The sequence below is a fragment of the Eulemur rufifrons genome, chromosome 17 (genome assembly GCF_041146395.1).
Source record: "Eulemur rufifrons isolate Redbay chromosome 17, OSU_ERuf_1, whole genome shotgun sequence".
In the NCBI taxonomy this organism is placed as follows: domain Eukaryota; kingdom Metazoa; phylum Chordata; class Mammalia; order Primates; family Lemuridae; genus Eulemur; species Eulemur rufifrons.
Genome location: NC_090999.1, coordinates 88,567,100 through 88,711,278, shown reverse-complemented (window position 1 = coordinate 88,711,278; position 144,179 = coordinate 88,567,100). Strand labels below are relative to the sequence as shown.

Sequence of the window (144,179 nt, the reverse complement as noted above, 5' to 3'; positions counted from 1 at the left end):
TAGCTCATCACACAAAAATTAGAAGGCCAGCTGGACTTTGCACTCATATATTTTAGGACTGCCCCATCCCAGGAAAGAGTTAAGAAGTTTTGTTTTTAAATCCTTAGGAAAGTGACAAACAATGATCATAATGAAAACATGGAGTACCTACGTGTGCCAAGCTTTCTCACACATGCTATCTCAAGTAGTCCAAGTGCAAGAATTCAAGGAAGGGCTTGAAGAGAACATAAGGTTTTGTTTTACGGGGTGAGGTTGGGGGTGGGCTAAGAAACAACGGGAATCTTTAAGCGAGGGAGAATGGTTCTGGATCTTGTATAGAAAAGACCAGTATCTCCCTCCAACACAGTGTCCTTGGGGTTGGCTGTGGTAAAAATGAACCCTGGGAGCTATGGCCTTGGATACCACAGAATAATTTCCTCTAGCTTAGTTGTTCATTGAAGACATGGATGCTCTAAACCAGTAGGCCAACCCACTTTTATTGAATAAACATTCTAAGGAGGCTGAAGCAATGAGCAATGTCTAATCAACTATGCTCACAGAAGAGAGCCCTTACCCCAGATTTCTGGCCTAATTAAGCTTTCAAGGATTTGTTCCACTCTAGGGTAGGAGGGCTTTCCTAGTCATGACTGATATCGGATATCTTGCTAACCTATGTGAACAGGGGCTTAGATTTAACTTGATTTCAAAAGATAAAGCAATATGACTGTCTTACACTCGAGTGTTACAAAACAAATACATCTCTGTCTCATTTGTTTCACTTTCACCAACCGTAGTCAACACAAGCTTTTCCTCAGCAAAAATGTGTTGTACTCAAATACCATCGCCACATTAAATTCAACTGTTACCCAGGGTTTTTAGTCTACCATTGCTCTGTTCATCCTTTGCCACAACATGGCTGTTGTGAAAATTTAAATGAAGTTGAGAAATATTGTTATCTAATAGCAGTTAGATAATAACTGCTTGTTGTGATTAAATCTATGTGAAGATGGGACAATATTTCTAAATTCGAGGCCAATCATTGAGACCTGCCATTGGCTTGCTAAGCTTGAACGTCAGCGTGGTGGACGTCAGTAGCTCAAGGACTCTGGCAGGCGCCTGTCTTTCTGAGCCAGTTCTGTCTATGCTCACCAGCCCAAACATGTGTTGGGACAGCTAAAAATTGTCAGAGCAAAACACTGTAGCACTGCAAGCAAAGATGTTCTCTTCTGACATTTATATCTTGTGGTTGGCTAAGTAATGGCCCCAAAGATGTTCACATCCTAATTCCCAGAACCTATAAATGTTATTTTATATTACAAAAGGGATTTTGCAGATACGAGTAAGTTAAGGATCTTGAGATGGAATTATCCTGGATTATCCAGATGGATCTATGTAATCACAGTGTCCTTATAAAAGAAAATTAGGAGATCAGAGGGAGGAGAGGTTAATGTGACCATGAACGCAGAGATTGGAGCCATGTAACCATGAGCCAAGGAATACAGGAAGCCTCTGGAAGCTAGAAAAAGTCAGAAATCCCTAAAACTTTCAGAAGAAACCAGCCCTGCCAACACTGTGACTTTAGCCCAGGAAACTAATACATATCTTTTCTTTTCCGTATTAATTCAGACTGCTTGATAATTTATGTTATACTTTTATACATAGCTGACCTAAGACTTAAACTGGTCTAATATTAGTTTAATTTTCTTACTCAGACCTTGGAATTCACGCTTTTCAGACTAGAAAGAACAGAAATCTATCCACAGAGGTCATAATGAAAACACAGAGCACCTACATGTTCCAGGCTTTCTCACACATGCTATCTAATATAATTCTCACTATAGCACTGAAAGTTAGGTGGTAGTTTCCCAATATTTTACGGAAGAAGAAACAGGCCCGAAGATTAAGTAATTTTCTTCCTCAACCTGCACCTCCTCCAAGAATCTTTCCCTAATGCCTCTCCTCCCTGCGATTAGGTTGGGTGAATCTCACCTGCGCAGCAGTCCCTGAACTCCTGGAGTTGAAACTGAGGGACCCACCTGCTCGCCACACCACCCTCCCTAATCAGCCTTGCAGGCAGGAACTTCATTCATCTCTACATCTCTGCAAGAGTGGCTGCTACGTAGTTGGGGTTCAACATATGTTTGATAAATGTATGAATGAAGTATGTACAAAATTAATACAAAAGGTATGAATTAAGTAAGCACAAAGGAGGAAGGCTAGGTTTGATGGCCCACGTGCCTGTCCAGATATGATGTTAGGGATCCTCTGATGGCCCTACGAATTCTGTGACCTCAGTGAGTCTTCTCAGCTAGCAAAAAGTGTTGATGACGTACTTCAAATTCAAGGAATCAAGAAGGAGATTAAAAAAAAAAAAGAATTAAACATCTCTGACTCTTACCTCCAGTTGTCTCTAGGTAACACTGCAGCTAAATTCAAATTTACATAAATTTTTCCTCCTAAACTATCCCATAAAATCCTCCATGTTTATCTAAGGAAAAATATACCATTTCAGATTAAGTACCTACACAATTTTTTTGACAACCTACCTTGTTGGCAATGTTTTTAGTCATTAATTTCAGATTCAGGAAGAGGGAATTCAGCTATTTTTCACAGTACTGCAGAAGTCATATATACACATTTCTGCTGAATCAAGCACAAGATAATGCTATACGATGCAATCACCTGAAACACATCACCTCAGCCACCATACGTTACCAACGATTAAAACAAAATGAGAATCAGTTTTTCAACCCAGTAGTTTACCTAAAAGTCTCTCTTAGGCAGGTTTGACCTTTATATCATGAATTTCATTTTGCTGTAAGCTCTTACATTTATATTACTGCTTAACATGCACTCTTCATAGAAATCTGCCCTAACAATTTCTAACTGTATTTATTCATGTTGAGCATTCTGCTTAACTACTAGCCTAAAATGCAGTATAGTTACCAGAAAAATAATATTTCCTGTTATTTCAGAGCTGTGAAGGTCAGACCAGTTTCATACAAAGGGAAATGAAATGTTTTGTGTCTTTAGGCTGTGTAGTATAATTTAAATGCTTTCCTTACTGCTTATGGTAGAGCCTTCCACTATTCCTCACGTTACTGTTTTCAACATTGTGTCCCCTGCCCTCTCTCCCACACCTTTTTAACTGAGCAAAGTTATTTCTAATGCTCTGCTACCCATAGAAATTATGGAACACATACAGTCATTAAAAATTTAAGTTAAAAGCTTTTCTAACCAGAAAGCAAGAAGAAGTATATTAATGAAACAGTTCTGCAAACTTCTTTAATCAAGTAATTAATCCCTTGGATAAAGTAATTTATTTAATTCTCTATACTATTTTGAGGAGTCAGATGATTCCATCAAGACTGCCTATTGCTGAGGTCCTATTAAACTTGCACACAATGGCAACATAAGCCCAACCCTGGTGTAAGTGGCTGATTTTCAATGGAGCCTTTTTAAAATTTATACATAATATGTGTATATTTTTATGGGATATGTGTGAGCATTTGTCACATGCATAGAATGTGCAATGGTCAAGTCAGGGTATTTGGGTATCCATAACTTGAGTATTTATCATTTCTATGTGTCGGGAACATTTCAAGTCCGCTCTTCTAGATGCTTTGAAATATGCAATACATTGTTGCTACCTGTAGTCATCCTACACTGCTGTGGAACATTAGAACTTATTCCCTCTATCTAACTGTGTGTTTTCACCCATTAACCAACCTCTCTTCATCCTCCCCTCCCACCCACACACCCTCCCTTGCCTCTGGTACCTATCATTTTATTCTCTATCTCCATGAGATCAATTTTTTTTAGCTCCCACATGTGAGTGAGAATAATCGATAATTGTTTGTTTGTGCCTTGCTTATTTCTGTTAACATAATGACCTCCAGTTCCATCCATGTTGCTGAAAATGACATGATTTTATTCATTTTTATGGTCAAATACTATTTCATTGTGTAGCTAAATATGTGGGCTCTGGAGTCAGAAAGAGCTAGGTTTAAAACCTAGTTCTACCAGTCATTTGCTATGTGAACCTAGGCAGTTGGTCCCATCTCCTTTGTTCTGCATTCAATAAATTGAGCACCCACTGTTCTATCACTATTACTCCTTGCTTATGGAATTCCAGCAAAATAAGCCTAGGTACAGTTGCAAAATTTGCAAATATTTTCTTCATTGAAAATCCAGTGAGTACAAAAACCTGGCCAGGACCACCACAATATGGTAAGAGGAGAAGTTCTGCAGGACCAAGCACTGTGTCACAGTTTGGGCCTTCATACAGCCAACCAAAGCACATCACAAAAAGAACAAAGCAAACTTAAATGGGATTGGGATAAGTATTAATGTCGGGGGACTCCAACCTTTTGGGTGAGACACACCAACAGGTAAAATCCCAGCTATATTCAAAGACGCTTAAGTGGCTATACAATTGTCCCTTGGTTTTCAACCACCACTGCACAAATCACTGTTATTTTAGAGATCAATAGTCAAGAAAGAGGTAAAGTTATAGCTAACTCCCTGAGAATTTTGTGTCAATCTCAGTTTACGACTTCCCTGTACATTGTCTTATTACAGGTGAACATGTATGTGTGTCACCCATGACAATGTCACCCAATGTGTGTTTTGCAGGTACAGTGGGTTGAATGGTAGCCCCCAAAATATATATCCACCCAGAATCTGTAAATGTGATCTTATTTGAAAAAATGATCTTTGCAGATATAAGGAAGTTAAGGATCTTAAGATGAGATCATCATGATTAACCAGGTGAACCTTAAATCCAATGACAGTGTCCTTGTTATAGACAGAAAAAGAGAAGACAGAGAATTAGAGGAGAAGGCGATGTGAAGACAGGCACAGTAACAGGACCCCAGATGCGTAGGCAGGTTGGAAGCCTGACTCTAGTTCTAGAAGATAGTTAAAGCATTAATTCATTCAGCAGATGTTTTCTGGAGGACTTACAATTTGCTGGGCATGGTCCAATGAAATGATACAAGCTGAGGTAGTATGAGGGTGTTTCTATGACTTGGATACCACGCAGACACCTTAGACTTACCCTTGACCTGTGGGCAGCACTGCTAACTCCAGGTCTTACCAAGGAATGCACCTGGGACTGTTGATATCTTACTCTTACCTTGGTCAGGATTGTCTCAGGAACCAAAGAAGTGCAGAGTCATGAAGAGAAGGACACCAGTGGCTGTCACTGTCCGAGTCACGGCCTGGAACCACAAGACATTACTTCTTCCCTCTGCAGCTTCTTCACCCTACAGGCAGCTGCCACTCATGCTTCCCTGGCACTTTTCTATGACCTTAGAAATGTGATAAAAATAAACTCAGATTCCAGTGTTTCTGACATAAAGTGTCTTCGTATCTTTAACACAGTATCTCCATTCCAGGAGGAGACTGGCCAGGAGGGTGCAATGCGTCATCCAAAGGAGCGGCTCTCTTTATGATCTCTGTGAAGACTTCTAGTTAATGTGGCTGAGCTTAGGCTCTTCTCTTTGAAACAAACACAAAACTACAATGTGAAAGAAATCAGAAATATGAAATATCAATGGAAATATGAAATATCAATGTATATGTGTATGCAGCTGCAATGATGGAACATACTTCAAGAAGTTTGCCAAGGATAGCGAGTGTTAGAGCTCATTTAGAGAGGAAGCTGAGGGCAGTACAAATCAGATCTCTGGCATTACAGAGAGGTCACTTTAATTTATAAAACCTACAGAGACAATTATTTAACCCAGCTCATTCTTGCAGCTGGGCTATACTTTATCTTCCAAAAAATAGCTGGCCAACTAAAAAATAGCTTTCTGAGCCTATTCTATTCATCATTGACTGTGTTTTCATGCTGTCTGTTCTATTCTTTGTAGCATCTACTATCTTGATTTCTGTTGAAGTTTTATTTGTCTCTCTCATTTTTATTTACGTTTTTAATTATTATGGGTACATACTAGTATATATTTATGGAGTACATGTGATGTTTTGATACAGGTACACAATGTGTAACGTGCAAGCCAGGGTAATTGGGGTATCCACCGCCTCAAGAATTTATCATTTCTTTGTGTTAGAAACATTCCAATTCCGCCCTTTTAATTATTTTAAAATATACAATAAATTATTGACTATAGTCACCCTATTGTGTGACTGAATACTATATCTCATTCATTCTATCTAATTGTATTTTTGTACCCATTAACCATCCCCACTTCACCCCCCACCACCCTTTCCAGACTCTCCTAACCATCATTCCTAGGCACATACAACCTACCAAGATTGAACCACAAAGAAATACAAAGTTTGAATAGACCAAAAACAAATAAGGGGATAGAAGCAACAATAAATATTCTCCCAACAAAGAAAAGACCAGGACCTGATGGCTTCACTGATGAATTCTGCCTAATATTTGCTACATTCTAAGAACTAATACCAATCCCACTCAAACTATTCCAAAAAAATCAAGAAGTTGGCTTCTTCTACAAGGCCAATATTACCCTCATACCAAAACCAGGCAAACAAAAAACAACAACAAAGACAACAACAATAACAAAAAAACTATGGGCTAATATATCTGATGAACATAGATACAAAAATTGTCAACAAAACACCATCAAACCAACTTCAACAACATTAAAAAGATCATTCAAGATCCATCATGATTAAGTGGGATTCATCACAGGGATTCAACCATCATATACAAATCAATAAATGTGATACATAACATCAACAGAATGGTGGTTATCATTTCTTTTTTGAGCTCTACCAGTTCACTATTTATCTCTTTCTGCTGTTTTTTCACTTTTTTCTTTGTGCTTTTTCTTCCCTTCTCAACACTCTTCCATCAAAGGACCATAGTTTCTTATAATTTTGCTAAATGACCCAGCTTCTCCCCTCCTTTTTTTTTAAAAGCCCCTAATAACTAAGATGAAAATAATGAGAAATGAACCAGCATGGAATGTATAAAGAGATACTATTAAAAATATATGTATATCACATATAAAGAAACATACTGATATATATAAAGAGAGAGAGAGAGAGAGAAATACTTCAAGAAAAAAAACCAAAGGACAGCCAAATGCTATGCCAGGAAAACTACACCAGAAAGCATATTTAAAAAGCTTAATGGAAAAAATTTCTTAATTTATTTCATTAATTTATAAAATTAATGAAATAAAATAAACAGAAAAAAATTGTGACTAGAATGAAACATTAGAAATATTTTTAAAAGCATAAACACTACTGAAAACAAAGTCATAAGTATGGATAATCACACTGAGGAAACTGAGCAAAATAAAATGAGAAAGAGAAAATACTGTACAAAAAGTAGAGAGAAAAATGAAAGAATATGACAGACAAAAAAGTTCCAAAATAGGCATCATAGGTATTGCTGAGGAAGGAAATAAAACAAATGAGACACAAATTTGCTAAAAGATATAATACAAAATACTTTTATAAAGCAAACGATTGAAAAGGCATATTGTTTGCCCCTCCAAAATCGATATAAAACAATCAACTCATAAAAAAATAAATTTAAAAACAGCAAAAAGGGGGGGTCAGTGATGGCGGAGTAGAGGTGACCTCCTGGATTCGTGCTCCTGGAGAGGAAGACACGGATCTCGGCCAGCCACAATGCTAGAGGATCGCTCCCCCGCAAGAACAGCGGTGTAGACCCACAGAGAATCAGCGTGGGACACAGAAAGCAAGAAAAGACTGAGGTGAGCGGGAAATAAGATCGCAAAAATCTGGAGAGTGCAGGACGCGCAATAGAGAGTGGAGCGTGGGAGGGCTGTACCCGCCTCACCAGCAAGTGAGGTGGGTTCAACCCCACAGGAAAGTGGCTTGTTCTCCCCATTGACCTCCACACCCACTCAATTAGGGATCTGCCTGAAGTGGGTGCAGAATCACTGCGGGAGATGTGGGGCGCTGTGGAGAGGAGACATTAGCAGGAAGCAGCTCGGACTCCCGGAGCTCTGTGCCCAGAGGGCGCTTGGCAGGGGAGGGTCTGATCTGGGCTACAGCAAAAGGCAGTGAGGAGAGGCCGAATTGCCACTTTCACTCAGCGGCTCTCTAGCCTGGAGGCTACTGTGGGCTCCTGGGCTCTCTGGGTCTCCGGCTCCGGCACCTGCCAGACCCTGAATATTCACCCCCAGCTCCGGCAATCTGCAGGCAGGCAGTCGCCATTTTCAGGGTCCACAGCCTAGCCGCTGCGGAGCCATAGGGTACCGTGCGGCTCCCTGGGCGGCTCCCTCCACTAGTCTGTGGACCCCCACTAGGAGCTCTGCCTTTGTGTGAACACTGAGTGCTTCCCCAGTCACAAGAGAGTGGAGCATGGACCTTGTGGACATTGGGGAGGGGCGGACCATCGCCCCCGGGAGCTGCAGCACCTGGGGCGCTGGGAGAACAAGGGCACTGCCCCCTCCCACTAGCCAGTGACTTTTGCGTGGAGAGAGGCAGAAACCACCTCTGGAGAGGAAGAGCCAAAAAAAAAAAAAATCATCTTTTGCCTTCAACCAGTGTGAATCCTGTCTGCTTATTGAAAGTTGACAGCACAGTGACTTAACTCGTCAAACCAGTCTTAGGTCAAATCAATCCTCCAGGGCTGGACCCACCAGGAGCAGCACCCCAACTGAAGTAGAAAAACTCTAAACAATACATAACAGGTTCCCCCTAGTGACAAAGGAAGCAACACACCTAGACTGCTACACAGCCTAAGAACAGAGTGCACGGCGTGCCGCTATCCAGACTAAAGCTGAAGGAAGAGATCTAACGATTGATCCAGATGGGGACTGCTCAGCGAAAGAAATCGAGGAGTATAAAGAATAAAACGGAAATCTCGACCCCCAAAGAGGAATTCCAGCTCTCTACCAACTGACACAAACCAGATTCAAAATAGCAACGTGTCATAGGAAGAATTTCAAATATGGATTATAAACAAGCTGAATAATATGCAAGAAAAAATGGATAACCAACACAAAGAAACCACAAAAAAATCCAGGATTTGGAAGAAAAATTCACTAAAGAAATCAAAACATTGAAGAAAAATCAAACTGAACTCCTGGAAATGAAGAATTTATTCAGGGAGCTACAAAACACAGTGGAAAGTCTCAAGAGCAGGGTAGATCAAATAGAAGAAAGAATCTCAGAGATCGAAGATAACACTTTCCAATTAAATAAGTCAGAGACAGAGCAAAGAAATAAGAAAAAAGACCAGAGTCTACAAGAAATGTGGGATTATGTGAAGAAGCCTAACGTGAGAGTGATCGGCATTCCTGAGGGTGAAGAAGATAATAAGCAAGGGTTGGATAAGCTATTTGAAGACATAATTGAGAAAAATTTCCCAGGCCTTGCTAAAACTCTAGATATACAGGCTCAAGAAGCTCAAAGAATCCCTAGGAGATTCATAGCAAATTGGAAGACACCACATCACGCAGTCATCAGACTGACCAAAATATCCACTAACGAGACCCTTCTTTGAGCTGTAAGGGAAAGAAACAAGTAACATACGAAGGAAAGCCCATCAGAATTACACCAGATTTCTCAACTGAAACTTTACAAGCAAGAAGACGCTGGGGCCCCATTCTTACTCTCCTGAAACAGAATAATGCCCAGCCTAGAATCCTGTACCCAGCTAAGCTCAGTTTTGTATACGAAGGAGAAATTAAGACATTCTCAGATAAACAAAGACTGACGGAATTCCTCAAACAAGACCAGCCCTCCAGGAAGTACTCAAAAGAGAGTTACACAAGGACCAGCACAAGAAAGACCCATGAATGTAAAACTACTCAAGAGCTAAAGACCAAATCCCAATTACCACAATGGCTCAAGAGAGGAAACGTAGCAATGAGGTTCTACCCAACAAGATGAACAGAATTCTGTCCCACTTACCAGTTCTCTCAATAAATGTGAATGGTTTGAATTCCCCACTCAAGAGACATACACTGGCCCAATGGATAAAAAAATACAAACCAAGTATCTGCTGTCTTCAGAAAACTCATTTAACCTGCAAAGATGCATTTACACTGAAAATAAAAGGGTGGAAATTGATATTTCAAGCAAACAGAAGCCAAAACAAAGCTGGCGTGGCAGTTTGAATCTCCAATAACTTAGCTTTTAAACCAACAAAAGTAATGAAAGACAAAGATGGTTACTATGTACTGGTGAAGGGCACAATTCAACAAGAAGACATAACTATACTTAATATATATGCACCCAACTTAGGTGCACCCAGATTCATAAAGCAAACCCTACTTGCTCTGAACCAAATGATAGATAACAATACTATAATAGCCAGAGACTTTAACACCCAGCTGACAGTACAGGAAAGATCCTCCAAACATAAAATAAACAAAGAAATAATGGCCTTAAATAGAATGCTAGAACAAATGGGCCTGACTGACATCTACAGGCCATTCTACCCAAAATCCACTGAATATACGTTCTTCTCATCAGCTCATGAGACATTCTCTAAGATTGACCATATCTAGGATATAAAGCATGTCTTAAAAAAATTTTAAAAATAGAAACTATACCATGCATCTTCTCAGATCACAGCAGAATAAAAGTAGAAAATAACCCTAACGGAAATTCTCATTCCTACTCAAAGTCATAGAAGTTAACAACCTTCTCCTGAATGATTATTTTATAAATGAAGAAATCAAGTTGGTTCTTTGAAAAGATAAATAAAATAGACACGTCTCTGGCTAGACTAACCAAGAGCAGAAAAGAAAAATCTCTAATAACCTCCATCAGGAACATGAAAGGAGAGATCACAACCAATGCCACAGAGATACATGACATCATCTATGAATTCTACAAAAATTTTTATGCACACAAACTGGAAAATGTGGAAGAAATGGACAAATTTTTAGAAACACACAGCCTTCCCAGGCTCAACCAGGAAGAAACAGAATTCCTGAATAGACCAATATCAAAAACTGAAATCAAAACAGCAATTAAAAAAACCTTCCCAAAAAGAAAATCCCTGGACCAGATGGATTCACACCTGAATTTTACCACACCTACAAAGAAGAACTGGTGCCCATCCTACATAAACTATTCTCCAACATCGAGAAAGATGGAATTCTCCCCAACACATTTTACCAAGCCAATATAACATTAATACCAAAACCAGAAAAGGATGTAACAAAAAAAGAAAACTATAGACCAATATCTCTTAAGAATATAGATGCAAAGATTCTCAATAAAATCCTAGCAAATCGAATCCAAGTGCTTATCAAAAAAATAATCCATCACAACCAAGTGGGCTTCATCCCAGAGATGCAGGGATGGTTTAACATAAGCAAATCTATAAATGTAATTCACCACATAAATAGAAGCAAAGATAAAGACCATATGATTCTCTCAATAGATGCAGAAAAAGCATTTGACAAAATTCACCACCACTTTATGATAATAACACTTAACATAATAGGCATAGATGGGACCTACCTAAAAATGATACAAGCCATATATGACAAACCCACAACCAACATCATACTGAATGGGGGAAAATTGAAAGCATTGCCACTTCGAACTGGAACCAGACAAGGCTGCCCACTGTCCCCATTACTTTTCAACATAGTATTGGAAATCTTTGCGAGAGCTATCAGACAAGAAAGCAGAATTAAGGGAGTCCAAATAGGGAAAGAAGAGATCAAACTTTCACTCTTTGCAGATGATATGATGTTATATCTAGAAAACCCCAAGGATTCAACCAAGAGACTCCTGGAATTGATCAATGAATTCAGTAAAGTCTCAGGCTACAAAATCAATACACACAAATCAGAGGCATTCATCTATGCCAATAACAGTCAAACGGAGAACCAAATTAAGGACTCAGTACCCTTCAAAATAGCAACAAAGAAAATAAAATACCTAGGAATATATTTATCTAAGGAGGTAAAGGACCTCTATAGGGAGAACTATGAAACACTGAGGAAGGAAATCACAGAGCATGTGAATATGTGGAAAACCATACCATGCTCGTGGATCAGAAGAATCAACATTGTTAAAATGTCTATACTACCCAAAGTGATCTACAGATTCAATGCAATCCCTATTAAATTACCAACATCATTTTTCACAGATATAGAAAAAATAATTTTATGCTTTGTATGGAACCAGAGAAGACCCCGTTTAGCAAAAGCAATTTTAAGCAACAAAAACAAAATGGGAGGTATTAATTTGCCAGACTTCAAACTATACTACAAGGCTGTGGTTATTAAAACCGCTTGGTATTGGCACAAGTGCAGGGACACAGACCAGAGGAACAGAACAGAAAATCCATCCTCATACAGCCATCTAATCTTTGAGAAAGCAGATAAAAACATACTCTGGGGAAAAGAATCCTTATTCAATAAATTGTGCTGGGAAAACTGGATAACCACTTGTAGAAGACTGAAACAGGACCCACAGCTTTCACCTCTCACAAAAATCAAATCACGGTAGATAACAGACTTAAACCTTAGGTGTGAAACTATTAGAATTCTAGAAGAAAATGTAGGAAAGACTCTTACAGACATTGGCCTAGGCAAAGAATTTATTGAAGACCCCTAAGGCAATCACAGCAACAACATAAATAAATAAATGGGATCTGATTAAATTAAAAAGCTTCTGCACAGCCAAAGAAACAGTCACAAGAGTAAACAGACAACCTACAGAATGGGAAAAAAATTTTCGCATACTACACATCAGATAAAGGACTGATAACAAGAATCTATTTAGAACTCAGGAAAATCAGTAAGAAAAAATCGAACAACCCTATCAAAAAGTGGGCAAAGGACATGAATAGAAATTTTTCAAAAGAAGATATAAAAATGGCTAAGAAACATGAAAAAATGCTCAACATCTCTAATCATCAGGGAAATGCAAATCAAAACCACAATGAGATATCACTTAACTCCAGTGAGAATGGCCTTTATCAAAAAGTCCCAAAACAATACATGCTGGCGTGGATGCGGAGAGACAGGAACACTCATATACTGCTGATGGGACTGCAAACTAGTGCAACTTCTGTGGAAAGCAATATGGAGATACCTTAATAGATTCAAGTAGACCTACCATTTGATCCAGCAATCTCATTACTGGGCATCTACCCAAAAGAACAAAAGACATTCTATGACAAAGATACCTGCACCCGAATGTTTATAACAGCACAATGCACAATTGCAAAGATGTGGAAACAACCCAAATGCCCATCAATTCATGAGTGGATTAGTAAAATGTGGTATATGTATACCATGGAGTATTACTCAGCTATAAGAAATAACGGTGATATAGAATCTCTTTTGTTCTCCTGGAGAGAGTTGGAACCCATTCTATTAGGTGAAGTATCTCAAGAATGGAAAAACAAGTACCACATGTACTCACCACCAAATTGGTTTCCCTGATCATCACCTAAGTGCACATTTGGGAATAACACCAATTGGGTATCAGACAGACATGGGGGGTGGGGGGAAATGGATGGGGGTATACCTACATGATGAGTGCGATGCACACTGTCTGGGGGGTGGACACGCTTGAATCTCTGACTCAGCGGTATGGGAGGGGCATGGGCAATATATATAGCCTGAACTTTTGTATCCCCATGATAAGCTGAAATAAAAAAATAAATAAAAATAATAATAAAAACAGCAAAAAAATTCTAAAAAATAAAAAAATACAATTAAAAATAATACATGTAAAAAATACAGTATAATGACTTTTCAAAAAGAAATAACATGGGAAATGGCTTGCTATATTTAACTTTTTCAATATATATAGTTTGTTAATTACACAAACTCCTATCATTTCCAAAAATAAATATGCATTTGAAAGTTAAAAAAAAATCAACTCAATCAACTCCAAGGTTCCAAAGACGGACTTAAAAGATACCACTAGCACTCGGGCAAATAAATAAATAAACTCACCATGGGGGTGGTATGAGAAGGAACTGAGTTTACTCCCCATGAAAACTTTTGTTGCCAGAAGACAATGAAGCAGGTCTAGGGGTTCCAGGACACAAAAGAGTGAGTAGACATTTTTTTTTTCCCAGCCAAGCTGTGTAAACCTGAGGAGACTCAAGAATAATTGAAAAAATAATAATTAAAAAAATTAATAATTTACTGGTGGGGTAAATTGATTCCACCCAAACATAAAATCTGTGGAAATTATTGTGAAAATATAAAAATATAAATATTATAAATCATGAATATGTTTTAAAACAATCTACTTGATAGATATTGAGAGAGACAATGAAGGAAAGAGTATGGTATTAGCATAAGGAATGTAAGTACATTGATTTTTCTAATTTGCAAGGCAGGTTATCACTGAAATGTTTAAAGTTGATAAATCAAAGAATGGAGGTAATGTTATTTTAGAACATAAAGAGAAACAAAGACATACAAATAATAATATAATCAGGCAAATTAAAAATAACATGCATGCCCTGTTATTATATAAGACTTTATGTTGTAATGATTTTAAATCTTCATAAATCATTCCATAAATTGTGAGCTCAGAAAAAGAAAACTATTCCAGAATTATTTTTTTAAACTAAAAAAAATATAAATGTTAAGGATTAGGTCAAAAAATAAACATGCAAACATAAGTGACTAGCCTAATCAGATATTAAAATATATTACAAAGCTACAATAATTTTGAAAGCTACATAAATAAGTTAATTGAACAGAATGCAGTCTAATAATATGTATACAGTAGGAACTCAGTATATGATAAAAGCTGTATTTTGGAGCGTTGTGGAGAGATCTGTTGGTCAACAGAAGTTTTGGAGAAAACTAGCAGCTGACTGGAAATGGATCAACATAGATCCCCACCTCACTCCTATCAAAATCAATTCAAAATAGATCAAAAGTTTTAAAAAGTTGTGTATACACATATCCTTTGATTTAGCAATTCCAATTCTAGGAATTTTTCCAATTTTTATATTTGCTAATATCTAATATATGTATTACTGCAGAACAATTTCTAGGACCTATTTTTAAATTAAAAAGCAAGCTACAAAACAGTACACCCAGGATGTTTGTACTTACATAGAATATATAGCAAACATATAATGTATATTTGTGTACATGTGCCTGTGTGTATAAAGTTTACACAAGCATAGAAACATTTCTAGACAGGATATGCAAGAAACTGAACAGCGGAGGCCCGGTGCAGTGGCTCACACCTGTAATTCTAGCACTCTGGAAGGCCAAGGTGGGAGGATCACTTGAGGTCAGGAGTTTAAGAGCAGCCTGACCAAGAGCAAGAGCAAGACCCCACCTCTATAAAAAAATAGACAAATTAGCTAGAAGTGGTGTTACGTGCCTCTAGTCCCAGCTACTTGCAAGGCTGAGACAGGAGGATCGCATGAGCCAAGTAGTGAGAGTTGCTGTGAGCTATGATGACACCACTGCACTCTAGCCAGGGCAACAGAGCAAGACTCTGTCTCCAAACAAAACAAACAAAGGAAACTGAACGATGGTTGTCTCTGGGGTAGAGGGATTAGTTAACTGCGTATCTGGCAACAGGAGATTTCATTTCATTGTGTAACCACCTGTATTATACGGATTCCTATCATTGGAATATATTGCTCTTTGGATTCGTAAAAAGATCTCTAAAAGCCCCAAGTAGCAGAGGCAGCCAAAGAAGCTGAGCACTGACCCAGACTTCCTGGGGTGACAGTGGAATTACTCCACCAGTTACATGCAACGTTAATGCAAGTTACAAATTGCTTGGTTAATGGGAAACACAAACATGAAAGATACATGGACTCAGAGCGACGTTACACTGCTGTAATATATCACCTATTCAAAAAGTTAATTCTTAGCCACTGCTAACATGATCTTAATACTATATTGGGAAGATAAAAGGATTCTATTCATGACTTGTATTCTAGAAACCTATACTACGGCTTAGAAAATTATGGAACTTTAATTCAGTATCCAATTTGGTCTCCTTTTCTTGAGAGCAGATATTTTGATTTCAAGGCATACTTCAACTGTGAAAAATATGTGGTGATGTCTGAGGTCCCCAAATACAAGGGTCATAGTCAAAAATAATTCTTTTGTAGCCAATAAAAATTTTATTTTCCTAATCAATTTACAGATACCTCATGGAACTAGACCCCAATTATAAGGCAGAACTTTTTATCATGTTCTTTTTGGTAACTCAAGTTTCAGCACTTCAAAAATGACCTTGGAGCCATAATTTCACATAAATTTTATGTAAGCCAAAGAGAAATCGAGGCCTACAGTGTGGCTCACGTGAGAAGGACACACCCAGGCACTAATGTATTTTTGTAGTCAAAGAAAAAGCTCCATATTATGTAGTCTGAAAGCGTTTTGCAGTTGAAGAAAAGAGTATGTTTTTCGGGCAGATGATGATGGTGCTTTCAACTTAGGGAAAGGTAAACAAAGAGGAGTTCAGGGTACTGTTGCCGTTTAGATGTAGTTTATTCATCAAGAAAGCTCTTGAAAACCTCTCACAAGTTATCTATCTGTCATTTCCTAACTGGACTATAGGCTTCATTTATTGTTTTTATAAAACAGGAAGAAGAGTCAGAAACACATTTAGTGTAGAGATTCTAAGGCTTAGATGCTATAAAAGCAACAGAAATTAAAAAGCATTTCACTAAATAGTGCTAAGTCCACCATATATATGTTACTTATATGTTTATAACACATATTTTTAATTATAAAATAGAGAATGGAAGTACATTATAATTGTAAGATAACAGATTAGTATTAATATAGTAGAGTCTAATAACTATCCCATTTTTTATTAGCCCTTCTCAATCTTATTGGTGATAGAAAATCATATTTCCAGTTTAATAGACTTCTATCAATCAATACTTTTCTTCCTCCCTTTTTCTGACAAAGCCTCATGTTATCTGCTCCCTACGTGGATTGAAAAACATTCTTTTTCATTAGACTCCAATAATAAAACTAATCAGCAAACAATAATTTATTGTATACTATCTGTAAAGCCCTAGGTATACTAGGCTCTGTGAGACACCAGTGCATTTTTTAACAGCTTCAAGCCTCCAGATGGAAGGATACTAGAGAAAATCCATCTCAGTCTTGTTCAGGGGTTCCTTGTCATCTGAGTGTTTAAGCCTCCCAGCAGATTTTAGTTGGCGTAGGTAAGCAAGAGTCATCACAAAAGGAACATAATCATTTAAATTTCCTTAAAAAAATTTTGATCCCACACAAACATTTCTCTCCACTTACCACTAACACCTGTCTCATATTAACATATTTGCACATCATTCTTTTACCAGATATTTACAACATCCCACAATACAGGGTAAATAAAGTAACTATTGATTGCAAACTGAAATTTCAAATTATGCAAATGGAGGATATCATGCTATCCATGAAGGTGATATTGAAACGGATCAGTTCACACAGAAGCTGCTAACAAATAAGAATTTTCTTATTTGTTAACAGTTAACAGAAAAAAAAAGAGAAATAAACAATGATACATGTTTAATCTTGGTTGGGTTTGCTGAGATTCTTGACTATAAGAAGTCATAACTTTAACCAAATTAGGGAAATTTTTAGTCATTATTTTTTAGAGGGATTTTTTTAAGCCCCATTCTATCTTTTTACCTTCTTGAATTTCCATTGCACACATATTAAACCTTTTGTTTTTGTCCCATAGGTGCCTGAAGCTCTATTTATTATTTTTAAATATTTCTCCCTCTGTTCTTCAAGATGGATAATTTCTGTTGCTCTATCTTCAATTTCAATGAGTTTCATCTGTCATCTTTCTGCTATTATGCTCATCCAATGAATTTTTTATTTCAAACATAGTATTCTTCAGATCTGGAATTTCCATTTGCTTCCTTACTATAGTTTATATTTCTTTCATGAGATTTTCTATCTTTTCATTCATTGCAAATATATTTGTCTTTGTATCCTTGAGTATAGTTGTAATAGCCACTCTAAAATCCTTGCCTGCTAATTTTAAATGTGGGCCATTTTAAGTTTGATTTCTAATGATTGACTCTTCTTTTAAGAATGAGTTTCATTTTCCTGTTTCTTAATATGTAGAATAATGTTGGATTATATCTTAATCACTGTGAACTGTTAAATTGTGAAGAGTCTATGTTATATTCCTCTGAAGATAAAGATTATATTTGTTAGCTTGTGTTAATAGGCAAATAGGTTACATTCAAACTTCAAATTCTGTCTGTCTTTTGTGTGATAACAACTCTTATTTATTTTATGGTTAGCTACAACCTGTTCACATGTGAGGTTCAGGGGTCACCTACAGATTTTGTCAGAGATTATCCATAGAATTGCGGCTCTCTTTCTGGAATTTCCTCCTCACTTTACATTCTCTGTGGATTCTCTGAAATGTATCATCTGATAATGCAGTGCAGAAATAGTGCAGGTTTTAAATTTGAATTTTAGCTATCTCACATACAGCTTCTGCCCTCCTTCAGGCTTAAAGTCATGAAAATGAGTAACTTAACCTATGCTGCCCTTTCTGCCAGGTGCTCACTACCCTATGATGTCTTCCTGTTTTTAGTCACACTTCAGTGCTAGAGTTTATTGTGGTTATCTATGGACAGGGCAGGTCTAGTAAGAGCTCATTCAGCTATATTGGAAACAGAATATAAGGATTCATGCTACAAATAAAAACATTTAAATTAAATGTCAAAGAGCTAAAACAATAACTCCCTCTAATAATTTTACAAAACTGACTTATTTTATGAGCATCCTGCAAAACCAAAATGAAATGTCCTATCTCGCCATAATACAATTTTGTTAGAAACATTGCTCGAAAAAATATACATCCTTCTTTGATTTATGCATACTTTCAATTCTAACCTAAATTTGCTAAAAATAAAATTTTTTTTCAGTTTTTAAAAGATCCATCAAATTTATTAAATTTCTAAAAAATCACTGCTTACTATAAAATATGGTTTGCATTTTATTAAAATTCATTTTAAGTGGCATTCTTTCCAGCTTTAATTATCATCAGATAAGGAGGAGTTTCTGTACTTTCAGGTCCATCCAATACACCTAAGTATTGTCATTCACAATGACAATTGGGGATACTCAGAACTGAGAACAGTAGTATTTAGTCTTCAGACATATTCCCAACACACTCTTTGATCCAGCCCCTGAATCTTGGCTACTACATCTTTTGATTAGGATCCTTCTCCTACTCCAGAACCTTATGTTTGGCCTCTCCTATCTCTCATAAACTTTGACTTCGTTATTTCTACTCTGGTCTTCCCTGCTGTCCAACGTCTACTGCCCTGGTATGGTAGGCAACTTCTGATATGACACCCAGAGCTCCATGCCTCCTGGTATTCATGCTCTTGCATAATTCCCTCCTCTGAGTGCAGGCTGTAATTAGTGACTTGAGTCTAATGAATATAATACTGCAAAATTGGGGGATGTTAATTCTATGATCAGGTCACAAAATATTTTTACTTTTGCTAGTGGAGTCTATTTCCTTCTCAGCTTGCACAGTTTGATGAAGCAAGCTGCCATACTGGGGAGGCCCATGTGGCAAAGAACTGAGGGTGGCCTTCAGCCAACATTTGTTAGGGAGCTAAGGCTTTCAGTCTAATAGCTCAAGGAACTGACAAAGAACCATGTGCACTTGAAAGTGGATCATTCCCTAATCAGGCCTTAAGATGACCATAGCCTAAGCAACACCTTAATTTCAGCTGGTAAATTTCACCCTAAAGTAGAAGATCCAGCTAAACTTTGTCCATATTCCATCAAAGGACTTTAAGCAACTAAAATATAGTATTAATATTTTTTAATAGTGGTTCTCAAACTTTAGCAAGCATCAGAATGACCTGAAGCATTTGTTAAAACATAGATTGCTAAGTTCTTCCCTACCCCCTGTGCCCAGATGATGATGATATTGCTGGTCTGGGTGCCAAACTGTGAAAACCACTGTTTTAGAACATTATGCTGGTCATGTTATGGAGAATAGATGGGGTAGATGGGGCAAGAGAGGGATCTGTTGGAGGCTGTTGCAAGAATCCAGGAGCCCTAACCTAAAGAAGTGACACTGAGAATAGAAGTAAGTGGGCAGGTGCAATAGATACTTAAGAGGTATAATGATCAAGAATTGGTGACATATTGGCTAAGGAGGGAAAGGAAATTGGATTCTGGCTTAACCAATTGGGTGCATGATCATGTCATTTAAGGTAGAAGTGGTCAAAAGTCAAGTAAAAGAATAATTACAAAATGTAGTAAGAGGGCAGTCACTGGCAATGTTAGTGGGAGCTGTTTTTGTAGAATGAGGGGTAAGAGTGGGCTATAGCCAAATTGCAGTGGAGGCGGTAAGTGGAGACAGAGTACACAACTTTTAAAGAAATTTTGTGAATGGGGCAGAAATAAATAAGGCTGCATCTAGGGAAAGACACTGGACTAAATGAGTAATTAAGGCCCAGGGGTAGAATTAAGACCAATCCTATTTGTCTAATTCATCTTTCTGTGAATTAATTGAGCAGACAGTTTTTTGAATGCTGGTTTGGATAGTGAAAAGAGGACAGAGAGTATGAGTTCAGGATATGGCAGGTTGTACTAGGGTTCAGGTATTTATAAAATAGTTGCACTGGTTACGTGGTAAGGGTGGGATAATGGCATCAGTTCATAAGGCAAAATGGGTATGTAAGGGCACTGAATATTCTTGATGGGTGTGAAATTAATTTAACACTTTTGCATCTTGGTTTATGCATCAGGAGACTTTAAAGTGTACTTTCCTTTTTCTCAGTAATTCTGCTTCTAAGATATATTCTGAGAAAGTAGTTCTAGATATGAGCAAATGATTATGGACAAAGATGTTCATCATATATCAATTATAGCAAAAAAATTAAATAACTTACACATCAAACAATAAAAAATTGGTTAAGGAGATTATAATATACCTAATTAGTAGAATCATACTATATTGTAAATGGTCGTTTACAAAATATAATAGCATGGAAGAATAATTAGTATATATTATGTTTTTTAAAAATCCCTAAGAAATGAAGAGGTTGGAGATCATTAGAAGGAACTATGTCCAATCGTATATAGTTGCTGCATTCAGATATTACACAATTTAAGGCTTAGCTTTATTTCTTCTAAAAATTCTCCTATTTTGATTATATTTAAAACTTCATTGTAAAATGTTCTATCAAGAACAGAAAAACTATAATGAAAATATAAGTACTGTGTCCTTGCAAGGCCACCGTATATGTCAGGAGGATAAGGTTAAAAATTGTATCTGATACTTTTGCTAACCTTATCCTTCCTACATTTTCACACTTCAGGGAGGAGGACAATAAAGAGAGGTACTTTTTTTTTTTTTTTTACATACAACTTTTATTTTTATTTGTTTTTTTTATTTCAGCATATTATGGGGGTACAAAAGTTTAGGTTACATATATTGCCCTTGCCCCATCTCTCCCCACCCCGAGTCAGAGCTTCAAGCGTGTCCATCCCCCACACAGTGCACATTGCACTGTGTATGTATGTATACACCCATCCCCTCCCCCCCCCCACATCTGCCTGACGCCTGGTTAATGTTATTCCTAAATGTGCTCTTAGGTGATGATCAGTGAAACTAATCTGATGGTGAGTACATGTGGTGCTTATTTTTCCATTCTTGGGATACTTCACTTAGTAGAATGGGTTCCAGCTCTATCCAGGAAAATACAAGAGGTGCTATAGCGCCATTATTTCTTACAGCTGAGTAGTACTCCATGGTATACATATACCACATTTTATTAATCCACTAATGTATTGATGGGCACTTGGATTGTTTCCACATCTTTGCAATTGTGAATTGGGCTGCTATAAACATTAGGGTGCAGATGTCTTTTTTATAGAATGTCTTTTGTTCTTTTGGGTAGGTGCCCAATAATGGGATTGCTGGATCAAATGGTAGGTCTACTTGTATCTGTTTAAGGTATCTCCATATTGCTTTCCACAGAGTTTGTACTAGTTTGCAGTCCCACCAGCAGTGTATGAGTGTTCCTATCTCTCCGCATCCACCCCAACATTTATTATTTTGGGGCTTTGATAAAGGCCATTCTCACTGGAGATAAGTGATCTCTCATTGTGGTTTTGATTGCGAAAAAATTTTCGCATGCTACACATCCGACAAAGGGTTGATAACTAGAATCTATTTAAAACTCAGAAAAATCAGCAAGAAAAAAAATCAAACAACCCTATCAAAAAGTGGGCAAAGGACATGAATAGAAATTTTTCAAAAGAAGACAGAAGAATGGCCAACAAAGGTATGAAAAAATGCTCAACATCTCTAATCATCAGGGAGAGGTACCTTTTTTAAAAGCTGTTTTCTATTCTGCTTTCCAGCAAGTAAACCAGATGAGAGATCCCAGTACTTGATTATAGCACAATAATATGAAAAGATGCATTGAAGAGGGTAGAAAGGCCAATTTTACACTGCTCATGTCATACCTCCCCCTACCCCAGGCAGCAGCATGGAGAGGCACACCATACCATTGGGGGAAATAAAGGGAGTCTGGATCTCTAGCTAGCTTAATAAAGGCAACTAAAGTATGATTCATTTTTCCCTCTGAGATCAAAACTGAGATCTTTGAGTTTAATGCAAAGAGGCAGAAAACAGGAAACCTGAAATAGCAGGTAAATAAATGCATTAACTATAACTCTCGGTTAACCTTTCAGGTACGGGCTATCCTCAGTACTTGTTATGGCTCATAAAGTGACCAACCATTCCCGGAGACCCTTAACCTTTCCCAGTGGCTCATAAAACTTTTCCTTCGTGGTTTGAGGACCTTCTATAAAATCAGAATCTCTCTTCCTTGAGACTTCAAATCTTACCATAAAATTGATGCTCAAGGAGAGTTTAGACATTCTTCATTGACGGCAATACTTTCCTATATCTCTTCTCCTAGGCAGGGTTTTGAGGTGGGAAAGAATATGAGCGATCAATATATTTATCTGGGAGAAAATGGAATCATCAAGAGACTGGGTAGTGGTTCTCAAAAATGTCAAAGAGCAAGTATAATTATTTCAAACTTAATTCTGTCATAAAATTTGCTACTCGTGGCCTTCAGTTTTCCTTTAGGCAATATATAAAGCTCCTGACACAAAAATGATTGAATTATAAACCTGTGTCAAAAAAAAGAAATCTTTCCCCTTCTGCTATAAGAATCCACTTCTAAAAATCTCCTTTTATATAAAAAAATGTTTCATAAGCAAATCGCTCTTTTAAAGAGCCCTTGGTAATATAAGATACATTATGCATCTACCTGACATTTCATGAATGTTCCATATTGATTATCCTGCATGGTTTTTGGTACAGATGTGGAAATCTAGTTAGCTAAAATCTAAAAATTCAGTGTTAATACAACTCATCATCTTACTTTCAGATATGTATAGACCATAAATTACAATTTTTATATATTTACATTATGATGATTATACACAATAGATAAAGCTTTCCCAAATCAGATGTTAATCAAAATGAAAACAAAGGAAATATATAAAATTCCATTGCTTCTAACTTATTTCATTAATGGAAAAAAATAAGGAAAAGTAATTAAGTAGAATACGAAAATGGTTTGATTTCTTTGTTGTACACTTATCTGTTAAAAATATAAAATTAAATTTTCATTTTATTTCAGAACATAAATTTTATGTTTTAGTCAGCTAAGGTCTGAGTCAATTTGCTGGTTTAGACACAAATAAGTAAGTTTCTATTGCACACATGTCTATATATCTGTACACACAGAAAATGGCCTAGGATGTGATCAGTCTTAGAGAATGTTCCATGAGTTGATGGATGAGCATTATCTCCTTTCTTCCTTTGTGCTTTCACAACATACTTACAGTGAGCAGAATGTGTGTGATGCTAAATAGAGATAATACTTTAAAGAACAAGACAAAGCATCAACTAACGTACAAAGGAAAACCCATCAGGCTAACTGCAAACTTCTCAACTGAGACCTTACAAGTCAGAAGGGATTAGGGTACCATCTTCAGTCTCCTTAAACAGAACAACTTCCAGCCTAGAATTTTGTATCCTGCAAAACTGAGTTTCTCATGTGAGGGAGAAATAAAGACTTTTTCAGACAAGCAAACACTGAGGGGATTTGTCAAGACCAGACCTGCCCTGCAGGAAATACTCAGATCTGCATTGTACGTCGATCAGTACAATAGAAACCCAACAGTGTAAAATTACCCAAAAGCTCAAGCTCAGAGCCCATATAAAATAATGGCTTAAAAGATAAAACAAAGCAACTAGTTTCTACTCATAGAGCTGGAATGTGCCTGAAGTCCACGGCTGCTGAGGCCTGCCTGCTACAGAAGGTTGTCCAGAGCCCAGGGCCACCGTAGTCACCTGGCCGTGATACACACTGGAGATTGAGCTCACGTCGCAGCGACTGTGGATTGCTCACAGGACAGGTCTGGATGCTTGGTCTGCATATCCTCACCTGGACTTAGGGGCCATGCGGTTCCGCCTGGTGCTGTAGCAGGCCTGGGGTTAGGTTCCATGGCAAAGTCCTGTGCTCACTTCCCTTTATTTCCCCCAATGGTATGGTGTGCCTCTCCATGCTGCTGCCTGGGGCTGGGGGAGGTATGACATGAGCATTGTAAAATTGGCCTTTCTACCCTCTTCAATGCATCTTTTCATATTATTGTGTTATAATCAAGTACTGTGATCTCTCATCTGGTTTACTTAGCTCTTTTGAAGGTGGTGTTGTGCGTGGTTAGTTATTCAAATTGATGTTTCTGAGGTAGGAGGGAGACGACAACTGAAGAGTCCTATTCTGCCATCTTACTCTGCCTTCTCTGTTTCTCTTTTACAGTGTAAATAAAGGAAGCATAATCTACTCTGCCAAACTAGCCATCTTGAGGAATAAAGACTCACTTGACCATGAAAGCTTGCTAATCCAGGTGCCATAACTTGTTCAATATATTTGAGTGGAAATCTCTCTCTATATTATTTGGTACACAGCATATAGAGTGCATAGATCTCTATTTTCTTAAGCAACACAGAAGGAATAAATTTAATATTTCACATTATTTAGGACAGCACTTTTCAATCATTTTTGAAAGAAGAATCTATTTATCAAACAAAGTTTTTCCTAGAACGTCAATGTAATAGGACAATTTAGAAAGGTGTAGCAGAGTTTACAGAAATCAAAAAGGCTCATTATATACCTCAGCGTGGCACTTCACTGCGGAAAGGCTACTGTTGACCAGAGGACTTTCTGGAGCCTGCTCTCCGAAGCAAGGCACTTGCTGATCACCATGAGGCTGGCATTGATTTGTTCTCTTTCAGAAGAATGGAATGAGGCTCTTTCTGGCTAACTCATTTTCAGAAGCATGGCCACTGGAAGAATGTCTTTGTTGATTTTCATAGTGTGTGTATTGATCTAAAGTTACCTTGAATTAACAGTGGTTACTTATTCACAACTTGGGACTTTGGCTAAATAATAGCCTTTTCCTTTCTTGCATATGAACAATAAGGACTTTCAATTCTTATTCTCTTCCCTTTTGGTCTTCCCTCAGACAAACCTGTAGGAGAGATAAGGGATTGTCCAGACGTTTATTTATGGAGGTATAATTTGCAGCTGGTGTTGCCACTTAAGTAATTGAAGCACTCCACATTACTGTGGAATAAAAGTAGCTCTGACTGCTGAATGTTTGCAATTTATTGAAAAAATACCTAATACAGGATATTTAGGGCACCCTGACAAAGTTAATACAGGAAGCAGGACAAAATATAGTACAGGAAAGAAGTGATTGACTTTTTACCCATATGATGTTCAGAAATGAGATTCTAATTTTCAAGGTACAATTTAAGATGGTTAGAATGTAATCTCATGAGACCTTGATAAAAAGCATAACTGACATGTTAAAGTGATTTTTCCAATGAATGAGAATGAGGGTGAAAATATCACATAAAAACCACAAAAATGGTGGTCATATACACCATCAGGTTAGAGATGACCAAGTGATTCACTCAAGAAGAGTTTGAAAAACAATACCAAGAAGTCTTCACACTGATGCATATACAAGACTACCAAGAAGAGTTAGATAAAAAGAGGGCACAGTAAATATGACAAAGGAGTTACTGACACTCAGTACAATGAGGTTTTGATTGGAATACACACATATGAGGAGTAGAGAGGCGTATGTGGAGAGGACACATGGCTCTAATGAAATTCAGTACACCCAACGTAAGATGCACTATGGAAAATATTTGGGCAAAGAAAAGAGGGAGAATTGAGATACTATTATGAAAATACATTACAAAATGTCAGGCCAGATTTTTAAAAATCAGATTTAAGCATACAACCCATTGTCTGGAACAAAGTGTTCAAAAAGAGCACAAAGTACTAAACATAAAATTTAGTAGTGATAGAGGGTACCAGTTGTCCAGAAATTCTTATTTTACTAAAACCAAAGCATCTGCAAACTCTTTATATGCCAAAAAATCTAATCTCCCAAGAAATAAAGAAAGCAAAAATTAAAGCTACTATTCTGGACCACAAAAATGACCAGCAAGCATTGTGATAAAGTAGAAATGTCAGACACCTTGAGGGAATGTAAGCATCTCAAGGTCTGTGATACCTAGTGAAAAGAACTCAAAACTCCAATTTCATTTCTCTAATTAAAAATTATCCTAAAGGCCGGGGACGGGGGACAATGTTGCAAAGTAAGACTATTGTCTCTGACAAGCTCAGCTTTTAAATGGGTACAACTAAGAACTCAAATATATTGTGTATAGCAAATGAATATGAAAAATGATAAAAATCTTTAAGGTTCTCTATTAGCTGGTGATTTCTTTTAAAATGCTAAAGCCAACATAAAAGGGTTTCATAAACTATGTGTAGAGCCAGATGTAAGGGAAAGGCTGAGAGATAATAAACAAAATGTAAGACTCAGCTTTTTTTTTTCCTATTATGGTCTTTCAAAAATCAAGAATCATGATTAGCTTGAAAAGTTAAAGGTGAGGGGAGAGAATGGCAAGAAAGAAATAAACCCAGAAGTCCTATCGATCTAAATCCGAGTCCTTTTTTGATAGTATAGTGAGAATGGCAGGGCAAGGAAACAGACTAAATGGTTCACCTGGATTTCGGCAAAGCTTCTGATAAATAGCTAATGGTATTCAAGTGGTTGTGAAGAATTATCATACGTTAGAATGAACATTTAGACAACATGTTATTGGTTCAGTGGATTGATATTAACGTCACATGGATTATAGTGGCTTGATATAGGGCTTGCCCTGGCTTTCCTGTTTGTCATTTTTGTCATTAAAGGTATAAAATTAATGATTTTTAATTTATTGATGTCATTAAGTGAGGCAAAATAGCAATTGTAGAATATGACAGAATTTGGGTCTAATTTTCTTTTTTTTTAAATTTTTTTGGAGACAGAGTCTCACTCTGTCACCTCGACTAGAGTGCAGTGGTATCATCATAGCTCACAGCAACTTCACACTACTGGGCTTACGCAATTCTCCTGCCTCAGCCTCCTGAGTAGCTGGGACTACAGGCATGCGCCACCACACCTGGCTAATTTTTTCTATTTTTGGTAGAGACAGGGTCTCACTCTCGCTTAGGCTGGTCTCAAACTCCTGAGTTCAAGCGATCCTCCTGCCTCAGCCTCCCGAGTGTTAGAATTATAAGCATGAGCCACCACACCCAGCCTGAGGCCAAATATTTTAAAACAGATAGGAATGATGGCTTCAATATAGGAAGACAAATTTAACAAATACAGGTCTGATTCTTGTCTCAAAGAGCAAAAGCATACACACTGTATGAGAAATCAAAGTGTTGCTCAGTTCAAAACTGTACTTTACTCTGAAGGTAACGGTAAAAGATACCTTGCATTGTGAGCTCTCATAAAGATGATTGCTAATTCTCAGAACCACACTGCAAAGTTGGCAATATCTCCAATTCGAGGTCAGGAAAGTGAGGGTAGGAAGTCAGATAACTTGTTTATCTCTCACAAGGGAAGAAGTTTGGATTCACATCAAATTTGTCTAATCTCAAAATTCATGCTCTTTCCAAGATGACACACTGCTTCAACATCTATATTCAATATGGGGGCCAGACTTAACTCATTTGATTTCTAACTGCCTTATGTGCTGTGGTTGTATTTAATATTTTAATTCTTGATGCTGTTATCAAAATGTCCCTATCTTTTATAAAGGAAAAAAAAATGTCATCTTTTGGTAAGCAGTTTCATTCAATTAGGTATAAATTAATTCACTACAAACATCCCAATATTTTCAGTGTTGTATAGAACACAGGTTGGCAAACTATAGTTTACAGGCCAAATTCAGCCCACGTCCTATTTTTGTTCAGCCCACAAACTAAGAATAGTGTTTACATTCTTAAATGGTTGAAAAAAAATCAAAACACATAAAAATTATATGAAATTCAAATTTCAGTGTCCATTAATAAAATTTTATTGGAACACAGCCATGTTCATTCATTTACATTTTGTCTATGGCTGTTTTCATGCTACAAAGGCAGAGCTGAATAGTTGTGACAGAGACCGTATGTGGCGCTTTCATTGCTTCACACTGCTGCTCAACACACTACAAATTCCAGTGATTGTTATAATCTGACAGCATTTCAAGTGTCACACATAGTGTCATACATTTTATTATTTTTTACTAGTGCATATTCATCATGTCAAAAAAAGTTTTAAAAAAGTGAACTTTGAGTGTTGCGCTTTTAAGGCACAGTGGAGTGTGGATTATTTTGTTATACAACTATAGGACAAAGCATTGTGTTTATTATGCAATGACACTTTAGCTGTGCTAATAGAATGTATTTTCAGACTAAGCACTCATCACAATATTCCCAACTCACAAGAAAACAACAGTCATAACAATTAGAAAACTTAAAACATAGTATCTAATTACATAACAACAAAACTGAAGATAAGGGTGCAATCAAAGTAACTTTCTGATTGGCTCATTTGTTAATCAAGCGAAGATTTGCTGATGTTGAATTAGAGTTAATTAAGTTGTGTTTGATTGTAGCAACAAGAAAGTGTGTTCAGAGAAAATAAACTTGTTTATGCCTACTAGCTTTTCAGCAAGAACCATTGCTTGAAGACATGAGGACACTGAGGCAACACCAACAGTCAATTAAAAAACAAGGCAATAATTTCAAGTACTTTTTCTTGGCTTTTGGTGAGTCAACAAATGTTACCAATATTGTCCAGTTGTTGTTCATATGAGAAGTCAATGCTGACTGTGAAGTTCCTCAAGAAATAGCCTTTATGGATAGTTCGCATGAAACAACTACAGGAAAGAATATTTTCAAAGAAGTTGAGAAAACATCAATTCAGTACAACCTGAAGTGGAATCTGCTAAGATGTGTTGCAATTGATGGTGGTAAAAACACATGTGGAGCAGAAAAAAGTAAAGTTGGACAAATTTATGAAGCTTGTGAAAATGTCAGATGATGTTTAAAATCAATGGTTATATATTGTATTATTCATCAGCAGGAATTTTATGGAAAAATCTGAATCTATTATGTTATTGAACCAGTAAAGTCAGTGGTGAATTTCATGCACTTGTGGTCCTAATAATCATCAGTTCCATTAAGTTTTGTCAGAAATAGAAGTTGAATATTCTGACGCTCCCAACTACATAGCAGTTTGACGGCAGTGGTAAACTTTTATTGCAATTTTTTGAGCTCAGATCCAAGGCAAATTGTAAGAATGAGAAGAATCACCCTCAACTATTTTTATCAAACACTGAATAGCTTTGAAAATTAGCTTTTGCTGCAGACTTGATAATGTTTCTTAATAAATTCAACCTAAAATTACAAGGCAAAACATCACTGATATGTGAAACTTACACCACAACAAGGTCATTTTGATGACAACTACATGTTTAAATCACAAGTAATGTCAAGCTGTTTTATACACTTCCCATGCTGTCAAGTTAAAACAAAACCTCCATTCCCACACAAATTTGCGGTGCATATATTTTCCAAATTCAACTACAGTTCCAGCTGCATTTTTGGTCCTCAATGTAAATGCAAAGGAAAGTTTCATATTTCAATATCAATTTAAACATACAATTGAACAGCCACCTAACCTCAAAGCAAGTTATTAATCTGCAATGTAATGATATGCTAAAAGGCAAATATCAAGAGCAGAATCAGAAACTAACAGAATTCTATAAATACCTTCCAAATCACGTTCAATTAAAATCACACACTCAAGGACTAATAACAGTATTTGGTAGTATCTACCTGTGTGAAATGACATTTTCAAAGATGAAATACAAAAGATCACATTACAAATCTGCATTAACAGACGAATAACTGCAATTGACTTTAAATCCAAATTTAATGAAATACTGCCTTCTCAAAATAATTCAATTCTTATTAGAACGCCTGTATTACAAAAAAAATCATATTCAAGTGTAAATGTATTTGTAATTTTATCAATAAAACAAGTGGAAATTTGTTTTCTTTCTCATTATATAAGCATGTAATAGTCTCAATTTTGCCTCTTCACCCATAAAACCCAAATTTACAAAAAAATTTTGTCAACCCCTAGTCTAGAAACATGTCAGAGTGATTGTCCATTTAAGTAAAATCATAGTATGGTAAATATCCCAATGAATAATTTTTTTTCTAACAAAACCGTTTTCAGACCCCAGTAATATTACCTGACAGTATTTCTATATAGAGTCCTTTCTTTGGTTATGATCCATGTAGTCTTAAGAAGAAATAAATTATCTAAGAAAATAACTTACATAGGTCTGTATTAGGGCCGGGCAGAAAAGAAACTAGGTATCCTGAACATCAGCCAAGCTTGATAATTCTGTTTATTTGCACTTTAGTAGAAAAAATAGTTTTTAACTCTTCTAACCCAATTCTATCACTAAAACCCTGAAAAGCTAAACAGAAACAAAAACACACCAAATGAGGTACTAGTAACCTGCTCTTTTACCTGAGTCTAAAACATTTTCCAAATATATACATTCACTATAAAAATGATTTCTAATAATATATTCAGATTTCTGAAATTCCCAATAATGATGATAATGTTTTCTAATTTAAAACAAGTGGTTTGAGTTTGGCTTTATGCTATATTTTGTTTCTTTCAGCATGATGGTGGATATCTGTTGATTCTGCCTGCTCCGTAGCTATACATTCTTATTCTGACAACAATATCCTAATTTCCTTTTGGGTAATACCTCTTCTACCTTATTTGTCAGTCCAAAGTATCTTCTGAAGGTCAGTTCATGACTCACGCTCAGCTATTGGCAGAGCAACATTCCTTTGTCCATAGTCACTGGCTCAGGGTTGGGCATGTGAACCAATGAGGGAATGTCAGTCTTAGGATTTTGTTGGAACTGTTGAGAAAAATGGCCTTTGTTTTTGCTGAGGTTACTAAGATGGTAGAGAAGAAATCTCAAGCTCTGGCCTAGTGGCCTTCTAACCATCACACCTGGAAAGTCTACCTGATAGTGAAAACAGCAGAGTGGAAAGCAAAACTTCTGGAGAAGGATAGATTTCTGTCTTAAGGCTAAGATTAAGCACGTCTAAAGCTAGTCCTACCACTGGAATTTTCAGTTACATGAGATCATGTACACTTCTATTGCTCCAGCCAGATGAAGTTTCTACTGACTACTGCAACTATACAATCATTCAGATTAGAACCCTGAACTTAAGTTGGATTTTTCTAGATAAGGCCTTTTATTACTTATGTGTCTCTCCAGATCTTTCTCCTCTTCTGAATTTGGTGCTTAATGGACACATTTTTCATGTGCTGAATGTGTCCTGCTTTGCCTTATCTTACCTGGAGCATCCTTCAGTTAGTAGAGCACCATTAATGCCATTTTGTCAAACCCCGTGATGCACAATGATAAACTGTGAGTTACTGTCACAAATATATACTCTACATTTGCAAAGATTTTTAAGCCCTTAACCTAAAATTGTATTAATAATGCTTACTTTGTGTAAACATAATAGCATGATTTCATTTTCAAAAAAAGAATAAAATGATTCTGTTTATTCCCCTTAATTTATCAGAAGACATTAGTTTTAATTAATTGCTCTATCAACCAGTTCAAAGAAGTTTAAAAAAAAATTTAAGACATTAAATAAAGCTTATATCCTTCCTGGTATGTGCTCTTTACAACTAGGTTTGACCAAAGCAAAATAAAACATGAACAATATAACAAAAGCATATTCCTTTAATTCTGCCTCTCACTTATAATAGACTAAATGAATTGAATTTTTAAAATTCCTATCTTAAGTTAGTGAGTGGCATTATTTTACCCATGATTAGAGGAAATGGGAAAGAGCAAGTTTAAAAAAACTACCTTTATTTTTTACTTCTTTTTCAGTTACATACTTTTAAACAGGGATGTGTTTCATTATTCAGACATTCAGGCAATGTTGACTTCATTAGTGTTGACAGAAAAGAAGCATAAAAATGCAAAACATTGTTGGCTTAACCTGAACATACCTGCATTACTTATTATTGACCAGTTTGTGTTGCCAAAAGACTTATTTCTTGGCATTAAAATGGAGCACTTAAAAATATTGCTAAAAAGCAAATGTCTACACACTGGTCTTTGCAGCAAATAAGGGTACTTATACTTTTAAAATATTTTAAGTCCATAATTGGATTAATATACACACCTTCTTATGTATAAGGAGTTCAGATCATATAAACACTGTACAATCCAAAAATCCCTACTGAGAATAAAACTAAATAGACTTATGATAAGAAATACAGATATCGCATGTATTTACAAATATCATAGACACACAAATTTGGTCAAATACTGTAAAGAAAGAAGTGGTTTCACATTATAATGGCCAAAATATCCATCTACCTTGCTCAAAGCAAACAAAAATAAAAACTCAGTATGTAATTCCTGTAGTTTAAGACATCATGACAGTATACAAATAGAATGGAAACTACTGACCAAATTATATAGCAAATGTTTCCTAAGCTGAGTGTAAGTCTTTAAAATCAGGAAAAGATCATTCACAGGATTCAAAGCAACAATGATAAACAATGTCCTGATTTGTGGTGTTCATATGGGTGCCTAATTCATCAAAAACAATGCATTAAACTTTTGGCTAATAAGAAAAATAAATTACAAAATACAATTAAATCCCTGTAAATGCAATCATGAAGTTTAAAAAATGTGGATTTATTTACTTTAACACACATTTTAAATGTTACCTTGAGATAATAAAAATAAATAAGCATGCCTGGAGGCACACACTTAAAAACAAAGAAAAGACGGCATGGAAGGAGTAAGGAACAATTTTAGAAATGAAAAGTGAATATGAGATTTGTTCAACATAATTATCTTTGTGGCCAGTTTGTTTGTTTGTTTGTTTTAATCCCTCTTGAAAATTCTGGCTACTAGAATGTGACAAAAGCACATCTGTGTCTCGATGGCTTAAAACAAAACATACTTGAAAAGTGGAATGGGCTTCCTTTTTTACAGAACTGTTTCTTTGTTCATATGCAGGCACTTCAAAAGACTATGAAGGCAAAGCACCTGACCCATCCTCTCCAAAATATTTTTCAATCATCAAAATTATGCTAAAGACTAGGAAAATTCCAGAGAAACAGCAAACTTGAATACAAGAGACTAATGCTCACATAGGGCAAGAGAGTAACCCAGTTTTTATTGCTGGGGTTCTTTTTTATCAAAGAGCAAAATAATTCATAAACAGACACCATTGCATGGCACATTCAAAGTTTTCTGCTTAAGGGAGAATGTAATCATTCAGCAGTAGGTTTCAGCGGGACCTCCTTAGGCTTCAACCTTATACACTGCAACGAGTTTCACATTTATTTCTTCTCCTTAGTGTATTTCTTTAAAACTCCAACATATATCACTTCTTAAAGTATTCATTTCTTGCTGTCTAACATACATTATTATCTGGAAGCATAAAGTTACATTATACGAATAGTTTGCACTTTTAACAGTAAGCACTTTTGCCAATTCTGCAACACGGTACTTCACACAGTGGTGCAACAAAAGCAGAGCTCGTATTTACCGCACTACTTACGACTCATTTTACCACTACCATCCGCCAAACCCATAGCGCTTTTTCCTCAGTACCTCTGGGCGGTGACTGTACCATGATTTCACAGAGAGAATGTTACTATGACTCATGAATAACAGTACCATCAGTAATACTGAAATCAATGCAGATGTCATAAAATACGAACTTCTCAAGGAATAACTTCCTTTAAACATTTGGGCAATGCTGTTTTCTCGGTGGCATTAACCACTGGGGGAAAAAATTCCTGTTTGATTATGCTCTCACAGAAGTTATAAAAAACCAAATTAGGCATGTAACTGGTTGACATTTAAGATACTGTACTGCTTCCTACAATAGGAGAAGAGCTTCTAAAAAATGTTCTATAGAACTGTATTCATCAATACCACCTCACTGGTCCATTCCATTCATCGATGGGCAAAGTACTCATGTTTTGACAAAACTTTAAAGCTTCCAAAAAAGTTAAATTAGAAAAAAAATATGAATGTAAGACAACCACAAAATGAAGTATGAAAGTATGACATTTTTGTTTCTAAGAGTGAGTCCTTGAAAACATATGTGGTCACTACAGAGATGATTTAATCACAAGACAGCAGATGAATGCGTAAGTAACTCCCTATGATCTGTCTGTGTCCAGAGTCATTTGTGGCGCTGTATAGTTTTCCTTTTCCTTCGTTTGAAAAAACAGCAGCACCTGCAGATAAGGGAAACACTCTTTTTACTATAAAAGTATTAAAATGTTACAAAGTAAAGTTGAATCTATCATATTAACTTAAATGGTCATAAAAAGCAACATGCTGGTGCAAGATGAACAGTGAATACACCAATGAAGCATATATATTAGTGAAACTATGACAGAGCTATTACTATTATGTTTCATCAACATGCCTTTTAGGAATAGCAAGACATTGTATGCAACATAAAAAGGAGCCACTAAATTCAAAAGGCTTTGCACCAAGACTAATTGAGAAGCTAAAGAGTTCTGAATCCCAAGTGACCCACCATTTTTAGTTAGGATGCTCGATAATTTCTGACAGTGGTGTGCTTTTATGATATTCATCCTATGCATTCTCTCCCTTTCTCACTGATGTTTATATATGATTGTTGAGGCCATTATTAAAAAGGCAATAATGATCCTAACACTGGAAATTTTATTTTCACCAAGAATCAGTTTAGATTCCAAAAGTAAAAAAGAAAAATCAAATATACACTAGTCAACAAACATGCTCCATCATATTTACAAACTGGAAAAGAGAAAAGACATTAAATAGAATGTCAAGACTGACACTTTTTAATTCTTTAAGAGTTAAAGAAGAGTCAAGCTTATTGTAAGTTATTTTAGTTAAGGTAAAAATTATGCTTAATATTTAAATTAGCACAATCAAGGTGATTTAGTTTTATAATTCAAAACTATGTATTTAAAACAATTAAGTTCTGATTTTGATTCCCAGGTGAAAAAATCTAGACATGATCCCTGAGAAAACTAGTTTTCCTCACAATAAATTCTCCTAGTCATGAGAAGATGTAACACATCATGGCTGCTGTAGAACAAGGCTGGGGCTTGTATGAACTGAAAAATGAGAATCACTAATCAGTTCCTAACCCCCCCAAAAAACAGTACAAACATACACACACAGCCCTTAAAAGCCTGGCATTCCTTCAAATAAATGTATGAAGGTATGGCTTCAAGCCAAAAGGTATAGTGTTTTTTTTTTTTCCCTTCCACACTTGAAAGAAAGTCAATCTATCAGAACATAAAAAATGACAGGCACTATATATAGTGAAGCATCTTTTTTTAAAAAAACTTTCTAATTCCCAGGATTGAGTTTACTTTTGGCATAGGCAAGAACAGTTGGCTATCTCGTGGCTATCCCTAAATTTTCCATTATTGAAGTCCAGAGTGAGTGTGTGTATGTGTGTGTGTGTGTGTAATTCTTATTTTGTAATGCAAGCCATATTTACATACATGATTTCATCACCAAAAGCTGCCAATTCAAAGACTGTATATAATATGATCTTATAAAGATGTTCCTATAATTCTTATCAACCCACATTCATAAAAGAATATTAACTCAACATTTGCAAGCTAAGCGTAATAGGAACCATATTGCTTCAAGTTTCCTATCCAGCAAAAGATTATGGAAGATGAAATAACTGCTAGATATGTTTTATATATTTCTGTAAGATAAATTTAAACAGAAATCCATACTGTCCAGTTAAATTACACAATCTCTCTACCCACATTATCTTTAGTCAAAAATAATATTATATCATTATTATGATGTATGCCATGATTATGAACTCACTATGCGGGCACTGAAAACCAAATTATACAACTGTATTGTTTAAGTGCACCAAACAGCACACAATGACTAGACCATGGACTGTGAATAATTCAAAATTGTGTATCATCTGATAAAGATTCAACTAGAAATATGTACAATTATGAATCATTATAAATTTTATTCTTATGGAGGTAAACTACTGGAAAGAACTAAAATGAATTACCCAGACAAGGGCCCAGAGAAGAGCTGCCACGGTAAAATAAGACCCCGGGTGTAATAGATTTTTCCAGGATTTAGAAAAATAAGTCAAATTTATTTTTAACTGTCAGCTATCTAATACTTTCTCAAATCTCAGTTATATAAATTTTCCAAAAGAGAAAAGCAAAACACATTACCTAAGCCAAATTACTCTATAAAATATAAAAACCATTACTCCAAAATGAACCTTTCAACTAAAGACTTAGAAAAGAGTCAGAAAATGTCTATAGGGTAGCAAGCAAAACATGAAAAAACAGGTATGTAGAAGAAACAGACAAATATTTAAAATATTTAGTTTAAGAATCTGGTAATATTTCAATAGAAATTCATTAACTGTTCTTTTAATAATGTTCTCTGTTCCTAAATACTTTGAAAAGACATTAGTCTTTTCAAATTCTAAAATACATTGTCGAAAATTTTCTACTAAAAAAGTGTTTTAAGTTATATAAGCCCTTTTGAATGGGGAATTTAATATAATACATATTTTAATAAACAAGCCCAAGTCCCAGATTTTCCACACTTGTATTAGCAATTCATCTTGCTTAGGTTATTTTTCCAGGATTCCTTTCAGTTCTGAGAGTCAAGTTCTTCCCATTTAAGTAACTGTTCCTTCAACAGCGTAAGTATTATTGAACATAGAAATCTATGCCAAGAATTTATTTGGGAGTACATAAGATTTTCAGATGAATTCTAATGGTATAGACCCTTTAAATTCAAACATCTTAATCTAAAAAAGACATCTATTTTTCAGAAATAAATCCCACTAATATATTTGCAAAAGACCAGTTAGTATGCTATTCGAGTGACTACCACCAGAGGGTAGCATTGCTTTATGTCATATGAATGTATCCAACTACAAAGACAACAGAGATGCTCTCAAAATATGGTATTACTTGCAGAAGAGGTAAATTGATATTTTAACCTTATGGCTTATTTGTTAAGATAGAAGTCATTATCAAAACATCTCATTTATAGTCTTAGTAATTAAGAAATTAGGTCTCACTTCAATTGTCTCCCATCTCTAGCACTTAATCTGAAACAGTGCTACTGCCGTATATATAGTCACTCTATCACATTACTGTTTTATTTCACTGTAATTACTACTACTTTGAAATTCTTTTATTTGTTTACTTATTATCTGCCTTCACACTAGAACGTAAGCAAGCTTGTTATGAAGCTTGCTCACAGATAATATATCCCAACAAATTGGTACAAAGTTGGTACTCATTTAATATCTATTGAATAAATGAGTGATTTGTCTCATAAATGCAACTAACTCCTGGAGTAAGAACATAGTCAAAATGCTAAAGCATATTCTAAAGCTAGAGTTCTTATCCATGGGCCACAAACCCTAGTGAAACCTCGTAAAATAAACATTTTAGTGCCCATGTGAGGCTTTTCTGTAGAAAAATGGTTTACATCAGATTCTTAAAGGAATCTGAACCCCAAGGTCAAGAAATATTACTCTCAAGATGTAACTGCTGGACCACCCCTCCTGTTTCTCCATTTCCAGCGGAGCCTCAGTCCTGGATGCCCTGAGCTGAGCTCTGCAGGTAATGAGCGGACCCGTGCCTTCAATTTACATGAGTGCCGGCAAAAGTATAAACAGAGACCATGTAATTTCACAGCTTGGTACAGTTGAAAGGAAAAAAGAAAACACCAGTTACTGACCATAACTACTGCAAATAATAGCAGGAATTTCAGGAATTAGCACATATAACAGTTCTCTCAATGCCAGCAAGTTATTTTTATCAATAAATTTGATTATCTGGTCTTAAAAAATTATCCACACCTATAAAATTCTGAATACATTTTCTCTTTGCTGCCCCATGGCTGTATTTTCTTACACATTATAGCTCATATTCATATGAGGTCCCTTCAGATCTAGACTACTGGCAACTATCCTGGGGAAACTTACTAAGCTTACCAGACATTTGAACCATGTTCTTGTTAAGGCTTCCTTTTTTTTTTTTTTTTTTTTTTTGGCTTTTTATTATTCCTTATAATAATAAGGTTCCAGTGAGCCAACATGCTCTCACAAGTCAGGGTCATACTGTGACATGATCATTCAGTAATTCAGTAGCTAGCCTAAAGCTTTGAAGCTACACATCTAATCCGAAATCCTTTCAGAATAAATGTTAAGCCCAGCTTCTGATGAACTCTAAGCTGTTCAGGAAACAAGAAATCAATAGATCAAAGTCCTGAACTATGTAGAAAACATACATGGTAAGGGTCAAGGATTTGCTATTGACATTGTACCACCATTTCTACTTTATTCATTGCCTTTTTCTTCATCTAGAATTTGCCTTGTCTTCCCAGATTTATGTCATATAGTTACTTCCTTTTCTCAAATCCACCTAGAAACTGAAGCCTGTTTCCCTGTCTAAATATGAAGTTCTTATTTATCCTTTCTCTAATGACTCACTGGCTCATCCTTTGGTTGAGAGACTTCTAGTACCTCTAGATCCTACCCACTTAGGACTCCAGAACCTAGCTTCTCATGACCTGAGTTCATGATGACATTTAATCTTTAATTCTTTGACAAATGATTTTTTCCCCTTAAAATTTATACCTGAAATGTAATTTCTCATCTCTGGATCTCTTGATTTAAAAAATGAGGAACTATTTAGTTCAGCAGCAAGAGTTTAGATCAGAGAACAAAACTATCCATTCACATAACTACTCCAACTAAAAACCTGCAGACCCATCTTCATCTCTAATTTCTTCCTCTCCATCTATATGCAGTTAGTCCTTTAAGTCTGAAATGACTTCCAAAAATTTCCCATCTTCTCATGCTGGCTTAATTCAGAACTTTTCAACTTGCCTCCACCATTGCTAAGAGCCTTTTAACTGACTTCCCGGGGTAAGTCTCTCCTCGCTCCAATCTGCCACCCAAATTGCCCCATCATAAACAGGGTATGTCCTTTCCCTCCTAAATCTCATCAATGGTTCTCACAGCTCTTCAAAATGTGGTTCCTAACCTATTTCCATCCTCCTCTCAGTCTTACCCTCCATTAGGAGTCCTTCTCAAGCAGCCTAAACTACAGACAAAAGAGGGAAAGGGGAAGGGGAAGGGGAAGGGGAAGGGGAAGAGGAAGGGGAAGGGGAAGGGGAAGGGGAGAAAAAGAAAAGATCTACCTGTCATTCCTAGAACATACCACATGGTCTTTCGTACCTCTTTATCTTCGCACATATTCTTCCTTCCACCTATAATCTACCCTCTCCCTCCTCAAATTATACATTCTCTGTCACCTCATATTATAATTTTTATGCCCCTCTCTTCTTCACTGAACTATCTCTTGAGGAAACATACTATGTTTTTTCCATCTTTATAGTTCTAGAGACTATCAAAGTCCTGAACACTTAGTAGAAACTAACTGAATGATCCAAGACAGTCATCTTAAAACATTTTTTTAAACGACAGTTTTATCACTGGAAATTCCTGACCCAAAATAAACTCTCCATCTAGTTTCATAGGAAAACTTAAAATTTATATTTTTGAAGCATTTTCTTCAATCTGATGAACTCCAGGAAGTAACATAGGTCTCATAACTGCTGCCAAATTAATTTTTCTAAGGCTCAACTTGATCATATTGTTTCTTGGCTTGCTTTCTTATAGAGAAAGATAGTGTTCAAATTTCTTTACCTGCCTACGAAGGCCCTTTAGATTGGGAACTTAGACTACCTACGCTTCCATTAACGTATTCACATACTCTATACCTACATGGGTTATTCCTCTGACTGGTTCCATTTTTTCTTGCACATCACTGGAGCTCAACCTCTTCTCTCTGACTCCTCCTAACCTCTCTGACTTCTTCTACCCATCTTCCCTGCCAAATCATACTCATCTTTGGGAACTAGTGCAAATGTATCCTTACCCATGAAGACTTCACTGATCTTCCCAGCTGGAGGTACACATTCCATTCTCTGAACTCCAAAAACATTGCATCCTTCAACTACAGTGCTAATCCTGCAATACCTGGTATTAGACCAATGGTCCTCAAGCTTTATTCTCCTTAGAATCACCTTGGGAGCTTTTAAAAAATACTGATAACCAGATCCCACCATAGAGCAACTATTAAATCAGAAACTTTGAAAGTACAGCCTAAATATTAGTATATTTTTAAAACTCCTCAGGGGATTGTACTGAGAAGTGAGGGTTGAGAACCACTGTACAAAAGTCACTGGTGTACCCTCCATCCTCCCTCATGGTATTAACATATAAGCCTTCATATATCTTCATTGTTACCATATTAGCAAACAAACAATAATCTTTTCAATAAATGCTGGAAGAGGAAAAGGGTGGGGGAGAAGGGGAGGGAGAGGGAGGAGGGAGAGAGAGAGGGAGAGAGGGACAGAGGGAGAAAAAGAAAGATGGTTTCATACTATTGATATTTAAAAAGTAAATCATGGTATTAAAGGAAACATTGTGATCTTAAATTCCCAAAAGGAATGATGAGGATGTTATCATTTGTATCACCTGTCTTAACATTCTCAACGACAGTAAACAAGTAAGGCACAATCTAATTACTAATGAAGAAGTCATTTTATATGGAGTAATAGAATATTTTCCATCATTTAGAAATCATATATTTACCCCAGTGAGGTACTACGCTGGGGAACTTGAAGATGCTAAAATGTCCATCATAGAATACATTCCACTTAATGGGATCCAGGGGTGAGAGGAATCTCTGCCAATCATAGGTAAGAAGAAAGATGGAAAAGAAACAGATTCTGAAAGAGAAATTCTAAGTAGGTCCCTAACTACCTGTAAGATGGTAACAGAGAGAAAAGAAGAGAAGATGCAATTTAGAAAAAACCACCACAGTGGCTCGTATGCCTGTAGTCCTAGCTACTGGGGAGTCTGAGGTGGGAGAATGACTTTAGCCCAGTAGTTCAAAGCCAGCCTGGGCAACACTGCAAGACCCCATCTCTAAAAAAAGAAAAAAGGAAAAAGAAAAGGAAATCATGCGCACACATTTCTTAGTCACAGACTAAGAGGATATGAGGAACACAATAACAAACTTGCAGAAATGTTAGAATAAACCTAATTGAAGGAAATACAAAACCTTATGTGTTTAAAGAGTTCTTAACTAGTGAAGAAGTAAGAAAGTTCTGATGTATTGAACCCTCCTGGACTAAAGCTTCACTGATCTCATGGGTTGCTGTCTTTTCTCTTTTTGTTAACAACCATTTTCTTAAAATATAATTCACATATCATAAAATTCACTCTTTGACAGTGTATAATTCAGTATAATTTAGTATATTCACAGAGTTGTGCAGCTATTACCACTATCTAATTTTAAAACATTTTCATCACCCCATAAAGAAACCCCATTATCTATTAGCTGTCAGTCCTAACTTCCTCTTCCCTGACCTAGGCAATCACTAACCTTTTTTCTGTGCCTATGTATTTGCCTATTCTGGACATATCATTTAAATGGAATCACAAAATATGTAGTCTTTTGTGTCTGACTTCTTTCATTTAGCATAATGTCTTCAATTAAATTTCTTTATATTGTCAAATATTCACTGTATGCGTATACAACATTATTTAGGAATAATTTACTGAGACATAATGTTTTAGCTACTGAGGATCTGATGATGAAAAAGGCCTTGTTCTCAAGATATTCAAGAAGTTTCAAGAAGTGGGAGATACAGAAAGAGAATAATACAGAAAAGGCAGACTTAAAGAACCAATGGAATACAGGGTTCAGAATGGAAAATGGGGCTGGAAAGATAGGCAGGGGCCTATCATACCATATGAAAGGTATGAAGAGCTTGGTGCCATGCCAAGAATCTGGACATGCTGTTCCAAGCAATGTAGAATGTTTCCTTCAGGAACAGCCTTCCCACCATTTCTTCCTTCTCATCTTTCGGTGCCTACAGATATAGACCCAAACCCATACACACACTTTCACACTCATCCCAACTAAATAAATTACTATGCCATTCTTCAAAGCCATCCCCATACAGCAGTCTCTGATCATGAAGGTCAGGAAGTAACCTTTTTCTTTACAAACTCTAACCAATTTTTATACCTTTTTCATAATATTAATCATATCCTGACATTTGGTAATGCAACAGCAATCTTCCCTGTTAGTTTATAATCTACTTAAGAGCAAGGACACTGTCAGGTATTTCTGAAATCTCAGCAGTGTAATCGAATGAATAAACAGATAGATATAATAGATTCAATTGAAAACAGGTCTCTGAGAGGGTGTGAACACAGAAAAGCCAGTTCTGATGAAGAGTGTGGTGGTGACGGAAGAGAAAACACGGGACACTGGACAGAAGAAGCACAAGCCCAGGAAGAACACAGATGAGGGAGGTCACTGGCGGCTCCAAGAGGAGAAATAAATAGGGCTGATAATAGCTACTGAATACCTGCCATGTGCCAGACGAAATACCAGAGCTTTATCACATTTAATTTTCTCAACAACCTATGAGGTAGATATTATTAGCCTCATTTTACAGAAAAAGAAACAAGCTCTCTTGAAGGTTAACAAACAAGTGGCAGAAATAGGATTTTACAACCTATCTTTAACTGCAAAGGACATGTGCGTCCTAATCTGCCACACTGCCACTCTACTTTCATAACTGTGCTTACTACTGCACCTAAAATTCACAAATATAAGCTGTTTTTTATCTTTTGTTTAAAAACACACAAGTATAGAGTTAGTAATATCCTGAAATACACTAAACTTAGTCATGCTGTCAATAAATTCTATAGTCAAAACTAATTAAAATGCATATTTGATCACTGCTCTTTAAAAAGAAATATCTGCAAAAGTTTCCTCATTTTGCAGCCAGCAAATGAGCATTGATTTAAAAATTATGTAAGTTTCCTTTTGGATATGAATAAAATGTTTCAAAATTTACTAGTCTGAGTAACTTCCTTTATTCACACCAAGGCTGACTCAAACTTTGTCTTGAAACTGAGAGAAGCATTGTAAACATATTACAACTAAAGGCAAATGTCAGAATTAAATAATATTTCTACTAATAAGAATATTATTCTTCATAACTATAATTATCAGGAACTATTTAGATGAGGATTTTCTAAATTACTCTCTCACTATATCATAAAATTTTTCAAGATTATATTCAAAGCAATGATAATTGGTTAGTAAATGTAATACTGGTTTAGTGACACTATTCGGGGAGGAGAAGATCTGCTATATGTATTTAACATTTACAAACAGGAAAAAAGAAAGCTTAATTCAAAAACCTATCTTTCTCTTTAAAATAGCAAATAACAACTATGTTACAAAATGAATGCACAAGCACAAGCAGGGTTGGCAATTAAAAAGTGGCCCCAAATCTATGTCACTTGAAGCAAAAAAGTTGCAGCAGGCAAAAGAGCTCCTCAAATAATTTTTTTTTCCTTCTCAGGGCTACATTAATTATATCAAATACTTTTGAATCACTTCCACAAATTATGATTTCTATGTTAAGAGGTTTGTTTTCAAAAAACACAAAATGGTGCTAAATCTTTAAAATCACAGTCAACGGAGCTATTTCTGCCTGCCTACACTTGAGAACTCACCACATGTTCAACACTTTCTGGCAGCTATACACACACACAAAAAAAAAATACAAGGGAAAAAAGAGAGAGAGAGAAATCATCAGAAACAGCCGAAATTGAAATTATCACGTTGTTATTCATGCTTATATTTTTCCAGTGTTATTATAATGTATATTTTTAAAAACTAATTCAACAATTACAGCATGCAGCATTTTATAAAATTAATAATTATTCTTATGATTAAAGAAAAATGTTCATCAATAGTACAGCAATAACTTTCATGCATCAACACTCCTAAAAATCAAAAGCTAAAAATATGCTTTTAATTCTACATAAGAATTTGAACACAGATCTTATATAACTATCTTTGTATTATTAAAGTATTTACTGGAATAGCACAATTTTAAACTTTGTAATTAAAATAATTAAGCATACAACTTGTATTACATGTACCTATTCCCTGAAAAAAATTTCCTGAAATAACTGTATGACTATAAATTTCAAACATGCATAGTTTAAGAACAAAAGATTACTAAAACAAGCAAAACAAATACATACTTGGTTTCATCCATCACTTCTACTTCGGTAGGGGCTGTGATGGGTGCATTTGAACGTCCTGCAGTAGGATCATCTGTATTTAACTCTCCATTTGTAGAACTTACAACCTGCAGGAAAAAAAAAAAAAAAAATTTGTATATGTATACACACAAATATACATACACACTAAGTAATAGGTTATACAATGGTGAACATAACTAAGGTTAAAGTATTTAAATTAGAAAGTTAATATGAGGAATACAAAACAATTAGTAGGTAGCTGTTCATAATTGAATATAGTAATAGCTTTAGCATTTTATTAAACATCAAGGGTCATATGTGCTTTTTAACTCATTTCCTTTCCATCTTGAAATTTGTCTTATGTCTCTTTGCCTCTGATTTTTAAGGCTAACACCTACACTTATGTCTCAATCAGTTTCCTCTTGTGTACCCTTGTCCTTTGGCACCTTGCTACATCATAAATTACTTTCCTTGAAAACTTCAATATCACTCCTTCCAATGGATCCTTCACGTCAATCTCTAATCACACTCAGATCTCCATCTCAAATTATCCATTTAAATAGACGGCAACACCATTCATTCACCCAGGTGTTCAGACGCAGGAGTCATTGTGATTCCTCTTCAACTTAAACCCCACATGGAACCCATCTGCAGTCCCTGTTAAATCCTACCCCAAACATATCACTATCTAATCAGTTCTCACCATCTCTATTACTACTAGGACTCCAGTCCAAGCCACCATGATCTCTTAAGAATAAAAGCCTATTAACTGGTCTTCTGCTTTTACTCGTCCTCACCTTCCACAAAATGTCCTGTCCACACAGCAGTCAGGCTGTTCCTTTTAAGATACAAATGAGATCATGTATAACTCCCTACTTAAAACTCTCCAACTGTTGGTTTCCCACTTCACTTAGAATAAAAAAATCTATATTCCTTATACCAACTGACAAAGTCCCACATGATGTGATGATGCTCCCTGCTTATCTCTGATTTCTTTTTCTTTTCTTTTTTATTTGGACAGAGTTTCACTCTGTCACCCATACTTGAGTGCAATAGCACAATCATAGCTCGCTGTAGCCGCCAACTCCTGGGCTCAAGCAATCCTCCTGCCTCAGTCTCCCAAGTAGCTGGGACTACAGGCACATGCCACCACGTCCAGCTAATTTTTTTATTTTTCGTAGAGATGAGGTCCCGCTATGTTGCCCACACTGGTCTCAAACTCCTGGTCTCAAGTGAAACTCCTGCCTTGGCCTCCCAAAGTGATAGGATTACAGGTATAAACCACCACACCCAGCCCCTCCTCTGATTTCATACCACTTTCCCTATAGCTCACTAGCCTCCATCCAATATGCCAAGTTTCTTTCCACTTTAAAGACTTGGCATTCTCTACTGTCACTGCCTAGAATTCTCTTCCTACTTATTGGCTGTCTTCTTTCACATTCTCAAAAAGCGTCTCTAAAACAGGCCTTTTCTATCACACAATATAAATTTCCATGTAGACACAGTCTTTCATGTTATAACCTGTTTTTAATTCTTTGCATAGTATTTATCAGAGTTGCTATTTTTCTTATTTATTTTCTTATTTGTTTCTTGACACCACCTCTGCCCCCTGCCTCTATTAAAATTAAGTTCCATGACAACAGGAACCTTGTCTCATTCCCCCCTACACTTGACATAGAGCAGACACACAATAAATACTTGTTGAAATAAATTAACGCATGCATGCATGAATCAAATCCTAAAACATGATAAAAATCATAATGAAATTCCCAAATTGTCTTGTCCCTGCAAATTCACCTTATGGTCCTATTTCTTCCTTTCCCCTTATTTCTAAACTTCTTGGGGAAAAAAAACATAACTCACCACTTCCACTTTTATAAAATTTTCCATTCATTTATTCCTTAACTCCCTGCAATCTGATCTCTATCCCTACATCAGAACGCTAATAAGAGTTTTCTTGAAGGTTACCAATGATTCCTAGAAAATGTATTCAGTGCACTTTGCTCAGTTCCTCATTTTCCTATGCAGCTTTATCACTTGGCGCCAGCTGATGACTCTGGAGTAAGATGAGTCTAGATTCAAAACCTAGCTCTACCCCTTATCATCTACGTGACACTGGGAAAGATACTTTATCTTGCTAAACCTCAGTACTCTCAACTATGGAATGGGAAAGAGGAGTATCTATTTAACAAGGTTGATATGAGGATGAAATCAAATTAATACATAAATATCAATATATAAGGCACAGTGCCTGACATACAGCAAGAGCTCAATAAATGGTCATCATTATTGCATTATTAATAGTTTCATCTATAATCATGGCTTCAAGTATCACCTCTATGTTAAGGTGGTTACATATGTAACCACTCACCCATATCTTCAGTTTTCCTGGACCAAGTTTGCCATCTCAATCTCTGTATTTCTGAAACTAAAGTTATCCTACTCCCTCTTAAATCTATTACCTTCTATGGTTCCTGTTTCATTTAAAGCCCCACCATATTCCCAGACTTCTAGAATAAAAAATCTAAGACTCATCTTTGATGCTCCCCTTAACCACTATCTAATCTATTTAAAAAAAAAAAAAAAGTTCATATATCAAAGGCATGGGCACTAGAGTTGACAGCTGTCTATTAGACTTAAAAGCACTATTTATAGAACCTTACATTTCTAAAATGTAATTAATTCAAAAGTTTTTACTGAGAATCTGTAACATGCCAGGCACTGTTCTAGGTACTTGGAATACCACAGTAAACAAGACAGACTGCTCCTGTAGATCTGATATTCTAGTGTGGAGAAACAGGACCCTCCTCTCAACTCTAAGAAGGCCCTTCTCCCCAACTCCAAGAAAAGTAACTAGAAACCAACCAACATATTTGAGTTAATTTGGGAATTATGGAAACTCAGTTTCGTGTATCCTGTGTAGAACAAGTACTTAAAAATGAATACTGCATTTGTGCCTACAGCCGAAAACACATAAAACTGCCTTGATCATCTTCAGAGGCAATCCAAGGAAAAGAATACTCTTAAATCTAAGTGTGCCTCTCTGTTTCTGGAGCACTTGCTTCCCCCTTTCTGTCATTCTATAGAGCTGTCAATTTTTTCTCTTTATTTCTTCCTCTTCTGAAAACATTTAAAAATAATTTGTTCTAATTATTGAACATAATTTGGTTATCTTTAATTTCAAAAATGTCAGAACCTCTGCACTAAAATGGAAAGTAGCTACAAAGGAGTATTCTTATCTTATATATTCTTCAGTACATTTAATGAACAGAGTGCCTTGTATACAATAGATAATCAAACCAGTTAACTGAATGATTTTCACTGTTCTTCCCTCAACATACTGTTTAACAGGTTTCTTTTTCTCCCTTTTGTTCAATGGCCCTAGATAGCTGGAGGGACTTCACTTCAACTTACAGGCAGCTCCTCTAACATGTCTTCCCTTATTTTAAAAAGCATAATTGAAAATTTAAACCCCAGGTATTCTAAATTCCAGCAACACTAACTATAGCTTTTCCAGGAACACTAATCATGTTCCTGGAGACATTATATATTATATATATTATAATTATATAATCTGATTTATTTCAGTTCACAAATGAAGAACTTTTAAATCTAACTTTGGTAAACTTTATTTTATTGAAATGTTTCAAATCCCATTTTGCCTGGTTGACCAGAACTAGATCAGAAAGAAGTAACATCTTTCAGAAAGAAGTTGTTTTTTCAGGGTTTCTCAGATTCTCTAGCACTCTAAGTAGAGGCCAGTATCCCAAAGTCAGAATAGAATCTGTGTGGTGACAGAGTAAAGAGAAGATACTGCTGTTGTCCCCTATAAAGTTGTCCTATTTAACACCAGTGACTTGAGAGTGTATCATGGTATTAAAACTTTTCACTTAAAATTAGTGGTCTTTTTACAAAGGAGAGACAAACACATAATATTGTAAATAATGTGTCATTATATTCTGAGAAGCCTGAATCAATCAAACAAACAAATATATATAAATTATTTTTATAAGCCAAATTATAAAGAATGATTCTATTTAGGTGACATTTCTAGAATTATAACTTGAACTAGAAGATAAAAGCCTCTGAAATATTAGTGTTCATCGGGCTGATTTCTTTAATAAAAGTGTAAAAAAAATGACAGATCCTCTGAGGTTTGACATTTCAAAAAATAATTCAGATGTTTTACAGGTTTGTTGTTGTTCTTAAAGAAATTTCTTCTGACATTCCAAATTTGACAAAAAAGTTAGCACAGTTCTTATTTTAAGTTAAAAAAAAAAAAAAGGCAAAGTTTTACTGTCAGAATTTAAGAGAGCTTTTGAGGAAATAGCTCATAGGTAAGTGTGAGAGATAAACAATGGTTCACTTCACAGATGCCTGCCAAATCTAATTCCAAAAGACATCATTCTCACAGACTTTAGAGTACAGAGATAACACATAGTATCTTTATAGTCAATGATGTTTAAAAGCCAATTAATATACTTTCCAAATATAATGAATTCACACAAATTAGTTATACTACTATCTTCCTAATTTCTATTTGATTTCTTGTAAGCATGGTTTACCAAATGCATGGTAGAGGCTTAATATATCACCCAAATCTCCATCTATCCAATAAATATTAAAACATTATATAGTTTATTTGTATACTCAGCTTGTTCTAAAAGGCATCTATAATAAAACACACTAATAAATGAGATATAGTTAAAAGAGTAATTTCCAAAGGGTTTACTAAACCTGTGCTGGGGTACACATGTACTATATGAAACCAACTTTTTTATATATTCTAAAAACTATAGCTAGAGTTATAATTAATATTCTTGATATTCCAAAAGATGACCCCAAAGCATAGTGACATTCTTACTGACTTTCAACAAAGATAAACCAAAATGAATTTTCAATTTAACTGTCACTTACAGAGGCATTAATTAGAGAATTATTTTCTCTGAGCATTCCAGTCTTTGGAGATGTTAATGTTATTATAAAAGAATATCAAAATAAATTCATAATTCTGATTTACCAGGTAATAACTAAACACGGAATTTCCTAAACTAAACTAAAGGAGATGAACTGGAATCTGTTTAAGTAATAAAGGCAAGTAACTCCACCTCTCTTTTGCAGATTTCAGTACCCCAGAAAACTATGATTGGAATAGGTACTTGATTTTGATCCTTGTAACTGTCATTTCAGAGATATGAGAGAGAAGACTGAAACTAACTTTAGAAATATTTTAGAAAGGTCAGCATTCACAATTAGCAAAATTGAAAACTCACTGAGACATGTTACCTAGTACTGCTCTGATTTTTAACTATGTATATACGTTTTATTACCATCTCAAAACACATTTGTCTAACCCTTTTTGCATTATCATCACCTGTATTTGTACTTCTGATGCTTTATCAGCTAAAACATCAGAATGTTTATTACAACAATTAACGTTATTCTTTCATTTTCTTCAACAATGCCTTGATGCACACGTCTGTAACATTTGCGATTCTGCCCGTTTCTTCCCCAGGTGCTGAGAATCACATAATTACTTAGATTCAGACCAAAGGCTGCCCCTAACTATAACAGATTTCCAAACAATTGGGAGGTATACTATATACCGTGTAACATAGTTTTTCGGTAGCATCCTTAATATTTGTCTTCTTCCCTCTACTTACAGTCACCTCTCAGCTTTGTAGGATCAGATTCTCACTTGGCATTGAGCTCAATGGAGTTGTGCTACAGTGAAAAGCACAGGTACAACGGAAACAGAGATTACCACTATCTGCTGCCAGTGGTACATTTTAAACCCTAATTTTGGTGTTCTTCATTTGCCAAGTAGAAACACATCAAAACAGGATAACTGAATTCTTCCTTTCTCCTCAGCTCCCATCCCCAACTCAACTCTACCTTTGGATTATTTTTCAAATCTTTTAATTTCTCTTCATCTCCACGACCCATCATTCTTCTTCAGCTACAGACTTGATGGCTATGTCCCTGACTTAGTCCCTTCAATGCTAGTCTCCAATGAAAGTCATCTTCAAAAAACAACAATCTGATCAGTTTGGCCCCCTACCTAATTCTCTTTATGGCTAACCCAATATCCTCAGAATTAAGTCCAAATTTAGTAACAAGACCTGTTGGATTCTTCATGATTTGCTTCCTCCTACCTCTTGGTCTTATTTCTCAACAACACCAGCTTGACTGAAGACTCCATCTCCTCAAGGTGACTCTCTCTCCTCCATAACCTTACGCACATTGTCTTCTCTGCCTGGTATACACTCCTCTCTTGACCCCTCTATCTTCTTCTGCTGATTAACTCCTACTGATTCTTCTGGTCTCCATTTAGATATCACTTTTCCCAGGAAATCTTGACCCAATTAACCCAGGGTAGGTGCTTTTCCTCTATAACCTTCTACACCTTGTGATGTCTCCACCAGGAACCCTGCCTGCTCGTCAGCCTTCTCCACTGACTGAAAGCTCCATGGACACAGGCACCATGTCTCCGTGTTCTTTCTTTCATTCAAAGAACCGAGAACAATGCCTATCACCTAGGAAACACTTATATAAATATTCGCTGGATAATAGCCAAGAAACTGGAGGTCTAAGTTTCTCAACCATATTTATTAACAATGATTCTAAGGAGGAATAGAGTGGGGCACAGCTGACTCCCCTAGAGGTTTTCCAGAATGCACATAGGCCACAAACAGATTCAAATAAAGTCTTTGGATAGCTAAATATTATTCTTAGTCTCTTGACTGAGAAAATTTTATCAAATGTATAGCTGTATCCTTCTGCTTAGTAAATTAACATGATTTCCCTAAAGAGACAGAATAAAATTAGGAAAATTCCATTTAGCAATGGTTTTTTATTGTACTTCTATACTTCACTTCCCAGAGACAGATAAAAATACTAGTCAAGTTTCTTAATTTGCAAAATTAATAGATTCTACTTACTTAGCACTTCCTAAGCCCCAACTTCTATGCAAAATACTTTTTTAAAATTAAATTTTCACAACAAAACCGTAAGGTAGAGGTACTATTAATATCCTCAATTTACTTATAAATAATCTCAGGCACAGAATTTGAACTCAACTATGACTCCAGAGCTTATGCACTTAACCACAATGTCACCAACTTGGTAATTTGTATGTCTGGTCTGTTATATAATAATTCTGGAAAGGCATGGAGTTCAAATTTAGACTCTGCCAATAGTTTCTATTAAAAGCACAACTGAAATAACAAATATATGAAGATCTTCCTGTAGGTCAAAAACTGAAAAAGATTTCATTTTGGATGTCAGCTCTCAACAGCCTGGAATGCTTTTGAATGCTGCACTGAGAGCAATTGTCAGTTCCATGGAAAAGAGTACAGTGACAGAATAGGGAAGAAAGCATAGGTCCAGAATGGCTCATTTTAGGTAACTGCTGATTCTGTTTCTGAATATCCTAAATCTATACCACATTTCATTAGCACATAGCTATCTATTTATCATGGAAATCTCTTTCCTGAGAAGCTATTTGATGATATGCCCTTGGTACTTGCGCATAATTTTTTTAATTGCCATATAAAATCTTTGCATCTCCTGCAAAGCCAATGCTTGAAACTTGTTCAACAGGTGGTTTAATGGCCATTGCACAAAGAACCCTAAGGCAAATTCCTCTCATACTTTTGTATTAGTAAAAAGTTTTTTCTCCTTATCTCTTCCCTTTATCAGACAATGAGAATCATAGAACATATTGTTCTCTCTCTGCCTTTGTCCAAAATAAAATACAGTATTCAATTATAATAATCACATTAGCTTAGATTTTAGGCACTTTTCTTTCCTCATATTATCATTAGTTTTAATCCATAATTTTGTAATAATTTTGAAAATGTATAGACTATAATTTATAAATAAATTCAGTCTTTATTTTGGAACAGGACAAGATTCAGGCATGATCCTACTTAGGCTGATGGTAAATTTTTCATGAAAATCAAATGTTTTAAATATCCATCATAACAGGTCAGTTAATATTATAAAATACATTCATAAAGTCCATGAAAACAGTATATATATTTTTTGTTTACCTATGTGTTTATTTTATGTAGTACCAGAATTCTAGTAAGTCAAATTGATCACTTCTTGAATATTAGAATGAAATTAGATGTAGTCTCCATAGGCAGAAAAGTTTTAGAGAGAAATGAGAAATGAGCAAAGGTTAAATACCTCTGTGAAAACACGTGAAACAACAGAACATGAAGTACTGGAGTAATTAACCCAACAATCAAATTCATTTACCCTTGACAGTGCAAAGAGATTCCATGAGCCACCTTTGAGAATCACATAAGAGTAAGAAGGGGCTAAGAAAATAAATTTGTGGCAGTGGTACAGAAGTGGTAGGAAAGCTTTCTAATAATGCCTTAATTGTTGCAGGTTTCTCTGAGCAAAGCACTTCCTATAATACATACACACAAACTTAGAAACATGTAAACATATACAGATACAAACCCAATTCAGTTTGTGTTATGCAAATTGAGTATAATTTGCTCCGTTAATTTTTTCCAATAATATGAATTGAGGTCAAAAAATTATTATAATTCAGGCATCCTTGCCTTTGAGTCCTTCACTCTGGACTCTCATAGAACTATTTAAATATTTATATCACATATTACTGAAAAGTCCACAAACTTCAAAATTCTACAAAAATATTTGATTATATAATTTAAATTACCTCTAAAATTTAATGGTGAGAAAAACATGAGAGCTCATAAGATTTAATTATGAATTAATTTTTAGAGTTCAAATCAAGGAAGAATAAAATCCAGAGTATAAATCACTTGATTAAATATATATAAAGAAAAATGCAAACCTGATAAAACATAATGGAAAATTTTCGAGTGAAAATATGTAGAGAAAAAAATCAAACTATAAAAAAAAGATTCTAAATTAAAATGTATTAACATTTGTTATTGCAATAAATTTTAAGTTAGCTTTTATAATACCTTACACCAGTATTTTAAAAGACATAATAGACTTACTTATCTTTCCCTATTTCTACAATTTAGGGGACATAGGAGGGTTGAATATCGTAGCTGTCTCTAAGTGTGTAAAAAAGGGACAAATCATAAATAAGCAACTGCTTTAAATTTATGCAAATATCCAATTTATTGAAGGCAGTATTTAATAAATACTTGTCATTAAAATTATTTTCTCCATCTGATATTTTCTACAAGTATGAAAACAAAATATTCTATTATAAAATTTAGGGTCAAGTTTATTTGACCAATTAACTAGAAAGTTCATTCTGAGTACTAAGGATTGTACAAAAAGATATCTATTTAACTGGCTTAAGTTTGAAGGAGGCAAAATCAATGAAAGGGTAAAGATTACAAAAATGTCATATTACTTAAGCAGTGGTCCCCAACCTTTTTGGCACCAGAGACCGGTTTCATGGAAGACAATTTCTCCACGGACAGGGGTCGGGGGAGCTCAAGCGGTGATTCAAGCAATGGGGAGCAGCTGTAAATACACAGGAAGCTTCACAGATGAAGCTTCGCTTGCTCTTGCCTGCCGTTTACCTCCTGCTGTACAGCCCAGTTCCTAACCAACAGGTCCGTGGCCTGGGGCTTGGGGACTGCAGACTTAAAGCATTAAAAAAGATTGAGGCTATTATTGTAAAATCAAGTTTAACACATATTTCAAGTAACACAGTTTTTCTAATCTGTCTGAGTATGTCTTAAATATTCTTGCATATACTTGTAAAAATGAAGAAAAGCAAAATCTTGGTGGTCTTCCTAGACCATGTTAATTTTGTTTTTTTAGTTAAATAACAAAGGATAGAATTATGGGTAGAGTTCAGCAACAAACTTTCCATTAGGATATGTAATCATGCCATGAGTTCCAAAAAAGGGTTAGTTGTATAAACTTGGGAAATAATCACTCATGCAAAAATCAGAAAATACCTGTACCGAGCCACCATGTCTGTCTGCTGCAAGGTGAGCTCTCAAATGGTGGGGATTTGCCTGCTGGGAGTCCCAAGCTGCCCTGTGGTCTGCCGACTGCCATTTATTTAATGCATATGGCATGCATGGAAGAAGAGAAACCCAATATGTTAAACATCTCATCCTTATAATATATAAAACAAACATATAAAAGGAAATTTAAAATATCCTTACTATTCTGAATCATAGGTATAGTTATCTTTGCATGTGGAATATGGAGAGATTTTAAACTGCCAAATTGTGTAACGATCAATAATAAAAATAAAATTGAACCATAAAATTTTAGAAGTAAAAGGACTTTAGAAATCATAGATTTCACCCTCTAACTTTATAAATGAAGTTAACAAAGAATCAAAAAGATAAAAATGACATGCCCAGGAAAGCACTCCAAATAAGTCATGAGCACTCTAAAAGGCCATCCACTGTATTTTTTGATGGTACAGGTCCCCACTGGTTTTCTGATAAGGAAATATTTTTAAGAAGATAAAAATGATCGTTCTTAAATAACTGTGCTTGAGATCCTAGAAAAATTTTCTCTCTTGCCTTAGTTCCATTTCTGATTGTGAGGATAACATGAGAAAACAGAAAAGTTCTTTGAAAAAGGAGAAGCACTATACAGAATACTATGAGAATAAGACCAAACAAACAAATTTTTTTAAAAGTGACAATCCTACACATGTGAATCCCTTTGCTTCCTTGATCTCTTTTTTATCTGGTTCAGATTAAGGAACCCATTTCTATGAAATAGGCTAAAAATTCTTAATGTTTTCAGATCTGTTGGCAAATCTGCATGGCAATAACCACAAACATAATCTACTAGTAGAATTAAGAGTAGTTTCTTAATAGAGGTCAATTTCTATGTTTCAAGAAAATGTGAACAGTACTAATCAAAAGAAGGGAGAAGAATACAACATTTAAGTTTTATTATGTGTTTGGTTCTGCATTAGCTACTTTATATGTGCTATTTCATTTTGAGATAGATAGTATCAACTCACATTTTACTGATGAAGATATTGAGATGTCAAGCATTTCCCTAAGGTCACAGAGCTAGCAAGGAGTACACAAGAAATTCCAACTCAGAGCCTACTGTTCTTACAATAATAAATACTACCTAGCTCCTCACCACAATTACACATATTCTAAAGCCTTCAGTGCTCTTTTCTGTCTTTCTTTTTCTACCAAAATCAAGAAAATCTTGCCACAAAGTGTCAAGCACATTGGGCTACAGGGAGCCTAAGCAGATTGGTGGCCAGACCCACCTTCTAGGGGAGAGATGTCAAATTGAAGTAGACATATGAATCTATGATCTTGCACTAAGCTTTCTCAATTAAATTGTACAATCCAAAATGACATACTCTGTGGCACGAAGTATGTCGTCAAAACAATTATGATAATTCTCTAATGTCTTTTCATGAAACACTCCAAATTCATAACCAGAATTTAACAGATTTATAGCTTAAATTGAAATAAATTATTAATAGATAAAATCAAATTTAGACGAGATAAAAGAATGAAAACAATGCTAAAATTGAGAAAAGTATCTATGGCAATAGGCAACATTTTGGAGTCATGGAACTCTCTAAGAATATAGCAAAAGCTTTGTACCCTCTCCTCAGACTAAACAATTAAACACACCCATCATTTTACATAGAATTTCATGATGCCCTAAGCTTCAACCCACTGACCCTAGGTTACCATTTATCTGAAGCCATTACAAAGGTTTCAGTCATTTGAAAGAATTAACCTTTATTTTCTTTGGGATTTTGAACTGTGGGTTTCTCCTAAAACTTAAACTGTTTACTGGTACACAGATATTTAAGAAGAGTTTTTTCTAGATACCCAACTTTCTTGTCATGATGAGAATCGGTACATTCAGGTCTCAAATTAAAGATATAGGTCTATCCTAAAGGATTCCCTAATTCAGCAACAACTGCACAAATAAAATATGGTTCCCACCCTCAGTGAGTTTACAATATAGCTAGCAAGACATGTCCAAAACATGTATAAAATTAAAAGTCTAAAATATTTAATTTATAATTTAATTCAACAATAAAAGAAGAATTCCACTTATTATAATACCTAACAGCTCAAATGAAGAACTTCAGAGAATACCAATTATTAATCTTCTTCCAAGTACATTCAAGAAACTAACTCTGGTTTATAAAACACAAACTCAAGTCTCAACTTCTGAGCCGTTTCTTTTTACAGACAGCATCTTATCAGAGTACTCAAGCTATCAACTAATTTTAATTTATACATGAATTTACATATAAGGCCCTTTATTGTCCCAATTTTTCTAAGTCAAAATTTTAAAAGTAATCTTTTAAATTGGCTATACTTTATAGCATAATATAATATTGTTAAATACCCCTTAAAGTACAGCATTTTATTTTACTATGGTTTTTAATAAGCGGTGGTCTTTCCTTTGATTTTCATTTCTTGTTTTAGCCTTGGCCCGTACTCTGATAGAATGCACAATATAAAAGTAAAAAAGAACATGTTATCCTTCTTCAAAAAGGATTATAACAGAAAACTACTAGACACTTTTTAAACTCAGGGTGACAGCAAAATTTTTAAGTGAAAAACATCTTCAATAAAACTTTTTACAAAAAAAAAAAAGAAATGAAAACTTTGCTCAAAAATTTCAACAGCTTTCTATTTCCTTACCCAGGAAACATGAACCATTCACTCTCAACCGATCGATCTTTCATGCCTCTTCTCAAACTTACTCTCTGCTCTCCATCTAATCCGTCTCTACCTACTCTCTGCTCCAAGCAAATTGCAATTCCTTAAACCAACTCTACATTTTTAAACTTATGTTTCATATTTTTTATTTTTCACTACCCCCAAAATGCCTTATTCCTTCATTTCTCTTTAAAAATTCCATTCATTCTTCAGGTTTATCTCAAAAGCCACCTTTTCCTTAGATTTTTTTTTTTTCCAATTGTAGAAATTTATTGGTAAAAATTCAAGGAGTACAAAGGGCAATTTTGTTACATGGATACATTGCATAGTGATGAAGTTTGGACTTTTAGTATATCCATCACCGGAACAGTGTACATTGTACCCAGTAAGTAACTTTTTATCCCTCACCCCTCTCCCGCCCTCCTGCCATTCTGAGTCTCCAATGTCTATCATTTCACACTTTGCTTCCATGTGTACACGTTACTGAGCTCCCACTTATAAGTGAGAACATGCTCCTTAAAATCTTTATAGATCCCTACATGTGATCTTCTATGACACTTTATTGATATTTCATATACCTTATTCTGTTTTGAAATGTAGTTATTTGTGTACTTATTGTAATAAGCATGATAATAACAACACCGGTCACAAGAGTTGAGATTGAAAGCTTATTATATGCTAGGAATTAATATGTATTATTTTCATTTTATAAATGAGGAAATTGAGGCTTTGGAAGATTAATTTGCTGAGAGTCAAGCCACATCCATGTACATCTGACTCTACAGTCTGAGTGAGCTCATAACTACAATCTTGATTTTAGCCACTTGTCACAAAACCATTTCTTACAGGTTATACTGTCTTCCTTACTTCTACATATCTATAGTGTGTAGAATAGTAGCTTGTAAATAGCATAAACTCAATAAACAATTTATTGAACTAAATTAGACTATAGTAAGATCAAGTACTTTTTTTTTTTTTTTTTGAGACAGAGTCTTGCTCTGTTGCCCAGGTTCGAGTGCCGTGGCGTCAGCCTAGCTCATAGCAACCTCAAACTCCTGGGCTCAAGCAATCCTCCTGCCTCAGCCTCCCAAGTAGCTGGGACTACAGGCATGTGCCACCATGCCCAGCTAATTTTTCTATATATATATTTTTAGCTGTCCATATAATTTCTTTCTATGTTTAGCAGAGACGGGGTCTTGCTCTTGCTCAGGCTGGTCTCGAACTCCTGACCTCAAGCGATCCTCCCGCCTTGGCCTCCCAGAGTGCTAGGATTACAGGCGTGAGCCATCGCACCCGGCCAGATCAAGTACTCTTACAATTCATTCCAATATGGTATCCAAATAGTTTCATACTAACAGAATATCAAATATTATTCAAAATTTATATGAATTTATACCATTAATTAGGAATTTATGATTAAACATTTTAATGTTATTATTAAACTAATAAATAGTAAAATTAGGAGAAATAGTTTATTAAAAATATATGTATTTTTAATCCTTCAATTTGTTTTATTTATTGAAGAAAAAAGTACATGTTTCAATACCGAAAGATATTTCATATCTAAAAGAGCAGCAAACCTGGTTTTTGGATTGTTGCATTTTATCTCTGTGTTGATGTGCTTCTCTGTTTGATGACAGAGCAGGATCTTGCTGAACTGCACCCACTGGAGTAGGCTACAATACAATAAAAATTGGTATCGATACATTCTACTTCAGAAATCTTATTTAAAATCATTTATTTAGCTGCTTAAAAAATCAAGGAAAAAATAAAAGACACTTACATAAATTAAGGCTTTAAGAAAAGATATTCTCAAAATACGTTGTTAAAGCTAACAAGGTAAAGCAAAGAGAACATAGCTACTTTTTAAAATGTTTTTAAATACTTACATACTTTATAAGTATTTATTTTATATTTATAAAAAACCTTCTAATACTGTCATTATTTTTAGGTTACTTTTTCATTTCAAAACAATAAAAATATATTTGGTTATGTCTCTCATTTCCAAAGGTAATGTATAAATAGAATAAATTATTTTTTAAAAAATTAAAATAGTTTAAAAAATAATAAAATTAATTATTTTCAATATTTGACTCAGAGAAGAGGCTTACTAAAATTTTTAATTCTCATCAAGGTATTAAAGTACTAAAGTATTAAAGTACTGAGACTATTATACAAAAAGAGTATCTCTGACATTAAGAACTAAATCAGGATGAAAAGTTCAAAATAACCCATCACTCTAAAAAGCAGAGAATCCAAATGTAAGACTTTTACAAAATTTAAAGAATACTAACATGGGCACTACCAGACGAAATGTCCCCCCCCCAAAATAATAAAATGAATCCTTTTAAAAAGTTATTTGTTCTCAACTCTTTTAAACTGAAGAATTTGTACTATTAGAAAGAAGATAAATACTATTAAAAATAAGATAAATAGTCTTATTACATAGCATAGAGGAGGGGGCACCAACCTATGGTTGAGTTGTGTAATTATTTCATTATATATTACAAAGTAATAATAATAGAAATAAAGTACACTATAAATGTAATGCGCTTGAACCATCCCGAAACCATCCTCCCCCCTAACCCCCCCCCCCAGTCCATGGAAAAATTGTTTTCCATGAAAATGGTCCCTCGTGCCAAAAAGGTTGGGGACTACTGGCATAGAGTACTCACCAACTGTTTACCAATCCAGTCATATTCATAATCAAACATATATCCTTTTCGATCAAACAAGTCAGTAAAAAGCTTTCTTAGGTAGTCATAGTCTGGCTTTTCAAAAAAATCTAGCCTTCTTACATAACGAAGATATGTTGCCATTTCTTCTAGAAAAAATATAAAAATTATTTGACTATACTTCTATTATACTCAATAATAAAATTATTTAAATGTCTAAAATTACATTGTATTATAAAAACATGGAAAAGTAAAAAAATCCTATTGCAACTTAAAATTTTCTGAGTTTAATTAAGACAAAATAAAAAAGGGGAAAAGAAAAGAGGAAAGGAAATAGAAAAAAAAGAAACGTGAGAAGTTTAGTTTAACAACCAGTTATTTTTGCTTCATTTCATTAGGAAAAGCTAAAATTTTTATTTTATAATATTATTTTTTAACATTGGGTAGAAATTAGAGGTTGAAATTAGCAGCTGAATAATGCATGATTAATCACAAAGCATCACACTCAGTTCATGAGTTTAAAAATTTATTTAAAATACTGGTGGAAATTGACTTATACAAAAGCATCTGCACTAGCTTGCTGGATTTCCTTTAGAACCGGTGACATACACTGACGAATAGAGAATTCAAATTCTTAACCTTGGCTATGAGTGGTATTCTAACAAATTACACTACCAAAATAAAGCTAAAACAGATCTCAAAAACATTAACACAGGAGCACACTGTAAGTCTTCTTTTAATTTCTAGTCATATAATTAACAATTATTTGGTAATAGACAAATCTCCACAGACCCCTATAATTCCCAAATGTATTAGAGAGAGAGAGAGAGAGAGAGAGAGATATTTTTTTTTAAAGGTCATATTTTCCAGAAAGAAAAGAAGAAAAAAACATAAAAGCCAACAGGTAAAATGGTGAGCAATTAATAAAACAGAGTGCTTCACCGTAAAAGCACAGACAATCACTATAGTAAGAGATGGCAGGTTACGCCTAGCCTCTTTTCTCTTCCAATTGATTTGCTGGCAGCCAGTAAGTAAGTATTATGCCCAGCACAATGGGCAAGAAAAGTGGTATCCAGTGACCTTCGTCACATGGTGACTTTCCCACTATCCACTTCCTAGCTAATCACCTGGCTGATTTACTTTGGCACTCCCATTTTTCCTGCCTTTATATAGGCTTCTTTAATCACAGCCAGCTCTGCCTACACTTTAACTCCTAGTACTATCAACCAATATTTTTAAAATCTTCTACTTCTAGATGTTACAGTAAGAAAAAAATATATAATTGAAGTTTGCTGTCAATGAGTAATATAAGCAGCCTTGAGAAAGAGCTACCTAGATTATACTGATATTATTATTATAACAATAATGCCAGCAATGTACAGGACAACCAGTAAATATTGAAATGAGACAGGAACTCAGTCTTAAATCTGCAAATTTAGTTCCCTTTTCATTTAACATTGCTGCACAAATCACAGCAGGTATTTTAATACATTGACAATAACATCTTTATTCCTTAATTGATTTAGAACTCAGAAGTAAATTTTGTTTGTTTGAGTTGCCATAAATCTACTTGAAAACAAAATTATTTTCATAAATGCATACAGCTCCCCAATATCAAATTAGCCTAAAACTATAAAGGTAAGATTTTATTGTAATTTGAAAACTAAACTATAAATCATACTTCATACACATCCTTTGAACTTGACACTAAGACCCAAATGACTAACATTGTACACTATAACTTTATAACTGGTATTCTTTTGCAAATACTTTAACTTATTAAAAGTATGTAACTGAAGGAAATATTACTTCAGCTAGTATTGGTCAATATTATTAAAAGATGGGATTTTCTTCCATTAATACCACTTTGCAAGAAAATATACAGATTGCCCCTATGGGCTATGCATCAAATGCTGACATCTTTTAAATCACATTTTGAGGTCATTTTTTTAAAGCATGAAAAAAAGTGTTTATAAACTCAAGCAATGAAAATTAGCACTTCAGCTTTTCTGTATTTAAGTACATGAATCAATTTGGCATTATTCATTACCTGGAAAATTTTCACATAACACTTCTATTGGTGTAGCTCGTTTTGTATCTCCAATTTTCTGATATCTCTCTTTTAATGTGTCAGCCTAAAACACACACAAAAAGAATCCTGAGAATATGGTAATTTTAGAATTATTTAGCTGGAAGAGAGGACCTTAATAAATGTTAACATTTTAAGAAATTCAATAAGGAAACACAAAAACAATTACCTTTAAGCCTTGCCAAGGAAGACTGCCTCTCAGAAAATACATGAACATATGACCTAAAGCTTCTAAATCATCTCTTCTACTTTGCTCTGAAATATAAGAACATAAATTTCACTTTTCTCTACTAATTAAGGATGCAAGAATGGAGCACTGATTTTTTTCATTATGTATAAACTAATTTCCAAAAGTTCAATATATAAATACAAAATACAGATCTAGTGGCTATAGATGACAAAATCACGTCTAGTTAAATGATAATGTTTTTACATTAAAATTAGTGTGCATCTTAAAAATATGCCATTATGATTTTTTAGATGCTATTAGAGATTTATTTATCTGTTTATATCTGTATTCATGGAAATAAAGGCCGAGGGAAACAGGATTCCATGGGCAAATAGAGTCACTGTGTACTACAGCTCTGACTTAAAGATTCAGAACATAACATATTAAAGGCTCTGAGAAGTATAGAGTTAAAAATGTTTAACTTTATTTAACACTGCATTTCGTAAACTTATATGAGCACAAAACTTTCATCACACATATTCTCCACGGACATTAAACACAATTAGTATTTTGTATAATATATTTTAAGAAACACTTGTGTTCAACATATACCAACATTAATAATCCCTCCACTATCACCAAAAAATGCCACTAGGACAAATTGTCATTTTCAAGTTGTTAACTTAGTAACAAAATGTTGTATAGCACATAACTGCATGACAATCACAGACCAAGGCTCAGGGAGACATTATATAAATATTTGCTGACAATGATATTTAAATTTTTGACACTGAAGTTAAATAGTTAAAATTTCTTGATGTTTTAAAATAATACAAAAATGCTAACAATGAAAGAAAAATAATACTTTACTGAGAGGATATTTGTGTCCAAAATATTTTATCCAAATGAACAATCATCACACTATCGATGCAGTACTAAATGCTTTCGGAAAAGCAAACTTCAATGTATGTATCTGAGCTAGGGTAAAAGGGTAAGAAAAGGTTTTAATTTTTACTATGTGTATTGTCAAAACATTCTATACTTCTATAACACTTGCTATAGTTTACAAATATATGTTTGTGTGATTATTATTTAATCACTATCCTTCCACCAGACTGCTAGTTGCAGAAGAGCAGATGTCTCTTCTGCCAGTGTGATGACTGGCATGGAGAGGGCACTCAACACACATACTACTGAAATAAATAAATGGGGCTGGGTGCAGTGGCTCTCGTCTGTATCCCAACACTCTGGAAGGCTGAGGGAGGACTGCTTGAGGCCAGGAGTTCAAGACCAACCTGGGCAACATAGAGAGACCCCAGTCTTTACAAAAAATTTAAAAATTTAAGAAAGAAAGAAATGAATATTTCAAAATATATAATATTAAGTATATGCCCCTTTTCTGTAAGCATAGGGAAAATATCTAGAAGAATATGCATCAAAATTGATAGCAATTAGGGCTATGAGATGAAAGAACTAGAGAAGGGACTTCAACTCAAAATTCACATTTCACATAAAATGTAGTAAAATGGAGAATTTTTCTTTTCTTTCTTATACTTTTGTAATAAAAATATAAAGATATGCTATTAAAAATAGCTAAATTTTCTAAAATAAGTAAAGTAGACTTAAAAGTTCATTTTAAATTCACTAATGAAAGTGGGGATATGAATAACATGAATAAAACTAGTAATGACTTTCACAACAAAAATTTCACTTCATTAGGTTCTGAGAGTCTTAAGAATGAAAAGCCATGCAAAGAGAAAAATACTTCTAAACTGCAGCTGAGAATCCAAATCACCTCTAAAACTTTATAAAAACTCAGATAAGCAGGCCTACTGCTAGTAATTGATTCCTTGGGTATGAAGTGGGACACAGGAATGTACATTTTAAAAGCTTAGCAGATGATTCTGAGGTACAGCCAGATTTAATAACCACTGAAAAAGAAACTTCACTGAAGTATAATTAACAACATAAGAAGCATAATTCATAATTTACATATATTAAAATATACCCACAATAAGGGGACAGTTTGATAAGTTTTCACAACACACACAATCGCAAAGCTAATCCCACAAATAAGAAGCTTTTTTTTTTTTAATTTTTTTTTGAGACAAAGACTCACTCTGTTCCCCAGACTAGAGTGTCGTGGCATCAGTCTAGCTCACAGCAACCTCAAACTCCTGGGCTCAAGTGATGCTCCTTCCTCAGCCTCCACAGTAGCTGGGACCAGACACGCACCATCACAACTGGCTAACTTTTTCTACTTTTAGTAGAGGAGGTGTCACTCTTGCTCAAGCTGGTCTCAAACTCCTGACCTCAAGCAATCCTCCCGCCTTGGCCTCCCAGAGTGCTAGGATCATAGGCATGAGCCACTGCACCCAGCCAAGAAGCATTTCTATAATACTCGAAAAGGTTCCCTTATGTCTCTTGCCTATTATTCCCTCACCCACACAATCTCCAGCCTCAGGTAACCATTTAACTGTTTTCATCACCACAGATTAGGTTTTTTAATAGAGTTTCACAAGAATGGAATCATAAAGTATAGATTCATGTCTGAATTCTTACACTGAGTTTTCCAGATTCATTCATGTTGTTGTGTGCATCAGTAAGTAGTTCATTACTTTTTATTGCTGAGTAGTACAGCATAATGTATTTGTCTATTTACCTACTGATGGACATTTGGGCATCTTTCCATAAGGTTTTCACTTCTCTTGGGTAAATATCTAGGAGAGGGACCGCTACATCATATGGTAAGTGTAGGCTTAACTTGATAGGAAACTTCTAAACTGTTTTCCAGTGGGGCTGTGCCATTCCAACAGCAATGTATGAGAGATCCAATTGCTTCAGAGCCTGTCCAACATTTAGTATGGTAAGTCTTTTTAGTTTTAGTGACTTTAAATTCTTATCATACTATGATTTAATTTGCATATCACTGGTGACTACTGTTGGTGAACTTCATTTCATGTTTTATTTCACATACATATTTTTGTGAAGCATTTATTCAAATATTTTGCCCATTTCTGAAATTGGGTTATTTGTCTTATTAAAAAGATATGAGTTCCATGTATATTCTGAATACAAGTCATTTTCAGATATAAGTTTTTGCAAATACTTTCTCCCTCTAAAACTATAGCTTGCTTTTTTTCTCTTAAGAGAATCTTTAAAAGAACAGAAATTTAACATTTTGATGAAGTCCAATTTATCAGGGTTTCTTTCCTCATTATTTATGCTTTTTTATGTCCAATCTAAGAAATCTCTGACTAACCTCACAATCATAGAGATTCTCTTATTTTTTTCTTCTGGAAATTTTACAGTTTTTGGTTTTTACATTTAACTCTATTATTCATTTTGAAGTTTTCTGTTGTATGTTTTTTGCTGTTGTTTGTTTTTTGCTTTTGGGTATAGGGTAAGGGTTTAGATTCATTTTTTAAATATTGATATCTAGTTATTCTCACACAGTTTCTTGGCAAGACTATCCTTTCCCCTTGCATTGCTTTTGTAACATTCTCAAAAATCAATTGACTATCTACGTATGAGTTTATTTCTGGATTCTGTATTTTGACCAATTTATCTGTGTCTGTCTTCTTATCTATACCACCCAAAATAAGTAGAAGAAGAAAATAATAAGCGTCAATGACCAGACTATGACCAACAGACAATGAATAGAGAAAACCACTGAAAACAAAAGCCATTTATTTGAAAAGTTCAATAAAGTCATTAATACTCTGACTAGGCTAAAAGAAAGAAATACAAATTACCAATAAGAGCCACAAAGGGAGTATCAGAACAGATCCTACAAACAATAAAAGAATATCACGAACCAACATTATACAACAAATTCAACAACTTAGATGAATGGGACAAATACCTTGAAAGCTATTGATTACCAAAATTACCTGAAGAAAAAAAATGTGAATAGCTCCATATCAATTAAAGAAATTTAATTTATAATTTAAAACCCTCCCAGTATATAATCCAAGGGCCAGGTGGGATCACTGATGACTTCTCTTAAACAGTTAGGAATAATATCAGTTCTACACAAACTCAGAATTAGAAGAGTTCCCAACTTACTGCATTACCATGTTACCAAAAACAGACAAAGGCATTACAAGAAAAGGATACTATAGGAAATATTCCTCATAAATAGACACAAAATCCTTAAAAAGATAATGCATCATGACTAAGTAAGTTTCATCCTGGGAATGTAAGTTTGATTTAACTTTCAAAAATCAACCAATGTAATTCACCACATTAATAGAATAAGATATAAATTGTATGATCATCTCAGATATAGAAAAAGCACCTGACAAAACCCAACATACATTCATAATAAAGGAAAGAAAAAACCTCTCAGAAAACTAGGAACAGAAGGAAACTGCTTCATTCAGACAAAGAACAGCTATAAAAAATGTACAACTAACAATTTCTAAATGGTAAAAGACATTCCTAAGATGAGGAAGAAAACAAAGATGTCCACTCTTGCCCTCTCTATTAAGTATTATACTGGAGGTTCTTACTAGTACAAAAAAGCAAGGAAAACAAAATTAAAAGGTATTTAGATTTTAAAGGAAAAAAATACAACTATTTTTCTTTGCAGACAACATGACTGTATATGTAATCTACAAAAACTCTACTAGAAGTAGTGAGTTTTAGCCAAGTTACAGGATACAAGGTCAGTATATGAAATCAACTATATTTCTATACTAGCAATGAACAATTGGAAATTGAATTTAAAAACCAGTGTCTTTACAAAAGCATCAAAAAGAGAAAAAATATGTAGGGATACATTTATCAACATATATGCAAGACATATATTATAGCATACAGTTTAAAAGACTAGTATAGTCTTTCATAGTATATATAAAAGTATACTGATCCCTACAGTAAAATTCTTTGATACGGAGAGGCTCTCAGTATAAAAGGCAATTCCTCTTTGAGTTCTATCCAAGGCGTGCTTTAGTTATCACAGTGCCAACAAGCTGTGATCATAAAGTGATCTCACCTATGTGGTTCTATCAGAGAACTGTATTAGTCTCACAGCCTACAAGGCACTTAAAAATTCAAGCCATAAATACAAGCTAGTAAAATAAACCTACTACTGAAACTCAGTCTGAAATGCTCTGTACCCTCATAATTACTTCCTTTGTGTTCTTTTCCCAACTGACATATCTGGAAATAAATTTCACCACGTATTAAGTAATAGAAATCATAGGAAGGCTTTCTCTTTGAAACACAGTAACTAAGGAACACCCCACCCTCAGGTCGTTAGCAGTTCTTTTACATGAAAAAAAATCTCCCAACAGTAATCTGGCTTTATTAAACCCAGATCACATTTTGTAAAGCACTTAACTACAAAGGCCTGTTTGAAAATGGACGTTTTTCCACAAAGCCAAGAATCATTATAGGAACTCTGGAAGTAAGCACCTAAAGAGACTAGAAAGTGACAATCTGCTTTACAATAGGTATCACTAAGAAGGATTCTTTTAAAATAGCTTCTTTGAACCAACTTAAAAGTCATATAAAGAGTCAATTAAAATTTTGCTCTTCAGGAATATAGGTATCACATGAAGTAAACAAAACCGACACATATTAAGAGCCTACTATGTGTCTATGCTTCATACACATACTCTTTTAAAATTACAACTACCACTGAAAGTAGACATTAGTAATCCCACATAAGGTATGTAAAGCTGACGGAGGTTGAGTGACTACCACAAAACTATGTACCGAATAAGTGAGGGACAGCTTTTCAGCCCACCTGTCTTACACTGTTTTCATTTTAGAAAGCAAGGCAAACATATCAATTAACCAAATGTTTATTGCAAACCTTCTGCAATGCTTTTCTATTTAAGAATCCTACTCTCATATCTCAACTTTTTTCTCTGTCTAGCACTATTTCCATTTCGATTGAAATTTCAATTCAATTTTAAACAGAAAAATATTTCATTTTTCATTAACTCAAATTTATCAATGTAAAAAAATACATCAGTGCCTCATAGGGAAACAGGAAACTTTCTACTATACATGTATACATTTGCAAAATTAAACTTATTACTGTATTTTCTATTTCTGTTTTTCAAAATGAAAAACAATGAGGTCAAAAGGCATGTGAGTTAAACTGAATACAAATACGAAAAGAGAGCTCAGACAACAAAGATTCTCCCTGAAGAAAGTTTAAATCATTTCTTATAAACAAAAAATAAAAATTATCTACTATAAGCAAGTGAATGTTTTACTTAATACTTCCTTCTAAGATATTAAAAGTTACTTTCCTTAGCACCCCCCAAAAACAAAAATACATCGTCCTCAAAATTCATTTAGCTCATATTTTTCAAAATTACAGAATAAAGGTGGGTTTTTAAAAAATGAGAACAAAAATCTAAAGGAAAAGAAAAAATACAATTATGCCAGACAATATGCAGCAACAACTCACTACTCACTACTCCAAATACCTAATCTAGCAATGTCAAGAAAACCTAGAAATTAAGAAAAAAGAGTTTTCTGAGCAACGGAACCACATACATTCACTTAATTCCTAGAGAAGTTCTCTCGAAATCTAGTACTCTTAATTTAGTCATAATTGTAGTAAGTTTGGCTATCAGGTTAAAAGTAGCAAATCAAAAGACGAGAAACTCAAAGTGCTACCAGCAGTAGGTATACGTTACAGTATGTAGGTATACTACATGCAATATCAAAATGAGAAAATTCAGCTGAAGGCCAAAAGAACCACACACACAAAAAGAATCTATTAAAAAATACAGATAGCATTTTCTCTAAACTTATTTAGATAAAACTATGCATCCTAACACTCTCCAACTGATCATGAGACTACCACTACATAACAGTAATTATACAAAAAATATTTGCTGTGAAACATCAGGAAAAAAACCAATTATGCTCATTGTATGGTAAAGACATTTTTTTTTTAAACTTCTTTCTTTCTTTTTTTTTTTTTTTTTTTGAGACAGAGTCTCACTCTCTTGCCCAGGCTAGAGTGCCATGGCGTCAGCCTAGCTCACAGTAACCTCAAAATCCTGGGCTCAAGCGATCCTTCTGCCTCAGCCACCCGAGTAGCTGGGACTACAGGCATGCGCCACCATGCCTGGCTAATTTTTTCTATATATATTTTTAGTTGTCCATATCATTTCTTTCTATTTTTAGTAGAGACGGGGTCTCGCTCTTGCTCGGGCTGGTCTCGAACTCCTGAGCTCAAACGATCCACCCGCCTCGGCCTCCAGAATGCTAGGATTACAGGCGTTGAGTCACCGCACCCAGCCTAAAGACATGTTTTTAAACTTTAAAAAGTTGTTTGGGTAGCTTAAAGAGCAGGCCTCAGGAATTTGGACAATTAACCTAGACATTAAATTATATAAATCACATCACAGAATGATAGAACAGAAAGAAGGCATTTTTGAAACACCATAATGCGATTCTGTGATTCCTTTTCTCCTATTCAGAGAACTTACCTACCACTTAGAAGCTTGAAATATCACTCTTATTTGGAACACAGATTTTTATTAAATCAACCAACTCCCAATTTATGCCTCAAATCCTAGTCTTTTTATTCTTGAATAATAAATAATAATTTAAAAAACAAAAGAAATTGATTTTTATATCAAGACTACTCACCAAACAAAAATATATAGCACTTAATCTTAAATAACTACAGTAAGAGAAGATATAAAGAGGGGGACAAAGTGATACAAAGGAAGATTATAAAATAAGGTTCAAAGCAGTTGACAAAAGTCTTAAAAAAAATATTAAAAAGCAGACACTTGATCAGATCAGACCCAAAAATAACAATTCAACATAACAATACTAAAGAAAGCTTTCATTCAAATAGACCATGGATATCTATATCTGTCACGCACAGCTTTATCGAGATTTTATCCTGGGCAGTTAAGCAGATACGAGAAAGGTACAACAGTGAATCATTACATCTGCTTTCTGAACATAAATTACCTAGTTAAGATCAACACATACTGCAACAATAAAGATGCAAATTCTTACAGTGTCATTTTACACTATTCTCCCATATTAGAAACATCTTTTTCCTTTTAAAATCTGATACAGTGTCAGTCTACAAAAAGGAAAAATACTTATAAACCCATACAATATTCTTCTGATCAAACTCTCTATTTTGAAAAGTTTACGTAAGCAAGAAGCCCTTGAATGCACAAGAATGAATGAATGAATAGATGGATGGAAGAATGAATAAGGCTTTAAAAATAATCACCAAAATCCAAGAAAACCAAGGACAGAAATGAGATATGTACAAATTAAAATCACATTAAAAAGTCACATTGTCTCTGTTCCTCTTTCTTCATCTCTTCCTGACTCCTCACAAAGCCAAGTACTCTTAACTTAAAATGCCACTAAATATTCCATGTTCACAGGCATCACAAGCTTACAGAATAACTCTTCGGCACCCAAATTCATATTACTTTAGCTTATGCTTTTTTAAAACAGGAATTCACATAATCTGCCAAAAAATTTTTTCTCTGTTAATATTACTCATTGACTCCCAAGTTTTACATGAATACTGAGAAGTAGGGCTTTTATAAATGGATGAAAGTAAACATTAAAGCATTTGCCGTTTGCAGTACTTGCCAAAGAAATACTTTTTTGTTTTCTTCCTGAAAGAGGAGTAAAAAGAGATTATTGCAGTTGTTAAATGCCATTTCCCAAGCTCTTAAGACTTTTCCCAACAAAGACAAACATGTCAGACTCACTTTGCCATTTCTACAAATAGAACGCTTGTTACAGTTACCATTGTTTCGATAAAGAACATTAGGCCCTAAGGAAGTTGTGACTTCATGTTTCACAATAAATTAGTAGTGAACCTTTGTTAGTTGTTATAAAATAGTCTATTAACAACTCCCACGAAATGAAAATTTCTCACAGACACTGTACATGTAAATACAGCCATGTCTGGTTTTAACTGAAGGCAGGATCCTGAACGTTGTATATCTACCCAATCGTATTTTAAATCTACCAGGAAAGTTTGCTATTAAAAAGTACTCCCTGAAAATATTATCTGAATAAAACTTGTGTTTTACAATTTTAGATGTTTGAAGCTTTTCTTTTTTAAGGGCAAATTTATATTTTTCAGGCATTTCAGATATCTAAAAAGAAAAAAAAAATCATGAGTCTACTACCAGGCAGGCTGTTAGGAAGGATGCCAAGTGCCACTTAGTTCTGACTGAGAGGCAGAGCACGAACATGCAGCATATAGGAGGTCAGGCTGGGAAGAATGGTTAGAGAACCTAACATTAGGAACTGGAAGTTGGATTACATGACTTCTAAGGTCCTGTCCGGATCTGTGACTGTATATTTTAAGGTACTTTTGAGCAATGATGATGGATATATACTGATTGGTTTACATTTCTGTTTATCCCTCGTGAGTGAGATGTCAGGAATAGAATCTAAAAGCAAAAAATTAAGTTTATCCTTCCTTTAATAAGAACACTAACCATGGGAAATAAAATCAATCTACAACTGATTTTTTTAAGAAACAAACAAAAGTAATTCAATGGGAAAGAATACGGTACCATAAAAAGAACTTCAACCCCTATCTCACACCACATAAAAAATTAATTCTAGATGGATCACAGATATAAAAGTAAAAGCTAAAACTATACAGCTCCTAGAAGAAAACATAAAATGTCTTTACCATAAGGGGGTAAATATTTCTTAGGAATCAAAAGCTAGACTTTATAAATACTTAAGTTTTGCTCATCAAAAGATACCTGGAAGAAAATATACACAATGCATATATATGACAAAAGAATTACATCTAGAATATATAAAGAACTCCAACAAATTAACAATAAAATGACACACTTCATAAAAGAAGATATACAAATAGCCAATAAATATGTGAAACAGAGCTCAAAAACATTAATCACAGGGAAATAAAATATTACCACATATCCACTAGAATAGCTAAAATGAAAAAGACTGACAACATCAAATATTGTCAAGAATGTGAAACAAATAAAACTCTCATTCATTTCTGGTGGAAATAAAAAAAGATACAAACACTTTGAAGAACAGATAGCCAATTTCTTATAAAGTTAAATAACACCTACCATACGACCCAACTGAAAACATAAGCCCACAAAAAGATTTACAAGAATACCATGGAAGTTTTATTCATAAGACAAAAATTATTAATCCAAATGTCCATCAATGCTAGAATGTATAAACAATTTATGGTACATTTATGCAATGGAATACTACTCACTATTAAAAAGGAACAAACTACTGACACTTGCAACAACATAGATGAATCTCACTGATACTATATTAAGCAAAAGAAGCCGGATGATCCCATGCATATGAAGTAACAGAATCTGAAAAGCTAATCTATGGTGATAGAAATCAGATCAGAGGTTGCCTCTGAGAAGGTGGGGACTGACTGAGGGATGTTCACAGGATGATGATAGTGTTCTAAGTCTTGGTAGCACTGTGGGTTACACAGTGTGTCCATTCATCAATACTTACAAATGGAATACACTCAAATGTTGTATACTTTACTCAATGTAAATTTTACTTCAAATAAAAAAAGAACTCTTCAATAAAATAAGAATTACAAGTATTATAATTCTAGTAGGTTTGCTTTTTACAAAGTGGTATCACTTGGCAATTCTGAAACTACTTTCTGAGTATCCTAGGCTTCTAAAGACAAATAAGCATAAGTAGTCATATATTTCTCACTGTTGGTAAAAAAAAAAGATACAACTATAGAAAAGGGAATTACTTTTTTACTAGAAAGGGAAAAAAAGAAACGCTTCAGTGAGGAAACTTAGAAGACATTACCCCAGGCAAGTGATCGAGGCTACTTGGAACCAAGTGACATCATGTGTCACTTGACATGATGCACCAAGTACACAGCACTGCTGTGATATTTGTGCTAAAAATGCATACCCAAATCTAGTCATGAAGAAATAACAGACCCAAATAGAGGACTTTCTATAAAACAGCTGTGCTCCTCAAAAATATTAAGGTCAAGAGCCATAAAGAAAGGTTGAGGAACTGTTCCAAATGAAGAAAACTAAAGGTGTACAACAAACTAATGTGTGATCCTGGATTGGATCCTGGACCAAGTGGAAAAAAAATCTACAACAAATGCTGTGAGGTTGCTATTATTTTACCCTTTGTACAAATAAGAAACCCCCTTGAAAAGGTTAAACAACTTGCCCAAAGTCATACAGCTCTGCGGTCCCTAACCCACGGGCAGCCTGTTAGGGATCAAGCTGCAGAGCTCCGCCTCTACCATGCTCTCCCCCCACCCACTCCCATTCGTGGAAAAATTGTCTTCCATGACATTTAGGAACCAGAGGGCCACACAGCAGGAGGTGAGCAGTGGGTGGGTCAGCAATTTTTATCTGTATTTACAGCCGCTCTCCATCGCTCACATCACTACCTGAGTCCACCCCTCCTGTACCCCATCCCTCCATCCCCCCAACCCCCGTGGAAAAACTGTCTTCCATGAAACCAGTCCTTGGTGCCAAAAAGGTTGGGGACTGCTGATACAGCTAGTATAGGTAAGCCAGCATTAGAAGCCAGCTCTGCCTACCTCTAAAGTATATGCTGTAAGCATTATACTTCTTAGGCAGGTTGCTATTTCCGTGGCTAGCCATATTAAAGAGTTATAGTTTTAATTAAAATTTTTCACATGTACTAAATTCAGTTAAAATTAGGTATTCTGTCATACTTTTTAATAGAAATAATCAAATACTGTATCAAAGTTGAGTATTTCAAGTTATCATAGAAATAAAAAAGATATAGCAAATGTAATAGCTGTTATTCATTTATTCTACAGCAACTTACTTTAAAAGTTTTCTTAAAATATAAATGAAAGTAAACTCTAGGTAGATGTGAAAAATGAAAATTACAATGAAATCTACTGTAATCTGCAACAACAGAACCATAAGAACAAATAACCCAAAATGTTAGCATAGCTGCTGAATTCAAACTTCCATACTTACGAAAGGTACACATACCTTTTCCTAAATGCGTGTTTATGCTCATATATCTAGCTGTTCCTGTAAGGCTCTTGTGTTCTCTGTATGGTATGTGTTTCTTTGTCTCTGGATCAATATATTCCTTTGCCAAACCAAAATCTATAATATGAATAACTTGCTGGGTTTTGTTTCCTGGTCGTCCTATTAAGAAGTTCTCAGGTTTTACATCCCTGTATATCAAGTTCTTTGAATGAACATATTCCATGCGAGAAATCTTGGTTTAAGAAAAAAAAGAAGAGATTTTATTTTGGGCCTTGACTAGTCCAAGAAAGCATGATAGAAGGAAGACAGAACTTTCACAATAAAAACAACATAAAAAAGAAAAAAATCAGAAATTATTTTCAATCCTTTAAAAGTAACATGATATATCATATATACATATCCAATTATGATTAAAAAATTTTGCCTTTATTATTATAGTCACTGAGAAATGAAAGTGTTTGAATTTTATGAATTCCTTTCATATCAGTAAGCCTGATTCAATCAACACTTTCAGAGGGTGCTACCTCATAAAATCCAAAAGCTTTATTGATAAAAGATCTTGAACTCAAAAGTATAACCAAACATATGCAAAAAGTTGCAATTTATTCTTCCTTATCAGTTCAATAATCAAACAACTTTTATAACTATATTAAAGAAACCTGAGTCAAAACTGTTAAACAAAAACAATTAATAGCACCATTCAGTATTTCTTTCTTTTTTTCTTTTGTAACTTGTTTTCTTTATTTTTTCCTAGGTATTAATACTTAAAAATAAGATCTTAAAATTAGAAAAGTTTGGAATCCAACTCCAATAATATAGTACATTACTGTTTCACATATTCTCAAATAATGTTCATTGTACAAATTGTCACAAAATAGAACATCACAAGTAAGAAAATAAAATTGCTTCATTTAGTGATGATCATGGTTAACAATGCAATGTAAATATATAGTTACACAGGCCATTCTAGTTTGTTTAACAAACTTCAGATCATATAATATATAATATTCTATGACATATACTTTTAATTAATGGTATATGATAAGCATTTTCCAGGTCATGAAATATTTTTTAGTATGTACTTTTTAATAGCTACATATTATTTTATGGCTATAAATAATTTATTCAACTAACCCTGTTATTTCTGCACATTTGAGTTGGTTCTTCTTTTTATCATAAACGTCCTTGCACATACAGCATTAAATAAATCTGAATACTTCCACAGGATAAATGTGTAGATGTGGGATTAATGAGTCAATGGATAAAAACAATTTTAACACTTCTGCAGCACACTCCTATTGACATTTATTTCAAAACTACCTTAAATCATCCTCTACATTATTATTCCATGGGTTTCCTACAGTTTAAGTAATTTATTAAGACTCCTTCATTTGATTGTTTCTTCTTTTTCTAGGTTATAAAGTCTATTACTGAGACTAAGAATCCATGTTTCTGAGAGTTTTCTTTTGAATTATTCATCTTCTATGTGAAAAAGGTAACATTTAATAGAAACAACTTAATTCTCAAACTAAGCATTCTTAAAGTAGTTAAGATACAAATTTTCATACAAATAAATACACCTGACTCAGTTATTTTAAGTTATATGCATCCTAGACAGACAATATGAAAAGGAGAAACATTAATATTAGGTCAAATGTTCTGTAAGATAATGTCCTAAAACTTTAAACTTTTAATATAAATTTGTGACCAACAAAGCATGCAATCATTCCAACAACTTCATCCACCCTGCTTTACTTACCAGTTGTATAGCTATCATGAGAACTGTTTTAAGAGAAAATGTTCTGTCACATAAGTCAAACAAGTCTTCCAAACTAGGTCCCAGCAGTTCCAGCACCATAGCGTTGTATTTACCACAAGGGCCAAAATAGTAAACTTGAGGTATACCATCTAGGAGAAAAGAAACAGTCATTTAATAATTTCATCATCTTAAATACTAAGGTTTTCTTCCTAGAAAATCGATCAACAATTTTTTTAATTTTATAGTTTCAAGAACGGCAGCAGTATTTTTACTTTTTGCAGACACACAATAAACTTTTCCTGACCAAACTTCCTTCCTCCCTATACCTTCTCCTTGATGTTCCCGCTGTAGCCTGGTTACATCTCTACTGCTGCTGCATTACTAAACTATATTATAAATAGTACCTTATTGTTTCTCTCCACCACCTCACTATGGACAAGAACTAGGCTTTTAGCCTTTTATTTCCATGTCCTAGAGAAATTCTTAGCACATCATGCTGAAATCAAGGTGTAAGGCTGCACTGCAATCTTACATGAGGCTCAGAGCCCTCGTCCAAGTTCAGAGGTTCTCGCCAGAATTCAGTTCCCCATGGGGATAGGACTGAGGCCTTCAGTTTCTAGAGGCTTTCTACTTGGCATGTGGCTCTTTCCAAAACATGGTGATTTGTTCTGTTAAGGCCAATTGCAGAGCTGCTCTGCTGTTTCCAATACCTCTGACTTCTATACATTCTTTAAAGCCCCTTCTTTGTGATTAACTTTACATCAACAGATAGGGGCTTTAATTATATCATCTCTGCTATAAAACTTAGCCTCGCTGCATGGGTGAAATCCTAGAGATCTTGCCCATATTCAAGGGGAGGGGATTACACAGGGTGTATACACCAGAGGATGGGAATCTTGAAGGGTGATCTAGTAGTATGCCTACCACAAGGTTATTAAAGACATCAGTGTTCCCTTGTTCAAGCCTCATATAAGATTGTGGTCTAGCCTTACACCTTGATTTCAGCATGGTGAGACCTTCAACAGAGTTAAGCCATGCCTCGACTCCTGACCTGGGAAATTGTTAGATTACAAAGTCTCTCATTTTAAGCCACAAAGCTAGTAATAATTCATTATGCCACCCTTGTTAATGATCCTTGTAGCCAAGGATAATTGTCTCAAAACAACTTAAGTAATAACCCTCCTCATCATTTCTTTAAAAACCTTTGTCTTCCTTTACCTCTCTGAATACACCCAAGCATATTCCCATTGTAATGCCCATTCCCAAATAAATACAGTTTTCTTTTAGAGAGTCCCCTTCTCTGTCTGTTATCTGGGTTTGACACTTAATACTGCATCTATCTATTCTTGGTCATGAAGAAATGAATATCTTCCACCACAAATGTCTCAGTTTTACTTCCAAATGATTTTTTTTCAATAATTTTAAAAGGGAAAAAAATCTAAACTATAATACTTTTCCCATTCTTTTTAATGAAGAATTATTTTAGAAACCTAATATCATTCTTATTGTTTAGCCTATCATTTAAAATATAAATTAGTACAGGAACAGAACAGAAAACACTGAACTAGAAACCAGGACAACTGGGTTCTTACTCTAATATTATCTAATATTCACTCGCTACGTGGCCAGTTTGCCATTCAACCTCTCAAGTGGGCCTCAGTTTGCGTATCTATATTAGTAGCTTGGATAAAACCACTGTTTGTCAATTGTGAATATAAGTGAGGCAGCAGAACATCTGAGGGCAGGAAGGTGAGATAGTATAACCATGGGATAGGCAGGGGAATGAGTACAAGTTCAAACCTCATATTTGGTCTCCTCTCTAGAAACAAAGATTCTGATATACCCCCATGTGTATATTTCGACACTCTCTGCAAATACACAAACACACACATACATACACTCATCACACATGCTTGTCCCATTTCTCCTTGCCACTGGGAATCATTATCTTAGTGTGAGCCACTTCTACCACAGCCACTGTTACCATGTGTGTGTCATATGTGTAAAAGCAGAGAAAAGGTTCCGAAATAGAGAACGAGAGGCTTATTAAGTTTATTCGTACTTCAAAATCCTGCTTTTACTATGCTATATACATTAAGAGCCTGGAGCTGCAATTAAGACTTACCAATAGCTCTCAGCTACTAAGCTTTCAAAATTCTTTCTACAATGCTTTTTTCCCTCTAAGCCACTGAAAGTTGTTAATTTATATGTCCTCAATTTAACAACCTCCAATAACTCATTTCCACTATTTAGTTTGTTATTTCTGATATGCAGGGTACAAGGAAACCAGATCATCAAGGCTTATTAGAACTATAAACAGAATGTAAAAATAAACACGTTTTGAAGATCCTCAATGAAAGGACTGTCAAAGGAATTCTCTACTTCCTTCTGAGACACCATCTATATTCCCAGCAGTTAAAGTTGGGAATGAAGTTGTTGAGAAATGATCTCTAAACAGGACAACAATATGTTTTGGTTTATTAAATCACTGTGTTTTTTTCAAATATTTTCAAAAGTTTCTAAAAATAGAAAAACATTGAAGGAGTTCTGCTGTCTTAATTAATTCAACAAATCAACAATAACTTATCGAGCATATACTACATCCTTATGGGACTGGGCTGGACATTATGGATACAAAAGTGAACAAGACACCATGACTAAGGATGCTTTAACCCAGGAATGCAAGGTTGGGTTAACATGCAAAAATCCACCAAGGTAACTCACCATAACAGAATAAATGTGGAAAACCACAAGATCATCTTAATAGACGCAAAGAAAGCATCTAAAATAACTCCGAACAAATTTGAAATAGAGGTTCCTAAATCTGACAAAGAACATCTATGAAAAGCTACTAGCTAACATCATACTTAATGGCAAAAGACTGAATGATTTCCATTTATGACTAGGAGTAAGACAACAATGTTTACTTTTACCTCTTCTATTCAACAGAGGAATGAAGCAAGAAAAAGAAAGAAAAAGCATTCTCAAGAATGAATGAAGAGACCCTATTACTTGAAGAAAAACTGCCAATTATTTACTAATAATAAAATTCAACCTTTCAAGTAATAATTTCAATTTTGTAAAATTTGTATCTGCCATGATGACCTTAATTAACTTCCCAATACTTAAAAACTTATTCTGATGAAATTGTGGTGATATTAACTATTATGATTTAATTTGGGATAATGAGATGTATCAATATTTGAAATATATGCATAACTCAGTGAAACAGTATGTTTCAAAAGACCAATGCTGATAGTTAAAAAATCACACATGGGTAAATGATCCATTCAAATTACAATGGATTTTAATGTAAGCAAGTAGGAAAAGTTTTTTGATATGACTTCTAACTCTACATTGCCACTGACAATTAAGAAACTACCACTTACCAAGTTCTGGTGTAGTATCAAAAAGATATTCATAATTTACAAGTTAATTAATTAGTCAAGATTGACAAAGTTACGGATTAAAACACTGATGAGATTATAAAGTGGTACCTTTTTAAAGGAAAATAACCCTATCCTTTTTAAAGTAAGCAAAAGTATGCATACAATGATGTTTAAGCTCCACTGGTTGTTTCAGTAAAAAAAGAACTGACGGCCGGGCGTGGTGGCTCACGCCTGTAATCCTAGCACTCTGGGAGGCCGAGGTGGGCGGATCGTTTGAGCTCAGGAGTTAGAGACCAGCCTGAGCAAGAGCGAGACCCCATCTCTACTAAAAATAGAAAGAAATTATATGGACAGCTAAAAATATATATAGAAAAAATTAGCCGGGCATGGTGGCTCATGCCTGTAGTCCCAGCTACTCGGGAGGCTGAGACAGGAGGATCGCTTGAGCTCAGGAGTTTGAGGTTGCTGTGAGCTAGGCTGACGCCACGGCACTCACTCTAGCCTGGGCAACAGAGTGAGACTCTGTCTCAAAAAAAAAAAAAAAAAAAAAAAGAACTGACAAGTGCCTAAATATCATCAAACCTGAACTAATAAAACAAATTATGTCATACCCATTCTGTGGAATACAGGTACAGCCTTTACTTTTGGAGGTAACTGTGAAGAACAAACCTTTTCTATTTACTTCTTGTAATACTGCTGATTAAATTTTTTATTGTTTACAGCCATGCATTACCTGTTTTGTTTTTTTTTTTTTTTTTTGAACCAGGGTCTTGCTCTGTTGTCCAGGCTAGAGTATATGGCATCATCACAACTCTCTGCAACCTCAAACTCTTGGGCTCAACTGATCATCCTGGCTCAGCCTCCCAAGTAACTGGGACTGCATGTGTGCTACCACGTCTGGCTAACTATCTTATTTTTTGTAGAGAAGGAGTCTCGCTATGTTGCTCACGCTGGTCTCAAACTCCTAGCTTCAGATGCTCCTCTAGTTTCAGCCTCCCAAAGTGTTAGGATTAATAGGCATGAGTCACAGAGCCTGGCATACCTTTAAAATAAAAATACTTTTAATGAGTCATTAAACATACATGTGACTAGAAAAGATACTAGAAGAAAAAGCCAGAGAAGAAAGCTACCAGAGACTCCTGGAAGCACAGGTGATTTCTACTTTCACTTTTGTAGTTTTTGGACTTTTCCCAATTTTTATGAAGAATATATTCCTATTTTTGCAATCAGGAGAAAAATGCACATTTTAAAAATTCTTCTGAGATCACAAAGAAAAACTCGAGTTGAAAAAGTATTTAGACCAAACTATAATTTTACTTCCCAGGAAAAGTCTGGAGAGTTTTTTATCACTGAGCAAACAAATTAAATTGTTAAGAGTTGGGAAAAGTTGCAACTAACAAACAGAGGAGGGGACAGGGTGTACCCTAAGCAAAGAACAAACAAAACAAACACCACACCAACATAAATATGGCAGACAAGACCACCAGGTAGAGATTTTTTGGAAGTGAGAGAGGTAAGGGAAAAACAGGCAAGAAAAAAGAAGCTCAGAAAGAAGGCTTAGAAGGAAGAATAATGGAGGAGTTAAGATACTAGCTATGTCTATTGATCAAAATATTTGGCTACTGAAATGCATAAGTACAACTGAACTCATGGGCAAACAGAAAACTTTTGCATATATTTGTTCTTACACTTGGTGAATTTTCAGCTATAAATTCATATTGCACCCATTTCCAATGTGTCTAAAATTATTTTTATTTGAGACTACTATATAAAGCCCTTCATCGTGAATTCAGGAGTGTTAGTTCTGATAATGTCCAATATCCCTAATTTTCAAGGATGCTCATTAGCATCGCTCATTTTCAAGAACTCTATTTTCTTCCAAGAAAAGCTCAAGAATGAGTAAGAATACAAAATTCACATATTTGAAAACACAGTCTTACCCTTACTTCCCCGAAATTCACTTTACTAAATACTTCATTTTATATTTCAGTATTCCATTTAAGTAACAAAACAACATTAATTAATTAAAGTCACAAAACAATAACACATAGGAGGTTTAACACTATCAAAGCCGGCTTGGTACTTCCTGCCAGGTATTCAAATACTTCAGTTCCTTATAGGTGGGCATTAGATAAGCAGATCATTAAAAGAAATATCATGATCCATTTCATAGTAATAATATCACAATCCATTTTCAGGTCCAGAATTGTTCATGTAAAATGTTAAATAGGAAGAATTAGAACCAAAGTATCAACATACTTATTAGGAAATTTAAACCCCACACCTCTGGTTAAGAAAACCTAAAGTGTGATTAGAAATACTAAGTACAGAATTATGATACAGGCTATATTCATTTTTAGGGAAGTTTTGCATTAAGGCATTCTTAACTTTAGCACAAATGTTTATACTCCTAGGCCAACAGCTCTCAATATGCAGTGTGAAGACACTTGGGGACAGAGGTGGTCCATGAGACCCTTTCAAGGGGTCAGTGATATTAAAATTCTTTTAGAGTAACATGAATACATTATTTATCCTTTTTAACTCTCAATCTCTAACAAATGAACAGTATATAGGACGTGTGATATCACAATAGATTGAATCAGAAGAAGATATGAGAATCTAGCTGTTTTCTATTAAGTCAGACATTAAAGAGAGTTACAAAATATGTAAAACAATGCTACTTTTCTCACTATTTTTATTTTGAAAAGTACATCAACAAAAATGTTTTGATATTAAAATGTTTGAATTATATTATTATTTTTAAATGAATTAATATAGCAACATTTTCATATTTCTCTTTTAATTTCTAATATAGCAAATATTAATAGCTATAACCCATAACAACAAAAGCTGAGATCCTCAAAAAGTTTAAGAATATAAAATCATCCTAAGACCCAAAAGTTTGAAAATTCTGTCCTAGCTGAATAGTAAGCTCTGACATGAACAAAACAGGTACAGTGAATTATGGATTTGGTAACAGTCCTTCCATTAAAAGACCATAATATTTGCCATTTAGTAGTAAAATTCTACTAATTAGTCTCAAATGAAAGGAATCAAGTCACCCTACTAAAGAAAGAAGCAGAAGTACAAAGGACATTAAAGTACAAAGAACATTAAAAAATAACATCACCTACAAACAAGTAAAAGTTTAAATGTTACAAAAACAGAAAGAATTTATTATCCTCTTTGAGCATAAATAATTAAGGAAAAAAGGACTATATCATTCTTACCCCAATCCCCCAAAGTTCAAGCTTACAAACGTTTTCTTCTTACAATGTGCTACATTACACAAAATGAATATGAAATTATCATTTCATTTTTCATGTGTTTTACTATTATATGGGCAATTACAAAAATGACACAGTATTTAAGAAAATTAAATCCCTTAGCACCATTTAGTAATACTCTAATCAAAAGTATGGTTTGGTTTTTGTTTAAGATTCTTATTTGATTAATTAATCACTGAAAATACTACAATTACCACATAACACATAACTGTCCTAACACCTGCACCATATAAACCAAACTGAAAACACTATCAATTAAGCCTTCTCTCTTACTGATGATGCATAGCATTCCTTAAATGTACACATTCTCCATAACTTAAGCATTAAGTATATTCACACTGTTGTACAACCATCACCATCATCCATCTCCAGAACTTTTTCATCACCTTATACTGAAATCTTACTCATTGAACAATAATTCCCCATCTCTCCCCTTCCCTCAAGCCCCTGGAAAACACCACTTTATTTTCTGCCTCTATGTATTTGATTACTCTAGGTACCTCATATAAGTGGAATCATACAGTACTTGTCCTTTTGTGACTGCCTCATTTTACTTAGCATAATGTCATCAAGGCACATCCATATTATATCATATGTCAAAATTCCCTTCCTTTCTAAAGCTGAGTAACATTCCATTGTAGGTATATACCACATTTTGTTTATCCATTTTTCTGTCAAAGGACACCTACCTTTTGGCTATTGTGAATAATACTGCTATAAACATGGTGCGCAATTATCTGTTCAAGTTCCTGCTTTTAATTCTTTTATGTGTATCTAGAAGTAGAACTGCTAAATCAAATGGTAGTTCTATGTTTAATTTTTGGAGGAACCAACATGCAATTTTCCACAGTGACTATACCACTCATTTTACATTCCCCCCAGCAACGTACAAGGGTTCCAATTTCTCCACATCCACACTAACACTTGTTGTTTTTTGTTGTGTTTTGTTTTGTTTTGTTCATAGCCATATGATGGGTGTGAAGTATGTCATTGTGGTTTTGAGTTCCAATTCCCTAATAACAAGTCATGTTGAGCATCTTTTCATGTTTTTATTGGCCATTTGCATATCCCTGGGGAAATGTCTATTCAAGTCTTTTGCCCATTTTTGAATTGGATTGTTTCTATTTTTGCTGTTGAGTTTTAGGAGTTTTTTACATATTCTGGATATTATTTAAATATATCTTATTTTTTATAAGAATACTAATAAACAAATTGCTGTCTAAATGAAATTTAACATACCATAGGAAAGTTATAGTTGAAATTACTTCCAATGGCCCATTTATTATTAAGAGCAGCCTGAAAATATAATCTTTTCAGGTATGAATTCCAAAATCAAATTGTTTTAAAGTCATAAATCTTCCCAAAACAATTAAGAACTCTTGTTTTTCTACAAAGCTCACTTCGGTAGTCAAAACATATTTTGTAAATTCATGATTGATTTAAAAACACATATATATATATATATATATACACACACACACACACACACACACACACACACATACACAAAGTACCCCAAATTCATGATTCATACGAAATACTCAAAAATATCCACACCTGTCAGAGTTTCAGAGCCACCATGATGCACACCTATTCATACGCAAACAAACATATGCAAACCATTCATATTTCAATCTATGTTAGTGATGCCCATGCAGTACAGGGGAGCACCCTTAAATACACAGACTACCCTGTAAACGGTGGTACCTACAGTTATGTAATACTGCAGTCCTAGGACAATCAAGTGCTAAAAGATGTACATTTCATTTTTATTCTTACTATATTTGACATAATTTTTAAAAGTTAAAACAGGCAAAGGTTAAAATAATAAAAGCACACTTTTGTTATTCAACTCAATGACCTGCTAAACTCCAAATTTACTTATTCATTCCAATCCAATAAACTATTCAATCCTATTTTTCTAAATGACAATTTTACTACTGTAGTAGAGATAGATCTGCTGTTTTTAATCTCTCCAGCATCCAATCCCCCTTACATAATACCTAAATTCCTGAATAGGCAAATACTGCTCCCTATTCTCAGTCTCAGAAGTTCAGGTAGCTCCTGAGATGACCACATGATCTAACTCTGGGCAATCAAATTCATAGTGATTAAATCAAGAAAGAGCATGGGACCCAACATAAGACAGTAATATTCAGTCCTAGAACATTTGCTGGAATTTTTAAGAAAGAGATATTTTCGTAATTGCTAAGCCTACATTATTGGTGGCCACCTCCACCATCTCTTAAGAATGGCCAACCAGAAAGTGAAGCTTAGGTGTACAAAAAAGGTAGATCATAGAGACTCAAGATGTTGATGATAGTATTTGAAGCCCTGGATACAGCAATGTTTTTTACATCAGGGTATTTCCCCAGTATGTGAGTCAGTAAATTCCTTTTTTTCCCACTTAACTTCTTACCTGCTAGTGCTAATTAGTATATGTGGTTTCACATACAATTTGCTTTATTCCCATAGCCTTTAAATCTCAGTTGCCAGTGATAATTCCCTGAGGCGTGTCCATATCAGACATAAATATGCATTATAAAAAGTCTATAATGATAAGCACATTAATACAAAATTTCAAACTTACTGTCCCTGCAGTGATTACTCGTTTGCAAAGTATGATCTTTAAAAAGAGAATGCAAAATCAGTATCAGTATTAAGAAATAGACAGCTCTACAAATTAGAATGTAAACATGTTTACAGAAAGATGCATGAAGCTATTCCATTTTACTAAATCTGGAGAAACAAAATCCCCTTACCTGTATTATATAAGAAACTGTACAAGTAAAATCATTACAATTAGTAGAATAGGAGTATACAGAAAAGTAGAGCTGTGAGAAGTTTTAACATAAAGGAAATGCAACATACAACAGAAAATTTTTCCATGAATTTTCTCCAATGGCACAAAATATCTATTCTCACTTAGACTTAGGGTTTATATAAAAATATACCTATTTTAGCTTCCCAGGGCTACTGTAACAAATTACTACCAATTTGGTGGCTTAAAACAACACAAATTTATTTATTCACAGTTCTGGAGCCTAGGGTATCTAAAATCAGTTCCACTAAGCCAAATCAAGGTATTGGCAGCACCACTCTCCCGTTAGAGGCTATAGAGAACCTCTTCTAGGTTCTTATAGCTGCAAGAATTCCTTGGCTTATGGCTGTATCACTCCAATCTCTGCTCCGTGGTCATACTACCCATTCCTTTTCTGTGTCTGTAAAATGTCCCTCTGCCTCTCTCTTACAAAGATACTGCGATTGCATTTGGGGCCCACCCAGATAATCCAGAATAATCTCTCCATCTCAAAATCCTTAACTTAATCATACCTGCTAAGTCTTTGCCATACGGTAACATTTACAGATTCTAGGGAGTATGATGCAGATATCTTTTGGGGGCTATTTTTCAGCCTATCATAATAGCATAATTCCCTTCAACAGCTATAATATTGTCAAAAAGGCTAAGAAGATGGAACCTATGTGCATTTTATATTCTTAAATTTTTTTCACAATGTTCTCTACTCATATTTATACCAACACAAAAAGCTCCAAATCTGTCATATTTAAAATAAAAAGGGATCACTAAGACTATGGTAAGAAAGTGTCTAGTAAACACAGCCTTATGAAGTGACTTTTCTTAACCAAATTTAAAATACCATTCCTTGAAACTAAAGAGTTATTTTCATTATAATCCATTTTATTCCAAATTTAAAAATTATATATAAAACTTTACCTCCAGATCCTAACTGCTTGTAGAATCTGTATTCCAAATGTAGCTGTGGTGCTCTGGATTTCATGGGCTCCTAATTTAAAAAAAAAAAAAAACAAAGACAACATTTAAGTATTAAAAGGTCACTAGGGAAAAAAAAAGATCACTAGGCCCCAACTGCAAATGTTATAAATTTTGGTGTCAACGCTTATATTATATAATAGTCTACTAGTCATCTTTTTGTAAGATTAGATCCACATAAAAATCAACTTCTTGTTCAATGTAAAATAAATGGAAACCATAAATGTACATAAGGTTAAATAGCTATTAGATCAAGTGACAGGAAAATCTCTGATATTTTACTCTTTAACCCTGAAGAAAACTATGCTCTGAACATTCATGACTACGGAAACGGGGGCCCTTATACTCTTTCCCTTGTTCTCAGAATTCACCTCTGAACTGTACATTTCTCATGTAAAGGTTGTAAGTGAAATTGAAATCATAGAAAAGAAAGAACAAAGATGGTGATAAGAAAATTTTGATAATAGCAACAATGTCCTTCTAAATATTTTCAACTGAGGTAAAACTTACACACAATAAAGCACACAGTTCTTAAATGTTAATTAGATCCATGAGCTTTGTTAACTCCAGGACCCCTACAACCACTACACCAAACAATCTATTGATTATTTCATTTCCATTATCCCTCCTTCAGAGGTAATCCCTTTTTGACTTTTATTGCCTTTAGATTACTTTTGTCTGTTGTAGTTCATTTATATACAGTATATGCTTTATTCATGTGTATGGCTTTTATCAGTCAACATAAATGTTTTTGAGATTCACACATATGCACACATATACATACATACACAAAGACAACATGCACAGAAGCAACACAGACTTGAGATATTAGAAATAATATTAAATGTGAAAATATCTTCAGGAAACAGGAAAACTATAATGGGGTAACATAGGAAATTTAAACCAGAAACACAAGGTAACAGAAAATTTCATAAGGAACCAACAGACTTGAAAAATAAAAATATAATAACTAAATTAAAAACTCAGTTTGCCAGCAGAAACACAACAGAAGAAAGAATTTCGGAACTGGAAGGCAGACAGAAAAACCATATGGAGAGCCGGATGCAGTGGCTCACACCTACAATCCCAGCTACTTAGGTAGCTGAGGTGCAAGGATTGCTTGACCCTCAGGAGTTGGAGGCTGCAGTGAGCTATGATCATGCCACTCAACTCCAGCCTGGGTGACATTGAGAGACCCCATCTCTTAAAAAATAAATGAATTAATTAATTAAATTTTAAAAAAGAAAAACTACATAGAATGCATTATGAAGGAAGAAAAAATAGAAAACACAGAAGAAAAGATTGGAGACCTGGACGATACTGTAAGAAGATTTAATATGTACTAATAATAGTCTTGGGAGGAAAGTAAAGAGAAAAGTGAGCAGAGGCAATAACTGAAGAAATAATTGCTACAAATACTCAAGAACTGATGAGGGTAACAAACTACCAATTCAAGAGGAATGTGAATCCCAAACAGGATAACTAAAAAGAAATTTATATCAAGATACATCATAATGAATCTATGACCAACAACAAAGACTTCAGATAACCAACTATTAAAATCTCACTGGAAAACTAATAGCCATTAAGATTATTATAAGAGAAAACAATGAGATTAATTCATGAGAAACAGGGTAGTACAGATACTGTACTGTACTTAAGAGCACAAATACTGAAACTGAATTGTACAGGGTTTGAATCTTGAATATACTACTTACTAGCTTTGTGAATTTGAGCAAGTTATTTAACCTTTCTGTACTTTTCAGTACCCTTATCTGTAAAATAAGGTTAAAATTTTACCTTTCTCATAATATATACAAAGTACTTATAACAATGACTTCCACAACACAGTGCTATATAACCTATAATTCTGCAATTAACTATCTAAAAGTGCATAGCCTTAAGATATAACAAAAAGATGTCCACTTAAGTAATCACAAGTAAAATTAAACACATACCTTGTTTAATCACTAATACCCTGTAGGTAAAAACAGAGACTCAGATCTGACTTAGTTGAGTTGTTTCAACTTGATTCCAGTACTTTACTAGAAGTAAAATTTTATTATAACACCATATGACAAAAGTTGCCTTACAACAGGATGATATTTTCATTATTTATGTACAACTGGTTATTATGTAAGTGCAAACAACAAGATATGAGGGTTGTGGTAGAGGTCAAATTACCAAATTATCCTGAAACAAACTATCAATCTGAACTAGGATAATATGAGAAAAATGTAAAAATCTTCATAAGGGATAACAAACCTGAAAGTAGTCACTGAAATCTGCATCTCTGAACACTATGCTATCAAATAACACCTTTATTTGTACCAAAGTATAAAAACCAGATAGCACTGAAAGTACACAGACATAACATTTTCAAGTGATTACTTTCATGCCAGGTTTTGAACAAAATCATGTTATCTGTTGCAAATAGATACAATAGATACAAACAAACAAACAAAAATATAAGGAAATAGCAAACTAAGTAACAAACTATGTATGGTTCAATAATCTGTGAAAATTTTTGTCCTTCCAATACATTTTTGGATGAATTTGATGAAAACATGACTATATACCACACTCCAATATCAAAATACTAGAAATATAGATCCAAAAATTTTCCCAGTTCTCCCAAAGAACACTGAATAACCATTATTATTATATGCAGTGCCAATCATTGTGCTTTAAAAAAGGGTAAGAGTAAAGGAAGAACGTCCAAAAAAGGAGAAAAAATAAGTAAGGGGATGGTGATATAGCATAAAAATAAACTTTAAAAAGTGATAATGTGTTTACATAAGAAGGCTGAAAGATGACATAATAAATGTTTACTAAGGTATCAATGGTACGGACAACGTAAACAAGTTCCAAATTTGAAAATAAGAGGACCTAAGAGTCACTACTTTAATGACTGAAAACAGACAAGGAAAGGTGAGCCTAGAGTAGTGGCTCCTACTTTCACATAATGGTTTATCTGCCTTTACATATAAGATAAATATCACTCACATGCAGAACATGCTCCCCATGACTAGAGCTACTCACTACAAGCTGCTGCATCAATACCACAGAAAACAGGCATTGCCATACTTCTATCCTTGCATGCCACTCCCACCCACAATGCAATACAATGTCTAGGTTCAACACCACTGGCCTAGTGCATGGGAAAAGGGAGAATTTCAAAGAAATGAAAGTCAGCAATGCCCAAACACTGTCCAATTCCTGCATTTTGGGCCTCGCTTTTAAGATTCATATTCACTAACTCCCCTTGTCCCGATTTCATGCTCATCAGGGACCCTTGTAATTTTAACTTGGCTTTCTATGTAGATCAGCCTATAGGAAGAAACTTGGGCATTCTGGATCTATAATAGTTAAACATCTCACTATAAATTAGAAATTAACTCTTTGCTGAATATTTACATTTCTCAGAGCTTAACTGTGTGAACTGATTGCTGTGAATCCACCTCGAAGAAACAACGACAATCTTTGTGAGATGACCTAACCAAATTTTGTGTCATAAAGCCAAACACCAGCCTTTAATACCAAGATGAACTCATCTAGGTAAATGCCAGTCCAAAGCCACATGGGACCCAGCCTAGTCTCTCCTGAGGGCACCACAGCCCTACTGTGCACCTTTATTTCCCAGTGAAAATAAACAGCACTCACTGCAGTGAAACTTTAGTCTATGCTCACAAAGATACTTAAAATGAAGTAGTAGAGGCTTTCTATTTCATGTCAAAAGTTTTTCTATTGCCTTCCACTTATCTTTTCCCCTAATACTCTCTCTTTTCTATATCTATTTCACATTACCCTAACAACAGAGGTTATATTGGCAGAGAAAAGCTTGAAAAAGGCAGGCAAACAGGGAAAACCAAATCATGCTAAGCCTCAGGAAAACCTAGCTGGCAAACCAAACAGAAAATTGGTGCCAGATGAAAGTATGTCTTTTAAAACTAATTCCTAGATCCCAGTTCTGCCTTATGGCCGTCATACTAGGCACATTTAAGACTTCAGAAAAATCTCACAGGAGTTTGCTTTCCCTCTATCCCCTACCACATCAAACATTTCTGAAACCCTGAAAGTCAAGCAATAGGCCAGCTTACCACATATACCAATAAAAAGAGAAATTTCAGAAGCTACCTGGAAGTATGTTTTCAAAGAATGTAATCCTGAATGCTAAAATACTTTTGTCAAAATGTTTGAATCAGAAGGATAAACCTTGCTTTCTAATTTTTATCTAATTAAAACTCCTTCCCTAAATTAAAAATAGTGCCAAAATTCAAAAACTCAATTCTACAATGCTGTTAAAGAAAAGGGATTGAGTTTTTGTGGCACAGAAAATCATAAATGTCCTACACATTACCATATACTTGAAGGGCGTAATGATGTTAGGAGCATAATAACAAAAGATCAGTTATGCGTATAACTTTTCAAATAAACACTCAAGTTATAAATGATATGAAAACAAAATATAATTAAAATATAAGATAATAATTAAGGAAGTAACAAGGAAGTAATTAAGGAAAATTAAGAAACATGAACTTACCAGTTTAATTGCCACATATTCATTTGTGTATAAATTTTTCCCTTGAAAAAGAAAAAAAAGTCAGATTCTGCCAGTAATTAATTTTTAAAGATATATTATATAAAACTGTACTCTGGACAAGAAAGCACATAATACATTTAAATAAAGCATAGTTTTGTGCTTCTGACTATTTAGTAAAAAATTTAATAACAAAGAAATATTTATGATCAATTCAATTTTGTATTTAGTATTTCACCTGGATTCAGAGTAGAAAGTCAAACTAACAAATACTTTAACCCACTTACAAAAATGGGAAGATTCTGAGTTTGGTAGAATATTGTATATAATTTAAAAAGTAATTAACAGTCAAATGTATGCTAAAAAAATTTCAAAACCAGAACTCCTATATAATAACCGGAATACAAAATTCCTCTCCCAATGACCATCTTAAGTCCTTCTTTATTAGAGGATATAATCTTATTAAGGCTCATATTTAATTCAGTAGATATATCAAGAACATTTTTTAAATCTGAAATATATTAAAAATGAAATTAAAAAATTATTATTCATCAATTGGCTCAGAAAAGCTAGTTAACTACTTTGAGGGGAAAAATGGTTAATAGCGCCTCACCTTATGACTAAATTAATTCCAAATATTTTAAGAGTTAAATATAAGATATAAAATAAAGAAAAAAAATATCATCCCCATATCCCCATATATGAAGGCCTTTCTGAGTGTAAGAAGACATAAAGAAGACAATCAGAAGGTTTCATATATATTTGATTACATAAAATATTTTAAACTGCATGCTGGAAAAAACCTACCACATACGAAGTGTAAGTATAAGACAAACCAGAATATAGATTTAATATCACCGACATGTAAAAAATTCAAATGAATTACAGTAATCTTTGGCATTGGCAAAATTAAAAATAATCTAGAAAATTCCAATAGGCCAGTATCTATAGCCCAAGTAGAACACTAAAGAGAATTTTGGTAGCAATGACTATATGAAGATAATTCGATATATAAATTAATGTATATATTGATAAGTATATTTTAAAAAATGAAAAAATAGTACATGTGATTTTTAAATTTCTAGTATTTTTTCAATTAGCATGTATTACTTTTGTAATGAGGGAAATAGAACAATGGCAGATTTTTTTTCCAACTGTGAGAATAACTGGCCCTGGTTACACTGGCTACTGAACACAAAGGAAGCAATCGTCAACTTTGATCCATGTGATTTTCCAACATAGCACCCCTAACCTCCTTCCACACAGCAGCTAATGAATGAATGGCAATAAAACTTCCAGGCAAAATTTCAGCCTCAAATGTGTTGCCACCTTTGTACAGTAGTTTATTTGTATACATATTGTAATTCTCTTCTAATTCTAATTTTGTCCTTATTGTATAAAAATGAGTGAAAACAAAAAGAAAAAAATTCACAATAATGCTAAGTAGCATAGGTCTCATAAACTCAATATAGTTGGAACAAGGATAGAACTTCAATAGAAGTACCAAAAGTGGTGAACACTAAGCTCTATTCAGATAGTTACTGAACCTAAGTAAATATAAAAAAGAGAATATTTCATATTTTTAGTCAACTAGTTCACCATTTAGTTGTGCCTTCATATACATTTTCAAGAATGCATTATGTATGAAAATTTAGGTTTCCTCTAGTAAGCTTACAGTGAATAATTTAACAATACAATGAAGAACTTAATCTTGAAGAACTGTTGTCTAAATTAACAAAGAAACAAGACAGGTTTTGAGTTCAAAGATTAAATTTGTATTTCCTTAAGACATAATCACCTTTCCGTAACTATATTATATATGATGTTTATTAATAACTATACAGGAAAAAAATTCACAGGACAACTTAAGTATAGATCCCATAGAACCAAAATGTACCAATCCTTCTAAAAGTACTGTTTTTGTTGGCTTTTATATGGTCAATGTCTACCTTTTAGGTCAGAGCAAAAAACATTAAAGCATCATCTTTATTTGAACCTTAGAGATTTTGCTAAAATTTGTGGTCACAGTTATAAACATGAACAAAGATTAAGCAATAATATAAATGCATTTTTGTCACCTAGCATGGCCATAGTCTCACACAGTTGATTTTTAATCAATATTTGTACACACATAAACAAATAAATTATGCAAAAGTAATATGTCTGTGTATATGGTATGAGTGAAAAGGAAGAAATGTGCACTTAGCAGAACCCCACTAAAAGAAGGCTCCAAGCAGACTGGTGCCAGTTAAGTGATGTTTTAATCCAATTTCAAAAGACATTTCCAATAAAGCTCTGTGCCATATTAAAATGGGAAAGATAGTTTTACCAATTTTGTAGTATTGGGGTGGTAATTTATTACAGAAAACTATGTTCTTCAGAAACTATTTTTATGTTTACAGCAGGAACCAACTAGTACCAACATCCATTCTCCCCATGATAACAACAGAATGCCCAAGTTCAAAAACAGCTGCCCAGCTAAGACTACATCTCCCAGCCTCTATTTTAACTTCGTGAGACCCTATGACGAAGTTCTGGATATAAAAAGACATGAAATATGTTACTCCCACTTCCAGGAACAAATGTGTGCCCTCCTTGCTCTTTTTCTTCTTCTTGTTGGCTGGCTAGGTGAAAAAAATGAGACCTATCACCTTGTACACAGAAACTGAAGTCACATATTAAGGATGCCGAGGTACTCTGATAGCTTTGGATGCTCTCCCTCTGGTCTGTTATGTGAAGTAAAAATAATCTATTTTCTTAAAACCACTATATTTGGGGATTTTTTTGTTATAGCAATTATAGTCTACTCCTTAGTTATTACATTTTGCAGGTAAGTTTTATATTATAATATGCTTCTGTTAGAAACAGAAAATAAACAAACATAAAATGATGAACCCATCCAAATCTACATATTTATTTGATATGTATCATAAGGCCTGCAGAATTTTTAACAAAATAATTCTCAAACATAAACATAAAATAAGGGGAGTAATGAGGGAATAGGAAGAGAAGAAACAAAAATAAGCAATGTCATGGAAGCTCCTGTAGTATACCTAATTATGTCAAAAGTTATAATATCTTATTTTAGATAGTTATTCATAAAGCAATATAAAATATCCTTGCACTATGTTCTTTAATGTGATGGTCAGTCAGGTGTGGCCACAAGAGTACACAGGAAAGGCTCAAGAAAACGAAGTTTATGATACTCACAAGTCCTAGAGAAAGGGTCACACTGAATGCCGCACAGGGCCACAGGGGAAGCACCAAGTTTTGATTAGGTTGCAGAAGACAGGAGCAAGGGGAGAACTTAAACAAAGCTTTTATTGGCGTTTCCAGGCTAAAGAATGCAGCGTAAACAGTTTAGGATTCCTAATTTGAATCATTCCAGTGACCCCTGGGCTATAAGGGGTGGTTTCTATAATAGTTGCCTTGTATTTGGCTCTGGGATGATTAAGGCAGAGTGAATATAGCCTCCTGAGTGATTGGCCAGACAGAAAAGGTATGGCTATGGATTGGTTAGTCTGCATATCAAAGACATGCTGCGTCTTTTGCTAACTCAGAATTGGCTAATGGCAGGAGGGGCAATCTCTCCCCAGCAAGAAAGGTTTTTTAAGAGCTCCAAATATCATAATACACAGAAAAACTGAAAAATATATACAATACAATCTTATATTTTAGCTATGTTTGGTCTCATTCAGTGCATGTCAAAAACATTCCTAGGAATTTGTCTAAACTAGAAATATAACACATATACTAATGCAAAATGCAAACCTTACTACCAATACATAAAATAAAACCACAAATACAGATGGTCCCCAACTTACAACAGTTTGACTTAAGATTTTTTGACTTTATGAGGATGCAAAAGCAATATGCATTCAATAGAAACCATAGTTTGAATTTCAGTCTTTTCCTGGACTAGCCATAGCTCCCAGTCAGCCATGCAATCCTGAGGGTAAATTACCAATACTCTACAGTGTCCTGCATTGCCCGTGTTTTTTGGATATTGCGTTTTGTGTCTTGACATCCCATCATGTCTACAAAATGCTCATTTTCAACGTAAAAATATTTTCAACTTACAATGGGTTTATACAATAATGTGACCCCATTGTAAATTGAGGAGCATCTGCACATCAATTCATCATTTTAAAATAAAAAAAAGAATCCAAACAAAAATGATAAACCCATTTATTTAAATTAAATTTAAAATTATTATTTTAAATGTTTACCAATTTTTTTAATATCTCATGGCCAATGTTTTTTTTAACAAATTACCTGAGAGAGTTGTGTAGGACTGTTTCTCCTTGGGGCATGTGAACATCGGGGGCTATTTTGAGTTGTGTGTAAGGTTGCAGCTCATATTTAATACCTAAGAGGTCTGAAGTTTTAAATGCCCTGTAATATGTGGGACATTCTTACAAAAATAAAGAACCGTACAGCACAAAATACCAATAGCACCTTTGCCGAAAGTCATTACCTATAATATGTGTACCTTATAGTCTTTCTTACTCAATACTACCCACAAAAAGTAACCTCAATACTAGTAAGCAAATGTTGAAGATGGTCTATTAATGAGGTTTTAAAGAAAGTACTTTAAAAATCCAAACCAGCTTTTAACATTAGCATTCGGTTATCCAGGTATAGAAAGAATAATGCTCACAATGACTTTTTCTGAACATAGAAACTATCTGGGGCCTTTAAAAGAAAGAGTAAAATGCCCCTTTAGTAGTCTATGAAAAGGAAGAAATAAGATAATTAAATTAGCCCTACAAGCACATGTTATATATGTAGTAAGTATACATAAAACATAAATTATAGATAATATATTTAAATAAATTTATGTAAATACACACACATGTATGTATACACCAAACACCCACAGATAGATTAAACAGACAGATAGCTATTAATAGACAGATGTACTAAGAAGTCATCTTATTCCTACTCCTGCTTGTTCATAGACTACAAAAAAAGGGGAGGGGTTATTTTACTGCTTTTCCAGTACATAGCATATATAGTTTCAGTATTTGGTACATATAGCTTCTCATATTGCCCTGATTAAAATAGCCCACTAAATTTGTTTTATGTGAATACACACACACACACACACACACACACATATATGTATTTATGTGTGGTGTATATTTTGAAATAAATTATATGAAACAAACTTTGAATAAAAATGGCCAAGTATAGGCATTGGTATATGCATTGGTCTTTTTATATTATCACCTAAATTTAATCCTCACAATAACCTAGGAAGTAGAAATAATCCCATTATAAAGTGGAGAAATTTGAGGCTCTGAGTGGTTAAATGATCTATGTGTTCCATAATGGCAGGGTCTATTTCTAAATTTTTCCAATGTATTATCAGTGCCTAATCACGCCTTGTCCATGATAGCCATATAATAAATACTGGATGGATGTTGTTCAAAGTTATACACAAGAATAACAGACATAAACAAGTAAATAATGTTTTCTCTAACTCCAAAATCAGAAACAATTTAAGAATATCAAAGTATCTAATACAATATCCTTCAAGAAATAAAATGTGAAATATTCACCCTTTCAAATATTTGAGTCCCTACTAAACACAATATTTTCAGCCACATCATGTTATAACTATGTACAAAGTATATCATTGCTTTTTATTGGCTTGCTTCATTTAACTATTTAATGTATATTTACACAAAACTAGTAAGATGAAGGAGTCACTACAAATTATGGTGCTTCACGAGATTAAAGCAGAAGTAGTTGAGTAAATAAACATAAAATTGGATTTATTTGTAGCAACACGGTTGGATCTACGGAAAATTGTGAAGTCAAATTTTTCTTTCTACATCTAAAGTTCCCACTCTTGGTGGTCAATTGATCAGAGCCCTCATGGCACCTCAATAATGACTCCTGCATAACCATACTATCCCCTTCTTTTTTCTTTTCAATAGAGATAGCCATTATCTCCACTGTATTAGGAATGTATTAGGGGTTAAAAGACCTATATTTTGATCCTGAAATCTGTCATTAAATTGCTATGGACATCTGACAAGTAACCTTCCCTCACTGAATTTTAATTGCCTTAAATATAGATTTCAGAGGTTTAATAAAACCATTGTTTCCCAAACTTGCCTGATTATAATAACCTGAGTCAATACTCTGAGTTCCTTGTGACTCTTGAACCCCATCCCAGACATACTTGGGGGCCATGGGCCAGGAAGGGAGGAGAAAAAATAACTAAATTATAATGTAAATTTCATTAATTTTATGTAATTTCAACATATTAACTTGACTTTAAGCCATACATATTCTCCTAAAGTGATCAGTTACTAAATGTGTTCAAGTCTGAAAAAGTAACTTAAATATCATTCCTAAGTAACATACTACAAAGGCTTTACTGGCAGCTATTTCTGCCTGCTAGGCCTTTTTAATTTACTTTCTTGTGTGGTCATATTCTAGATAATTTCAAGAATGTAGACATTGCTATCTAGGGAATTTCTTACCAATGAAAATACAAGTACACAAAAAATTTCCAACATTTGTATTCTTTAAAATTACCGTAATAATTAAGCAAACAATTAAACAACTAAATCATTTTCATTAAAAAGTATCTTCTATTTAAAAAAATGCTTCTAACATAATAAAATAAACAAAATAGTCTTACCTAATCGTAATTCTCCGAAATTGCCACATCCAATTTTTTTTCCAACTCTAAAGTTAGGTCCAACCATTAAAACTCCAGATGACGAAGACCCAGTTCCTCGAGTATTATGTCCTGATCGACCACCAGGTCGCGCCATTCTATCATCTGATTTGTCCTTGTCTTTCTTTTTATTATCCATATCAAGTTTGCGGTACTCCACTTTGAATTCTTTAATCAAGACAAGCACACTGAAATAGGGTACTGTGAAAATAGGTACATCACTAGGTAACTGTACCAGGTGGGTAATGTTAACATTCAAATTGCAGAAGGTAGTCAATTAACTGGAGCGTGTTCATCCCATTCGTAAAATTTTTCTCAGTTGTCTTTTCAGCAAAATGTATCTTCAAAATTATCTTTTCAATGATGTGAACTGATATTGATAGAAAGCTAGAATATGAAGAAAAGAAAATTAGTCAGCTAAGAGAATTTGAAAATATATGATTGGGAAATTAGATAACATAAAAGTTTAGGCAATTAATTATTGCTATTTGTTGATGCTCCCTGAAATCAAACCACGGTAGACTGTTAAATTAACCATTACCCTTTATTTCTATACTTAAATACCTAAGAGATCTTAAAAACAAGACAAAGAAAGGAAATCAGGGATTCAGTTACATCTTAAAAATTAAAAAAGGAACAAAAATGTACTGAGTAAAACTGAATAAGATCTCTGCTTCCAGCCATGATAGAGGAACTGACACTGAACATCTCTCCTATTGTAAACAACTATAAAGCCAGATAAAACACATGAAGCACTTGTTTTCAAGCACTGGATAATATGCAGTACGCGCTGTGATCCTTTAGGAAAAAAACACAAAAGGTAAGTTCTACTTCATCCAAGCTCTCTGGCTAGGAACAATTTCCTGACTATAGCACAAGGAAGTAAGGCTAAGGCAGCGCACAGTAATCACAGAACAGAGTTCGCAGCTGTTGAAGTGAGTAAGTAGAATTTGTGGTACATGGAACCCAAGGTGAGGGAGTTTAGCAGTGGGGGCTAAGTGGACAGTAGGGCAGAAGACTAGGCTACACATATGCAGGAAAACATTCTAAAAAACCTAGCAGATTGTGGCAACTATAGGGTTAAATGAAGAATGGAGATAACTGGAGGCTGCAGGGCAATGGGAGTTCTTGTCCAGTCAGGTGGAGGAACCTCATTAACATCCCAGGCATGCAGCTGAGACATCACAATGACAATCTTAAAAGCAAGGACCTATATACTAAGGACTACTCTAGACTGGCCCAATTACAGCCTAAAACCAAACCTAGACAGCATTAAAGAGTAGCTCTGAGTAAATTAACTGCATTCCAGAACAAAAGTCAACATTCTCAAAAAGACAAAAAACCCAGATTCTCAACAATATTGAATTTACAATGTCCACCATACAATTAAAAATTATCAAACATGCAAAGCAGCAATAAATGGAATCCATGGCCAGGAAACATAGTTGTCCAAGGAAACAGACCCCAAGATGACCCTAACGTTTGAATTAGAAGACAGAATTTTAAAACTACTAAATAGCTATTAGAGGCCTATCAAACCAAAGAAAAAGAATAAAACAAAAAATACTTAAAGAAATAATAGCTGAAAATTTCCCCAAATTGGTGAAAATCTACCTACAAATTGAAGATACTCAGGAATCCCATAAAACTAAACTTAGGAACATCATAGTCAAACTTCTAAAAACCAAAAATAAAAGCTTGAAAGCATACAGAGAAAAGCTACACAGAACATACAGAATTAACTTCTTAACAGAAACAAGAGGCAATGGAATAATGATCTTTTCAAAGCAATAAAAGGAAGAAAACAAAAAACTTTCAACCCAGAATTCCACATGCAATAGTCATTCTTTAAAACAAGGTGAAAGCCATTTTCGAATGAAAAAAAGTTGAGAATTAAGTCACCAGTAGACTTGCAAAACAAGAAATACTTTTAAAATAGTCCTTTAAGCTGAAGTAAATCACATAATACCAGATAGAAATTTGAACCTTGAAGAAAAAACGAAGAGCCTGAAAATGAGAAATGCATGGGTATTTGTTGCCTTCAAAGATAAATTACTACCTAAGGCATAAGTAATTTCTTAGAGTCATTTATAACATATGTGAATGCGAAACACAGGACAAATGGCAAGAAGGAGGACTCATAAATGAATTACATTGTTTTAAAATTTCTTCTTGAAAATCACTAAGACTAGATTTTAAGTGCTCTCGACCACAAAAAACAAGTAGGTGAGGTAATGCATACATTAATTAGCTCTATTTAGCCATTCCACAATAATGTATACATATTTCAAAACATTACACTGTATATAAGTATATACAATTTTTATTTGTCAATTAACTGAAGAAATTAGAAAGAAATAGATGAGAATAAAAAAGGATTCTTAGATTTGTGAAGAATGATATGGTTCCATATTAATTCTAAGGAGCCAGCAATAAGTTAGAAATGAAGGAAGAAGCTCTGATGTTCAGTGGTACAATGGGGCAACTATAGTTGACAAAAGTTTACTGTATTTCAGAATAGCTAGAAGTTTTCAAATGCTCCCAACATAAAGCAATGATGAATGTTTCAGGTGAATCTTGTCCTAGTTACTCTGATTTGATCATTGTATGTTGTGGGCTTGTTTCAAGATGTAACATGTAATCCATGAATATGTACAATTATTATGTATCAATAAAAAAATAAATAATAAAAAAGAAATGCACATTTGAATACCTACACCAAACAATAAAAAATAAATTAATTATAATAAAAATAGCTACAAAACCAAGACAGGAAATAAAATGCAATGCTAAATGTTATTTAGTTAAAACAAAAGAAGAGAAACAAAACGCTTATGAGACAAAAAAGAAAACAAATAGGAAAATGGTAGATTAAAAAACAAACACATCTTCGCAATTGTGAATTGTGCTGCTATAAACATTCAGGTGCAGATATCTTTGTTATAGAATGTCTTTCGTTCTTTTGGGTAGATGCCCAATAATGGAATTGCTGGATCAAATGGTAGGTCTACTTGTATCTGTTTAAGGTATCACCATACATGAATGGATTAATAAAATGTGGTATATGTATACCATGGACTACTACTCAGCTATAAGAAACAATGGTAATATAGCACCTCCTGTATTTTCCTGGAAAGAGTTGGAACCCATTCTACTAAGTGAAGTATCCCAAGAGTGGAAAAATAAGCACCACATGTACTCACCATCAAATTGGTTTCACTGATCATCACCTAAGAGCACATTTAGGAATAACATTGACCCAGTGTCGGGCAGATATGGGTGGGGGAGGGGATGAATGTATACATACATAATGAGTACAATACACACTGTCTAGGGGATGGACATGTTTGAAGCTCTGACTCAGGGGGATGGGGGGACAAGGGCAATATACGTAACCTAAACTTTTGTACCCCCACAATATGCTGAAATAAGAAAAAAAAAAACAAAAAACCACGAAATAGAACAAATTCTCCCCACAAAAGGTAAAAACTGTCAGACTATATAAAAAAGCAAGACTCATACTACATCCTATCTATAAGAAACAATTTTAGCCAAGAGACTCCTGGAATTGATAAACAAATTCAGCAAAATATCAGGCTACAAAATCAATGTACACAAAATCAGTAGCATTCATATACACTAACAACAGTCAAGCTGAGAATCAAATCAAAGACTCACTATCTTTCACAATAGCACCAAAAAGAATAAAATACCTAGGAATATATTTAACCAATGAGGTGAAAGACCTCTACAGAGAGAAAAACAAAACACTGAGGAAAGAAGTCACAGAGGATGTAAACAAATGGAAAAACATACCATGTTCACGGATCAGCAGAATCAATACTACCCAAAGTGATCTACAGATTCAATGGAATCCCCATTAAAATACCAATGTCATTTTTTGCAGATCTAGAAAAAATAATTCTATGCTTCCCATGGAACCAGAAAAGACCCTAAATAGCTGAAGCAACCTTAAGCAAAAAGAACAAATTAGGAGGCATCCCTTAACCAGACTTCAAGCTACACTACAAGGCAATATTGACCAAAACAGCACAGTACTGGCAAAAGAATAAAGACCTAGACCAATGGATCAGAACAGAGAACCCAGATTTAAAACCATTCTCATATTGCCATCTGATCTTTGACAAACAGACAAAAACTAAACTGGGAAATAGAAAACCTATTCAATAAATGGTAGAGGGAAAACTGGATAGCCACATGTAGAAGACTGAAACAGGATCCACACCTCTCACCATTCATAAAAATTAATTCACGATGGATAACAGACTTAAACCTAAGGCATGAAACTGTAAGAATTCTAGAAGAGGTTAGAAAAATTCTTCTAGATATCGGCCTAGGCAAAGAATTTATGAAGAAGACCCCAAAGGCAATCACAGCAACAACAAAAATAAATAAATGGGACCTGATTAAACTAAAAAGCTTCTGCACGGCCAAGGAAACAATAGAGCGAACAGACAACCTACAGAGTAGGAGAAAATATTTGCATGCTATGTATCCGATAAAGGGCTAATAATCAGATTCCACAAAGAACTCAAGCAAATCAGCAAGAAAACATCAAACAACCCCATTAAAAAGTGGGCAAAAGACATGAACAGAAGCTTTTCAAAAGAAGACAGACTAATGGCAAATAAGATTATGAAAAAAATGCTCAACATCTCTAATCATCAGAGAAATGTAAATCAAAACCACAATGAGTTATCACCTAACTCCAGTAAGAAGGCTTTCATCAAAAAATCCCCAAACAGTAGATGCTGGTGTGGATGCGGAGAGAAAGGAACACTTATACATTGTCAGTAGGACCGCAAACTAGTGAGAAAGGAACACTTACATACTGTTGATGGGACTACAAGCTAGTACAACCTCTATGGAAAGTGTATGGAGATACCTCAAAGAACTAAAAGGAGACCTACCATTTGATCCAGCAATTACACTATTGGAGGAAAAAAGACAATCACAGTTAAAAATTTTAACACCGTTCTTTCAGTAATTCATAAAGTAACAGACAAAAATATCAGTATAGTAGATCTAAATAATACCATTGACTACTTTGAACTAATTGACATTTATAAAGTACAACATCCAAAACTTCAGAATAAAATTTCCTTTAAATGTTCACCAAGAAAAATCACATGCTGTGCTACAATTGAAGTCCCAAGTAACTCAAGTATTATGGAGTATATTCTTTGATCAGAATAGAATTAAATTAGAAATCAATAACTATATGGTATCTAGAAAAGCCCCAAAATTTGAAAATTAAACATACTTTTAAATAAATTATGAGTTGAAAAAGAAATCACAAGAGAAATTAGAAAAAATTCAAACAGGATAATAATACAACATATTAAATTTTATAGGTTACGGCTATAGCAAGCTTAGACAGAAATTAGAAGCTGTAAGTGCCTATATTAAAAAAGAAGACATTTTTAATCAACAATCCAGGTTTTCTCCTTAAAAAGCTAGAAAAAGAGCAAATCAGGTGTAAGTTCAGGAAGTTCTTTAATAATTATTAATAGTCATGGCCTTACAGTAAAATATTGCCTTAAAGAATGAAAACATAGGAATTCTCAATCAACAAATGGAAAAAATACCAAATCAATGAAGAAAAAAATAGAGACCTTAGAATAAAAGGGATCATATCTGAAATGAAAAACTTCACTGGGTACAATCAACAGCAGATTGGATAAAGCACAAGAAAGTATCAATGTTGGCCGGGCGTGGTGGCTCACGCCTGTAATCCTAGCACTCTGGGAGACCGAGGCGGGTGGATGGCTCAAGGTCCGGAGTTCGAGACCAGCTTGAGCAAGAGTGAGACCCCATCTCTACTAAAAAAATAGAAAGAAATTATCTGGCCAACTAAAATACATATAGAAAAAATTAGCCGGGCATGGCGGCGCATGCCTGTAGTCCCAGCTACTCGGGAGGCTGAGGCAGGAGGATCGCTTGAGCCCAGGAGTTTGAGGTTGCTGTGAGCTAGGCTGACGCCATGGCACTCACTCTAGCCCGGGCAACAAAGCGAGACTCTGTCTCAAAAAAAAAAAAAAAGAAAGAAAGTATCAATGAACCTGAAGGAAGATCCAAAGAAATTATCCAGAGAACAAAATCAATAAAATAGAAAATAAATCAAAACAAAGCCAAAAATTGATTCTTTGAAAAGGTCACCGAAATTGGTAACTCCTAGCAAAACTGATCAAGAACAAAAGAAAATATACAAATTACCAATAATAAGAAAGAAAGAAAAGATGCCAAAAAGATCCTATAAATAGTAAAAGGATAAAAGGCTATGAGCAACTTTATGCCAGTAAATCTGATAACTTAGAAAAAATGGACAAATTCCTTGAAAAATGCACATAGGGACACAACATGAAACAGAAAATATCAAAAGCTTCACATCTATTTTTAAAAATTAATTTATTTAAAAAAACGCTTCCCATAAAGATGGTTTCACCTGGTGCATTTTATCAAATATTTGAGGAAAAAACAGTACTATTCTTTCTAAAACTCTCTCAAAAACACAGGAATAATCAATTTACTTTGTGAGATCAGCACAACTCTAATACAAAAGCCTGACAAAAAGATTTCAAAGCCAGGAAAATAAGATCAGTATTTCTGGCCGGGCGCAGTGGCTCAGGCCTGTAATCCTAGCACTCTGGGAGGCCGAGGCGGGTGGATCACTCGAGGTCAGGAGTTCGAGACCAGCCTGAGCAAGAGTGAGACCCCGTCTCTACTAAAAATAGAAAGAAATTATATGGACAACTAAAATATATATATACAAAAAATTAGCTGGGCATGGTGGTGCATGCCTGTAGTCCCAGCTACTCGGGAGGCTGAGGCAGGAGGAACGCTTGAGCCCAGGAGTTTGAGGTTGCTGTGAGCTGGGCTGACGCCATGGCACTCTAGCCTGGGCAACAGAGTGAGACTCTGTCTCAAAAAAAAAAATAAAAATCAGTATTTCTCATAGCACAGATACAAAAATTCTTCATGAAATATAAGCACATATGTAAAAAGTTAAACAAGTAATAAACAACATTTAATACTAGAAAAGATTGATTTAATATTTGGAATCAATTCACCAACATAAAAAAGATAAAACCAAATGATCATCTCAACAGACAAGAAATTGCATTTGAAAAAATTCAACCCATTAATGATTAAAACATCAGTAATCCAGAAAGAGAATGGAACTTCCTCAGTCTAATAAAAAGAATCTACAAAACACCTGCAGTTAATGTCATACTTATCAGTGAAACACTGAACTCTTCCGTCCCCCAAATTAGGAAAAAACACAAGAATGTTTGCTCCCAGATCTTCTATTCAACATTGTACTGAAAAACTAACCAGTGTAATATAAGGCCAGTAAAAGATGCAAAAGGCTTAAAAATTGGAGAGAAAAATGTAAAACCCTGTTGTTATTTCTAGATATCATGATTGTGAGTGCAGAAAACCTCACAGAATCTTTAGGGGGAAAAATATTACTAGAAAAAAATAAGTGAATCTACCAAGATCACAAGAATTGAAATTAAAGACAAAAAATTTGAACAGCCCAGGCCGGGTGGCTCACGCCTATAATCCTAGCACTCTGGGAGGCCGAGGCAGAAGGATCACTTGAGCTCAGGAGTTCGAGACCAGCCTGAGCAAGAGTCAGACCCCCATTTCTACTAAAAACAGAAAAAAGTAGCCAGGTGTGGTGGTATGCACCTGTAGTTCCAGGTACTCAGGAGGCTGAGGCAGGAGGATGGCTTGAGCCCAGGAGTTTGAGGTTGCTGTGAGCTGGGCTGATGCCACGGCACTCTAGCCTGGGCAACAGAGTGAGACTCTGTCTAAAAAAGAAAAAAAAAAAAAAAAAATTTTGAACAAAATACGTGCAAGCCAGGTACACAGAAAATACAAAACATTGCTGAGAGAAATTAAAGAGGAGCAAATAAATGGCAAGAAATACAATGTTAATGGAATGGAAAATTCCAATATTGTTAAAATGCCCCTTCTCCCCAATTAATCTACAGATTCAACACGATCCTAAACGATACACCAGCAGGTTATTTTTTTTACAGTTGACAAGCTTGTCCTTATATTGATGTGGAAATGCAGAATCCAGAATAAACAAAACAATGTGAGAAAAGAAAATCAAAGTCAGAGGATACACACTACCTAATTTCCAGACTTACTAGAGAACTATAATAATCAAGACAATGTGGCACAACCATAGAAATAAACAAACAGATGAACAAAAAGGAGAGTCCAGAAATAGATCCACACATACACAGTCAATTGATTTTTCACTAAGGAACCAAGTCAGTTCAATAATGACAAAAAAGTGTTTTCAATCTATATATCTGTATGTGTGAAAAGTAAGTTTGAGCCCTACCACAGTCTATGAATGAATGAATGAATAATTTGAAATGGATCATAGACCTAAACACAATCACTAGAACCATGACGGGGAATAATATTGTGATCTTGAAGTAAAAATTTCTTAGATGACACTAAAAGCACTATTCATAAAAAAATTTAATAAATAGAAAGTTATCAAAATTAGTAACCTTTACTCATCAAAAGATAGCATTAAGAAAATAAATACAAACACCTCAGAATAGGAGAAATTCTTTGATATATTTATGAGTATGTATAAATATACTGCAACTGAATAAGAAAAACTCCATTTTTTAAATATGCAAAAGATTTGAACACTTTTCACAAATATACACAAATAGCCAAAAAGCATATAAAACAATGTTCAATATCATTACTTATCATAGAAATATAAAATTAAAACCACAATGAAATATCATTTCACACCCATTAAAATAGTTAACATTTAAAAGACTGAAGATATCAAGTGCTGACAAGAATGAAGAACAACCAAAACGCTCAAAAAATTGCTAGTGGGGGAATAAATTAGTATGACCTTGGAAAGTTTGCCAATTTCTTATAAAGTAAACATACACCTATCCTATGACCTATTAAGGCCACACTCAGGTATTTACCTAAGGGAATGAAAACATTTGTTTCCAGAAAGACTTGTACACCAATGTTTACAGCAGCCTTATTCATAATAGACAAAAACTGGAAACAATCCAAAAACCCATTAACAGAAGACTAGATAAACAAATTGGTATATTCGTATAATGGAATACTACTCAGCATTAAAAAGGAATGAACTGCTGACATATGCAACAATGTGGTGAATCTCTCAGACATTATATTAAGAGAAAATAAGCACATATGATATGATTCTAGTTATATGAAATTTTAGAATCAGCAAAACTAAGCTGTGGTGATAAAAATCAGATCAGAGTGGTGGCAAGTTTGACCAGGAAGTGGTATGGGGGAACTTTCTGGGGGAAGGAAATGCTCTGTATCTTAATTGGGAGGGAAGTATGTGGATGTAAACATTGGTCAAAATTCATCAGACTGCATTTAAAATCTATGCATTGTAATTATATGTAACTTGTACCTCAAAATGTGATTTTTAAAAATAATCCTCCACACACACACAAAAGTGAATCTCAAAGTACATATTTTCCCTACGATACCATTACCATAAAACTTACCTAAAAATGCTCCTTTTTTGAGAATTAATGAATTTCTCAGTATTTTATTTTAGGGACTTTTTAAAATTTTTTAATAAATACATATTTATGGGGTACATAGTGAGGTTTCAATACATACAATGTATTGTGATTAGATCAGACTAATTAGTATAACCATCATCTCAAACATTTATAATTTTTTACATTGAGAACATTCAATATCTTCATTCTAGCTACTTGAAACTTTTTTTTTATTATTGTTAACTATAGTCATCCCACAGTAGTCTGGAACACTAGAACTTATTCCTCTTGGGTAGCTCTTTGAAGCTTTTTTTAAAAGAGCTCTTCTATACTTTTTTGTATTTAGAAGGATGTTATTTTCCTTTGGCCAATTTTCATGTTATTTGCAATATACAGCTTTTCATTTATGTTTAATTTATTAAATATCCAAAAACATACTGTACATGTAATAAGAATTCAAATAATACAATGAAGCAAAAATATCCCTTGGGAAGCCCACACCCATTGTCCCTTATTTCACTTGCGCTTCTAAGAGGTAACCATTACTTTATATTTGACATGTATGCTCCAAACCTTTTCTGTAATGCTTGTACATGCATATATGTACTTAGCATAGAAATATTTGTAGGTTGGATGGTTTGTTTTACATAAGAAATCCATATGAAGCCCCTGAAGAACCAAAACTGCCCCACAATCGTGGTAGTATTTAAGGTATATAAAGGACTTCTGCCCTTTTTCTTTCTTATCCCCCTACACTACAAGAACCCTAGAGAAGCAAGGGGCAGGTGATGAATGGAAGAAAGAAGAATCAAGAAACAGCTCATAACTCCTTTCCTCAACAGAAGGTCCAAAGCTAAGAGCCAAGTCTGAAACTGGGAGATGGGGAGAGAGGAGCAGGAAGAAGTGATGAATTAGCTTAAAATTGAACCTCAAAAATGGAACAGGTCAGGCCGGGCACCATGGCTCACGCCTGTAATCCTAGCACTCTGGGAGGCCGAGGCAGGTGGATCACTGGAGGTCAGGAGTTCGAGACCAGCCTGAGCAAGAGCGAGACCCCCGTCTCTACTAAAAATAGAAAGAAATTATCTGGCCAACTAAAAATATATAGAAAAAATTAGCCGGGCATGGTGGCACATGCCTGTAGTCCCAGCTACTCGGGAGGCTGAGGCAGAAGGATTGCTTAAGCCCAGGAGCGTGAGGTTGCTGTGAGCTAGGCTGATGCCACGGCACTCACTCTAGCCGGGGCAACAAAGCGAGACTCTGTCTCAAAAAAAAAAAAAAAAAGGAACAGGTCATCTTACTATCTAAAAATTAATGCATTGCCAAAACTGAACTATTCTTATAAATGTATACGACAAGAAAACAATGGAAACTGACTAGGACATCATTCATGAGTAGGAAAGGAGAAATAATCAAAAAATATACATATAACAATAGTGGTTAGTGAGAAATTATGTCATGTCCTATTTTAGTCCATTCAGTTCAGTAAATAGTTTAGCATATTCAGATAACTGTCCATAAATTTGCAATTACAGGTTTTAATTTTTTAAAATATTTTTAATAAATTAGATTTTTAATAAAAATATTGTCTTATTAAGCATATCAGTATGCTAGTACTTACCCTAGCATAGCACCTATCAAGCAGTATTGGAGTTGCCTACATGTTTGTCTGTAGCAGGAGTCACCAAACCCCACCAGCAAGCTGAATCCAGCCCACTGCCTATTTTTGCAGCCTTCCACCTAAGGATGGTCTTTACATTTTTATGTGGTTGGGGAAAAAAATTGTAAGAATAATACTTTGTGACGTGAAAATTGTAAGAAATTTCATTTTTAGTGTTCATAAATAAAGTGTATAGGAATGAAGCTATGCTAACTTATTTATGTATTGTTATGGCTGCTTTTGTGCTACAAGAGCAGAATTGAGCAGCAGTGACAGAGACCATATGTGGTGCTCTTATCACCTCACACTGCTGCTCAGAGCACTATAAACTGAAGTAGCACAGTTACAACTTGACAGTGTTTACAGTGCCACACATACCACCACACCACTACATTGTATTTCTTTTTTATTACCAGTGAATACCCATAATGTCAAAACCAGAAGAGAAAAGAGGACTTTGTCTTGCTTTTAAACCACACTGTAGTGTGGATTATCTGTTATCAATTATATGAGAAAGCATTGTGTTTATCATAAACAATGACACCATGCTAACGAATACAATACACTTGGACACAATCAAATGTATTAGTTTTCTATTGCTGTATAACAATTTATTAAAAACTTAGAGGTTTAAAACAATACACATTTATTGTCTCACGGTTTCTGGGGATCAAAGCATGGGCACAGCTTCGCTGAGTCATCTGCTCAGGCTGTATTCAAGGCATTGGCTAGGTTACATTCTCATCTGGAGACTTACGTGGGGAAAAATCCTATTCCAAGATGTTTCAGATTGTGGGCAGAATTCATACCCTTGCAGTGTAGAAATGAGAGCCCCAGCTTTTTGCTGGCTGTCAGATGGAGGCCAAACTCAGGTTCTAGAGGTTGCCTACAGTTCTCAGAAACTACCTACAGTTTCCTTGCCATTTTGGCTTCTCCAACATGGCTGCTTGCTTCTTCATGTCCCCAAGAAGAATCTCTAGCTCCAGTTTCCTAAGATTGAGTCTTATATAAGGTGAGATAACCTTCTCTCATACCCAAGTCCCATGCAGGCTCCAATACACCAATTCTCCCAATTCTCCCAGGTCCTGGGATCCTGCTATCTGCATCCAGACCTCTTTGATGTTACTTGCCAGGCTATGTACTAGAAAGAGCATAGGATTAAACAAAAGAAGTCCTGGAATCCCATTCAGTTCCTAATTAGCTGTGTAATCTTGGGCAAGACACTTAATCCGTCTAAGCTTATTTTAATAATTATAAAATAGGCCGGTTGCCGTGGCTCATGCCTGTAATCCTAGTACTCTGGGAGGCCGAGGCAGGAGTATTGCTTGAGCTGTGGAGTTCAAGACCAGCCTGAGCAAGAACGAGACCCGTCTCTACTAAAAACAGAAAATTTAGCTGGGCTATGTGGCACACACCTGTCGTCCCAGCTACTCGGGAGGCTGAGGCAAGAGGATTGCCTGAGCCCAGAAGTTTGAGGTTGCAGTAAGCTATGATGACTCTACCCAGGGCGAGAGAGTGAGACTATACCCAAAATAATAATAATAATAATAATAATAAAATAGGAGGATTAGACCATGAGATTTCTAAGAGTATTTTCATATTATGTACAGTATGTTATGTACAGTATTATAATTGCTTGTTGTATTTAATGACAAAGAATCAATTGTAACTTTATGATCCCTGAACATAGCACACTGACTTGGCACCTAGGACAGTTAATACATATTGTAGATTAATGAATGAGTTCTTTCTATCTAAACGTTTCTATTCAATATGCCCCATCTGTTTACAGAACTTCAAGAGATTTATGAAAAAATAAACCACCAAAGCAAATAGAACAGCAGGGGAAACTCACATGATTTACCTAGAAACATGAACCTAATCCCTCCTTCACAAATATAAAGTAACAATCAAGTATCACTAGATATATGATCAAACATAAACAATTAAGTATCACATATCACTAGATAGGGGAAGACCGCTAACACCATGAAGGAAAAATACCCTCCCCAAAAGAAGCAAATAGGGAAAAAGAAAAAGAAAAAACCTCCAGGGGAAGAAAATCATTCAAAGAACAGAAGGGAACTTCTAAAAAACAGCAACAAAAAATAAAACAATTAGCTCCTGAGAGGCTTTTGAAAAGTACAATAACACATACATAAACCAAGAAAATAATGCTACATTAAATAGAATAATTAAAGACAAAGTAGAGGAATAATCTCATATGTAAAACAAAAATATAAAAACATAAAAAGTAAAGGAATAAAGAAAGAAAAAATCCAATACCTCAAACTTCCAGCTAATAACATAAATCAAGAGAGAAGACAGAAAATTAAGAAAAAGAAAATTTTCCTGAGCTGAAGCAAACAGGGGGCGCAGAATGCCAAGCAGGAAAGTAACGCTACCATATAACTTGCTTCAACAGCTAGTCATAATAATGTAAACATGGATAATTGATTTTCAACTTTTAAAATTAATCTTAACCAAAAAGAATACAAGATAAATGTCATAGAAAAGAATATAAATCTTACCAACCTTGACAGTGTAAAAATAACACTATCACTGACAGAAGCTAAACTGTTAATGGCACATAGATAAGGCAGAAGGAAGGGCCAAAAATATATGCATCTTGCAAGGTAGCATTAAAGGATAATGTAAAAATTTACTAGCACAAGAAATAGAGATGTAAGAACATTAGAGTATGAAAGGTGTTAGCAGATGAAGTAAATATAACTATGCAAACATTTAAAGACAGATGGAAAAGTGGAAGTATGTGAGCTAAAATCCCATCATTCCTAATGGAGAATTAAAAGATAATGCAAAAATCTGACAGTATCAAACAGAAAAGTATACGTACCTTATTTAGAATTATGGAAGTAACCACCCGAAACATTTAAAACTTGAAATAGGTAAAAGTGGTTGTTATCTACTGAAAAATTCAAAGACTAGAGATATAAAGAAAAGACTATTGTTTATATATCTTTCTGTATTATTTTAATTTTTTCCATATATATGCATTAATTTAATAAATATATTAATTCTACTATCAACAGGTAATTTGCATCCTAAATAACTAAAAAACGCTGTCAAACTTGATAAGAATATTTAAAATTAATGAATAATAAAGTATTAAGTGCCTCTATAAATCATAGTTTTTGGTTTTGGTTTTTGTCTGTTTGCTTACTTTGAATGAAAACAGAGTCCACCAAGTGTGCAGACGGTTGTGGAGATCTTAATCTGAAATCTATGGACCCCCTGAGCATTTTCGGAAGAGAAGATCTATAGCTTTCAATAGATTATCAAAAAATTTATGTGGCTGGGCATGGTGGCTCATTCCTGTAATCCCAGCACTTTGGGAGGCCAAGGAAGGAGGATCACTAGAGACCAGGAGTTCAAGACCAGCCTGGGCAACATAGCAAGACTCTGTATCTACAAAAAATAAGAAAAATTAGCCAGGCGTGGTAGCGCACACCTGTAGTCCCAGCTACCTGGGAGGCTGAGGCAGGAGAATAGCTTAAGTCCAGGTGTTCAAGGCTGCAGTGAGCTATGAGCACACCACTGCACTCCAGCACGGGCAATAGAGTGAGACCCCGTCTCTTTAAAAAAAAAAAAAGTGACCCTAAAAAAGTTAAGAATCACTGAAAAGTACACTGCTATTTTCTCACTGAATTGCTTTATAAATACATCCTTAGAAACAAACTATCCTAAAAACTAAGTAACATCTGTCCTTTATTTATTTAAAAGCTAACCTTGTTTCAAAAAGTATTTAGGGCAGTTTATATTATAATAAAGGAACTACAAAAGGACTGAAAAAAAATTAAGTAAGGAAATCAGGGGTCAAGTAAAATAATGTTAGACATAAAACTATGTAATATTAATATACCATACAGTTCAGTATCCATTCAAAGCAAATTTATTTCTGTACTGTCTAGTGGTCAAGCAAAAACAGGACTATGATTAGAAAAATATGATTAGATACAAGATTCAGAGTGTCCATTAAAACTATACCATTTGCTAAAAAAAATAAACACACAAATAATCCTAGTATTTTATTATATGTACAGATGCAGTCAATAGTAAAAACAGAAAATTTCTCTCAGAGGTTTAAATTCAAAAGTTATAAGGAAGAGAATGGAAAAAGGCACTTTGAAAACTTAAAAATTAGGCATCCATTAAATAAAAACTATTGAAAGAAATTTCACAGAAATATGCCCTGTTCATAAATATGAGGCATATTTATAAATAAATGGAATAAATAAGCATATTTTAATTTTTATAAGAGATACTATCCCTTTAACTGAAATCCACCCGCTACTAAAAAATAATAGACATGCATTTAGTTAATGTAGCTTAAAGCTATAATACATATGTCCATAAATGGTAATAAAATATTTAAAACTTATGTTTGATTCTATAATTATTCTCAGTTTACTTATTTAAAAATCTACATTAAAAAGACAAGGAATTCATCAAAAGAATGCTTTTTTAAACTATCTTTAAAAATAAATAAATATGAATAATCGTTTTGCTTTTATAAATAATTACAATTTTGATATAGTAACATCCACTAATAAAGATATAAATGAGTTGCTAAATACAGAAAATATTAGACATAATCTGATTATATGAACACAAATGTAGGCCACTGCCATACTTCTAATTTGATGATCACTGATGAATCTTCAAAACATAAAACAGATAATCATATTCTCTAATCTTCATGGCCCAATAATTTAGGACTTTACAGAGCCAACTGACCTCCTTAAGGTTGCAAACTAGATAAAATAGAGAAAGTAGTCCAAGAATCAATCAGTATTAAGTACTAAAGGTTTCTATATGTATCTTTTCATGTTTAGCATATTATTCAATATTCTTTCCAAGTATGAAATCACAACAAATGGAAATTTAAAAATCAAATTTTATATTCAAATGTTACTTGTCACAGCATTGATTTCTCACTACTTTGCTATGTCAAATGAAAAAGTCCAAATTTAGTACGTGAAATCACTTATTCAGTGTTCCAAAAGCTTTATTCAATCTATGAAAATTACACTGCAATACATGTCTACAGCCTTCTCCAAAATTTAAATGAGTAAGGATATTTGTGATGTGATGGCTAGCCATCACATCACATGCTTCTGTTAGCAGCAAGTGTCCCAGTTACTGGTTTCTGGCATTAGCTGAACTGTGGTTGTCTAAGAAAAAAATAAACATTTATTTTTAAAAGCTAGATCATTAGATGTAATGTCAAAAATGGAGATCAATTTCTCTAATTATTACAGAAACTTTTATTTTATCTCAGAAAGATTTGATAACTATCATCTAAAATACATTATATTTTTCGAACTTGATTTCAATGATGTCCCTTTTACATTCCTACTGAGATCCAGGATTCAGGAATTTCTAGCTTATAAAAATTATCACCCAGTTCTATTTGGGCAGTGTTCTCCAAATTGTGGATCAGGACCCATTAGTGGGTCATTAAATCAATTTAATGGGTCTCAAGCAACAGTTTTTTAAATGAAATTGTATCAAACAGAAAAGAAAATGGAGTATACATACATAGTATGGACAAATCATGTTTAATGAGATTTCTAGTTCTTAAAATAAATGTATATGTATCACTGGGTCACAGTGTAAAATATATTTTTATGGGTTGTAGAATATATTTTTATGGGTGGTTGTGATCAAAAAATATTTCTACAGTTTGAAAACTACTATATAATGGCCCAAGAGTATCAAAACATACTGTATTATAATCAGTTATAATTAAGTCAATTTTTAAATGAAAAACCTTATTAAAAACCTGAATTTCCTCAGTATAAATATTACTAGAAGTCTAATTAAATTAATCTTCTAATCATCCAGGTCTGAATGTTCTCTGGTAACTAGGATATGACTGTTCCATAGGTCCTCAAAATGTCTTTTGTGTCTTCTATTTTCAATTTCACAAGTGAATTTACACTCCCATTGGCAATACCTTTTATCATAGCCCATATGCCTCAGAAGTGGGAAGGGGAGGAAATATTTAATTTGAAAATGCCCATCCTCCTAAGCACATATTATACGTACACCCAGAGAAGCAAACAGCACCCTCATCTCCTGCCCCTTTAAGAATGACAGGAATCAAAAATCAAGCAGAGGTCATGCTAAATTTATATTACTGAAATATTCACCATACCAACCTCTGAGCAGGTCATCTCCTATCCATAATCAGAAACTTGATTGCAAACCCTACTCACAGCAATGACATAAAATTTAAACTGCAAGCCATCAAAGAAAGCCGTATTCCATTTTGGCACACTTACTTTGATTCAACAAATAATTATAGAGTATTTACCATGTATCAAACACAGGTCTAGCTGCTGGAAATATAGCAACAAACTTGCTCCAAAAATATCTCATCAGGCCTCTTAGTGATCTACCTACTTCCATGACCCACAACTTTCTGTAATACACTTTTTATATTGATTTAAAAGGATATTCTTTTGTATCACAGAGAAACCAAAAACAGTTGATTCAAAGTAATTATGTTTTATAAAGTCACTGCAAACACAGAAGTATCAAACATTGAATCACTGTTCCTAGGGCTAGGTTCCTGTCAGCCTCTGGTCACAAGATTTTCATCAACCAATCAATACAGGACCTTGTCTTATGTGTGTTTCTGTTTAAAAACACAGTATTTACTACATATTTTTGAGTCATTAATACTGAACTCACAGCCAACAGTATTATAATGCATGCCTGAACTAAGCTTATTTAACACATGTATTTTTTTCCATTAGGCATATCGGTGCTTTCTTGCACTTAGGAACCTAGACAGCACTTTACAGTAAGTTTGGGAGCCACTTTAAAACAGCAAAATCATCAGGAAAAAAAGCACGAAATAGACTGCAAAAAAGTAGTCTTCTCCTCAGAAGGCAGAGAATCATCTTATTCAACCTCAGCTGGGAACATACAGGTCAGGTGACTCAAAATTTTTGCCAATCTGTGTATACATGTCTGGGAATAACTGCGACAACACCAAGATTATTGATTTGAGGGTTACGAATATATTTTAGCAAGCAGGTAAATTTACAAATATGCAATCTGTGAATAATTACAATCAATTCTAATTCATGACGGGAATTTTCTCTTTAAAAGTATTCTAACTAATAAATGAATAAGATATGACAATTAAATATTACCATTATGAACTAATAAATTAATGGACTAGGCAAGGACCATCAATGATTGCTAACATTACAAAAAGAAAGACAATCTTGATCATCCTGATGGAAGAAAAAAATTGAAACTGAATCTGATCAAACCTCAACATCTCACTACCAATTTAGAGAAAAGATAAGGAACAATGTTTTCACTCTTTAATTGAACATCAAGATACTCCATTTTTTAATCTGATATCCTCAAGGGCAGGGGTCATATTCTATTGAACTGTCTCCCCAGTATCTATGATAATACATAGCAGTCAACATTGGTTAAAATTTTCTTGAATAAATTAAGTGAATGAACAACCTCTTAGAAATTTAAGAACATTAATTTATATGGTCATCTCTTTTTCAAATAAAAGAGGAAAGAGAAAGGTACATGCAGCCAATTTAAAGCTCTAAGAGACACTACAAGAATTAGAATAAAACACCCCAAAAATCAAAGGTCATTTATACTGTAATTTCAACTGTTCAAAAGAAAGCTATGCACCAGAAGAAAAAAAATTCACTGAATAAAGTCACAAAATGCACATTCTCTTTGTTAAACAATAAGAGCCCCTAAACTCCACTAGAATCAGTTTACTTTTATTTTTAAGTAAGTTTAACAAGTTTACACAGAAATAAAGTTAAAAGAGAAAAACTGAAGTGACTAGTAAACATATGACAGAGAACAAGGAAGACAAACAACTTTATACTCATCAATAAATCTGCAGACATCTCTGCATAACAAACAGCACACTTTAGAGCTAATATTCAGAATGAGAGTCCTGAATTAGCAAGATTTGAATATGTTTAGAAAACACTGAGAAAACAGTACTATCTTGTAAAGTTTGTCCAAAAAAATAAAAAAGAAACCTAAAATAAGAATATATAACGGTATAAAGAGTATGCTTCAAACTTCTAATTTATCTAACTAGTCACTCCCTACAATGCCAGATAAATGAGAAAGTGCACTCAGAAAAGCCAGTGGCTGTAACACACATGGTTCTCATAACAGAGTTTTATTCTTTCTTCTTACTACAGTGCTAATTTTCTAATTTATAAAAATACGTAACTACAAATAACAGTCTAGTGTACGCAAAGGTCACAAATTTAAAAAGTTCGTTCAAGAGTATTGATGTTTGGATATTTTAATCATAAAGCTAATATTGTCGACTCTCATCATAGAATAGACTTTGTAGTATAACTGATTGTAAATTATAAACAATCAAGTTAACAACTACAAAATTCTAAACTGAAACAAGCAACAGGTGAGAGAAAGAAGCTGTTGAGTACAACTACTTCAGAGATACAATTTCCTTCTACCCAGCCAGATGAAGAGAATCCTTCCCCAAATTAAGTGTGATAGCCTGAAGACAGAGACAGAGAATTTATCCAAAGGTACCTTAAATCCCAGTATAAGCAACGGAGTTGAGAGCCTAGTTTTTCTTACAGAGATCAGGGCTACATTACTTGAGCAAGAAAAAAATAGTTCCACAGCAGAGTGAAGGGTTGCATTCACTGAAAAATGAGGCACCTCTGAATCACTATCTATAAATGGCAGATCTACAGCAATAAAAATATATTTGGAATTATGTTATTGTCATGATAGTGCTGGTATGCAATCAAACTAACAAATCAAAGTAATTCAATGTAGCCAATTTAAATTTTAGGAACTGCTTATTACTGGAACTCTTCTATATCATAGTGGGAATGAAAATGGTACAGCCACTTTGGAAACCAGTTTGGCAATTTCCTATAAAGTTAAACATACACTTGCCATATAACCCAACAATCCTAATTCTAGAAGCTAACCCAAGAGAAATGAAAACTTATGTTCACACACACCCAAAAAAAACCTGCACAGAAATGTTTGACAGTTTATTCATAACTGCCAAAAACTGGAAACAAGTGCTTCAACTGGTGAATGGACAAACATGCTATATACTGGAATACTGCTCAGCAGTTAAAAGAAACTACTGATACATGCTGCAGGATGGATGGGTCTCAAATACATTCCGCAAAGTGAAAGAAGCCAGGTTTCAAACGCTATATAAAACATGATTCAATTTATATGATATTCTGGAAAAGGCAAAATTACAGAAAGAGAAAAAAGATCAGTGGCTTCTAGAAACTGGGAGTGGGAGGAGGAGCTGACTACAAAGGGGCAGCACAAGGGAATCTGGGGGGAGGGTGATGGAACCGTTTTGTATTTTGATTAATGGGAGAGTGGATTTTAGACAGAAAAACTATTTATCCAATATAAAAAAATCTTAACATCATAATTAACTGAAATGCTCAAAAAAAGGAATATTTCCTTTAGTAACTAAATTTTCGGGCTACCCATAAATACATTTAGTTTTAACTTCTGCCATTTAAGAAAATCTTTCTATAAAGTATTTCTATTTTATGCCTAAGTTAGATGTTTATTATTTTATTTAAATTGGGGCTAATTTATTTGAGATTTGTCTCATACAACTGTACGATGCAAACTAAACTGATTTAGGATGAGCCTGGTGCCTCACGAGGCATTTAATCAAGGTTCTTCCGTGATAAAATTTTCTCCCACAAAAAAGATGAAATAATTAATCCATTCATTCAACAAATAAGTGGTCATTAGAGACCTATTATGTGCCAAACACAGGAAATACAAATGGCAAACAAGACAACCACAGTCCCTAACATCACAGAGTTTAAGCAAGCAATAGTAGAAAGCATGGTATGTACTACAATAGAATTACTGTGCTTTCAGAGCACATACCAAGTGCAATAACCTAATCATGTAAATTCTAAGTCTTATTTTTAAGGTGGAGAAGAACGGTTACGTACGTGGTTCACACGCTCCCTTTAGGATCTACAGAATGCCTGGTATCTTGGTGAACTTGAAAACAAAGCTTAAAAAACATGCAACACTAGTGCTCAACGGTGATATAGAATCTCTTATGTTCTTCTGGATAGAGCTGGAACCCATTCTACTAAGTGAAGTATCCCAAGAATGGAAAAATAAGCACCACATGTACTCACCAGCAAATTGGTTTCCGTGATCATCACCTAAGTGCACATTTGAGAGTAACACCAAATGGGTATCGGGCAGATGTGGGGCGGGGAGGGGATGGGTGCATACCTACATAATGAGTGCAATGTGCACCATCTGGGGAATGGACACGCTTGAAGCTCTGACTTGGGAGGGTGGGGGGCCATGGGCAATATACATAACCTAAACTTTTGTACCCCCATAATATGCTGAAATTAAAAAAAAAAGAAAGAATGGAAAGAAAACAAAGAGACCACATACAAACAACACTATCCCTGCAAAAGCCGTACAATAATCACTCTCCTACAGCAAGGTCCTCTTTAGGGAAGTACAATATTAGAATATGTAGATTTATTTCTGTCACCTTTCCAGCAAGCAGGAAATTTTTTTGTTACAAAATACCATAATTATAAGTTTTTCTTTTTGAGGAATATTATTTTAAAGATGGGGGGAGGAAGAAAGGGAAGAGAAGAACCAAAGATTATGGGAATAAGAACTGGAAGCAAAAAAATAAGCAAAAGTAGGTATAAAGATTTTTGCAATGGGCCGGGCGTGGTGGCTCACGCCTGTAATCCTAGCACTCTGGGAGGCCGAGGCAGGCGGATCCCTTGAGCTCAGGAGTTCGAGACCAGCCTGAGCAAGAGCGAGACCCCATCTCTACTAAAAAAATAGAAAGAAATTAGTTGGACAACTAAAAATATATATATATGTAAAAAAAAAAAAAAAAATAGCCGGGCATGGTGGCACATGCCTGTAAGTCCCAGCTACTCAGGAGGCTGAGGCAGTAGGATTGCTTGAGCCCAGGAGTTTGAGACTGCTGTGAGCTAGACTGATGCCACAGCACTCTAGCCCAGGCAACAGAGTAAGACTCTGTCTCAAAAAAAAAAAAAAAAAAGATTTTTGCAATGAAGCCTTAAAAACAAATTAAGGAAGTTTAAGGAAACTAGAACAGAGGCATTACAACCACACCCTTGCTTCTTTCTACTATTAAAAAAAGGAAGCCAAGATAAGTAAAAAGAGGGCTACCCACAGGTGCTTTGGCATGAAGTTATCATGTGCAAAGGTAAAATTATATAACCCCAAGGACTAAAAAGAGTGTTTGATGAATACTCAGCTATGCCAAAGTTACCTGAAACATTTTCCATCTCAAGCATCCTAATTATACAATGCTTCTGGGACCACAGGGGGACCCACAGGACCAAGGTTAATAACTTAGTGTCAAAAACCAGAAAAGCTTTCAACAACTTTAAAAGAAACTAACACTGATTAAAATAAAATGCTTCTTGGCAGGTTATGTATTTACAAGTAAAAAAAAGCAAAAGAAATTTACTAGCATCTTACTGAAACCCCATCTCAGAGAAGATAGTAAGTAGTTTCTATTAAGCGGTAGATGCAAATTAATGCAGGTCCACAGTTTCTTTTCTAAAATTCTTGCAGTCAAACATGTCTTGGAATTCAGAATGTCTGGGGATTTTTGATGGGTGACAGTGTATACACCACATAATTTGTAACACCACGGAGAAGGTTGGAATGGCACAGAGAAGTCTGGGGCAGCACACTGTAATCAAACATTTGCTACAGTATTTCTGCAGTGAAACCTATCAATACATGAAATAAAGACAATAGTTCAGAACAGATTTTGTGAAAAAATCAATTTGTGTCAAACATACAAAAAAAGTTTTGGTTTTCAGAGAATTGTGGATGTTAGAACTGTTGATAAGAAACTGTAGTCCCACAGAATAGTAACCATAATCTCTTTTCATGAACTGAATGTTATTGTGGTATTTTGGTGAACCCAGAATAATTCTAAAAGTCTCCTGTTGGTTCACACATAACATGTCCTCTAAACCCTAACCAGTGTTAAATTTCTCTATCATGGATCCTCTTGTCAGGGCAGTTTTCAGAAATCTAAGCTTTGCAATTTATAGAACTATCAAATCCAATTTTGCCACCATGCAGAAAAATGTTCATTGAGTTGAATTGAACATATTGAACTAATCCTAAAATGGCTTGCTCCCATTTTTTCACAGGAAAAATGCTGTAACTGTTAATGGTGTTCCTGACTCAGAAACAAACATCAAATGAGTAACAAAAAGGACCCAATTTGTCATAAATATCAAGATACAATAACCCTATAAAACCCTATTATCATAGTGCATTTATGTGTAGACATTTACTGACTATACACAACATAGACAATATACTATAAACTAAATACACTATGACTAAAGTAAAATATTTCCACTGAGGGGAAAACCAGAGACAGTTCCTTGTCACAATGGTATAAAAGAGAGTAAAGCAGAAGTGCAAAAAAAAAAAAAAAAGCAGAAGTGCAGTTAGACTAGGTAACCATTAAGGCCCCTTCTATCCTGATGTTCCATGAAAAATACAACCCAATGATATTGTAAATATGATAAATATAACCTAAAATGAACAACTTTTGATTAGCAACACTTCTTGCCTTCTTATAATTTATACTAACTTTAAAGATATCACTTAGGTCTCCTAAAATTTCCAGGAACATCTGAATTGATGCCTTAATTTATTGTTGACAAATTTCCTTTTAACAAACTTTCCAAGCTTTAGGAATCCTCTCACTTTGGGACTACACTTATCAAAAATTGTTAATGAGCAATGAATATAGTGGCCTCACTAAAGATACTAAGTATAGTCAACCATCCATATGTGTGGTTTCCACACCCATGGATTCAACCAACCACGGATCAAAAATATTTGGGGGTGGGGTGGGAAGCATCCATACTGAACACGTACAGGTGCTTCTTTTTTCTTGTCACTATTCCCTAAACAATACAGCATAACAACTACTTACATAGCACTTATTGTATTAGGTATTATAAGTAATCTAAAAATGATCTAAAGTATATGGGAAGACGTGCATAGATTATATGCAAATAATATGCCATTTTATATCAGGGACTTCAACACCTGTGGATTTTTTGTATCCGTGGGGAGTCCTGGAACCAGTACTGAGTAATAATTGTATGACACTGTGAAAAAAAGTCTCTTATTTAACCTGATCCTCTTACTAATATTTTCTATGCATTTCTTCAGTCACCCTCACACTTTCATCCTTAATTTTAAAAAAACACATTAAAATAAAAGGATGTCTTTTTTTAAAAAAGAGATATGTGTAAAGGGAAGGAGAAATTAGTCATTTTCAACCCTGCAGCACACTGGAATAGCCTGTAGAAATCATAAAATATATCAATGCCCTAGCCCTATCACTAGATTCAAATATAAATTAGCATGGGTAGGATCAGAACATCTTTTTTTTTTAAGCTCCAAAAAAATGTTAATGTGAAGTTGGGCTAAGAACCACTGGTATAAGCTGCTTCCTCCACAAACTTCTCTCTTCTATTAGTAAGTGTTAGCATTCCCAATCCTATAGCAAGGACTCCAAGGGCTATCTTTAAAATTGTCCATTTTTCTTCTCTCATTGACTCTGTTACAGGAAAACAAAATTACTAATTTTCAACTGGAAGTTCTTAAACAAGTCCATTACTATAGTAAAATTCATTTTTAGCTTATTTGATATTCTCATTCCCAAATGCTCAGGATTTCTTTTTCAGTTCTCAAAAAACAACCTTCATTAGTAGGATATTAAGACAAATTGCAAAGCACACAATAATACACAAACATACAACACACATTCCAGTTATCAACTTTCAATAATCAAAAAATACTCAAAAGAATGATTTTAAAAACCTAATTACATTTTGATATTTTATTAACTACAAACATTTGCAGAATAGAATCTCAATTATACAAAGATATATTAGCCTTAATATATCCTGATATTCAAATGACAGAAAAAGAACTCAGTAAGTGCCATGTTTGTAATGAAAACTGGTATCACAAGACTCCACATCTTTAAGATTTACATTTTTTAGGTAAGGGGAATCATATTATCAGATTCCCTAAAATAAATGTAGAAAATAAAATAACATTTTGTAAAAAAATCCATCTACAAATACCAGTTTTTAAAATGTTGCCTACTACTGATACCTACTAGTTTCAACTTCAAAACAATACAAGGTTATTTTTTTCCCCAAATTAAGATTTTATTGCAAAAGTCTTGCAGCCATATATTTGCACACCTTAAGACTAGTGGAATACCATGAATTTTATCTCTTCTCTCCCTATTACATTACCTAATATATATGCCCACCACTTGAAAGTATTCATTGTAGAACATAAAATATAAGTATTTCACAGAAATAGAAAAATAAACATGACACAGTCTGGGTGTAAGGGAAAAAAAAACCTTTTCACTTCCTTTTTTACTAAAGGAAATTCTGAATATAATTTTAACACCAATATACCACATTCTAATACACTGCCTAGCATAGTACCTGAAGTCAAAATCAAGCAAGTTAAAAAAAATAGATAACACAATAACTTAAAAATATTCATAAGTCCACTATTTTTATAAAGTACACTTGTACCAATTTCAACTTAAAACTTTGTAACAAATAATTTTTAATAAATACATTTCAAAATAAAACTGCAAAGCATCAATGCATTCAAAGCACACTTTATTCAAGGTAATATACAATGAAAGCAAAGTATATGTTAAAATTTAAGCTGGTGAAAAACACCAAGATTCTATTTTCTTTCCTTAAAAAAAAATTTACTATTTTTTCTGATAGTAAATATAATGCATAGTTGTAGCTGAAAATCCAAATATAGAGAAATGTAAAGTATAAAAAGAAAAATCATCCTAAATTTCACCATTTATAAATAACTATCATTAACATATTCTTCCAAAAGATGGATGGATTTATTCTGTATATTTATAACCACTCACACATGTATTTGTGTATCTACGTATAAGCACATATATATTCTTTTCCTTTATATATACTGAAGGTAGAGAAATGTTTAAGATAATTTGCTTGAAAATAAAAATGATAAGCTGCTCCAAACACTCATTCTGCTTTTCTATTTTCATTTAAGCAGGCCAGCTTTGGGATTATTCTGTGTGTGTATGTTATTGACTGCTTAAGGGCAGATGAAAAAAATTGTCTGCTTGTTTTATTTAAAACAAAAAACAAAACAAAAAAACACCTCTGGCTAAATTTTTCCAAGGCCTGAGAACACAGATATCTGTATTAAAAGTGACTGGCTCACTGATTTACAGTAGTAGCCCATGGTCCTGAGAAAAACTTCAAAGTAGACAAGATTACTTTTATGGCCTCCCACTTCTTGGTCAGAAAGAGCACTACACTAGTAATTAGGACATGAAAGTTCTACTGATCATGTGTGTGACTTGAGCATTTCATTCACTCAACCTTCTTATGATTCATTTCAATTCTAAAATCCTGTAATTCACTCTGTCTTCCCATTCCCCCACCATCTTCTTTGCTGCTCTCAAAATAAGTAAAAATCATCCCCTCCTCCTATTTCACAGGGATTCCATCATTCAAAATAAACCTTTCTTCTGACCAACAAAGTCCATTTCTTTAATGTACTTATTCACCCCTAGGTGGGAAGAACAAAGTAATCCAATGAGATCAAAGATGTGGGCAGTATCTTGGTGAAGAGGGAGGGCAGCAACTCAAAAAAAAAAAAATTAAGCAAGTTTATGGGAACAAAATTTTAATTTAAAATTAAAATAGCTTTATGAGCTTCACAGGAAAAAAATTATAATCTTTCAACTTAGATCATCTATTTTATTGACTCAAAATTAGTAAATTTAAAAAGAAAGCAGTGTTTTTAGCTCCTGATATGAAGACCTGAGCATATTTAAGACAGCAACATGGAAGCAGCTTTCTAGTATTTCGTCCATTACATTTGTGCAACACTTTAAAGTTCAAAGTGCATTCATATGTATTATTTATTTTCATTCTCAAAACAAGTACATAGAGTGGTCACTATTGATTCTCTCTCTAACATCCATTTCCCCCATAATCTCCCGTCCCACAATTTTTTAAAAAATATCCTCCCTCTACCATGTAACTCTGTAAAATGTGACCCCATCACCAATTACAGGAGGTATCTGCTGATTCAGAAGAGACCAACAATGATAAACTTACTCCCCTTGTCATAATAGGTTACGAAGCATGTGTGACTTAACTCTGGTCAATAAAATATGAAGGGAAAAGCATGCTAGTAGGCTTGTGCAAAAGACTTCCTTTGCTTTTGCACAAAAAAAAAAAAAAAAAAAAAAAACACCTAAAAAAAAAAGGGCAGAGAAGGAAGAAAATGTTCCACTCCTTCCTCTGGCATATGCACTTCTAGATATGATCTTCCTACCAGCCTTAGGATGAATCCAACACATATAGGACGCAGAGCCAAGAAGAATAGGCAAACCAGAGTTCTGAAGTACTAGCTTGGGGCCACCCACATTACTCCCATACTTCAATGTTTCATTTCAGTTATCTACTGCATTTCGGCCACTGTAATGGGGTTGACACCGAGATAAACATACCTTATAAACCTCTCCTTTCCCAACCTGAACCTCCTGCTCCTTCAGCCAGAAGTTCTCCTTGGGAGAACTTCCCATTTGGGCTGAGCTAGGCAAGACAGGAGGGTCACTATTACTAGCTGTTAGACCAGCATGCTTTGCACCAAGCTCAAGTTCTCCTGGTACACATCAGTGGTGTCACATTTCCTCTTCCAAAGAACAAACTCTACCAACTCAACCCAGCAGCCCCTACTCGGGTTGAGGAGATGTTAGAAGTATAAGAAGGCTCCTCCTCAACCCTGATGCTATATAAAAGCTGAAAAGTAGCATATGAAATCAGATCAGGGACCGTATTGGAAAATATATGATAACAATAGACTAAATAATCAAACAATTCACTCTAAGGAATGAATCTCTCATAGGTTCAGAAATACCAGAATCCTTTTTCTTTTTTTTAAGAGGATGCTATAATATTAAATAAATCTCTAAGAGGTAGTGTAAACTAGGAAAGATGATATTTTATAAGCAGACACCCTCTTCAACATATTAACCAACAGTTCTTAAGTTAGCTTAAAAACAAAATTGTTTTTAAAAAATCTGTGAACCCTAAATATTTTATTGCAACTAAAACATAAAAATGTGCATTCATAAAACAATTTTATAATATAGGGCCAAGGCATTTTCTTCAAGTAAGAGTCTACTGATGAATGGTCTATTAGGTTAAGTATGAAATGTCCAATTTCCTTAAGTACTAAGTTTGACAGTTGATATCTCTGACAATTCATTTAGACACTTCTTTTTTAATTTTTATTGTGAAGGTACATCCTCATTCTTTCAAATGCACATTTTGGCTTGTGATTATCTTTCACATTTTTTTAGAGCAATTTTTGTGAAACCATGGATAAGTCAAAAATTTGTGTTATTTTCGAATATGAGTTCCGTTATGGAACCAATGCAGCGCAGACAGCTTGAAATATCAAGACATGTTTGGGAGGGATGTGGCTAATGAATGCACAGTACACCCATGGTTTGAGAAGTTCTGTTTTGGTGATTTTAATTTTGAAAACGAGCCACATGGGCAACCTGAGACCAAGATGGATCATGATGAGCTGAAAGCTGTAGTGAAGTGAATCCATCTCAAGCTATGGGTGAATTAGTAGCAAGGTTTGATGTTACTATTCCAACAATATTGGACCATTTGAAACAAAGCAGCAAGGTAAAGAAGTTGGATAGATAAGTACCTCATGAATTAAATGAGCATTAGAAGAGAAATCATCTCCAAGCTCACTTTTCTTTGCTGTCATGACATAAAGGCAAACCATTTCTACACTGTATTGTCACGTGTGATGAAAAATGGATTCTTTTTGACAATTGCAAGCATGTGGCACAATGGTTGGATAAAGACAAAGTGCTGAAACACAGTCCAAAACCGAATATTCATCAAAAAAAAGCTAATGTCTGTTTGGTGGTCCAGCACTGGTATTACACACCACAGCTTCATGAAATCTGGTCCATCAATTACAGCAATGTCTACTGCAACCAGTTAGACGAAATGAAGTTGGTTGTGATTAAGCAGCTGACATTGGTCAATAGAGACAGGCCAATTCTCTTGCAAGACAACGCTCAACCATGTGTCACACAAACGACACTGCTCAAACTACAAAGGCTGGACCTGGAAACTCTCTGGCATCCACAATATTCACTAGACCTTGCACCAACTGACTACCATTTCTTCCAGACTGTGGACCACTTCTTGCAAGGAAAAATGTTCAATTCTCAACAAGCTGTAGAAAACGCCTTCTGTGATTTCATGGCCACTCATTCTCCAGGCTTCTTCACTGTTGGCATAAGCAAGCTACCATTAAGATGGCAAAACTATGTCGATAGTTTAGGTGCATACTTTGATTAATTGTACTGCTTCTTGTTTGAGATACAATAAACTACACTTTTGATTCAAAATTGGACATTTCATATTTAATGACCTAATATTTTATTTTTCTTGCAAAAACCACACCCATTGTACATCACCTGATTTCCAGTTTCTGTTTCTTAATTATGGAAACACATTTAACAAACACTGGAAAAGCAATTTTACTGCAGAATCTTTTTAGATTATTAGGGTTTTTTTTTTTCCTAATCATTTAAAATTATTTCACCCTCACCTATTTCAACTGTAATTGATTTTGGCTACTGACCTATTTTCAAAGCAGCCAACTGGTTCTCATACAAACACCTTTTTGCCTTCAGACTTCACTGAATAATGTTTCATTAAACTATGTAATTACAATGTCAAGTGCAACTGCCATTAACGTTTGTTAGGTACAAACACAAACAATTCTCAGTAAGTCTGTAATAACTGGTGGGAATAAAAAGTTCAAGAGTAAACTAGAGAGTAGTCTACTGCCACTCAATTTAACGTGGGCATCAGTCAGTAAATCCTACAGAGAGTGAAGACCATCATTTATTCTCATGAATGGGTTAAGCAGAGGTCAGTCAGTTAAGAGAGTCTCCTGTAAAAGGGTGTTCCCAAGAGTCTTTGCTTATCTGCCCACCAATCAATCCCCCAACAATTCATATATGTAAGCAACTTCTGAAATAACGGAAAGAAGATTCACACAGTATCTACTATGTTCTAGGCAATCACATAGTACTTGCCGCTTTATATAAACTTTCTCGATTTTGATGAAAAATATAATGGCAGAGTAACTCCCTTCTTTTCCTTTTTTTTTTTTCTTTTTTCCAAATATAGTTATCAGTTAAAGAAAACAGTTCCAAGTAACACAAAGTCATCTAACCAAATGAAACAAACTTGAGTACAGCTTAAATCTGACATTACTACACTAGAGGAAAAAAAGCATTAAATATTTGCGTTTAAGAAAAAGAATATGAGATTTTACCTAATTCCATTGAAAGCTATGAAAAATGTGGACATGATTTAGCCATAACTTTCATTAAATTAAATTATAACTATGCAATATATCATTAGAAGAGAAAATGACCCCCAAAGTATGTCTTATTTCCCAAATATATAAACATTTCCAGTTCAGTATTAAAGAATTCTTTCTTATAACTAAGACGGTAGGTGGGAAGTGGCAGGAGAAAACATAACCAATCACTTATTATGATCTAAGAACAAATCAGTATGCACTTTCCTTAAGATTCATAATAGAAGGGAACCCCAAATATTTACAGTTTCTAAATCTCAGCTTTGATAAGGGAGCTAGAAAAAAATATGTCTAACAGCAAACTCCACTGTGTTTCTAAAAGTTATCTATCCCCACATGTATATCTCTCATTCTATATTTTCTGAGTACTTCAGAAGTCACTTCACATTAATGGATAATACACACTTGATTTCTACATATTAAGAATATAGAATCCCTACAATTAGAGAAAGACAGATACCTCAAAACTGCCACTTCCAAAGAAATTACATCTTGAAGAACCAACACTCAGACACATACCAATATCAGTTAATCCCACTAAATGCTAACTGCTTAAGAAAAGACAAAAAGGAAGAAGATGGAAACAGATCATTGGTGGTGTAAGACTTTGAAGGCAGAAAAAAATCTGATTCAAATATGCATTCTGCTACTTCCAAGATTTATCTTTCACAGGTTATTGCTTTCTGGTCTCAAAATGGAAATTACACCATCTAACTCATAGAGTAAGTAATCTTAACAGTACCATTTATGGCCTCCATACAAAGCAGGTATTGTTATTGGGAGGTTCAAGGTAACAAAAATTTACTTACAATGTAAGTCCTTTTTCAATGCTAAGAGGGAAATAATTAGTTTAAAAAAAAAAAAATCAAACAACCTCAATCTTCCCTGTAACATGATTCTACATGCATTTAAAAACTGGTGTTGCGAGGGTGATATTTTTCTAAGTACTCCAAATAATGATTAAGTTTGAAGTTAGATTATTTTAGGGTCATCTAATATTTAAAATGATTGCAAACCTCACATATATTTGTCTGGAACTGTGGAAGTTTCACATTTTATCATTCCACTGTTACAGTCAGCTCCCTACATGTACAAATTCTTTACATTTCACCTTATCCATAGCAAATCTCACCTATTAACAATAATATAAACTATCCAATGATCTATATTTTGTTATTTAATATTTCAGCATTCCCTCTATTTAGTGTGATATAATACATCCTTTTGGGAAGACCTTTAAAACTGAATAACCACTTATCCCATTCTGAAAAAAATCTAAACCAATAAACTATACCAGAATAAATCTATTCTCAGCATGGAGGCGATTACAGGATGGACCAGAGGGGACACACAGAAGTAACTGGAGAGCTTCCAATTTCTTCCTGAGTTACATTTTTACAGTCTGGCTTTATTTTATGTATAACCAATGACCAGATTACCAGACATACCCATATTTAAATACAAGTAAAGATATATAACAAAGCCATGTATAAACTGGTTTGGATTATATACTTTTCTGCTTTCCTCTAGTAGCACAAACGATAGCAAACTATTTTGTTATAATCTGTTTCCTTAAACTTACTATCCTTATTTGCCTACCTATTATCAGCATAGAATCTATATAAACTCGGACCTTCACATCTCAAACTGACTGACTCATTGTTAAATACTACACATTCTGGACTTCATGGCCTGATCTCCACCTACTTTCATAGCTTCCTCTCCCACAAAGACCTCCTGGCACAGCAGCCTTATGTCCAGGTCAACATGCCCTATAACACCAAACCACATGCCTGTGCTCAGGCTGTTCCCTTTACCTAGAAAACTATCACCCCCCTACATCCTCTAATTTGCCTATTAAAATATTTTAAGACCCAGATGGAGTGTTACCAGCTCTACACTCATTCATAATTCTCCAGTCAAAAATTAATATCTTTCACAAACACACCCCATGCTTCCATGAACCTCTAATAAAACCCACAGGAATCTTGTACCGAATTATTTTTGTGCATGTCTGCTTTTCCCTTGAAGGCAAATACTGGGTCTCATTCATTTTCATATTCTATTCACTGTTCCATTCTCATCACATAGTAAAGGTCCAGGTTGAATTAAACTATTCTTTGATTCTAATTCCAGTCCTTTATTTTGAAGGAAGCAATAAATGCCTTTCAAGTATTGAAGATTTTGTTAATATATTAACACTTGCAAATCTAAAAATGAAAATGTCAGTAATTACATATTGCATTAATTTTAAGCTGATGACTGGCAGAGAGGTGAGTACAATAAATCCTCAGTAAAGATAATCATTTCTCAAGATTGCCCCCCAAAACTCTCATAAATATCAACATTAAAATTAACCTTTCTGTCCCCCATTCTAAGAACAACTACTACTTGATACATATCCAGAAATGCAACCTAACTTAAAGCAAAAGTGTCTATACATTCTGCTAAGAATCTATGCCAAAGTCATATAATGTACTTGATAACATCTTTCTTCCAATGCCTATAAATATAATTTTCATCTTTTGTACAACTATAAAGGCTAATGTATACAAAATATGAAGATAATTTATCTACACTCGGGGTATAGCTAGAGCAAAGTTTGGAAATAATTACAAAACACACTAAGCACATCTCAGAAAAAAGAAAAGAAAAGTAAAGAAAGAAAAAAATAATGTCACAAGGATCTGATTTTTTGGTGGAAAATGGTTTCCTAAAGTGGTGTCACACCTTTGTAATTCTAAAATATTTAATTTTTGCAATATTTTTCTCCAAATTTATTTGTGGGGAAAGCCAATATTCTTCAAAGAAACATACAGAACTTCAAAAAGTAGATATTTTTAATTTTAAAATCTAGCCCATCTTAGATATAGTTAGTTCAACATCTCTTACTATCTGTGGTCAAACATCATTCGTATCAGAAGAAGTAATTGCAAAAGTAAAAGAAATAATGACTTATTTTGTTAATTTATTAAAAATAAGTGGGCTTAGTTTTCTAATTTAAAGCAGTGTTCTAACAGAAGGTTTAAAAGGGGCCACTGACTGACCAGACTGAGAGTATTCAACACAACAGAGTTGAAACAAATTCACAGTGTAGCAACAGTAGCTTTCTCCCACACAGACTCTCTCTCTCCCACCTGAACTTTTCCTCCTTGCCTCAACATGAGGTGGGAGAAACTGGAATGACATGCCACAAGCCTATCTAACCCCAGGACCACACACATCTCCATCACCATCCTGCTGAAAAGAAATGTGGGGGCTGTGGACCAAGAGAACCGACACTTCTGTGTGTCACTTCCCCTGCATGTGGGATAAACAAACCAGCACCGTAACAGTAACCCTCAGAGTAATTTTGTTACCCTTACCTAATGATTTGGTTAAGTTTTGAGCTAAGTCAAAGCTCTATCAAATATAATAAGTATATATCCCTGTGCGCCCCCCCCCCCCATTAAAACAAACAATCCAACGGGAAGTTTATTCCTGAACTGAATGCTGGCCCCAGTCACCTCCTTCCAGCAGCAGATCCATGCCTCCTTCCTGCCCAAGCCCCTACTCCAAAGGTAATTGTCTAGACACAATCAAGGAGCGCAGTGGGCTGCACTCTCCACCTCAAAATCCCTCCTAAAAGCAGCCCCCGCCTTTGCCCAGCTCGCCCACCTCCTTCCCGTTCCCATTCGCGCCGCACCACTCGGGCAACTTTTGCACCCAGCCCGGCCCGCCGCCCGCGGCCCCCTCCTGCCCCCCGAGCCCTCCGCGCCCTCTACCTCCCGACCGCGGCCCCCTCCGGCCCGCGCCTCCGAGCCGCCCGCCCGGGTCCTCGCCCACCTTTCCTCCGAGACCGCCGCCCGCGGCGCCGCCCCCGCCGCACCCCACCCCACCGCACCCAGCCCGGGACCCCAGCCCACCCCGCCCCACCCGGAGGGAGGGAGCCGCGATCGCGCTCAGGCTGCCGCCAGGCCGGGGCCGGCCGGCCGGCCGAGCACAGACGCGCAGGGGGCTTTACCTCCGAGGCGCGGTCGCGAGCGGCGGGGTCGGTCTGGGCGCGGGCGGCGCCCCCAGGTCCGTCAGTCAGAGGCGACGGGGGCAGCGGCGGCGGCACCTCACACGCGCCGGCGGCCGGAGGAGGAAAGCGAGCCACGCAAGGAGGGAGTGAGCGAGGTAGGGGGAAAGGAATGAGCGAGGGAGGTAACACAGCTCTGCTCGGACTCCGTCCCCGCAATAGTGCCGGTGCCTCCTACCGCCGCCGCTGGCCGGAGAGTCGCCGCCCGAGCCGCTGCTTTCGCCACCGATGCAGCCGGGAATGAATGCACAGCGGTGCCTCACTTATCCGGAGGTCAAACATCCTTCTGCCTCGGGCATCCGGATCGACGCCGGACCCGGAAGTGAACACACGGAAAAAAAATAGAAAAGGAAAGCGTCTCTCTAGTGGCGGCGGCCCCCTAGCCGCCCGCATCAGCGAAAAGAGCCGAGTGGAGCCGAAGATTACACCGACCTGCTCGGATTGGTCGGATCGCCGACCGGAAGAGAGGCAGCTCGCTCATTGGCTGGCAAAGCCTATAAAAGTCAAACCACGCCCCCTCCCCACCTTCGTCCCAGCAGTGCGTGAGGGAGAGTGAGGAGGTTTTGTGGATAGGAGTGTTTCTCTAGAGGAGGCCGTGGAAGAAGAGACTTAACAAGGTCTACGGAGAGAACTGGAGGAAAATGCCCCCGTGGATTAGGAGAGCTACTAAGAATGGAACGAGCAAAGAGCGTTAAGAGTGCCATTGTACCAAGTCAGGGTGCCTTTCCCTGGTGCGCCCAGCACGGCCCTCAGGTTCCAAAACTCTTAGGGCCTGGCCTAAAGGGATGACATCACTGGGTTGACATGCCCTCACTGCCCTCTAACTCCAGTGTAATATCAGGGAGTCAACTGCTTAGAAATATGAATTGTGGCTCATATTTGCATCTCATTTGCTGTCCATGAAGAACTTCGTTTGTGAGCTCAAGTAATCTTCTAAACTATATAGTGTGGTAGATATTATCTCAGTTTTTCAAATGAAATTCCTGAAGTTCCAAGAAGCTGAACATCACTCACGGTCATGAAGTTGTAGAACACAAACTGGAATCGATGTTTTCTGGCTCCACTTTCCAGTACACTCTGCCCAGATAGAAAGGGCAGAAGATTACATTTGTTCCTCTCTCCCTCTTGCAACTGGTTAACTAGGATAGAGATAAGTGATTTTGGAAGATCTCTCTGGAGCTTGATCTATCATGAAGGCAATGTATAGGACTCTGAAACTATAATTTTTTAATTGTTATTTTTAATATCACTTATGTCTAAAGTCCTTTCAAAACTTGGGCATTAAGGTGTGCATGAAGAAAAATCACAGCTTGGTGCTATGTTTAAAAATGTTCATTTTATCAAACAGTTTTATATTCTTGATATACTTCCTGTATCAAGAAACTGGTATATCTCTATCTCTACCTCTTTCTGTCTCTCACTCAAAACTTAAGAAAAGACTCCAGTGAAACAAATGTACTTCATAATAATTGAGGATTTATTGCATTTTCCTCCCTACCTTGACAGACTGATGGTAGGGCTAATGTGTTACCTTCAGAGGAGTGGACAAATGCTATTTTTGTTTTGTAATACAAGAGTGACTTCTCTCCCTCTCTTTTCATGCTCTTCCCCAAACTGAAAGTTGATGAATGGCATCACCACCAGTCTTAGAAGAACAGTGATAAGAGCACTCCTTTGAGCTTGCCGCACCAATCATTCTAGAAGAGACTCAAAAGTAGCTAAGACTTATGCGTGCGTGCTTAGACTTGTGAATATCTTGCCTAGTCAGATGACATAATCTCAAAATTTCTGATCTATCCCAAAACCCAGTCAATACTAGACAAGAAACAAAGTTAACCCTATCTCACTAAATGGAAGAGAAATATCTGCAACACAAGAAACTCTAAATATTGTCCTCAACATTTTATACTTTCTGCCTCAAAAAAAAACTCAGTTTAGATAAAAAATACCAACCCCTCTAAGTCTTTTTTTTTTTTTGAGACAGAGTCTCACTCTGTTGCCTGGGCTAGAGTGCCGTGGCGTCAGCCTAGCTCACAGCAACCTCAAACTCCTGGGCTCAAGCAATCCTCCTGCCTCAGCCTCCCGAGTAGCTGGGTCTACAGACATGTGCCACCATGCCTGGCTAATTTTTTTATATATATTTTTAGTTGTCCATATAATTTCTTTCTATTTTTGGTAGAGACCGGGTCTCACTCTTGCTCAGGCTGGTCTCGAACTCCTGAGCTCAAGCGATGCACCCGCCTCGGCCTCCCAGAGTGTTAGGATTATAGGTGTGAGCCACCGCGCCTGGCCCCCTCTAAGTCTTGATAAATGTTTAAGAAATACAGGTATATAAATATGTGATTAAATCACATTTTAAATTTAGAACTGAGTAGGAATAAATGTTTACTTTTTTTACACTTTTTTACATTTTTTTACATTTTACAAAAAATCAGAGAAGATTTTTTGTTAAAATTTGGCCTAGAAGCTCCTATAGATTAAAATTGGCAAAGCCAGTTACAATGACATATACCTGTAATCCTTGCTACTTGGAGGCTTAGGCAGGAGGATCCCTTGAGCCCAGGAATTACAGTCCAGCCTGGGCAACATAGCAAGACTCCATCTCAAAAAAAAAAAAAAATGGCAAATAATGTAGTCAGGAAGCAATTAAATTTTCAGGTCCTTCTACTAACTTATAAGAAAAAATGGCAATATGAAAACAGCTTATATTAATGAAGAAAAAGCCAAACCATAGACATTTCAACCAAAACTATTTTATAGCAAGATATCTCAATTTAATCAGACAGATCATACTTTTTCCATCTCCTATATTACAAATCAAATACAGTTTATTTGTTGTGTCACCCTATGTTTCCTAGCATTGCCACTCTTCGGTATTTAGTTTCTATTATTTTTCATTATGATTATAGCATAAATCCATATGTTAGTGCTATCACAAGCTTTTATATTATAGTACACTAGAAACTTGCATTTATCAAATTTCTCTTTTGCCAAAAGCTTCTCTTCATGTCCTACAAACACTTTGTTTGAGAGAGAGAATGGTCTGTAGATTTTGTGGAAAATAAAGCTGGCCCTTTTCCCTTCTCTGTAAGCAGTAAAACTTGAAGTGGGAGAGAGAATAAAATACAACAATTTGATTAGGGTTTTAATCAAGAAATTATGAGATTAATATATTTACTAAAACTTTTCAAAATAAAAACAGATGAAACAGTCATTTATTTCTTCCACATATTTTCTTCAATTGCAACAGTAAACCTAGCATGGTGATTTGCTGGTTGACATAGTGTAAGGCCTGAGACATCACCAAACTATGCTTAATTCTTTATTTTTCAAACATTATTTTTAAGGTTAAGTACCTGAAGGAAAGATATAATTAGGAAAAAGTAAATGGTGAAGTAGAAAGAGGAAGGATACATAATGAGACATCGTAACAGTAACCAGGGGCTGGGGGCAGAGCAACATATTTTTCTAAGACCAGGAAAATAACTTCTTCCCCAGTCAAGCCTACAGTCAAGGGGAGGGTCAGGACGGATTCTGGAAGAAAGCCAGTCACATACAGCAGCTAGAGCAGGTTTTTGAGAAGCTATCCTTTAGCAACCTTTCTCTCAGATTGTTACATGAGTACTAGAGTCAAGACACTGGTTTAGACTAACCTTAGGATGATTTTAAGTATTTTGTAGGTGGAAAAATAAATATGCAAGAATTACAAAACTTTTCTGAGAGGCTTTATTATATTGTATAATAATGATCTTCAAAAATGTTTAATAATATCCACATACTTAGGCCTCCTGCTCTTAGCTCAGGCAGCCATAACACAATACCATTGCGCTGGGTGACTTAAATAATAGAAATTTATTTTCTCACAGCTCTGGATTCTGGAAGTCTGAGATCAGGGTGCCAGAATGCTCAGGTTCTATTGAGATCTCTCTTTCTGATTGGCGCCTTCCTTCTGTGTCCTCATATAGCTTTTACTTGGTGTGTGGGCATGCAAAGAGAGAGTGATCTCTCTTTCTTCTCTTTCTCATCTTAATCCCATCATGAAGGCCCCACCCTCATGACCTCATCTAAATCTAATTGCCTCCCAAGGGCCCCACTCCAGATTCCATAACATTAGGGGTCAGGGTTTCAACGTAAGAACTTGGGGGAGACAAAATTCAGTCCATAGCACTCCTCAAAGGACTACCTTCCATGTAGAAAGTACATTATCTATCAATAAAAGAGAAAGTGGCTGGGCATGGTGGCTCACGCCTGTAATCCTAGCACTCTGGGAGGCCGAGGTGGGCGGATCATTTGAGCTCAGGAGCTCGAGACCAGCCTGAGCAAGAGCGAGACCCCATCTCTACTAAAAATAGAAAGAAATTATATGGACAGCTAAAAATATATATAGAAAAAATTAGCCGGGCATGATGGTGCATGCCTGTAGTCCCAACTACTCGGGAGGCTGAGACAGGAGGATCCCTTGAGCTCAGGAGTTTGAGGTTGCTGTGAGCTAGGCTGACGCCATGGCACTCACTCTAGCCTGGGCAACAAAGTGAGACTCTGTCTCAAAAAAAAAAAAATAAATAACAAAAAAAAATAAAAGAGAAAGTAAAGGTTAGACAGGATGTTAATAATGGAAGACAACTTGTGGACAACAATGTTAAAACCTCGTAGAGAAAAGAATACATTCTTAAGAGAAAGAACTTCAATAAAGAAAACTCTAGAGAGAAACGCTATAAACACCATAAAAGTGCAAAAGTGTCTTGCCAAAAGACACTAAATCTCTAGGTAGGCAGTTTAATTTTTGTTTTTTTCCATTAGCAGACCTGAATTTTGGCAGTTCTGATCCAAAGAATGTTGCTTTTGTGGTAAATGGAAGAGTTAGCTAAAGCTGTGATTTTCTTGTAATGGTTTCAAGAATTGCTTGAATTCTGAGTAATATATGAATCTAAAATTTAGAGATGGTCGGAATAATTAGTCCCTGTTCCATTTCCCTCCCATTGTCCGTTTTTGCTCCCCATAATTATATCTTCCTATATCTACCTCAGGAGTCCATCCCAGCTCATAAGCAAAATCTGAGCAAGACTAAAGATGTCATCAGCCCTCCCATAGGAATCAAGCAGCCTCTAGCTGAAGATGTAACGTGCCAAGTAAGAGCTCTGGATTAGAGGTAGACTCCAAAGTGTGCCACTCTCCACCTCCCTACTCTTTTCCCAATCTATAGCACTGGACTTCTTCTTTGGTTTCCTTTCATAATAGAAACTGTAGCCTTTCCAAAACTCCCATCCAGTGTGGAAAAGGTTTAAGTTTTGTTTAGAAAATTTTTCACTAGTCCCAGTTCTGACTAGATGGTGACATGGAGTCCCGTTATAACGGATTAGCCTCAAACTGCTAAACTTCTTCAAACATCACCCACTGACTAGGCTTACTGGATCACTATATCCTTCTGCTGGATAGGACTGCACTGGTGCCAAAGCTTGTCTACTCCATGCCTGAACTTCATGTGCCCTTTGGACAGTGAGCAGGGGTCTACCTTGTGGTGGTCAGCCCCTGTGTCTAATCATGTATCTTTGGGCTCTGTCATGCTTGCTCAAGTTTGAGCTTAACTTCATCCCTCTCTTCACCAACTAGTACTGCTAAACGCCTGACATGCCATCAACCTCCTACCTCCTCCTATTATGGTATTGATGCCTGATGACGGAACAAGATCACAGTCAACATAAGGTAAAATTTATGAAAGAGGGTACTTTAGTTATAAAACCCTTACATCTATTTAGTTCTCATTCTACTTCTGCTACAATTAGGATTATACCACTTTTCAATTTCCTTCCATATTCCTTCCTTATAACAAGCTATTTAAGTACTCTGAATATCAGTTAGCTCATCTGTAAAATGAGGCAGTATTATCTATATCATTGACATCAGGAAGATTAAATGCAATGATTTATCTGTAATGTACTTACCACCGTGTCTGGCATATAATAAGCACTAAATAAATAGTTGTTGTTAGATACCACACGACCACTAGGAGCCTGTATTCTCCAATCTAACATGAACAGTATTCAGAAGTTGAAAATAGGGCCTGGTGCGGTGGCTCACGCCTGTAATCCTAGCACTTTGGGAAGCCGAGGCGGGTGGATAGCTCGAGGTCAGGAGTTCGAGACCAGCCTGAGCAAGAGGGAGACCCCCATCTCTACTAAAAATAGAAAGAAATTACAAGGACAACTAAAATATATATAGAAAAAATTAGCCGGGCATGGTGGCACATGCCTGTAGTCCCAGCTACCCGGGAGGCTGAGGCAGTAGGATCACTTAAGTTCAGGAGTTTGAGGTTGCTGTGAGCTAGGCTGACACTACGGCACTCACTCTAGCCCGGGCAACAGAGCGAGACTCTGTCTCAAAAAAAAAAAAAAAAAAAAAAAAAAAAGTTGAAAATATCAGATTCCAAGCTGTGTCCTAGCATTAAGAGTCTAAGACAAAGAGCTGGATTTGTGGTCTTGAGGCAAAACATTATTTGAATTTGCTCCGGGCCCTCTTTTTTTCTTTTTTTCACCAAGTGTATATGGACATTTGTGGTATATTGGCTGTCCAGTGTCTATTTACCCTTTTCTAATAGCACTCAGATTTTATTTTGATGGATTTTCTCCATCTCACTCTTTTCAGTGACCAGAGGCTCTGCCTTCCCGTAGATGTGATATAGGGTGGGGGTCATTTTACCTAAACCATGCTAATTAGTTGCTCTCACCCTAGATTTGTATCTTGAGCCAAGGGACAAGGAAACTAAAAATGGTTGGAATGGAACTGCATCCCAAGAGCAGAACCCTGGCCAGACAGTTCCTGACATAGAACAGTGGCTATGATCCTACTTCCCATCCTCCAGAGCATCCTGGATTCTGCCTAGACCAGGTGTTCCAGCTTCTGTAGATTCTGTGAAACTACCCCAGTTGTCTTTCACTAAGTTCTGTTTTGCCTGCGTTACTGAGTATATTTCTATTGTTTTACAACTGAAAAATCCTGATCACCAGGATTCATTCATGGCTTTTGGTTTTGCTCACCTCTCTCTCTCCCCTACAAGTCTCTTTTACTTGCATTCTCTGGCTCTGTGTCCATTTGCCTTCAAAGCTGTAGTTCAAACCTGCTTCACTTCTTTGGCTTCACCCTAATATAATCTCTGAGTGTCTCACTGTTGTTGAGGCTCCCTGGCTTCAGGCTTGTGTTCTCCTAATTGACAAAGCTGGCCACACCCTGCCAGAGCTTTGTATTTCAGGGCAGCTGCCTGCTGTCACCAGGCAGCCCTACCTCAGCTTCTTACTGAAACCCTGCCAATTGCAGAGCTAACCCTTTGGACCGTGACTAAATGCTTTGTGTTCTGCCAGCTTGGATGACCTGATCTAACTGAGAACAAATTTCAACCAAATGCCAATACTTGCTGCTTTCTAGAACTCTTACTTTAGTGTATATTAGTGTGTATTTTTCAACTTATATTTATAATAATAAAAGCCAATATAGTCCTGTATCTCATTTCCTTTACATATATTAATATTACCTATGCTCTTCTGATCTTACTGACTTACATCAACAAAGAGAAATCAACTTTGTCCCTTTACAATGAAAAAAATTATATGTTCTAAAGTGGGAATAGCTATTTGGGTATTTGGTGATGGGGTAGCACTTTTTTTTTTTTTTTTTTGCAAGCTACATAATCAACTCAGTCTGGTTTTGGAATATTAAAAAGAATCCAATTATGTAGTGTTTGAGCTATAAACCAAAGCAGCAGTCCCTGGCTTCCTTCTATATGCCTTTATATATATTTTTTAAAAAATATTTTTGCAGCTGGGACATATTTCCAAGTTGCCTTGGGGAGGTCTCCCCCTCCTACATGCCTTTAAATCAGACATTAATATCTCACTGGAAATCTTTCAGTGATGTTGAACAGGCTACTCTACAGAGTCATGATCAAGGTTGCAAAAAAGAAGCTGGCTTTAGAAATCATTTCCACATACTAGAAAACCCAATTTTAAATGATTAAGTGATAATAAATATTAGTTATTGTTGAACTCAACAGACTAAAACATTGTTCAAAGCAATAAAAATACTATGTAGCAGATACTAGGATTAGACTGATAAACAGAAAGAATAGTAATTTTATCTGGTACATATAAAATTAGTCTTTAAAAGGTCATAATTTTGAATGACTTTAAAATATAGTAACTTTTATACCCCCAGTGGGCTATATCATAAGGACAAAAGAAAATTGCGGAAAACTTTTTTGACTTTTGAGTAGTCATATTGTTGGTAGTCATGTTCATATTGTTTTTCTGGTACTGTTATGTGTGTAATATAGGATAAAGCAAAATGAGTAATTAAGATGTATTCTAATTCTGCGGTTCCTGATGTTGGTACAAATGAAATGAGAGACCGACTAAACAGCCTATAGTCCTAAATTTGAATTGGAAGTATTATCATGAATTCATAGTATTTTACACAAATATTTCCTAGTCCAGTTCACTGAAGAGGCCCAGAAGCAAGTCAAACTCAGTTGCAATGAGTATCTTTAGCCCCCGCAACTTCAGACTTCAAATAGCAGAGCCTTTGGAAGACAGACAGGTAGAATATGGTACCTTATTAGCTTCTTATTGCTGCTGTAGCAAATTACCACAATTTTAGTGACTTAAAACAATAAAAATTTATTATAGGCCTAGAGGTCAGAAGTCCAAAACAGTTCTCACAGAGCTAAAATCCAGGGATTGGCGGGGCTATGTTACTTCTGCAGGCTCTAGGAGATAATTCATTTGCTTGTGTTTTCCAGCTTCTAGAAGCTTCCTGTATTCCCTGTTTCCATCTTCAAAACCAGCCATCTGCTCTGACTCTCACTCTCTTGCCTCCCTCTTTCACTTATAAGGACTCCTGTGATTACATTGAGCCCACCAGGATAATCCAGGATAAGCTCCCTGTCTCAAAATCCCTAATTTAATCTTCATGCTTAGTCCCTTTTGCCATGTGAGGTAATATATTCACAGTTTCTGGGGATTAAGATGTGGACAACTTTGGGGGAGTGCCATTATCCTGTCTACCACGGGCACCAAGTCAAATAGAAGGGTTTTAGGCTTTAAAAAGTGGGTACAGTCCAACCCCACTTGCTAAGATAAGGCCCTAATACATACAGATAAATGTCACATCTGGCTTTTAGAATAATTTTATTGGTATTGCCTATAAGTCTTGTATAATGGTAAATGGGATGAAATAAAACTAACAACTAGTGAGTACCTAACTGAAGACTGTTAGGCATTTTCTAGGAAACATTTCTTAATTATATAGGTAGGTAGGTATCATTTTCCCCTTTTCATATCTTAGAAAAGTAAGAAGACTCAGAGAGAGCTGAAGTAGTGTTCAGATCACTCAGTCAGTAAATGACAGAGGTAGGGTTTATATACCGATACGTCTGATTCCAAAGTCCAGGTATTTATTAATACACTTCTTTTCATGATGTGGCAGGAGAGGTGAATTACGAGTTCCTGGCACACATTATCAGACTGAAAGATTACTTATTGCAATACCACTCCTCCAGGTCGAACCTGTTTAGGCAAAGGAAGAAAGGAAAGAAAGAAGGGAAGGAGGAAGGGAGGGAAAGAGAGATCCTAAAGTAGTAATTTATACCAAGCTGAATTAGGGCAACTGAATGTATATAAGAGAGCAATGAAAAAGGACAGCCGGTAGGAAAACTCTTGTTTTAAGCACAGCTTCAAGGATTATAGCACTCACAGGAAACAGCACCAGTCAAGGAATTACTGTGGTCTGTAGTCAGATACTTTTTAATCAACTCTTATTCCAAATGTCAAGCCTCAAAGAATGACAGGTCCTTTAAGCCAAAGAACCAATATTTACTTGTGTACAACTGGCTTACTTATATAATTGATCCTTTCAGCCATATATGTATACAAATAGTTATTAATAATTATTTTTAGTAAATATTCTCCAACTGTTTATAACTCCAGGTATTCTTTTTAACTACTTTATCCTTGAGGATTCAGTAGGAAGTTGCATTGTTTGAAATCAGATAGTGTCTGTTCTAACATGTTCTAATTACGCTTAGCTTTCTTGAAAGGATGTCAATCTAATTAATGGTCTGCTGTTAACTAACAAGCAAAATGGTTGAGGGTATAACTTGACATATAAAACTTATGGAAAACATTTGAAAAATATTTTGGGGGAAGATTTTCTAAAAAAATATGCAGCCCTTCTATTTCTACAGATACTCTCAAATTCATGCTTGGATTTAGTCAGATATATTTCATCACATGCCTTTGTGTCTCCCCCAGTGCTCCAACAAACAGACCTTGCTTTACCAAACTGTGCCTTTCTGTTATGACAACTGCTGACATTGAGGGACGTTATAAGAAACAGTCCCATGAAACTCATTATAGTGATTATTGTAGGATTATTTCTAAGGATGATATTTACTACACGCCACATCTACTACACGAGGACCATATCTTCTACATGAGGACCCAAAGAACAAATTTCTTTCAAATTACAAAGCCAGGTAGAACTATATTTCTTTTAAACAGCTGATCTGTCTTAATCTTACAGATGTTGTAAATGATTCAACTGTTATATTTACTTATGCTACTGATTGCCAGGAAGCCTGGAGCCAACTTTGTAGCCTATCTCTAGGTAGTCCAAGTACCACAAGACATGTGTTTCAGTTAACTGACTCTAGTATAATCTCGTTTTACATATTCTTATTTCTCTCATTTTTATCTGGTGCTAAATGTATTTTTATAAACTGCTTTGGTTCCTTTAATTCCTTTAAAGCACAGTATAGAAAATATGTGGGGAAAAATTAAGTTTCCGCTTGTCTGTTTATTTAGCACATTCCATGAAAATTTTTGGCTTTTTTTCCAAATTTGGAGAGTATATTTGGATTAGTCTGATTTAAATGTGGCACTCCTGAATTTCTCACTAGGGAGTTCTGAGGGGCACCTCAGGAGAAATGCATTCATCTTCTAGAGCAGACAAAACTGAGGTACAGGAGGTAAATATGACCCCAATCAGGAGAAATGTGCTATTAAATTAAGGTGTTTTGGTCAGAGAAAACTAATATAAGCTTAAACTTGAAAGAAGCAAAGGTAGGCAGTCATTTACATATAAATGCTTTTTACATGGGTACTTTCTATATGCATATTGCTCCAAATGTGTAGTAGCAGGGACTTGTGTACTTAGCAATGGCAAATGAATCTCCCAAGCAACATCACCTCAACAGACACTAATAATTGAAAAAGAATTACAAGTATAAATAACTATCAACTCATTATACATTGAAGAAATATAATAATAGCAATTCTGAGTACTGAACATTGAGTATCTACTATATACCAGGCACTGTATGATAGTACTTTGCCTGTCTTATCTCATTTAATTTTCAGACTCCAGTAAGAAGGTACTTTTGTAATTTCATTTTACAAATGAGAAATGCAAAGAAAAGCCACTGGAGGACTTAAGTAAGAGCTTGAGGTTCTCTGATTTACGTCTGAAGAAGACTGAGGCTGCTATGAAGAGATTAGAGCATAAGGGCAGCCAGTTAGGAAGCCATGGTAATAGTGCACACGCAACATGGTGACATGGACCACAGC

General features: G+C 35.0%; 1 protein-coding gene across 16 annotated transcripts; it reads right to left on the bottom strand.

The window, feature by feature from the left end:
* Positions 1 to 31,985: 31,985 nt before the first annotated feature.
* Positions 31,986 to 132,898, bottom strand: CSNK1G3 (casein kinase 1 gamma 3). Of its 16 annotated transcripts, XM_069492598.1 has the most exons (14): positions 132,511 to 132,898; positions 97,647 to 98,072; positions 90,992 to 91,032; positions 86,392 to 86,461; positions 75,980 to 76,128; positions 74,218 to 74,452; positions 62,213 to 62,298; positions 62,005 to 62,089; positions 59,955 to 60,103; positions 58,860 to 58,955; positions 54,556 to 54,651; positions 44,627 to 44,733; positions 44,090 to 44,113; positions 31,986 to 34,691 (listed from the first exon to the last, which is right to left on the bottom strand). In XM_069492598.1, exons 2-14 carry the CDS (start codon positions 97,822 to 97,824, stop codon positions 34,637 to 34,639), a joined length of 1,371 nt encoding a protein of 456 aa, XP_069348699.1. In that variant the 5' UTR covers positions 97,825 to 98,072; positions 132,511 to 132,898; the 3' UTR covers positions 31,986 to 34,636. The 16 variants fall into 16 exon arrangements, with proteins under 16 accessions (XP_069348699.1, XP_069348703.1, XP_069348704.1 ...); XM_069492602.1 differs by lacking the exon at positions 54,556 to 54,651 and having other exon boundaries at positions 59,955 to 60,100; XM_069492600.1 differs by lacking the exon at positions 44,090 to 44,113 and having other exon boundaries at positions 32,273 to 34,691; positions 59,955 to 60,100.
* Positions 132,899 to 144,179: the final 11,281 nt, after the last annotated feature.

Bases quoted from the DNA above. Each gene is read 5' to 3' on its own strand.
- CSNK1G3 (XM_069492598.1), bottom strand. From the start codon at position 97,824: ATGGATAATAAAAAGAAAGACAAGGACAAATCAGATGATAGAATGGCG. The intron at 74,453-75,979 runs GTAAGTAAAGCA...TCTTAAACCAAG, and splicing joins TCATGATAGCTATACAACTG to ATTTCTCGCATGGAATATGT. The intron at 62,090-62,212 runs GTAATTGTTTTT...TGTGTGTTTTAG, and splicing joins TTCCTTGGCAAGGCTTAAAG to GCTGACACATTAAAAGAGAG.